Genomic DNA, 144,179 nt, shown 5'->3' with positions numbered 1-144,179 from the left:
TTTCAGAAGAACTGGATGATTTATTCAAGAGAAGGAGCGTGACAAACTGAACAACAACGCGTTGGTTCACCTCTGGCCCTTACGTAAGCATTGACTGATATAGTTACTGGATGTTCTCCTGAGGGACATCATGCCAAATTCTGTCCAGCTGGCACGTTAGGTCGTCAAAATTCCGAGCCGAGCTGGGTAGAGTGCCCTGCCCGTAACACACCAAATTTTCTCAACTGGGGAGAGATCCGGCGACCTTTTTGGCCAAGGTAGGTTTTGGCAATCAGTAGAAACTTACGCGTTTGCGGGAGGGCATTACCTTTGCGAAATGTAACCTCACGATGGCTTGACATGAAGGGCAACAAAGCGGGGCCACGAATGTCATCGATGTACTGCTGATCTGTACGTTTGCCGCAGATGACAACCAAAGGAACCCAGCTATGACAAGAAATGGCACCCTAGACCATCACTCCTGGTTGACAGGCTGTATGGCAGGCGACGATCAGGTTCGTACCCTACCGCTGCCTGGAGCGTCTCCAGACACGTCATAGGCCTGGATTAGATTGATTGAATTAGAATTGTGATGAGTTCCACTTCGATTTGAGCCCCAATGACAAGCGAAGACGTGACAAGAGGCGCTCCGGATCGCGGTTGGGTACCAACCTGACTATCGCCAGCCATATGCACTGACATCCAAGAATATGGTCGGGAGGCGATTTCTTTTTATAGCAGGACCTATTTTGGTTGGCAGTCGTTTCTATTGCTTGTCTTCGTGCTTCCCAAACCCTACCCTGGCCAGCAGTATCACCAGATCTCTCCCCGAGAAGCATTGGAGCATTATGGGTCCTCCAACCAGCTCGGTATTTTGACGATTTAACGCTCCAATTGGACAGTATTTGGCAGGAGAATATCCAGCAATTCTGTCAGTCAATGCCAAGCCGAATAGATGCTTGCATAAGGGCCAGAAGTGGACCAACGCGTTATGACTAACTTACTTTGTGAAGCTCTTTCTCTTGAATAATTCTCTTGACTAAATCATCCAACTTATCTGAAACTGAGATCATTGGTCTGTCTGTTCATGTACATCACATCTGCCGATTTCTGTCAAATTAGGATAATTCATTCGTGGTGCGTCGATATTTTCTCCTTAGAGTTGGGAAGTTGATCGGCATGAGCAGTATCCTCCGCAGTGCCATATTCTGTAGGGTCTGGAGAATCCGCATGCTGGTCTTAGCGGCACTGCGCAGCGGCGTTAGTACATAATGTGCCAAAGGGACGTCCTGCAGATAGTGAGGCCACAGTTGATAGAACGCTCGGACTTTGCATTAAGGACTGTGGTATAGTGCCCCATGCCGCTGGGATACCCTGCTGCTAACTTCTTGGGAATGTTCCTGCCACGTAAGCTGCCTGTCAAAGAGAACTCCAAGATATTTCACTGTGTCAGGTCTGTGGATCGCCTCTCCGAGAAGCTGGGATGGATGGTCTGTAGCAGCTTATGGTGATCATGATCTAGCTTCTGTGACGTTGAAGCGAATGCGCCATTTTGATGCCCAGGCTTCTAGCATGTGGCTGGCGTCTTGAAATATGCGGTGTAGCAATAGGGGCACTTGCTTCTTTTGATAACGGCTGTGTCATCAGCGAAGACTGCTCGCATCACTCGTGGTATCTGGGTGAGTGCGAGGTGTATACAGAGTATGCAGTACGGGACCAAGGACTGGCCCCTGCAGTGTGCTGGCTTAAGCTCTCGTCCGCTGAAGTAGCGTCGCCACTCAAAAGACGGAAGTCCATTCTCCGAGGTAGGTTTTTTGCTCGATAAGTGCTGTTCCGTTAGGTGACCGCATTGAGTAGTTATTAGTTGTAGAGAGTGCTTAAACAATGAGTGCAACAACATGAGCCTTCTTCTTATTTCTTTTTTAGCCATCAGTCTTCAGACTGGTTGACGCAGCCCTCTTCAGTACCAGTCTCTTCATCTCAAGAGTACCACTAGCTCCCGACGTCTTCAGTTATTTGTTGGTTTCATTCCAATCTCTCTTGCTGTTAGTTTCTGCTTTCAACGATATTCTCTAGTCTCATGGAAGTTACTCCCTGATATCTTCCCTGAATCCTGTAAAGCTACGATCCAAACTATTTGGTTCTCTTTTCTTTTGTGATCTGTCCACAGTACATGATTCACTTATGAACGATGCTGTACTTCAAACGTACATTCTCAAGATTCTCAGAAATCTCTTCCTCAAATTAAGGCCTATGTTTGATATTAGTGTACTTCTTTTAGGGAAGAATGCTCTCGTTTCCTGTGTTATCGTTTCTTTGCACCCTCCTTGCTTTGTTCACCGTACGTTATTTCTCTTAAAGATAGCAGAATTCCTTCACTTCGCCTACTTTGTGGTCCTCAGTTTTGATATTTAGTTTATCGGTAATCTCTCTTCTGTTTCTCCTTATTACTTTTACTTTTGTTTAGTTTACTCTCACTCTATATCATGCGCTCATTATATTGCCCATCCGGTAAATCTTCCTCAGTTCCAATGGGGATAGCTGTGTTGTGGTGGTCAGTTCCTATGGGACCAAACTGCTGAGGTTATCGGTCCCTAGGCTTACACACTACTTAATCTAACTCAAACTAACTTACACTAAAGCAACACACACACACCTGTGCCCGAGGGAGGACTCGAACCCCCGACGTGGGGAGCCGCGCGAACCGTGGCAAGACGCCAGAGACCGCGCGGCTTCCCCGCGCAGCGGTAGCCTTCACTGATATCCTTTTAACTGCACGCAGTATTATTGGCAGTTTTGAATCTCGTGGGTGGACTTGATTTTAGTGCAGACACTGTAACTGAGACTGTGGCCTCCGAAATTAATGGTACAGTGATTTAAATCAAGCTGATGATATTTGGTGGCAGTTATGTGTCTGCCTCTTAGTTAATAGACATCTGAAAGAGATGCTGTCAGAGAACCAGATCTGTATTTATCAAAATTAAAATAAATCGTACTTGCCACCAAGGAATGTGGAACCTTTGATGGCATTCTTACTTTTCAAGTGTCATACCGAGACTTTTTCTTTCAAAATGAAATTTTCACTTCGCAGCGGAGTGTGCGCTGATATGAAACTTCGTCACAGATTAAAACTCTGTACGGACCGAGACTCTAACTCAGGACTGCCATTCCGGGCAAATGCTCCACCCACTGATCTACCTAAGCACATCTCACGACCCCTCCTCACAGCTCGACTTGCGCCAGCGTCTCATTCCTTACCTCCTAAACACCTGTTTTCTTTCGCTGAGATCATCGAGGATGTCGTGGAGAGCCGATTTGGGATTACGGTGATTGCTATATTTGACATTTTCAGTCCAGTGATTGGACGTTTTTATTGTAATGCAATCGGACTCGTACGGTGTGATATAAAGACCTTTTCTTTCTCATGGGCTACAGCGAGGCTGCGACCCTTATAAATGCTATATTACTAATGCAGAGGAGAGACGATTGAGGACGATTAATAATTTCTTCAGCTACATGTTACTCAGTAAACCACCTTATGATATGTGGCGGAGGGTACTTTGTGTACTACTATCACTTCCATTCTTCTCTGTCCCAGTTAATGGAACGTGGGGGAGCAACACGTGCTGGGAAGCCTCCAATATCTCTAATTTTACGTTCACGCTCTTTTCTCTATATTTACGTGGATAGTACCAATATGTTGGTTGACTCTGCTTTGAATGTAAGGTCTCGGAATACTTACAGTATACCGCGATGTACCACGCCTCTCTTGTTAGAGTCTGGCGAGTGCAATTATTTTATAATAGGAGCTGATTTATTATCATAAATACCCCATATATTTTCATGTAAGCAACGTCGAACCTCTCTGGACCAAAGAAGGGTGCCGTTCAAGAACTAGAGGGTAAAGTGTTCTGGGAAGCCAGTGACAATTAAGTAGGCGACATAGAAAAGTCGCCGACTGCTGACAGTTCAGTTATACATTTTGGACTTCCGTTCGGCAACAACGTCAAGGGTGCAGACTATTGAAAGTTATACCATCGTAGGAGTGCGGTACGAAAATATGTAATTGTAATAAATAAATTGTAAACAGCGCAGCAAGGTCGGGTAATGGGATCACTTTAGTCATAAAGACTTGGAGTGTCTGAACCTTGGTGTGGGTGTGTTTCCGCGATATCCTGCTGTTAACATCGGAAATACTGATTGTGTCCCCGAACAATGGGTAGTAACCTTGTTGCACATTATCGTGATAAATCGGCTTCAGAGCCGTTCCACATTATATACCCTCTTCAGTCCAAAAAGTTTCGAGTCTCGGAAATACGGAAAAAGTTGGCCACAGTTATGGCAGCTTCAAATTAAACTGGAAACCATGAATCAAAATTGATTGTGATTGGGAAGTGTGTCAAGCCAAGAACATTCAAGAATATAACCATGTCAGTTCTTCCGGTTATCTACATGCATCAAAAGAATGCCTAGGTGAATAACAAAATCTTCAAGTATAAGATTTTGGACTAATTTTTACCACAGTGCAAAAGATTTTTAAAGGAAAAATCGTGCCATGTAAGACTGTTTCTACAATAGATAAACCATCCTCACATCCAGCTGTAGACGAACATCAATGCGAAGGGGTCCGCACTTTGTTTCTCCCATTAAACGTAATCAGTTCAACCAGTAGGTGAGAGCGTTCTGGAATGCCTGAAGGTACAGTTTCGTCGACGATTACTAAAATCAGTTTTGTATTCGGAAGACAATGAAAGCATTGTAGGAGCTTTAAAGAAAGTACGCGCGAAGGATTTGTGTACTAAATCAGTGTGTCTTGGAGCGAGATAATGTCTTACACAATTTCGCAGTTACGGGGAAAATTTGTGTAGGAAAGTAGGCCTCATACAGAAATTGAAGATTTTGACCATGAGGACGATCATCTGTTTTATAATTTCATCACAAAGCTGGCAGAGCCTACCGCTATGGCCGAGCGGTCCTAGGCGCTTCAGCCCGGAACCGCACTGCTGCTGCGGTCGCAGGTTCGAATCCTGCCTTGGGCAGGGATGTGTGTGATGTCCTTAGGTTAGTTAGGTTTAAGTAGTTCTAAGTCTAGGGTACTGATGGCCTCAGATGCTAAGTCCCATAGTGCTTAGAGCCATTTTGAAAACTGGCAGAGTGCGAAGAGACAGAAAATGTGGAAATAACTGAATTATGTTCAGACGAACAGCTGCAAGATACAGACTCTTATATACTTGACGTGGTCAGCATTCCAATGCAGTGTGAGAGTGATGGGTATGACGGGACCGAGACTACACCGATGATGAGTGATACCGTTTGCTACGTTGCACTTGAGGCCGCCATGCGATAAGAGGAGCAACAGCCTGAGGCGACACCACGCATCAATCCGCTCGACAGTCGGTGGCGCCATACTGCCACGCGGAAATGTTACACCTTTTTGTTTTTCTTTGGCCTCTCTTTAGCTGTTTGTACTCTGTTTAGCCATCGAGAACACATGTTTATATAGACCACATAATTGCACGAAGAAAATACAAAAGTGCATATCTACAGAATAGAAATCTCAAGCTTTTACCACACCAAATGTTTAACAAACAGACTGATAAGTGAACTAGACATACACTCCTGGAAATGGAAAAAAGAACACATTGACACCGGTGTGTCAGACCCACCATACGGACACTGCGAGAGGGCTGTACAAGCAATGATCACACGCACGGCACAGCGGACACACCAGGAACCGCGGTGTTGGCCGTCGAATGGCGCTAGCTGCGCAGCATTTGTGCACCGCCGCCGTCAGTGTCAGCCAGTTTGCCGTGGCATACGGAGCTCCATCGCAGTCTTTAACACTGGTAGCATGCCGCGACAGCGTGGACGTGAACCGTATGTGCAGTTGACGGACTTTGAGCGAGGGCGTATAGTGGGCATGCGGGAGGCCGGGTGGACACCGCCGAATTGCTCAACACGTGGGGCGTGAGGTCTCCACAGTACATCGATGTTGTCGCCAGTGGTCGGCGGAAGGTGCACGTGCCCGTCGACCTGGGACCGGACCGCAGCGACGCACGGATGCACGCCAAGACCGTAGGATCCTACGCAGTGCCGTAGGGGACCGCACCGCCACTTCCCAGCAAATTAGGGACACTGTTGCTCCTGGGGTATCGGCGAGGACCATTCGCAACCGTCTCCATGAAGCTGGGCTACGGTCCCGCACACCGTTAGGCCGTCTTCCGCTCACGCCCCAACATCGTGCAGCCCGCCTCCAGTGGTGTCGCGACAGGCGTGAATGGAGGGACGAATGGAGACGTGTCGTCTTCAGCGATGAGAGTCGCTTCTGCCTTGGTGCCAATGATGGTCGTATGCGTGTTTGGCGCCGTGCAGGTGAGCGCCCCAAACAGGACTGCATACGACCGAGGCACACAGGGCCAACACCCGGCATCATGGTGTGGGGAGCGATCTCCTACACTGGCCGTACACCACTGGTGATCGTCGAGGGGACACTGAATAGTGCACGGTACATCCAAACCGTCATCGAACCCATAGTTCTACCATTCCTAGACCGGCAAGGGAACTTGCTGTTCCAACAGGACAATGCACGTCCGCATGTATCCCGTGCCACCCAACGTGCTCTAGAAGGTGTAAGTCAACTACCCTGGCCAGCAAGATCTCCGGATCTGTCCCCCATTGAGCATGTTTGGGACTGGATGAAGGGTCGTCTCACGCGGTCTGCACGTCCAGCACGAACGCTGGTCCAACTGAGGCGCCAGGTGGAAATGGCATGGCAAGCCGTTCCACAGGACTACATCCAGCATCTCTACGATCGTCTCCATGGGAGAACAGCAGCCTGCATTGCTGCGAAAGGTGGATATACACTGTACTAGTGCCGACATTGTGCATGCTCTGTTGCCTGTGTCTATGTGCCTGTGGTTCTGTCAGTGTGATCATGTGATGTATCTGACCCCAGGAATGTGTCAATAAAGTTTCCCCTTCCTGGGACAATGAATTCACGGTGTTCTTATTTCAATTTCCAGGAGTGTATTTATGTAATCAATTCACATTACTTCTTAAATGTATTACTAACTGATATGAGCAAATGAAAATAAGAATCCTAGAGATTATTCCCTATACTCTTAAGAAAATTGAGGGACACTGTATGCAGACGAATGTCTTTAGAAAATAAAAGAGAAGGCCCCTGCTTCTAGTAAACCTACTGGGAGAAATTGCATGCAAACAGCAGACGGCCAACAAAATACGCTGGACTGTTTTCCTCCAAACCTCACGAAGACATCATGGCATCGGAGGAAGGGAGGAGGTGGGGCCGATATGCGGCGCCCATATCGTAGTAAACAGCACTGCAGTCGCAGGCACCATTCCGCTTCCATGCGATCACATGCCCACGAAATGCCGCATCAGTGTTCATCCACTGACAGGTCATTCTGACACCATTCCACCACCTTGCGGCCCGGTCACTCCGCCGGAGTCATCTTGCCCCCTGTGTGATAGTGCGAATCGACACACGCCATGGTTGTCATAGAAATGGAACTGCAAGTTCCGTGAGAGGCCGATAGCGGTCGTGCGGGACCGGGCAGACCCAGTGGAGCACGCTCCCTGAGGTACTTCTCTTGTGCCTCGGTACCTAGAGTCCCCTCTGCGGCCGCGATATTCACTACTGGCCATTAAAATTGCTACACCACGAAGATGACGTTCTAAAGACGCGAAATTTAACCGACAGGAAGAAGATGCTGTGATATGCAAATGATTAGCTTTTCAGAGCATTCACACAAGGCTGGTGCCGGTGTCGACTCCTACAACGTGCTGACATGAGGAAAGTTTCCAATAGATTTCTCATACACAAACAGCAGTTGACCGGCGTTGCCTGGTGAAACGTTGTTGTGATGCCTCGTGTAAGGAGGATAAATGCGTACCATCACGTTTCTGACTTTGATAAAGGTCGGATTGTAGCCTGTCGCGATTGCGGTTTATCGTATAGCAACATTGCTGCTCGCGTTGGTCGAGATCCAATGACTGTTAGCAGAATATGGAATCGGTGGGTTCAGGAGGTTAATACGGAACGACGTGCTGGATCCCAACGGCCTCGTATCACTAGCAGTCGAGATGACAGGCATCTTAGACGCATGGCTGTAACAGATCGTGCAGCCACGTCTCGATCCCTGAGTCAACAGATGGGGACGTTTGCAAGACAACAACCATCTGTACGAACACTTCGAAGACGTTTGCAGCAGCATGGGCTATCAGCTCGGAGACCCTGGCTGCGGTTACCCTTGACGCTGCATCCCACACAGGAGCACCTGCGATTGTGTACTCAACGACGAACCTGGGTGCACGAATGGCAAAACGTCGCATCCGTGTTGGGCGACATCGCGGTGAACGCACATTGGAAGCATGTATTCGTCAACGCCATACTGGCGTATCGCCCGGCGTGATGGTATGGGGTGGCATTGGTGACACGTCTCGGTCACCTCTTGTTCGCATTGACGGCACTTTGAACAGTGGACGTTACATTTCAGATGTGTTACGACCCGTGGCTCTACCCTTCATTCGATCCCTGCGACACCCTACATTTCAACAGGATAATGCACGACCGCATGTTGTAGGTCCTGTACGGGCCTTTCTGGATACAGAAAATGTTCAACTGCTGCCCTGGCCAGCACATTCTCCAGATCTCTCACCAACTGAAAACGTCTGGTCAATGGTGGCCGAGCAACTGGCTCGTCATAATACGCCAGTCACTACTCTTGATGAACTGTGGTATTATGTTGAAGCTGCATGGGCAGCTGTACGTGTACACGCCATCCAAGCTCTGTTTGACTCAATGCCCAGGCGTATCAAGGCCGTTATTACGGCCAGAGGTGGTTGTTCTGGGTACTGTTTTCTCAGGATCTATGCACCCAAATTGCGTGAAAATGTAATCACGTGTCAGTTGTAGTATAATACACTTCTGGAAATGGAAAAAAGAACACATTGACACCGGTGTGTCAGACCCACCATACTTGCTCCGGACACTGCGAGAGGGCTGTACAAGCAATGATCACACGCACGGCACAGCGGACACACCAGGAACCGCGGTGTTGGCCGTCGAATGGCGCTAGCTGCGCAGCATTTGTGCACCGCCGCCGTCAGTGTCAGCCAGTTTGCCGTGGCATACGGAGCTCCATCGCAGTCTTTAACACTGGTAGCATGCCGCGACATCGTGGACGTGAACCGTATGTGCAGTTGACGGACTTTGAGCGAGGGCGTATAGTGGGCATGCGGGAGGCCGGGTGGATGTACCGCCGAATTGCTCAACACGTGGGGCGTGAGGTCTCCACAGTACATCGATGTTGTCGCCAGTGGTCGGCGGAAGGTGCACATGCCCGTCGACCTGGGACCGGACCGCAGCGACGCACGGATGCACGCCAAGACCGTAGGATCCTACACAGTGCCGTAGGGGACCGCACCGCCACTTCCCAGCAAATTAGGGACACTGTTGCTCCTGGGGTATCGGCGAGGACCATTCGCAACCGTCTCCATGAAGCTCGGCTACGGTCCCGCACACCGTTAGGCCGTCTTCCGCTCACGCCCCAACATCGTGCAGCCCGCCTCCAGTGGTGTCGCGACAGGCGTGAATGGAGGGACGAATGGAGACGTGTCGTCTTCAGCGATGAGAGTCGCTTCTGCCTTGGTGCCAATGATGGTCGTATGCGTGTTTGGCGCCGTGCAGGTGAGCGCCACAATCAGGACTGCATACGACCGAGGCACACAGGGCCAACACCCGGCATCATGATGTGGGGAGCGATCTCCTACACTGGCCGTACACCACTGGTGATCGTCAAGGGGACACTGAATAGTGCACGGTACATCCAAACCGTCATCGAACCCATCGTTCTACCATTCCTAGACCGGCAAGGGAACTTGCTGTTCCAACAGGACAATGCACGTCCGCATGTATCCCGTGCCACCCAACGTGCTCTAGAAGGTGTAAGTCAACTACCCTGGCCAGCAAGATCTCCGGATCTGTCCCCCATTGAGCATGTTTGGGACTGGATGAAGCTTCGTCTCACGCGGTCTGCACGTCCAGCACGAACGCTGGTCCAACTGAGGCGCCAGGTGGAAATGGAATGGCAAGACGTTCCACAGGACTACAGCCAGCATCTCTACGATCGTCTCCATGGGAGAATAGCAGCCTGCATTGCTGCGAAAGGTGGATATACACTGTACTAGTGCCGACATTGTGCATGCTCTGTTGCCTGTGTCTATGTGCTGTGGTTCTGTCAGTGTGATCATGTGATGTATCTGACCCCAGGAATGTGTTAATAAAGTTTCCCCTTCCTGGGACAATGAATTCACGGTGTTCTTATTTCAATTTCCAGGAGTGTATATTTGCCCAATGAATACCCGTTTATCATCTGCATTTCTTCTTGGTGTAGCAATTTTAATGACCAGTAGTGTAGGAGGGCCAGCAGCAATGGCTCAGCCCACTCGCACCATGGACGCCACGCAGATGCTGTCTAGTTGTTGGTTCCAACATCGTCATTGTTGTTGTAGTATAAGCTGGATTCTGTCTCTTACTGTAATATTTGTAGTGTCTTCGTTCACTTGTGAACTATCATTTCTGTTCCTGTCCAGCTTTTCTTCGACTGTTGCCACAGCACTCAGTAGTTCACCTCTCCTTACCGTTGTGTGCGAAGTCGTACACAGCACTACGCTCCCAAGTGCACCGCTTCGCTGGAACTGCGTATAAGCCACCGACGATCCCACAGCCTCGCGGACTCTATCACTAATCATCCTACACCCTCCTGCTCATCGCCAGCTATGGCTTCCATAGACATTGGTCATGCTGGTCATCGCCAACTATGGCTTCCATAGACATTGGTTATTTTGGTATCTTCTAGGGATCGTTAGGGATTGACCTTTCAGTCTGTAATCAAGTAGTATGGACACCCATCCGCAGAAATTGTATTGAGTTCTGTTTCTTAGTTAAGAAATAAACAGTTATTGCTACCTGTACATTTTAGTTTTCGCCTGTCGCACTCCTCGGCCACAGACAGAAAAATTTTTGCTAACCCCACTCGCACATTCGAGAAGCCTGATAGTGGCATGTGGATTGTGTGTTGTGACTGCTAAGTAGCATTTCTCTCATCAGTTGTTGTCCGTTTTCGTTGACATATTTCATTCTTGTCCTTTCCCGTTTCTTGAATTTATTTTTATAATTTTTGCAAAGTCATTTCGCAAGAATTTAACATGACGAGTATACCGTTCCGCATAAAGCCGCTCCTGTAACAGCTTTCTGACTTCCATAAGCGAGAACGATACCCATTTTTTTGGAATGTCGTGTGCACTGGAAAACTCTGGATAGCTTCACGAACAAGATGTATGATGAAACTTCCTGGCAGATTAAAACTGTGTGCCCGACCGAGACTCGAACTCGGGACCTATGGCAGAAGTAAAGCTGTGAGTACCGGGCGTGAGTCGTGCTTCGGTAGCTCACTTGGTAGAGCACTTGCCCGCGAAAGGCAAAGGTCCCGAGTTCGAGTCTCGGTCGGGCACACAGTTTTAATCTGCCAGGAAGTTTCATATCAGCGCACACTCCGCTGCAGAGTGAAAATCTCATTCAACAGCAGAACACAGTCTGATGGACAGGTAAACAAATGAGCAGTGCCCGAGATAGCTGTTCGTTTACATTTGGTACAGTAGGATAGGAGTTGCTGTTACTTGTTCTCCTGACGGCGGGACAGTAGTTTCAGCGCTGTTATCTTGTTACTAAGTGGTCAAGTTCCAGAAATGTAATGTTGCTGAAGTCCACCTCGAGGGCTCTTTCCAGTGTTAGAGAAGGTAGTGTATAGTTCAGTTTTAAAAGAACTACGTTGGTAACGTAATTAGATACCCTCAAACGTTCAAATTTATTAGCATACACACGAAAATAGTCCAAATCATACACACACACACACACACACACACACACACACACACACAGACAGAGAGAGAGAGAGAGAGAGAGAGAGAGAGGGGGGGCAGCGGATATAATGACAAAAGCCACGTACCTCTTCATTAAGATTTTGTTCGTCAGGTTCGGTGAATGATACCAAATCTGTGAAATTATAATTCATAATTTAAATAACCTCCTCTGCTATTGTTTGACCCATAACTATTGCCGTAGGACGCAGAAATGGTAGGGGAATTGTCGATGATCATGCCTTTCTCTTTATAAACTGAAACAGAGTAGTGAAAAACTCTGGTGAACTTTCTTGTAAATAATCATCTTGGGGTTGAAGCTGTTTTTACCGCGTTTGCTTTAACAATACGTATGTTTTTGGATAGGGTCCGCCTTTAGCAAAACACAATTTTGTTTTTAACCCAAACATGTTTCACTGCAGTTGCAGCGTCTTCAGTGAGCTTTTATTTCATGGCTTTTTACCACATGCTGTGGTAACTGTTCAAAAAATGGTTCAAATGGCTCTGAGCACTATGGGACTTAACATCTGTCATCAGTCCCCTAGAACTTAGAACTACTTAAACGTAACTGACCTAAGGACATCACACACATCCATGCCCGAGGCAGGATTCGAAACTGCGATCGTAGCGGTCGCGCGGTTCCAGACTGAAACGCCTAGAACCGCTCGGCCACGGAAATTGTTTTTCTACAGTCACTGTTTTGTTCCACAGTTTTCCTGTAAATCTTCATCAAAAGTTGTAATTTCGATTCTTATCTCGACAATCATTTCGCTATAAAATTATTGTTGGATTTCTATTTTCCAATCAAATAATAAGTTTTTGTGGAAAATCACAACAAACAATTGGGGAGATGCTCTTCAGACTCATGGAGGCCATTACAAACTGCCGTTAAAAAGGTACAGTAACATCCGACTACAGGCAATCAGAAATGAAACTGTTGCAGGAGCCATGTGCCCTGAACGCACGAAAGAGAACACAGAAAAAGTGTAGTGTAGTGATGTGACGACTACAAAAAGTTGCTGTTGAAGGACTGATAAAAGCACAAATCACGCTGTGCAGTAAATAAAATTCAGAAATGTTTCAATTAAAACAATTCCTGTGTTAATGTAGTCTTAATTAAATCGAATATATCAAATTTATATACATAATTTAACTGTTTAAATATGTTAAGTTTTATAACTAACAGTTTAACAACACGAGGAATAAAATAAAGAAAAAAGAAAAGTAAAAAGATAGCACCGAGAATCGACCCACTGACTTGAAAGTTATTGAAAAAGACCCTCAGACTCTACCCGAAAATCCTTAGAGAATGTGTTACCTTTTGCCATGACCCACTCAGGCGAGATATTGTAGGAACTTATAAGGAGCTCCTACCTGCTTCTACGAGGGTTGACTGAAAAGTAATGAATCCACCTTCGTAACTCTTCAACAGTTGGCAGCATTGGTAGGCGCAGGTACTGGCTTGTTCTGTAGCCTCTTCTCTACAGTTTCAGTTGGCAGGAAGCCTTAGCAGGGAACGGTTGTATTGTAACAGTGAAATGAAATGTCGTGTGGATAGGGCCTCCCGTAGGGTAGACCGTTCGCCTGGTGCAAGTCTTTTGAGTTGACGCCACTTCGGCGACTTCGTGTCGATGAGGATGAGATGATGATGATTAGAACAACACCCAGTCCCTGAGTGGAGAAAATCTCCGACCCAGCCGGGAATCGAACCCAAGCCCCTTGGCATGACATTCCGTCCCGCTGACCTATTACAGTGTAAAGTATGGAACCCTGCGCAGACGCTCGGTCAATGCGATTTAAGCAACGTGAAGTCGTTGAATTCTTGACAGCAGAAGGTGTCACCCCAAAGGAGAATGATCAGAGAATGAAGGCAGTTTATGGTGATTGTGTTGATGTGAGTACTGTGTGTCGTTGGTCGAGTAAGTTAAAAGATGTTGGGGCGGGAAATCATGGGCACAGTGTTCTGGGACACAGATGGTGTTACCCATGTTGATTTCCTTCATCGTGGAACAACAATAAATTCAGAGCGTTACATTGCAACGCTGCGAACTCGGAAACGACGGTTAACAAGGGACCGAAAGGAAAATGGAAATGTTTTCCTGCAGCATGACAATGCCAAACCACACACTTCACGTGCCACCACAGCAGAACTTCAGAGACTGAATCTCACCACCGTACCTCATCCTCCATACAGTCCAGATTTAGCACTGTCTGACTTCCATCTGTTTCCGATAATGAAAGATGATATGCAGGGACTTCCTTATGCTTCCGATTAAGACGTTGAGAGAACTGTGAGACTGTGGTTTCGGAAACAGAGTGTCGACTTCTTCTGTGAAGGCTTCAGAAAACTTTTTGATCGTTGGCAGAAATGTATCCAGTTGGCTGGTGATTATGTGGAAAAGTGAATATTGGTAATTAAAGATGACATTCTAAGGATTATTTCTGCGTTTGATTTATTAAAATATTGTCATCCGAAACTAATTAACGAAGGTGGAGGCATTACTTTTCATTCAACCCTCGTACTCACACAGTTTGAGCCAAATTCCTGAGCCCCATCCCGCGCTCTTCCCTACCAGAGCCCACACATCAATATACTTACTCGTTCTGGATGTTTTTCAGGGGCACACGGAAGCCATCTTAGTTGTCTTTCTTTGCATACTACGTCACAGTGCGTCTAAAGCCTACTTTAATCCTTACTTCTACAACCGAGATCTCTGATGCACGTCAGTGCAGTAACTTTAAGGATAGAGCGACCCCGGCGTAAACCCGCAGCGAAAGAAATAATATCGTACAGTTCCAGCCAGCCATACAACGTCTCTCTGTTCTCACTTAAATGCCGAATCTCCAAGCAGCGTACCGTGGAATGAGGGCATTTGGCGCTGTCGATGGGAAAGCGTCCAAGTTCTGTAGCTTCGTGGCGTTATTTGAGGGAAGTGGGCTATGCTGTGCGCGCTGGTATCTTGCTCTCCCCTGCATGTGACAACATGCCTACCTAATACGTTCCAAAACGCCGTGCATAGAAACAGGATTTTCCGGTGCTCATATCTCGGGTTCAATTGGTGATAACTAGGTAGGGTCAAGGGTTTTGGATAGCTTTTGGGCTAGGGACCATTTGTACACCCAAAAGAAGGATCATCTTAGTGTCACTATTCTGCTGTACAAGGCCAAAGTATGAATATCACACACTTCCTGCGGCTTAGGCAAATGGAACAAATCGGTTGGTTCCTTTTGCATTTGATGTGGTCTACCGTGGGCTTGATGGAACTTACGGAGGAACCATTATTTCATGAGCGGTACGTCTGAAAATCCCAAAACAGGTCTAAATCTATAATCTGCAAACCACCATGAGGTGCATGGCAGACGGTATGTCCCACCGTACCAGTTATTAGTGGTTTTTCCTGTTTCATTCACGCATAGAGAGCGGGAAGAATGATTGTTTGAATGCCTTTGTGCGTGCAGTAATTATCCTAATCTTATCCTTACAATCCCCATGTGAGCGATATGTAGGGGATTTTAGTATATTTCTAGTGTCATCATTTAAAGCCGGTTCTTGAAACTCTGTTAACAGACTTTCTTGGGATAGTTTACGTCTATCTTCAAGAGTCTTCCAGTTCGATTCTTTCGGTATCTTTGCGACACTCTCCGATGTATTCGTGCTGCCCATCTCTGTATACGATCAATACACCTTTAGTCCTATCTGGTATGGCCCCAACACATGAGCAGTATTCTAGAACCGGCTGTGAAAGTGCTTTGTAAGCAATCTCCTTTATATATTGATTGCACTTTTCCAGTACTCTACCAATAAACCGAAGTCTACCACCTGCTTTACCCATGAGTTAAACTATGAGATCATGCCATTTCATAAACCTACAAGTGTTACCCCCAGGTATTTGTATGAGTTGGTCGATTCCACAAGTGACTCACTTATATAGGATACTACGTTTTTCGTTTTATGAAATGTAAAATTTTAAGTTTGTGAACATTTAGAGCAAGTTGCCAATCTCTGCACTATTTTGAAATTTTATCAACACCTGACTGAATATTTATGCAGCTTCTTTCATATAGTGCTTCAATATACAGGGTGTTTCAAAAATGACCGGTATATTTGAAACGGTAATAAAAACTAAACGAGCAGCGATAGAAATACACCGTTTGTTGCAATATGCTTGGGACAACAGTACATTTTCAGGCAGACAAACTTTCGAAATTACAGTAGTTACAATTGTCAACAACAGATGGCGCTGCGGTCTGGGAAACTCTATAGTACGATATTTTCCACATATCCACCATGCGTAGCAATAATATGGCGTAGTCTCTGAATGAAATTACCCGAAACCTTTGACAACGTGTCTGGCGGAATGGCTTCACATGCAGATGAGATGTACTGCTTCAGCTGTTCAATTGTTTCTGGATTCTGGCGGTACACCTGGTCTTTCAAGTGTCCCCACAGAAAGAAGTCACAGGGGTTCATGTCTGGCGAATAGGGAGGCCAATCCACGCCGCCTCCTGTATGTTTCGGATAGCCCAAAGCAATCACACGATCATCGAAATATTCATTCAGGAAATTAAAGACGTCGGCCGTGCGATGTGGCCGGGCACCATCTTGCATAAACCACGAGGTGTTCGCAGTGTCGTCTAAGGCAGTTTGTACCGCCACAAATTCACGATGAACGTCCAGATAGCGTGATGCAGTAATCGTTTCGGATCTGAAAAATGGGCCAATGATTCCTTTGGAAGAAATGGCGGCCCAGAGCAGTACTTTTTGAGGATGCAGGGACGATGGGACTGCAACATGGGGCTTTTCGGTTCCCCATATGCGCCAGTTCTGTTTATTGACGAAGCCGTCCAGGTAAAAATAAGCTACCAAATGCTGCCCACATGCATATCGCCGTCATCAATCCTGTGCACTATATCGTTAGCGAATGTCTCTCGTGCAGCAATGGTAGCGGCGCTGAGGGGTTGCCGCATTTGAATTTTGTATGGATAGAGGTGTAAACTCTGGCGCATGAGACGGTACGTGGACGTTGGCGTCATTTGGACCGCAGCTGCAACACGGCGAACGGAAACCCGAGGCCGCTGTTGGATCACCTGCTGCACTAGCTGCGCGTTGCCCTCTGTGGTTGCCGTACGCGGTCGCCCTACCTTTCCAGCACGTTCATCCGTCACGTTCCCAGTCCGTTGAAATTTTTCAAACAGATCCTTTATTGTATCGCTTTTCGGTCCTTTGGTTACATTAAACCTCCGTTGAGAACTTCGTCTTGTTGCAACAACACTGTGTTCTAGGCGGTGGAATTCCAACACCAGAAAAATCCTCTGTTCTAAGGAATAAACCATGTTGTCCACAGCACACTTGCACGTTGTGAACAGCACACGCTTACAGCAGAAAGACGTCGTGCAGAATGGCGCACCCACAGACTGCGTTGTCTTCTATATCTTTCACATCACTTGCAGCGCCATCTGTTGTTGAAAATTGTAACTACTGTAATTTCGAAAGTTTGTCCGCCTGAAAATGTACTGTTGTCCCAAGCATATTGCAACAAGCGGTGTATTTCTATCGCTGCTCGTTTAGTTTTTATTGCCGTTTCAAATATACCGGTCATTTTTGAAACACCCTGTAGATAACTGCATGATCTGCAAAAAGCTTGATTTTACTATTAATAGTGTCTGCAAAGTCGTTAATATACAACATGAACAGCAGTGGTCCCAATACACTTCCCTGGGGTCAAGGCGAAGTTACTTCTACATCTGACGATGACTCTCCATCCAATATAAATAACATGCTGCGTCCTTCCTAAAAAAAGTCCTCAATCCAGTTACAAGTTTCACGTGATCACCCATATAATCCTACTTTTCTCAATGAGTGTAGGTGTGGTCCTGAGACAAATGCTTTTAGGAAATCGAGAAGTACTGAATCTACCTTGCTGCCTTGATCCAAAGCTTTCAGAGTGTTATATGAGAAAAATGCGAGTTGGGTTTCATATGATCGATGTATTCGGAATCCACGCTGGCTGGCACTGAAGAGGTTATTCTGTTCAAGATACCTCATTGTATTTGATCTCAGAATAAGTTCAAAGGTTTTACAACAAATCGATGTCAAGGATATTGGACGACAGTTTTGTGGACTACTTCTACTAGCTTTCTTGTACATGGGTATGACATGCGCCTTTTTCCAAGAACTGGGCACAGTTTTTTGTTCGAGGAATCTAGAATAGATTATAGTTAGAAGAGGGGCTAACTCAGTCAAAAATTCAGTATAAAACGACAGGGAGTCCGCTGGGCCCTGGAGCTTTGTTCAACTTTAACGATTTAAGCTGTTTCTCAAAACCACTGACACCAATTTCATTCATCTTTCCAGTTGTACTGGGATGGAATAGGAGCAATTCTCTTGGGGTTTCCTTTCTAAAGGAACATTTGAAACAAGAGTTAAATATTTCAACTTTTGCTTTGCCACTCTCAATTTCAGTCCCTCCCTCATTCGCTAGAGAATGGACACTAACTTTGGTGCCACTAACAGCATTTACAAAAGACCAGAATTTCTTTGTGTTTTATGAAAGATCACTTGACAATATTCTTTTACTATAGTCATTGAAGGCATCACGTATTAGTCTCTTGACAGCCAAACGCCTTTCATTCACCATCTCTCTATCTGTCGCCCTATGCTTCGCTTTACACCTATTATCCAGTAATTTCTGTCTCTTTAGAAGTTTCTTTACAGTGACTGTATATAATGGACTTTCTCTCCCGTTATGAACTGTTCTACTGGGTACATACCTGCCCAGTGGCAACTACTATTCCAGTGGTCAACTGTTCTTTAAAACATGAGCCATAATTCCTCTACACACTTCTGCACTGTGCTAAAAGTTTCAATTTCCTCATTGAAATAGGATACTACTACTTCTTTGTCCAATTTATTGAGCACATAGATCTTTCTTTTTGTTTTAGTTGCCCTTTGTACTTTTTAATCATTGCTGCCACAACCATATCATGGTAACTGATACCAGTTTCGACGTGGACATCCTCAAATAGGTCAGGGCTATTGTGCCCTTAGCTACAATATTTCCATCATGAGCGGGATTCTTAACTATCCGTTCTAGGTGGCGTTCAGAGAAGGCATTTACTAAATTTTTACAGAATGTCTTATCACACCCACCACTAACAAAACTGTAATTTTCCCAATTAACTGTTTGATGATTGACGCCTCCATTGATGATTACAGTATGACTGGGGAACTTACGTCGTGCAAGAGAACTGAGGTTTTCTCTGAAGTTTTAGGTTACATTAGGAGATGGATCTGGTGGGTGATAGAAGGATCCAATTATTATCTTAGGCCCCCCCCCCTCCTGATTTTGAGCCTTGCCCAAACAACCTCACATGTAGCTTCAATTTCTAGCTCGGTGGATTTGGTCTACTGTCACAAATACCACGTTCATTTTCCATTTGTCTATCCTTTCGATATACATTTCACTTCTCCCCAAAAATCTCACTGCTGCCAATTTCAAGGTTCAAACAGCTTTTTGTACCTGGTATTATGTGAGCTTCACTGCTTTTCATGAGCACTTCAAACTCTGGCGCGTTGTTGCGAATGATTCGACGGTTTACCATTGGGATTTTAAAACTCTCGCCTGTGGGAGGCACCTGTTTCGATTTTACATTGACACTTCTGGGTTTCCTACATCTGTCGATATCTGGGTTGGCTGGAGATTCGTTTAATCTAAAAAAGCTCTTGTGTGCTCCCAATACACAGCCAGCTACCTGAGTAGCAGCCTCTGATGTGTAGTGCACACCTGACCATTTTAGAGGGACCCTATAGTTCTCAACCTCATGGCGCAAGTCCAGGAAGTCGGATCCTAGCTTATCACAGAACCTGGTTCAGTCCTTCAAAATGGTTCAAATGGCTCTAAGCACTATGGGACTTAACATCGGAGGTCATCAGACCCCTAGACTTAGAACTACTTAAACCTAACTACCCTAAGGACATCACACACATCCATGCCCGAGGCAGGATTCGAACCTGCGACCGTAGCAACAGCGCGGTTCCCGACTGAAGCGCCAAGAACCGCTCGGCCACAGCGGCCGGCTTCAGTCCTTCCACCCGACTCAAAACTTAACGGCCACGATCAGTTCTGGGGGACAATGCTGTAAATTTTGAGCTTCGTTGAATGCATCGTTTGTTCCAACGTGTGCCACAATCTGCAGTTGATTGCACCTTGTTCCCTCAATGGCTGCTGGAATAGCTTCTTCAAGATGTTGAATGAGCCCCCCAGGCATACACAATGAACGCACGCAGTGCCCTTTCCCGTCCCTAGCTACCACTTCCCCATTTCCATAAAGGAGATGTTTGAACTGCCGATGATTATTAGGTCCTTACCCTTTTGCGCTTGCTTCCTCCTGACACCGGACAAAACAGGTCAAGTGAGTCCCACTGGCTCAGTTTCAGTGAAAGACAGGACCTTAAACTCGATGGTTAAAGGGATCGGTACAACATCCTGAGTCCTCCATGGTCCTCGTCCATCCTGTACAGGACGCCCAGGTCTACCATTGACATGCCACCCGCAGTGAAGTGGACGAGTAATGACAGGTCCTGTACTTCCTTCAGAGGAGACAGGATCCACAGGAGAGCATGGTACTTGAGGTAGCTCCGGCACAGGTAGCACAGGTACATGACTCTTGTAGACTTCTCCGGTGCAACGGTTTGCAGCAGCAGGCAATCGTTTGACAGTAGACAGGGTGATTTCCAGATGCTTACGAACGTCAACCAACTCATCCAGTATTCGAGGACAGCATCCACATTGGGCTGCATTTTGGCTGTTGTAGTGTATTACAAGACAGTGAACAGATAACTTTAAATTAAGCCCGCTGATTGTCTTTTCATCTGTTGCGCTAAAAAGTTGCTGATTCCTTATGAAAACTGAAGCAAATACACAAAACGAGATTTCTATTAAGGCAACACTGTGGTAAAAATTACTAGTTTCTTAAAACATCTTGACGTTAGTTATAGTTGTTAGCAAAGTCGAAAACAGAGTTAATTTACGATAAATGCAGATAATGCCGGGTGATCTGAAAGTCAGTACATATTTGCAAACTTAATAAACCACGGAATAATGTAGATAGAGAGGTAAAAATTGGCACACATGCTTGGAATGACATGGGGTTTTATTAGAACAAAAAAAAAAAAAACAAAGTTCACAAAATGTCCGACAGATGGCGCTGGACAGCAAAACGTCAGTGACTGCGCATGAAAATCGAGTATAAAAGGAGCTGTAATGAGAGAGAGAATCAGATGCGCCAGCAGTCGCAGCATGTTGACGTTACCTGAAAAGGCAGTTTAAGTGAAGCTGTATTATCAGAATGGGGAATGTACTAGTTCAGCGTTACGATCCTATCGCCATAGGAAGGGGATTCGAACGGGTAAAGGTCCGTTGACAAATGCAGCTGTGGCGAGCATGATTTCGAAGTTCGAAGCCACGGGTTCTTTAGACGATAGACCCCGTAGTCGCCGACCCGACCGAGCACAAGGCGTAATGCTGCTGAGACAGTTCAGGAAGAAATGGAGACTGTAGCGGGTTCGTCTATGCACGGGCAAGTCAGCGCTCGTGCAGCCGCACGTCGCACCGGCATTCCATACATTACTGTTTGGTTGGCACTTAGGCGTAACCTCCGATGCTATCCGTACAAAATCCATCGGCATCATGAACTGTTACCTGGCGATTTAGTGAAGCGGAGGGCATTTGCGGTGTGGGCGTTTCAAAAGATGGCGGAAGATGAGGATTGGTTGAGTAACGTGTTGTGGACCGACGAAGCTCATTTCACGCTCCGAGGGTCTGTCAACGCCCACAACTGCAGAATTTGGGCTACCGAAAATCCGAGAACTGTCATGGAAACTCCATAGCACGACGAGAAAGTCACGGTATGGGTTGGATTTACCACATCTACCGTTATCGGGCCTTTTTTCTTCGAGGAAATGCGTGATTCTGGTTTTGTAACTGCTACCGTAACGGGTGAGAGGTACGCCGATGTGCTACAGAATCGTATCATCCCCAGTCTGGCTGATAAACACCTGCTGGAACGTACGATGTTTACGCAGGATGGCGCTCCACCCCATATTGCTAGACGCGTGAAAGATCTCTTGCGCGCGTCGTTTGGTGATTTGGTCATGATCGTGTGCTCAGCCGCCACTTTCGTCATGCCAGGTCCCCAGACCTCAGTCCGTGCGGATTATTGGCTTTGGGGTTACCTGAAGTTGCAAGTGTATCGTGATCGACCGACATCTCTAGGGATGCTGAAAGACAACATCCGACGACAATGCCTCACCATAACTCCGGACATGCTTTACAGTGCTGTTCACAACATTATTCCTCGACTACAGCTATTGTTGAGGAATGATGGTGGACATATTGAGCATTTCCTGTAAAGAACATCATCTTTGCTTTGTCTTACTTTGTTATGCTAATTATTGCTATTCTGATGAGATGAAGGGCCATCTGTCGGACATTTTTTGAACTTTTGTATTTTTTTGGTTCTAATAAAACCCCATGTCATTCCAAGCATGTGTGTAAATTTTTACCTCTCTATCTACATTATTCCGTGATTTATTCAGTTTTCAAATTTGTACTAACTTTTTGATCACCCGGTATATAGGGCCACACCTCTTTAAGGGAGAACTAGATGTAACACAATATTTTCGTCTTCAACAAGGAACTAAAATCCAGCAGAGGATTCCAAAATGGCTATGCACAGCAAATGGTGAAATTTTTACGATTTATTCCTAAGATCCGGATCTCAAACAATCTTGGAAACCTTCTACATATAAATTTCCGCGATACAGAGATTCAATGTCACTCTACTTGTATGCGTACAATATGAACGTAAAATCAGGTCTTAGGCGAAAACGTAGCTTATAAAGTGGCACAGCTCGGAGAAATAATGGTGTAAAGGATCTCCGTTATCATCTGGGAACTCCACGTTATAGTACTGAAGCACGCGCAAAAATTTTTATAGATAAAATCCGGTCTGAGATGTAAAATTAATTTTGCATAAACCAGCGGAAAAATGCGCCACTCGGAGCACAGAAAAGATGAACGCGTTCCTGTTTATTTGAAGGATTCTGACTAAAAAGTGGAGTACCAGCTTCCTCATTCTACGTTCCCCAGCGCCTTCAGAAATGTTCACAAAATTTTTGGCATGCGAACATATTCGCGAATTTTTATGCTGAGAGAGACGTGGACGGTGGTAGTGGGAAAGAGATGGAAAAGTGATAAATACTGGAAAATAGTACACTTTGGTTGTGTTATAGAAAGTGCGAAGGAGACGACGGCAGTTTGAAAGAAAGAGAGGGACGCAGTGGCAGTGGAACATAGTTGACAGTGGCAGAACAGCGCTAGCAAAAGAGAGGAAGTGCCAGGCGGGTAGGGGTGGAGGAATAAAGACAAAGAGAAAGCAGAAGTGGATGTCAGCCAGTGATAATGACAGACAGGTGTAGGACAATGACAAACAGGAACAGAGAGATAGCGACAGTGGGAAGAGAGAGCATCAGTGGGAAGAAAAGAATGAGATACACTACTGGCCATTAAAATTGCTACACCAAGAAAAATGCAGATGATAACGGGTATTCATTGGACTAATATATTAGAACTGACATGTGATTACATTTTCACGCAATTTGGGTGCACAGATCGTGAGAAATCAGTACCCAGAACAACCACCTCTGGCCGTAATCACGGCCTCGATACGCCTGGGCATTGAGTCAAACAGGGCTTGGATGGCGTGTACAGGTACAGCTGCCCATGCAGCTTCAACACGATACCACGGTTCATCACGGGTAGTGACTGGCGTATTGTGACGAGCCAGTTGCTCGCACACCGTTGACCAGACGTTTTCAGTTGGTGAGAGATCTTGAGAATGTGCTGCCCAGGGCAGCAGTCGAACATTTTCTGTACCCAGAAAGGCCCGTACAGGACCTGCAACATGCGGTCGTGCATTATCCTGTTGAAATGTAGGGTTTTGCAGGGCTCGAATGAAGGGTAGAGCCACGGGTCGTAACACATCTGAAATGTGACGTCCACTGTTCAAAGTGCCGTCAGTGCCAACAAGAGGCGACCGAGACGTGTAACCAATAGCACCCCATACCATCATGCCGAGTGATACGCCAGTATGGCGATGACGAATACACGCTTCCAATGTGCGTTCACCGCGATTTCGCTAAACACGGATGCGACCATCACGATGCTGTAAACAGAACCTGCATTCATCCGAAAAAAATGACGTTTTGTCATTCGTGCACCCAGGTTCGTCGTTGAGTACACCATCGCAGGCGCTCCCGGCTGTGATGCAGAGTCAAGGGTAACCGCAGCCATGGTCTCCGAGCTGATAGTCCATGCTGCTGCAAACGTCGTCGAACTGTTCGTGCAGATGGTTGTTGTCTTGCAAACGTCCCCATCTGTTGATTCAGGGATCGAGACGTGGCTACACGATCCGTTACAGCCATGCGGATAAGATGCCTGTCGTCTCGGCTGCTACTGATACGAGGCCGTTGGGATCCAGCACGGCGTTCCGTATTACCCTCCTGAACCCACCGATTCCATATTCTGCTAACAGTTATTGGATCTCGACCAACGCGAGCAGCAATGTCGCGATACGATAAACTGCAATCGCGATAGGCTACAATCCGACCTTTATCAAAGTCGGAAACGTGATGGTACGCATTTCTCCTCCTTACACGGGGCATCACATCAACGTTTCACCAGGCAACGCCGGTCAACTGCTGTTTGTGTCTGAGAAATCGGTTGGAAACTTTCCTCATGTCAGCACGTTGTAGGTGTCATCACTGGCGCCAACCTTGTGTGAATGCTCTGAAAAGCTAATCATTTGCATATCACAGCATCTTCTTCCTGTAGCACGTCATCTTCGTGGTGTAGCAATTTTAATGGCCAGTAGTGTATTAGCAATAAGAGAGAGAAAGATGTAGAGAGTGACAGTGAGAGGAGGCAGTAGTAGTGCGACAGGACGGTGGCTGTAACACAGGAGACAATGACAGAGTGACACAAAGAGATGATGACAATGAGTTGGGGTGATTGGGGGAATGGGAAGGGGCAACCGGGAGTGCATGTGTATGAGTGACTTAACAGCGATGGACTAGTGGGTGTTAGTGAGTAACAGTTAGGAGAGTTCGTGGGAGTCTGAGATGAGTTGCATGTACAAAAACCGCGAATATGTTCGCATGTCAGAATTTTTAGGAAAATTTTTAAACGTGCTGAAGAAGGTGAAACGAGGCAACTGGTACTCCACTTTTCAGTCAGAGTCTTTTAAATAAACGTTTTTTGTGCTGTGTTTGGAGAATTTTTCCGCTGGTTTACAAAATCGTTCGTAAAACGAGAGGGCACTGCCGAAGCCCACATCACACACAACATTGTTCCCAATTATACTGAGTGAAGAATGAAGGGAGGAAGATTTCGGTTTAACGTACCATCGATGACGAGGTCATAAGAAAGGCAGTAGAAGCTGTGTCAGAGGAAGGATGATGAAGAAACCTTCCTGTATTTTGCCTTATGTGGTTTATGGAAGCCAAGAAAACCCAGATGTTGACGTCTGAATGGTGGTCTGAATCGTCGTTCTAGAAAATGCTAGTGAGCGTATTATCCACTGCGCCATTTCGAGTGATCTGGAAAGAAGAGATACCTAGCTCTGTGTTTCAGTGCGTGCTAAGAGCTTCAATGCGAGTGGGTCAACAAGTTCGCCATCAAAAGATTTTAGCTATTGGAGTACTACAGTTTTGTGTTATCTGTAGTTGTAAAGGTCTTCATTCACAGTGTTTCTTTGCACTTTTGCGTCTCTGCAGATACAGTACAACGCCATATTCTAAATATTTTCTATAATTAGTACCGTAGAAATTGTTGATATTTATCTAATTCGATAGCTGCTCTGAAAACCTCTGTTACTGTTACAAGTTTCGATTGTTACTAAGCACCACCGGACACTCCGTGGCGTTCCATTTCACTCTAATGTCTTAAACACGGAATGGAAGAATTCATGACGAATTTTTAAACATTCTTCAGAAGATCTCAACCGGGACGACAACAATTCACATCCCCGGCCAGTCATTCAGATTTAGATATTCCGTGATTTCCCTAAATCGTTTAAGTCCAATGTGGATATGGTTCTTTGAAAAGGGGGATGCCCGATTTCACTCTCCATCCTTCTCCAGATCCGAACTTGTGCCCCGTCTCTCATGAGCTTGTAGCCAACAAGAAATTAAACACTAATCTTTCTTCTTTTTCTCTTTCATTTTGGCATAGCAGGTATGCTGTGGCGAAGCATGGGTCTCTCCATGGCCCCGTTGTTTGACTTACGGTCTATCACCATGGAGCCAACTCAGCAGGATAATTTCCATACAATAAGCGGGGACAGCTGGAACTTTTCCAGATGTGACAGAAAAACTGAAGGTTACCCCCTCCCCCCCCCCAAATGATAGAATCATATTCGATAAAATTAGATTGTATGTACTTTACACAATCGAGCAGCTGCTTTCGTCATCATGTAGGGATGAGTGAATGTATCGTCCGTTTAATGATTTTCAATCTTCCATTTGCTGATTTTAGATCTCTCCTCAAGGTCTCATAGAGTAAGACCGAACTTGGCGCAGCGATTATCGTATTGGACTACCATTTAGGAGTAACGCCGTTCGAATTCCCCTCATTTCCCGCAATCACTGTGAAAAAGTCGGGGTTTTTTCCTCGAGAAGGCAACGGTAAATTTTTTTCTCCCATCATTCCCAAATCCGAGCTTGAGTTCTGACGCTGAAGAACACCTTGTCGATGGGAAGTTCCTCTTTCTCCCTTTATGTCATGGAGTTAGGACACGTGACACTTTATGGCAGTTGTTGCGACGTGACGTACGTTGCGTTTTTTGAAAAAAGACACAACGGCTTTTCGCGGATGATGCTGTAGTATACAGAGAAGTTGCAGCATTAGAAAATTGTAGCGAAATGCAGGAAGATCTGCAGCGGATAGGCACTTGGTGCAGGGAGTGGCAACTGACCCTTAACATAGACAAATGTAATGTATTGCGAATACATAGAAAGAAGGATCCTTTATTGTATGATTATATGATAGCGGAACAAACACTGGTAGCAATTACTTCTGTAAAATATCTGGGAGTATGCGTGCGGAACGATTTGAAGTGGAATGATCATATAAAATTAATTGTTGGTAAGGCGGGTACCAGGTTGAGATTCATTGGGAGAGTGCTTAGAAAATGTAGTCCATCAACAAAGGAGGTGGCTTACAAAACACTCGTTCGACCTATACTTGAGTATTGCTCATCAGTGTGGGATCCGTACCAGATCGGTTTGACGGAGGAGATAGAGAAGATCCAAAGAAGAGCGGCGCGTTTCGTCACAGGGTTATTTGGTAACCGTGATAGCGTTACGGAGATGTTTAATAAACTCAAGTGGCAGACACTGCAAGAGAGGCGCTCTGCATCGCGGTGTAGCTTGCTCGCCAGGTTTCGAGAGGGTGCGTTTCTGGATGAGGTATCGAATATATTGCTTCCCCCTACTTATACCTCCCGAGGAGATCACGAATGTAAAATTAGAGAGATTAGAGCGCGCACGGAGGCTTTCAGACAGTCGTTCTTCCCGCGAACCATACGCGACTGGAACAGGAAAGGGAGGTAATGACAGTGGCACGTAAAGTGCCCTCCGCCACACACCGTTGGGTGGCTTGCGGAGTATAAATGTAGATGTAGATGAACATTTTATAACACTCCAATAAGCAGTAGCAAGTCAATGTGTACTCGTCGGTAAACAGCAAGCGGATTACAGCCAATTCAGTTTATGTAACGAGTGCGTGGGGCACGGAAGAATCGTCTTCGGTGATTTGTTTATGTTGAAAATACCGAGTTGCAACGTAGTTCGGGTTAATTTTAAGTTGGCTGGATAAGTTGCTTCAAAGGACGGAGAGATACTGGCATACTAACTCCAATAACTGTTGTGTTGAAATCACCATTAGGGTAGATGATAGCTTGATTTCTTTCTTGGGGGAGAGTGTTTTCAGCCTTCTAACAGCGATTTGTTACAGCCCAAACGTTGAAATAATGGGTTTAAAACATAATAAAATGATTCCATTTGACGATTTTTCTATGAGAGGCAGTCAAATAGAAAACAGGCAGGTCGAAAAAAGTAAGTGAACGGTTCATTATTGCAAAAAATTATCGCCATAATTGTTAACACTGCTGTCCCACCATAAGATAATACAGTCAATATCTTCATGGAAAAATGTTTGCAGTTGTCTACGGGACCGTGATTGAACCCAGGCGCCACCTCTTCGTCCGAAGTAAATCTACGGCCGTGAATGTCCTTTTCCAGGGCTCCAAAAATATGGAAATCGCTTGGGGGGAGATCGGAATTGTATGGAACACGTGTAAAGGTTTCCCAGCGATACAATAAGGGCAACACATGGTTCTTGTGACTGGCTTAATGCGGCCCGCCACTAAATCCTCTCCTGTGCCAATCTCTTCATCTTGGAGTAGCACTTGCACCAGCTTCCTCAATTCTTTGCCGGATATATTCCAACAGCTGTCTTCTCACATTGTTTTACCCTATATGTCTCTCTCTACTGCCGTGGAAGTCATTCCCTGATGTCTCAAAGCATGTCCTATCATGCTGTCCTTCCTTCTTGTCAACGTTTTCCACATGTTCCTCCGGCCTCTGTGGCCGAGCGGTTCTAGGCGTTTCAGTCGAGAACCGCGCTGCTGGTACGGTCGCAGGTTCGAATCCTGCCTCGGGCATGGATGTGTGTCGTGTCTTTAAGTTAGTTAGGTTTACGTAGTTCTAAGTCTAGGGGACTGATGACCCCAGATGTTAAGTCCCATAGTGCTCAGAGCCATTTGAACCATTTTTGAACCACATGTTCCTCTCCTCATCGATTCACTTTGGTATAATGCTGTGCCCCAAAAGAAGATTCTCAGAAACTTGTTCCCCAGTATGAGACCGATGTCTCGAACTAGAAGGTATCTTTTGGCTGTGTGGACTATTTATTTGCATGCCTTAATCTGCTTTTTTTCTCCTCCGTGCTTCGTCCGTCATATATTATTTTGCTTCCGTGGTAGCAGAATTCTATTTCACCTAATTCGTGGTCTCCAATTTTGATGTTAAATTTTCAGCAAATCTACTTCTAATCCTTACTTTCATCATTCTTCGATTCACTCTCAGTCCTTAGTGTTTGTTCATTAGTCCGTTCATTCCATTCAATAGGTCCTCCAATTCTCCTTCACATTCACTGAGAGCAGGATATCGTTTCACCCTGAATTATAACACCACTACTGAAGCTTTCCTTTATTCTGAGCATTGCTTCTTGTATGTATAGACTGAACAGTATTGGCGAAAGTCTACGTCCTTGTCATGAATGTTTTCTTTTGAAACATTAGCCAATGCCAATCCACGATGGTCATAAACACGTACAAATCTGAGGAAATGTTCACGAATTATGAAAAATTTTTTGTTTTTATCAACATATAGAGCACAAAACACAAACTATTCTGTCTCAAAAACATCAGCAGCTTCATCTGCCAGCACAGTCAAAATCTTAGCTTTATAAATCTTCTAAACAAGTTCTCTGCACATGGCAGTGTCAATAACTTCATTCTTTCCTGATATATTTCGCGTTAGCGCCTGCACTATTAAGACTGTTTTTTAGCATTAAATCTCCTGCCTCAATTCGGTATCTGAATAGAGAATTAAATTTACCATCGTTTCCACTTTCGCCTTCATCTAGTGACAGCTGCCCACAATTCCTGTGTTCTCTCAGTTATAATACCTCTCATCCGTAAAAGAAAACGGTATAAAAAATTAGAAAAAGCTTCGCTCTGGTTTCACTCATTCTTTTTTTACAACTGTGTTTGCAGTTTAATGGTAACATTATCTGTCTTCTTTTCAAACACTAATAAAAATTCTGAGATGAATTGCTGGCTTCCTCGTGATACCGTCTATTTTCTAGATCTCTGAATTCTTGTGAGTCTTCAGTTTTTCCCGGCGTACTTCATGGCGAAAGAGCTCACGGGTGAACAGCCGGGCATTAGACACTAACACCCGGCTGTTCACCCATGAATTTTTTCCTCTGAATTCTTGTTTTTCAATTTTCCATTTTGTGAATGGTTTTCTTCACTAATTAACTGAACTGAACATGTGCACCTTTCCTCGAGTGAAATTCAGCTGCAAAAATAACATAGAACTTACAGACAACATGCTTATTTGGTTCTCAATAAGCCGACCATGGAAATTCTAACAAGCATTGCCATTTTGCCAAAAGGAAATTTGTAATTTGTAGGTGGAACCCAAGTTTACGCAATATAGTTATCTATATTGTTCCTTATCTTCGTATCGATAGTTCTGTGAAGAAAGGGTGACTGTGTCATACCGCTTGCAGTTTGGACGAGTACAGAATATTATATGTTCCTGGTTGCGGTTCAGTAACCTTGTGAAGCTCTCTTCCACATAGTTGTGTTGTTCCTGAAGGCTGTGCCGAAGATTTGTTCACTACACTTCGTTCATCATAAGAATAAACCTGATGTAAACAAACACAAATGAGACGATTGGTTAGAAGCCTTTGCACACATGCATTGGTGGTGTCACGCTCTTGGAACTAGGTTTACTTATGTATTAGATCTCTTTACCATATTAAAGCAAATTAAACTTTAACAAATTCTCATATATTAAGATCCATTAATGTTTTTATTAACCATTCTGTAGCTGTGTAGTTTTTATTTCAAAAATCGTGTGCAGTCGCAGTCTCTGTAAACTCTAACTGTGAAGTGATTGTCGCGCTATTAATAAGTACTGTAAAAATGGCTGGCGCTGCTTCCTGCTCCGTAATGAAACACGCCCGTGAAACACAGTTAAAAATGGCGAAAAACGGGATTTTCTTAATGTTTCTCACAAGATTACAGAGAAAATAAGTGCTGAAGTGATGAGGAATACCACTCAATCCACGATAAGAAGATTGCAGCACTGCATTTTTACCAATGCTCATCGCTTCGAACACCTACTGTAAATGGACGTTCATGGCACCTTTGTGACCTTCGTTGATCTTCAAAGACCTTACTGTTATACATCATTGGATTCGTCTCGATAGCCGCTATCATAAAATAAGTACCAAACTGTAGCATGCCATTTTAAAAAGTTGACCTTCATATCTCTGAAGCGACCCTACCTAGCAACAAAAACCCAACGTCATATTATGTTCCCCGTTGCCCCATGCAACTTCCGTCCCACAAACTTTTCAGCTCCTATCACACTTTCGGAGTTATTCTTGGTGGCAATAGTTAGTGACTCACCCTGTAGATTTCGAGGAACCTGGTGTCACCATATCTGTGAAACGCTGGCGAAATTACGGCATGCCATGAAGGAGAAACGCAACTGTGATGGGGGGGGGGGGGGGGGGAGGGGGGTGCTGAGAAGTTACGTCAGTTCGAGCGCGAGAGACACTGGAGCGCTAGCCTATGGTATCCCCACGCCATTATCACGCCTTCAGCACCCTAAAAAAGGCCTTGAACGGCAGTTGCGGACTCCTTCACGCAGCAGGACACCGTGTTTTACCAAACAGGTATCTTCAACTTCGTGTGTCGGTGGGATCATTGCCTCAACGCTCACGCCGATTTTGTACTGCACGGTCGTCGAACATAAACTTTTTGATCATCATTTATAACATGAATAGCAATGCTAAAAATGTTATATGAATCCCGAAGCGCGCGTTACTGACGTGACAAAATGACGCAGTTCGCTAGAGTGGCATACTAAATCATAACCACTGCGCAACGCCCCACCATTCGCCTTCTTATACGTACGCTTCTACAGTCTCCCTCTTTTGTGGTTGCACCTAAAGCGTTTGAAAATTCCGTGCCAAAAAAAAAAAAAAAATATTCTTACGTGTTTGGGGTTAAACCCTATTTTATGTTTCGACATAGTCTCCTTTTAGACTTACACACTTCGTCCAACGCTGCTCTAATTTGTTGATCCCTTCCGAGTAATAGGAATTGTTCAAGTCTGCAAAATAGCTATTAGTTGCTGCAATCACCTCCTCATTTGAATAAAATCTTTGTCCCACCAGCCTTTTCTTCAAATTGGGGAACAAATAGTAGTCTGGGAGAGCCAAGTCTGGAGAATAGGGGGGAAGTGAAACGAGTTGGAATCCTATTTCCATTAATTTTGCAACCGCAACTGCTGAGGGGTGTGCTGGTGCATTGTCGTGATGGAAAAGGACTTTTTTGGGGTCCAATCGCCGGCGTTTTTCTTGCAGCTCGGTTTTCAAACGGTCCAATAACGATGAATAATATGCACCTGTAAGTTTTACCCTTTTCCAGATAGTCGATGAGGATTAGCCCTTGCGAATCCCAAAAGACAGTCGCCATAACCTTTCCAGCCGAAGGAATGGTCTTTGCCCTTTTTGGTGCAGATCCTCCCTTGGTAACCCATTGTTTCAAAAACGTGTGTGACATCTTATGGGACTTAACTGTTAAGGTCATCAGTCCCTAAGCTTACACACTACTTAATCTAAATTATCCTAAGGACAAACACACACACCCATGCCCGAGGGAGGATTCGAACCTCCACCGGGACCAGCCGCACAGTCCATGACTGCAGCGCCTCAGACCGCTCCGCTAATCCCACGCAGCACCCATTGTTTAGATTGTTCTTTGGTCTCAGGAGTATAGTAATGTATCCATGTTTCATCCACAGTGACGAAGGGACGCTTAAAGTCCTGCGGATTCTTCCTGAACAGCTTCAAACCATCCTTGCAACACTTCACACGATTCCGTTTTTGGTGAAGAGTGAGCAATCGTGGAATCCATCTTGCGGATAGCTTTCACATGTCCAAATGTTTATGCAAAATATTATGTACCCGTTCATTCGAGATGCCCACAGCACCAACAATCTCACGCACCTTAACTCTTCTGTCATCTATCACCACATCATGGATTTTATCAATGATTTCTGGAATTGTAACCTCCACAGGGTGTCCAGAACGTTCAGCATCACTTGTGCCCATATGGCCACTCCGAAAATGTTGAAACCACTTATAAACTGTTCTAATCGAAGGTGCAGAGTCACCATAATGTTTATCAAGCTTCTCTTTAGTCTCCTGAGGCGGCTTACCTTTCATATAGTAATGTTTAATCACCACACGAAATTCTTTTTTCGTCCATTTTTTGACAATCACTTCCTTGGTTCACACGAATGCCAAACACAAAGAAATAGACCAATATGGCTAAAACTTGGTGTGTGTTCTTTCCAAAGATGCTACTAACTAAACATGACCTCGATATGCGCCGGTGGTGCCATCTCTCGGACTTTGCACGGACCTTTCAAACGCCTCGGGCACGCAGACCACCATCCCATATAGGCAAGATCCATGGTTTGTGAAATCCAAAAGTTCTGGCGTTGGGTTCCTGGTCAGTCCTAGGATTTCTATCTGTAACTTGTCAAAGCTTTAAACTCTGTCATGGTTTATTTAAGTGAAGCTGGGCTGCATCGAGGTTCGAGGTTCGGATTCCACGTCAAACTGTAGGGCCAGCTATAACTGGCTCTGTAAGTCAGTATAAAGGTTGGAGGAAGACAGGCACCTCCTACAAATCCTTATTCTACACATCCTCTGTTATGCCAGTCCCACCTGGATATTCGCCCCACCCAAATTCTATAAGTCCCTCCAGATCCTCAAATGCCATGCACTCTGCCTTGCTTTCCGTATCCGTTTCCTGTCCCCCACGCAGATCCTCTACAACCTGATTCCTTTCCCCCATCTGCCCCTATTTCTCAAACAAATCCACATACTCTACACCTCCTGCCACCTTGATCCCCCTCATTCCCTGGTTGCTCCTCTCCCATCCCCACCCTATGCCACACCTTCACTGTTGTGTCCCCCCTACCCTCCATCTCTACACATCTCCTTTCCCAAGGTGGTTTCCGTCAACTCCCCATCCCACATGATGCCATCTCTCCCTCCATTTATCCCTCCTATCAACTCTGATCCTCACCCTCCTTCCTTTCCTTTGTCCCCTTCCCCTCCCCCCTCCCATCCTGTTTTTTCCCTGCCTACCCTCTCTGCCTCCCTTCTCTCCCCCAAGTCCTTTTGCTTTGCCTTTCACCATTCCCTTTCGCGACTGCCCTGCTGCCCGCTTCTGAGTCTTTTCTCTTTGTCAGTTGCCCCCGCCTTTCATTTTTCCTCTCCTCCCCCTTTTTTTTCCCCCTCATCTGTCCAGCCCCCCCCCCCCATCTGCCCTTGCCTGTGGTGTGTCATCTTCGTGCTGACTTTTTAGTGCAGTGTTTCCAGTGATTGTTAAGCGTTGTGCGTCTTTTCCGAAGTGTTGCGAACGGACACCACACTGTCACAGGCTGTGATTTTTATATCTCTTGCGAACAGAATCCAGACTGTCGCCGTATTTTTTAATTGTCTGTCCACTATTTTGCCTGTCCGCTTTCTGTGTATTTTATTATCATTGCCCACCATTTGTTTTATGTTTTAGCTTTCCACAATTTTCTGCCGTTTTAGATTTTACGTTACCGTTTTATAGCCTGATTTTATTGTTTCTTATCTTCTTATGATTTAAAAATTCTGTAGGATGAAGAGCGGCGTACTAAGCTGCTGCCAGCCCGCCCCCTTCGGGGGGACTCGAAATCCAATAAAGGAAAAAAAAGAAAGAGACCTTCTATCGGACCATGCCTAGTAAAGCACCGTGGTGTTCAAACCGACCCTCGGGTTGACTGCTTTTCCTCTTATCTTCTATTATTTTTATAGATGACGAGCATGGAGGTAGGGTGGGGTGGGGTGGGGGGCTTGCAGAAGGTGTAGGGGGGAAAACAGCAATGAGACGGCTCTCTCCTCAGCAAACCCTGGACCCGCGCGTGTTTGTCGTAGCGTAAGCAGACAGTTGAAAGCCGGCAAGCGGTAGAGTCCTACAACAAGTAGCTCCATAGAAAAACGAGCAGTCTCCTGTGTTTTATGTCGATACATGTACTGCCCGTAAGCACTCAGAGGAGGCAGAGAGTGAGTAACGAGCTCTGGTCTGTCCGCAGGATGAGTTCGGTGACTGCGTCCCTGCCGACGCTGCTGTCGTCGGCGGCGTCCACCGTTTCGTGGTTCTTCCCGGCGCTGGTGGCCGCCATCGCCTACTTCAACTACGACCTGCTGGACCCCGAGTCGCGGCCCATCGAGATGCAGCCAGACATGCTGCTCGACTCCTACGACTTCATCATAGTCGGCGCCGGGTCCGCAGGTGAGTCAACACCGCTGGCATTCGTCATTTAAACCTTAACTCGCGACGTGAATTTTCAGCGAGGTATACTACGAGGTGCGGTTTCTGGCCTAGGATCCCTATGTTCAAACAGAGATTTAAGGCATAAATAATTTGAAAATTTTACCTATGTTACACTGACGAAAAAAAAAATCGCAGCACCAAAAAATAATTGATAATTAATTGAAACCCTCAGCTGCCGACAGGTGTTATTAATATTCCTCGATGGGGAATGGCTACCCAGCCATTGATCTTCGTCTGTGCGAATGCGCACAGGTTGCCCGAACTCTTACGGCAGTCGCCATATTGTGCGCGAGTAATGAGTGGATGGGCAAAAATAGGTACATTACATATGTAGAATTGTGGACAGTTGGGAATGTGGGTCTCACGGGAAGCGTGCAAGGGATGAGTCCCTGCAGTCGCACTATTCATCTGTGTCCTCGGTGCCTCAGATGGATAGAGCGTCTGCCATGTAAGCAGGAGATTCCGGGTTCGAGTCCGGTCGGGGCACACATTTTCAGCTGTCCCCATCGAGGAATATCAATAACACCTGTCGGCAGCTGAGTGTTTCAATTAATTATCATTTATTCTAGAGAATCTGCACGGTCATCAACGGTATCTGTTCTTTCGAGAACAGTTACTATCTTCATATACAAAAAATAATTGATGTATAGTAGTGAAATCCGAGAATACATCACTCTATTTAATATATTTAAGTGATGAACATTGCAAGATCACAGGTTAAGGTGAGCGCGAGATGACTTGTATAGGCACACATATTCAAATACGAAATTATGTAAACACGCACAATACAGCGCTGTGATCGGCAACGCCTATATAAGACAACAAGTATCTGGCACAGCTGTTAGATCTATTACTGCTGCTACTGTGGGAGGTTATCAATATTTAAGTGAGTTTGAACGCGGTGTTATAGCCGGCGCACGAGCGCTGGGACACAACATCTCCGAGGTAGCGATGAAACGGGGATTTTCCCATACGACCATCTCACGAGTGTACCGTGAAAATCAGGAAGCCGGTAAAATATCAAATCTCCGACATCACTGCGGGCGGAAAAAGATCCTGTAAGAACGGAACCAGCGACGACTGAAGTGAATTGTTCAACGTGACGGAAGTGCAACCCTTCCGCAAACTGCTGTAGATTTCAGTGCTGGGCCATCTACAAGTGTCAGCGTGCTAACCATTCAACGAAACATCATCGATATCGGTTTTCGGAGCCGAAAGGTCCACCCATGTACCCTTGATTACTGAACGACACAAAGCTTTACGCCTGATCTAGGCCCGTCTACACCGACTTGGACTGTCGATGGCTGGAACATACTGTCTGGTCGGAAGTGTCTCGTTTCAAATTGTATCGAGCGGATGGACGTGTATTGGTATGGAGACAACCTCTTGAATTTAATTTGAATTTTAATAATCAACAACCTCAGTTGCACCTTTTACCTAGAATTTATCTAGGTTTCAGTCGGGATAACCCAACCTTCTTCAGAAAAACAGTACAGTACAACACTCGTGGCTGCCGCATCGCCCGCATCTCGTGGTCGTGCGGTAGCGTTCTCGCTTCCCACGCCCGGGTTCCCGGGTTCGATTCCCGGCGGGGTCAGGAGTTTTCTCTGCCTCGTGATGGCTGGGTGTTGTGTGCTGTCCTTAGGTTAGTTAGGTTTAAGTAGTTCTAAGTTCTAGGGGACTGATGACCATAGATGTTAAGTCCCATAGTGCTCAGAGCCATTTGAACCATTTTTTTGAGCTGCCGCATCGCGGTGGCGAAGTGGGGCCGAGGGAGTTCCAGATACGTTTTATACTCTGACGCTAATTTATGGATTTGTAGTTTTAGCTTGACAATGTCCACTATGCACAAACTGTAGTTACTGTTTTTCTGAAGGAGGTTGGATTATCCGACTGAAACCTAGGTAAATTCTAGGTAAACGGTGCAACTGAGGCTGTTGATTATTAAAATTAAAATTTATATTTATACAGTTGCTGACAGGGCCGCGAAATGTTGACGATATTTAACCTCTTGAATCCATGGACCCTGCATGTCAGCAGGGGACTGTTAAAGATGGTGGAGGCTCTGTAATGGTGTGGGGCGTGTGCAGTTAGAGAGTTACGGGACTCCGGATTCGTCCAGATAACGACTCTGACCGGTGACACGTACGTAAGCATCCTGTCTGATCACCTCCATCCGTTCACGTCTATTGTGCATTCCTATTGACTTGGGCAATTCCGTCAGGACAATGCGACACCCCACATATCCAGGATTGCAACACAGTGGCTCCAGGAACACTCTTCTGAGTTTAAAAACTCCCAATGACCACCAAACTTCCCAGACATGAACATTGTTGAGCATATCTGAGATGCCCTGCATCGTGCTGTTCAGAAGAGGTGTCCACCTACTCGTAATCTTTCGGATTTATGGACAGTCCCGCAAGATTCATGGTGTCAATTCCCTCCAGCAAGACTTCAGGTATTAGTCGAGTCCAAGCCACGTCGTGTTGCGGTACTTTTGCATGCTCGCGGGGGCCCTACAGGATATTAGGCTGGTGTGCCAGTTTCTTTGGCTCTTCAGTGTGTGAAATACTGGTACGTTAATAACAAGTGTAACCCCAGAATATTGAATGCAAACTCGCGAATGTGCATGCATTGTGTTGTACACGTGCCGGATGTCAGTTTGTGATATGGACGTCCATGTCTGTCGCACCTGGCAGGTCGATACGGGGACGGTTAATGCTTGTTATGGATGACGCTGGAGTTGACGTACGATAGCGTCCCAAATGCGCTTGATGAGAGAGAGATCTGGTGATCTAGCAGACCAAGACAACATGTCAACACTCTCTAGAGCATGTTGGGTTAACAGCGTTACGTGAGCGAGCGTTATCCCCGTTGAAAAACACCTCCTAGAATGCTGTTCATTAATGGCAGCGCAATAACTCGTATCACCAGATAGACGTACAAATTAACAGTCAGGATGCGTAGGATAACCGCGAGAGTGTTTCCGATATACGAAATCGCATCAACGATCATAGCTGCAGGCCTGAGTGCAGTGGGTCCAGCACGCAGACCGGCTGGTTGCAGACCCTCAATCGGTTTCGTTCTAACCAACACACGGTTTTCACTGGCGCAGAGGCAGAATCTTTTTCATCAGAAAACACAATAAACGTTCACCCTGCCCTCCAATGAGCCCTCGCTTTTCTCTTTTGAAGTCCCAAATGACGGTGGTTTGAGGTCAGCGAAACGCATACTACAGGGCGTCTGGCTCGGAGCTGTCCTCGAAGCAACCTATTTGGAGCAGTTCGTAGTGTCACTATGGTGCCAAATGCTGCTCAAATTTCTGGTGCAGATGCAGTACGATGCACCAGAGCCAACCACCGAACACGATGGTCTTCCCTCTTGGTAATGCCACATGGCCGTCCAGGGCCCAGTCTTCTTGCGACTGTACATTCTCGTGACCACCACTGCCAGCAATCATGTACAGTGGCTACATTCCTGTCGAGACTTTCTTCAGATTCACAGAAGGAACATCCAGCTTTTCGTAGCCCTATTACACGACCTCGTTCCAATTCAGTGAGGTGCTGATAATGGCGACTTAGTAGCCTTAAAAGGTTTCTTGACTAACGTCAACTCACCGCACCCATTCTGAAAGGTAACTAATCTTCACGACCGTTACAGTGTGTATCTGAAGCAAACCTAACTTTCATCCTCATAATGGCGCTTCTAGCACTGCTCTTTTGCGACTGGCGCGAAATTTGAATAGACATCATATTTAAGATGTAGAAACATGCTTATCAACTTTCGTTTATGCCGCACAGCTCCTTCTTAGCGTTGTGATTTTTTTTCTGTCAGTGTATATAACATTATCTGACAAATCAGGCATTCAAAATGATATTTTCACTCTGCAGCGGAGTGTGCGCTGATATGAAACTTCGTGGCAGATTAAAACTGTGTGCCGGACCGAGACTCGAACTCGGGACCTTTGCCTTTCGCGGGCAATTGCTCTACTATTTTTTTAAAAATCTCATTTTGTTCGTTTTCTTTCGTTTCATCTGCTCGGTGCGGACGTCGCAAGACGCCCGTTTCAGTTTGTTGTTTGATCCATTTACTCAGTTTCTTTTTTTACAGAGGGCAGCTAACCCTCTGACCGAACACGCTGAGTTACCATGTCATCAGTCCCCTAGAACTTAGAACTACTTAAACCTAACTAACCTAAGGACATCACACGCATCCATGCCCGAGGCAGGATTCGAACCTGCGACTGTAGCAGTCGCGCAGTTCCGGACTGAAGCGCCTAGCACCACTCCCCCTTTACACGCATCACGTCATATCTCCTGATCTATGTGTCATACAATGATATTTCTTACGTGCATTCAGCGGCATATGTGAATACTGTCTGAAAAATTTGTTGCAAATAGTTAGTGGAAAAGAAACACAGTAACAAATTTAAACGTCATGCAGAATGCGGCAGTTTTGTCACCCATCTCAGTGTTTATGATGTCATACCCCCTGAACTATGATAGGTAAGTGGTTCTTACCCCCATATTGATTGTTGTCTAGCAGGCAGGAATTTGTGTGCAAAGTTTGATTGAAATCGGACTAGTGATTTATGAGGATGTGTGGAACACACACACACACACACACACACACACACACACACACACACACACACACACACTTTTTAAAATATATATGGATTTATTTTTACAGTTATTATTGTTGATTTTATTGCGGTATTTTACTTTTTATCGCACAGAATCAAATACACTGCTACTTTTTGTAATGACAGGTGTAAACGTAATGTGACAGAACTGAAATTTACGTTCTGCAAAATTACAGTATATCTGTAGCAAGTAAATTTTTATGTCAAACTTTCCAGGCTTCAGCTTTTACCTAAAAATGGCACTTGGTAGACTCAAAAATAAAGTTTGCAAAACTGACTTTCACTGTTGGAATCTACATTTTTCTTTACCACCACTCAGAACATTTTAAGTATTTTATTGGAGAAACAGAAAGGTGCCCATCGCGGTTTTACTGAAATTCTTCCTCTGAATGAATCTCTTGTGCGTTTTCAGATTTGTGGTAGCAGGATACTGCAATATCGTCGTCTTTTTTTCCACTGACATCTTCCTCAACCCGCTGACTAATAATTCCGTCAAACTTGGGACCGTTTAAATTTACGCGTTTCTGCAACACATTTTGTACTAACTAAAGAAAACAGGTGCGTAGTTCACGAGACACGGTCTAGGAAACCGCAACATGCACATGTCAACAACAAACAAAGAAGGCCATAATGCAATCGACAGTAAACCATTGTAGGGTTGGTGGCTTACGGAGGAAAATGGTGGATGTTAGGGATATAGAAGCATTCCCTGACCCTTGAAGAGCGAAAATTATCGCTCGGACTGACAAGCGACACCTCGTGAGCTAAGGGGTTTTCACGATAACGAAGCATTTTTAATTTTAGCTTTACGTTAAACAGAAAAAAAGCATGAACCGTGAAGTTAAACGTTGTCAGGCTTTACGAGACCAAGGTGAAAAATTCTCGACTTTGCATCTTTATCGCCGACCGGAGTGGCCGAGCGGTTCTAGGCGCCACAGTCTGGAACCGCGCGACCGTACGGTCGCAGGTTCGAATCCTGCCTCAGACTTGGCTATGTGTGATGTCCTTAGGTTAGTTAGGTTTAAGTAGTTCTAAGTTCTAGGGGACTGATGACCTTTGAAGTTAAGTCTCATAGTGCTCAGAGCCATTTGAACCATTTTTGAACCATTTTTATCAGCGAAATTTCTTTTTTGCCATACAAACTGCCGACATACTCCCAAATGAAAACAATGCTCCAAGAAGTACAGAATTGTTTCTTTAATTGCAGTCTATGGTCCCAAAAAAATTGTCGTTAAGCTATGGATTTCGTTTCACAACGACCATCTCCAGATCTAATTACAATGGACGAAGATTTATATTGTCCTAATGTGATTAAACCAAAGTGGCATCGTCAGTAGACATGAACAAAATTAACTGGCATCGTCTAACTGATATAATAATCACAGGAAGTCTTTTATGACTTCGGTTCCGAAAGTTCCGGAACCTGTACAGAAAATTGGAATAGAGATCATCATAAACATCATTTTCACCCTTTTTATTGTTCATGAAAAACACACAATGCGTATTGAACCACCATACAGCGAGGACTTCAGAGGTGGTGGTCCAGATTGCTGTACGCACCGGTACCTCTAATATCCAGTGGCACGTCCTTTTGCGTTGATGCATGCCTATATTTGTCGTGGCATACTATCCTCAAGTTCATCAAGGCACTGATGGTTCAGATTGTCGCACTCCTCAACGACGATTCGGCGTAGATACCTCAAACTGGCTGGTGCGTCACGTCGTCAATAAACAGCTCTTTTCAATCTATCCCAGGCATGTTCAATAGGGTTCATGTCTGGAGAACATGTTGGACGCTCTAGTCGAGCGATGACGTTATCCTGAAGGAAGTCATTCACAAGATGTGCACGATGGGGGCGCGAATTGTCGTCCATGAAGACGAATGCCTCGTCGATATGCTGCTGACATGGTTGCACCATCGGTTGGACGATGGCATTCACGTATTGTACAGCCGGTACGGTGCCTTCGATGACCACCAGCGGCGTACGTCGGCCCCACATAATGCCACCCCAAAACAGCAGGGAACCTCCACCTTGCTGCACTTGCTGGACAGTGTGTCTAACGCGTTCAGCCTGACCGGGTTGCCTCCAAACACGTCTCCGACGCTTGTCTGGTGGAAGGCGTATGTAACACTCATCTGTGAAGAGAACGTGATGCCAATCCTGAGCGGTCCATTCGGCATGTTGTTGGGCCCATCTCTACCGCGCTGCGTGGTGTTGTGGTTGTGAAGATGGACCTCGCCATGGACGTCGGGAGTAAAATGCAGCCTATTGCGCGTAGTTTGAGTCGTAACACAATATCATGTGGCTGCACGAAAAGCATTATTCAACATGGTGGCGTTGCTGCCAGGGTTCCTCCGAGCCATAATCCGTGGGTAGTGGTCAAACACTGCAGTAGTAGCCCTTGGACTTTCTGAGCGAGGCATGTTATCTACAGTTCCTGTCTGTGTGTATCTCCTCCATGTCCGAACAACATCGCTTTGGTTCACACGAGACGCCTGGACACTGCCCTTGTTGAAAGCCCTACCTGGCACAAAGTAACAATGCGGACGCGATCGAATCGCGGTATTGACCGTTTAGGCATGGTTGAACCAGGAGGAATGACTGGAACTGGTCGGGTGTCGCACCCCCTCCGTCTAATAGGCACTACTCATGCATGGTTGTCTACATCTTTGGCCGGATTTAGTGACATCTCTGAACAGTCAAAGGGAGTTTGACTGTGATACAATATCCACAGTCAACATCTATCTTCAGGAGCTTTGAGAACTGGGGTGATGCAAAAGTTTTTTTGATGTGTCTAGTATAACGCAAGCCAGACCACAGTGCTGGAAGAATCATTTTGCGAACTGCGCTACAGTTCACTTTTTGTTTGTGTATGTGTGTGTGTGTGGGGGGGGGGGGGGGGGGGGGGCTCTGAGCATCTGTTCGAATGTTTTTACAGCGTCTTGTAATTTGAAGGTGTGAAAAACGAATAATTAGATATTTGTTGATGAAGAGTGCAAACAAATGCAAATACTTAAGCTTTTACACTCCTGGAAATTGAAATAAGAACACCGTGAATTCATTGTCCCAGGAAGGGGAAATTTTATTGACACATTCCTGGGGTCAGATACATCACATGATCGCACTGACAGAACCACAGGCACATAGACACAGGCAACAGAGCATGCACAATGTCGGCACTAGTACAGTGTATATCCACCTTTCGCAGCAATGAAGGCTGCTATTCTCCCATGGAGACGATCGTAGAGATGCTGGATGTAGTCCTGTGGAACGGCTTGCCATGCCATTTCCACCTGGCGCCTCAGTTGGACCAGCGTTCGTGCTGGACGTGCAGACCGCGTGAGACGACGCTTCATCCAGTCCCAAACATGCTCAATGGGGGACAGATCCGGAGATCTTGCTGGCCAGGGTAGTTGACTTACACCTTCTAGAGCACGTTGGGTGGCACGGGATACATGCGGACGTGCATTGTCCTGTTGGAACAGCAAGTTCCCTTGCCGGTCTAGGAATGGTAGAACGATGGGTTCGATGACGGTTTGGATGTACCATGCACTATTCAGTGTCCCCTCGACGATCACCAGTGGTGTACGGCCAGTGTAGGAGATCGCTCCTCACACCATGATGCCGGGTGTTGGCCCTGTGTGCCTCGGTCGTATGCAGTCCTGATTGTGGCGCTCACCTGCACGGCGCCAAACACGCATACGACCATCATTGGCACCAAGGCAGAAGCGACTCTCATCGCTGAAGACGACACGTCTCCATTCGTCCCTCCATTCACGCCTGTCGCGACACCACTGGAGGCGGGCTGCACGACGTTGGGGCGTGAGCGGAAGACGGCCTAACGGTGTGCGGGACCGTAGCCCAGATTCATGGAGACGGTTGCGAATGGTCCTTGCCGATACCCCAGGAGCAACAGTGTCCCTAATTTGCTGGGAAGTGGCGGTGCGGTCCCCTACGGCACTGCGTAGGATCCTACGGTCTTGGCGTGCATCCCTGCGTCGCTGCGGTCCGGTCCCAGGTCGACGGGCACGTGCACCTTCCGCCGACCACTGGCGACAACATCGATGTACTGTGGAGACCTCACGCCCCACGTGTTGAGCAATTCGGCGGTACGTCCACCCGGCCTCCCGCATGCCTACTATACGCCCTCGCTCAAAGTCCGTCAACTGCACATACGGTTCACGTCCACGCTGTCGCGGCATGCTACCAGTGTTAAAGACTGCGATGGAGCTCCGTATGGCACGGCAAACCGGCTGACACTGACGGCGGCGGTGCACAAATGCTGCGCAGCTAGCGCCATTCGACGGCCAACACCGCGGTTCCTGGTGTGTCCGCTGTGCCGTGCGTGTGATCATTGCTTGTACAGCCCTCTCGCAGTGTCCGGAGCAAGTATGGTGGGTCTGACACACCGGTGTCAATGTGTTCTTTTTTCCATTTCCAGGAGTGTATTTCAATGCCATACTCGCCTTTGGGCTATCACAGCCATCTTCGTGTGGCCTACGTTTTTAATTACATTAATGTATTCGTGAGCAGCATGTCTTCCGCTCGTGTAACATGTTCCGTGTGTGGACTAGATGCTGCTAACGACTACATTAATGCAATTACTGGTTATTAAATTTAGCACTTGGAGATGGGCATGATAGCCCGAAGTCGGGTATGTCATTAAAATAAAAGATTTTTGAAAGTATTTGTGATTGGTTGCGATCTGCACAGACAACCACCAATGGCAGCTGACTTCACAAAAAGCAGCATGGATAAAATAAAAATATACACTTCTGAGAAAAATGGTCACACGAACAAAACTGCTTATTTTAAATTCACTTCTTCTCAATTCATAGAGATGTAAACATGTGTAACAGCAAGACGCAACCGATTAATGCATCGAAATTTTCTGTGACGGGCAGTTCTACTGATCACTGGCAAATGTTAGTTCTGCGCCAGTATTATAAACATTTTCCCGGGCAGTACTGTTTTGCACAACCTGTATGTATAAACCATACATTGTATCTTTACTCAACGTTTCTTTATGTGATTTAAAAATATAATGTTAAAAGTGTAATGGTTGTAGCATTATATGTGAAGTTCGCCACTAAGGCATTAGCTGTCGTCTTCTAACTCAATCAAAGAGCTTCGTATCTGAACACACGCGTGCAGTAGATCTCCGTGGTTGTTTTGGTGAGTTTGGTAAAGAGAGGTCCTCCAGCCAGATTAAGGGGCAGGTGGGATTCGACGAGGATGGGGATGAACTAAACTACGACTCTCCGGTATCAATGTTCTATGTGAGTGCTACTTTTCGGTAACTGTGATTTTTAGTTGCGTGAGGTGTTCGCTGAGGAGAGGACAATCAGCAGAGATAATGCAATCTACTGGCTACCTCAATCGTTTGATCTCTATCGCTGTGATTTTTACCTGTGGGGCAGTCTGAATGGCCAGGTGTACTCAGTAATCCTCACACGCTGGAAGAGGTACAGCAGAACACTGAAAACGCTGAAATGCGATTTATCAATGTAGATGTCACACTGTGATCTCTAACCAGTATCAACTAACTGGCGTTGGCAAGTATATCTGGTAACAGGTGTGTCTGTCCAGGTAAACATTATCACTGCAACGGTAGTGACATTTTTTCTCGCTTATAAAGGGTGTAAAACTGAGTACTGAAATCATTATGTGAAATGAAAGGAACGATAATACACTGTGAGTGAATAATGTTTTGCCGGCCGAAGTGGCCGTGCGGTTAAAGGCGCTGCAGTCTGGAACCACAAGACCGCTACGGTCGCAGGTTCGAATCCTGCCTCGGGCATGGATGTTTGTGATGTCCTTAGGTTAGTTAGGTTTAACTAGTTCTAAGTTCTAGGGGACTAATGACCTCAGCAGTTGATTCCCATAGTGCTCAGAGCCATTTTTTTTTTAATAATGTTTTCCCCTTGTTAAAGCCATCTCGTACTTCTAGAATTTTCTGCCATGTAGTCATTGATAAAGATTTGGAGATGTATTTTAAGTTTAATGATACGTAAGTGAGAAGAGTGGGAAGCACGAGTCTTCTAAGTAAAAACTGACACCGGGAATAGTTGAAGCGCGGTACTTGAAGATACACATAATAGTTTAACCGTGCAGTGTTGAAAAAAGTCCATCTTGTGAATACACTACTGTTCAATATTTGGTAAAACTAACGTAGTGGACCTCCGCCCCCCTCCCCCGTATTTTCCGTAGTTTGCGTTCGATATGTGTATATAATGTGTATAACACGCATCAAAAGTCCTAGTCAGAGCCTCGTCCGTTATATAATAAACATTTTTTGAATTTACCGTGCAGTTATACATTTTGTGATAAAAGGTGCTTTCAGTATGCTTATATATGGCATGAACGTTATTAGGTTATGCTATGGGTCATTCTCATACGTTGACTTCACGAACATGCAATCAAATTACCTTCTTTCAACATAACCAAGACTTCGGGCTACGCTACACAGCCAAAATATCAGGGGAGGGGGAGGGGGGGGGGACGGAAGGGATGGAGAGGGGAGGGAGGAGAGCAAAACCACCTCGAGCCGGCCGGGGTGGGCGAGCGGTTCTAGGCGCTTCAGTCTGGAACCGCGCGACCGCTACGGTCGCAGGTTCGAATCTTGCCTCGGGCATGGATGTGTGTGATGTACTTAGTTTAGTGAGGTTTAAGTAGTTCTAAGTTCTAGGGGACTGATGACCTCAGAAGTTAAGTCCCACAGTGCTCAAAGCCATTTGAACCAGGACCACCTCGAGCGCAACATACAAGTGCTGCTGCCCGGTAACCAAGCGTGAAACTTTTCTCAGAACGAATTAGCTTCTTGGTTCATTTCTTCGACGTAGATTATGTGGTGTCACCGCCAGACACCACACTTGCCTTCAAATCGGCCGCGGTCCATTAGTATACGTCGGACCCGCGTGTCGCCACTATCAGTGATTGCAGACCGAGCGCCGCCACACGGCAGGTCTAGAGAGACTTCCTAGCACTCGCCCCAGTTGTTCAGCCGACTTTGCTAGCGATGGTTCACTGACAAATTACGCTCTCATTTGCCGAGACCATAGTTAGCATAGCCTTCAGCTACGTCATTTGCTTCGACCTAGCAAGGCGCCATTATCATTTGCTATTTATCTTGTGATGCATGTACCGTCAGACCGATGTTCACCAATTATGGATTAAAGTTAAGTATTCCAGAAGCTACGTACCTTTTTTTGCTAGTCTCAATTCCTTGTCATTTTCCAGACCTCACGCCAGCCTGCGTGAGCTTAAACGCGTGCCTTTCGGCTACCTCATAGTGGCTTGGCTGTCTTGCCAAGTCACAACAGATTATAATTTATACATCAAAGTAAGAGTCGTAAGATCCGTAGAACTAAGTAGGAACGTCGGCCGATAAATGCCAAACGGCGCTGAAAGTTCAATGTTACTTTTAGTTGCAACTTGCGACTTATAATTACGGTTGAAATCACAGCCAGATACCTTAAAGTTGTTACTGTGAAAACTACGACTTTTCACTCATTCTGATTCGTAAAAAATACGTAATTTCTGGCCCACCTCTCGACATTTGATTGTAGTGGACTGGCTGCTAGCACTGTTCTGGCTGCCCTCTGCGTGCTGAATGCGGTAAAATGTGTGGACGCCTCTGCGCGTGTCGCTGTTTCTTGTATTTTGTAATGCACTCTATGACAAAAAAGTACTAGGCACCACGGAGGAATTGTCCGAATGGCACGGAAATCGATAGATGTGACGTAACATCTGCAAACAAGCAAATGATTAGAACTTCAGAAAAAGTGAGCAAGTCACGACATGTTGGTCCACTTCTGGCCCTTATGCAAGCAGTTATTCGCCTAGACATGAATTGGTAGAGTTATTGGACGTCTTCTCGTGCCAAATTCTATCCAGTTGGTGCGTCAGATTGATAAAATCTCAAAATGGTTCAAATGGCTCTAAGCACTATGGGACTTAACATCTGAGGTTATCAGTCCCCTAGACTTAGAACTACTTATACCTAACTAAGCGAAGGACATCACACACGGCCATGCCTGAGGCAGGATTCGAACCTGCGACCGTAGCAGTAGCGCGGTTCCAGACTGAAGCGCCTAGAACCGCTCGGCCACCAAGGCCGGCTCGAGGTGGTTTTGCTCTCCTCTCTCCCCTCTCCATCCCTTCCGTCCCCCCCCCCCCCTCCCCCTGATATTTTGGCTGTGTAGCGTAGCCCGAAGTCTTGGTTGTGTTGAAAGAAGGTATTCTACCCCTCATAACGCCATCAATATGTGTTCTTTGAGCCATTTTCAACACACAGTCACCATAAGCACGTCTGGAAAAGTCTGCAAACTTACTCGCTGCACCGTACTCTGACATGCACCAACACACCTATGCGTATGTGGACTGCTGCCAGCGCCACCGTGCGACGACCGCAGGTCAAATGCACCGCACGGTCATACCCCGAGGCGATTTAAACCCGCAAACCGCCCATCAGAGCGTTGTTTCACCATGTATCAGCTTTATCCTTAATTTATGAGCTTGAGTGTAGTAATAATCTTGCGAGTCATTCTTTTGATATCAGATTCACAGTTAAAAAATCACTGGTTTGGTAGCCGCTTCATGATAGGTACGTGGACATTAGCATTAAGTTGGGTAAGTCTGTTTGGGCCAGTAGCCTGATCTCAAACGAAAGCTTACCACATAAGTATGTCTTGGAGTCAGACTTTCATTCTAAGTGCCCACTGAAGTGATTTGGAATATTCAAATGGTGACCACGTGCTACGCACTTAATATAATACGAGGGTCACTACAAAAAAGACACGCACAATATTTTTTTTTTTCAAAAATCACACCTTTATTCCACATATTTGCTACTCGAAGTCATAGAAACATCCTTCTCGCTTGTGCTCAAATTTAATTTAAACTGTTTCCCAAATTACATTGTCGTAGTGCTCCATCAAGGTGGCTGTTGCATTTGATGTCCGCTTCAAGCAACGTGCAGTGTTATAGTAGTTCAAACGTGCTGGTTCTGACTTATACCATGCAGGTATATCGGTCTTAGTAACGGAGTGACGTAAGACAGCTGAAAGAGACATTTTGTCTTTGAGGAATGTATCAACATACTGTAAAAGTACCAGAGGTATATGAAATAAATCTGATGTAAAGAAAAAAGCATTGTACAGTTGTTTTGGAGTGACTCTTGTACAAGTTAACACACAGCCACTGAGTTCTCATGGCCAGCCGCTGTGGCCGAGCGGTTCCAGGCACTTCAGTCCGGTACTGTGCTGCTGCTGCAGTCGCAGGTTCGAATGCTACCACGGGCATGGATGTGTGTGATGCCCTTAGGTTAGTTAGGTTTAAGCATTCTAAGTCTGGGGGACTGATGACAGCTGGTTTACAAATCACTTGTCAATGTAAAAAGAACGAAGTAAGAGGAGTTGGTAAAACCGCTCAATTTGTTCTTATTCATGGACCTACTTTATTTTGTGCTGCGAAGTTAAATTTTTCTTTAATGAAAGTTTCTTCTTCTTCTAGTTTGGGTAACGGATGGCTAACTGTAGCTTTCGTTGCTTATAACAATGCAGGAAGAGCCGGTTTGGAATCCTTTGAAACTCGGGAAATCTTAGCTTACCGTACTATACCTGTTTCTGAAATTATTATTGCCTCGGGCATGGATGTGTGTGACGCCCTTAGGTTAGTTAGGTTTAAGCATTCTAAGTCTGGGGGACTGATGACCTCAGATGTTAAGTTCCCTAGAGCTTAGAGCCATTTTGAGTTCTCTTCATGCATTTGCTCACAAAGATGCTGCCTCACCCCCTTACTGCTGAACATGTAATGAGAATGTGTACGTATTTCATGCAGAAATCTGTTAATGCGTCAGGATTGGCCAGAAGGGGAAAGCAGTAGGCACCTGTTGAGGTGAAAAATCAAACATATTTTTAACTGCATGAATGTTTAATGCCATAAAAAGGAAAGGCAGGCCTAGAGAAGCCGCCGAGACTGAATGGGCTGCCGCCCAAGAGAGCAGGAGATCAGAACGTCTGCTCAGATCGGAAGCTGCCAGCAGAAGAGACCGGACGGCGTGTCCGCTCCCGGTAGCTGGCCGCGGTCCCACCCCCACTTCACCACCGCCAAGCCTCCCTATTGGTCGGCCAAATCGAAGATGCGCAGTTCGGTAGCGTTATCTCGTCAGCAACACGTGAATTTAGCTGCTGATGGTTCAAATGGTTCAAATGATTCAAATGGCTCTGAGCACTATGGGACTTAACATCTGAGGTCATCAGCCCCCTAGACCTAGAACTACTTAAACATAAGGACATCACAAACATCCATTCCCGAGGCAGGATTCGAACCTGCGACAGGAGTGCTGATGGTTCAACACGAGAGTTTCAAAGTGATCATGTCCGGTTCTGGGCAACGTGACTGAGACGCTGCAAGTAGCTGCCAGGCAGAAGGCGCTGACGAACATGAAGTGAGAAATAAAAATCAAATTTTTATACTAGTAAATCCATTCAGTAACGGCCCCCACTGTACAAATCTTTTGGGAAATAGGTATATGGTTTCTGCACCCCAAGTTTGCCTCCATATGGTTGTAACTGACAAATTTGGCTGACGAGACACACACTCGAAGCTTAAAATGTAATTGGAGCCCTTTAATGACGCAGTTGTTTCTCTAGTTCAAATATAGAAGTCGCACTGAAGTAAACTTTTTATTCGCATTATCTTACGAGCCCACACATCCCATTTACTATCGGAAAACCACCTTGTGCAAATAAGTACATTCACACTGCATGGCAGTGTGCGAAGGACAATGCGTTATGCCCTCGGCATCTGGCCTGCCCCTGTGGCTCAGCAATAAATGTGCTCGGCCGGACGGGATCAAAACGCAGTTCTCAGCGTTGATGACGGTGGTGGCTTGTGGCCGGCTGGACGATATTGAACAGCAGCAGTGCGTGCCCAGCTAGATCGCTCAAGCTCGAATCCCGGTCCACCAGGAAGGCAGCCAGGAGCAAGCAGAAAGCGCAGTCTTCAAATGGTTCAAATGTCTCTGAGCACTATGGGACTTAACTTCTAAGGTCATCAGTGCCCTAGAACTTAGAACTACTTAAACCTAACTAATCTAAGGACATCACACACATCCATGCCCGAGGCAGGATTCGAACCTGCGACCGTAGCGAAAGCGCAGTCTGCTACTTAAACAAGGTCTGGTGGTGGCATCTTGCTGGCTCATTTTGGCTCGAATAATGGCACTGACCTTGCCTAATGACAATAGGCTGGCCAAGACTGAGTGTCCGGATTTGGCGATGTATACCTCTACCCTGGTCCACTAACTTTTCTGAGGCAATAGCGGTTTTGCTCATCAATTCAGGGGGTGAGGCCAGACCGTTGAGCAACCGCGACACCAGTGGTCCAGTTTTATCGTCATAACAGCAACTCTACAGCCCCGGTGGCACTGTAATGGGGTCTCTATTTATCCTTTCAGAAGCTCCAGGTGGCGACTACGCGATGCCAGTGCACTGAAAACATATTCTTGCGCCAGTGCACCTACGTAGTTCCTGAGGTATCCCGCAAAAAGTCTACATCTACATACATACTCCGCGAGCCACCATATAGTGCGTGACTGAGGGTACCCTGCACTCGCAAATTGAGCGAGAAAAAATCGACGGTTGGTATGCCTCCGTACGACTTCTAATTTATCATATCTCATCTTTGTGGTCCTTATGTGAAGTGCATTTTGGAAGCAGAATAATCGTTCTGCAGTCTCTAAATTTTCTCAGTAGGGTTTCTCGGTAAGAACTTCGCCCTCATCAGGGATTCCTATCTGAGTTCCCAAAGCATCCCTCAGACTTGCATGTTGTTTGGACCGACCGGTAGCAAATCTGACAGCCTGACTCTGAATTCATTCGATGTGTTCCTTTAATCTGATCTAGTGCGGGTCCCAAACACTCGACCGTAGCTTAAGAATGGGTCGTACTAGTGACCTACGTAAGGTCTCCTTTATAGGTCAACCACACTTTCCTAAATTTTCTCCAATTAACCAATGTCGACCATTCACCTTCCCTAACACAATCCTCACATGCTTGTTACATTTCATGTCGCTTTGCAACGTTATGCCCAGGAATTTAAACAACGTGACCGTGTCAAGCGGGACATTACTAACGCTGTATTCGGACATTACAGGTTTGTTTTTCCTCATCTGCGTTAACTTTCATTTTTCTACCTTTAGAGTTAGTTGCCATTCATCCCACAAACTACAAATTTTGTCTAAGTTATCATACGTCCTCCTACAGTCACTCAACGAAGACACTTTCCTGTACGCCACAGCATCACCAGGAAAAAATCGCAGATTGCTGCTCCCCCTGTCCATCAAATCATTTACGTGTATAAGGAATAATAACGGTCTTATCACACTTCCCTGGAACACTCGTGACGACACCCTTCTCTCTGACAAACATTCGGCGTCGAGGACAACGTACTGGGTTCTAGCCACTCACATATTGGGAACCTATTCCGTACGGTCGTACCTTTGTTAACACTCTGCCGTGGGGCAATGCGTCAAATGCTTTTCGGAACTGTGGGAACATGAAATATGCCTGTTGTCCTCCATCCATAGTCCGAAGGATGGTTCAGATGGTTCAAATGGCTCTAAGCACTATGGGACTTAACATTTGAAGTCATCAATCCCCTAGACTTAGAACTACTTAAACCTAACTAAGCGAAGGACATCACACACAGCCATGCCCGAGGCAGGATTCGAACCTGCGACCGTAGCAGTAGCGCGGTTCCTGACTGAAGCGCCTAGAACCGCTCGGTCAAAGCGGCCGGCTCCGCAGGTTGAGTTTCACACGACCGATGCTTTCTGAAACCTGACTATGTGTTCAAGATTACTGTAGCAAACCGATGTTAAGAATATTGGCCTGTAATTTTGGGGGTCCATTCTTTTACCATTCTTTTATACATCCGTCACCAGTTCCTTTTTCCATTCTTTTGGGATTTTGTGCTGTTAAGAGATTCGCAACTGAAACGGAGTTCCAGCCGGACCTGGTGACTTATTTGTTTCCCACTCTTTCAGTTGTTTCTCTACACCAGGGATGCCTATTGGTATGGCTCCATGCAAGAGTCTGAGCGATAGTCAAACGATGGTACGTTTGTACAACACCGTCTTTATGACGTCGTCTTCCTGAATCAGTCACAATGGTCGTCCGCTTCGCCAAGCGGAACAGTGGCGCAACAGATTAAACCAGAAATTAGATGTAGCGGATCGTTTAGTAACAGTGCTGATCATACAAAGGAACTGAAATAAGACTCTGTGTGCCCCAGGAGCGGTCCTGGCGAACCGGCTGAGCGAGGTGGACGACTGGACGGTGCTGCTGGTGGAGGCTGGCGGCGACGAGACGGAGATCTCCGACGTGCCGGTGCTGGCCGCGTACCTGCAGCTCAGCAAGCTGGACTGGCAGTACAAGACGGAGCCCCAGGGCACCGCCTGCCTCGGTAAGTCTCCTGCTGGCTGCTCTACTGAGCCAAGAGGTCCCACTGAACGTCTGCCCTAACTCGACCGTCCGTTGCTAGACAGGGACTCTTGTTCCAGAAAGGAATTACTTCGTTACTCTCCATCCCGACTGGTGAGTTGCGATGTGACAAGACTTTTCCTCCTGCGACTTTTTCTTCTGTGCCAATCTCTTTGTATCAGTATAGCGCCTTTCCCAACATCTGCAGATGTTTGATGTGTATCCAACAAGTTTTGCCCTCTATGACTTCTTCTGCTACCATGTTAGTTATTCCCAGAGATTTTAACACACGACCAGCCATCCTGTCTCTTCCTCGCAAGGAAAGTGCATGCCCTATGACGCTCAGCAACACAGGCAAGTATCTGGATAGGCGGTGCGTGGGTCTGCTCCTGTGAACTGCTTCTGCAATACAGGCCGAGAGTGAAGGAAGCGAGTAGGAGCAGGAGAAGCAAAGCACTTCGGTACTGCAGGTAGCTTTAACACTTTTAACAGAGTAAAAAAACAAGTAAATATACTTTGGTTAGGATGAGCACGTAGGTGTGAAGCCGTAGTCTGTGTCTAATCCTGTGAAGTTAGAATGACTTTTCTGTGTAATCTCAACACTAAAAAATACTCGTTGCTGTTCAAATTTTAATTCAACGTAACTAACACAACGTCTCAATAGCAAGCTAGGCCACTCCGTAGTAGAAGCGATATTTCCAGGCCGTCTGCTCTTGATGAAATGGGCAGAAATCGAGACGGCACTCGCTGAGCCCTACAGCGTCAGCCAGGGGGAGCTGTGGTCGGCGTAGTTAGTCTTCTGCCGTAGTGCCAACTTACGAGAGCGTGCATCTACGTTGTGGCATCGCAACTATCGGCGCCACAAGAAAATAAATCGTTTACCCCCAAAACAGTGAGCTGAGACATTCGCGTGCAAAACTGCGCGTCGTACCACGAGAGGCATTTGGATAATGACATATTCAAGATCTAAGAGAGGAAAGAAACAAAATATAACAGCACGAGAACGACAAATAATTCAATGTAGAGACTTATGTCCCTCTGATTAAAATTATTACACTATCTGAACAACAAACTATTTCCACTGACCTGATAGTGTTGCACAACTATTCAAACTGCAAATATGGAATTTCAGTGAAATGGTTAAAGTAAAGCGGAACAGTATACACCTGACTAAATCCACTTTTTCAAATTAAACTTCACTTCTGCATTCAAGCAGTCCAGCAGCAAATGCCACCTAATTACATATTCAAACGGTGATTTTGGTATCGCAATATCGTAACCTGCGTTTTGCCAATCTTACTGTAACATAAGCGTATATTTCGATGCGAAAAGTTGTCTGTATAGAACAGAGATAAGTCTGGTAACTTAACTTGTGGCTTTCCACATGGTAGTCTTACAAAATCAACGATCCTTACAACGAAGAGCTTATATTACATAAATAAGTACATATCAAGAAACTGGCAGTATTTTTCTGCCCTATTCGATGTATTTTTGGTACTAGTTATATCAATATTTTGTTTCTTCGCGCTACCAAAGTTCCGCTCGGAGACCTTGAACAGATGATGATTCAAAGGCCTCACGTGGGAAGCCGCAAAGTTTTGCTAGTGAATGGCTCAAACCACAGCTTTTGGTATGAGCGATTTATGTTCTAATAACAATTCTTGAAATTTTGAGCGTTTGAGTACACGCACTTCCCTTGTAAACTTTTTCCACACAGTTCTTTCCTCGCCGACTCGGCAGAGTATTTCATTTCTTAACTTGTCACTTCACTTTGTTTTCAGTCTCCTTCTGTGACATTGTATCTCATCCGCATCGATTGTCCTCTTTTCCACTTTATCTACAGTACATGATTCACTTCCGTACAATCTGCTGCTCCAGTCGTACGGACTCAAACATTTCTTTCTCAAGTTAGAGGCCTATGTTTTGCTGTAGTAGAATTGTTTTGTCGAGAAACCCTCTCTGCCTGAGCTAGTCTGCTTCTTACATCGTCCTTGCTTCATCCGACATGCATTGTGGTTCCAAGGCACCAGGATTCCCTCACTTTGTCTTTTACTTCCTTTGTTTACCCCAGATGTATATTCTTTGCTTAATGGACTGTTCATTGCGTTCAGCACGCCAGCAAGCCTTCCTCGCTTTCCAAGAGTGCCTAGATCATCAGTGAATGACAAAGTTGATGCCCGTTCACCTTCAATTTTAATTCCGTTTTTGTATCTTTATTTTACTCCCTTTATTGCTTCTTTGACATACATGTTGATCGTTGGAAGAGATGATGATGATGTTTGGTTTGTGGGGCGCTCAACTGCGCGGTTACCAGCGCCCTTAGAAACTCCCAACCTTTGCTCAGTCCAATCTCGCCACTTGAATGAACGATGATGAAATGATGAGGACAACACAAATACCCAGTCATCTCGAGGCAGGTGAAAATCCCTGACCCCGCCGGGAATCGAAACCGAGAACCGGTGCTCGGGATTAGAAGAGAAAGGACGTACGTCCTTTTTTAATCCGAGGAGTATCAGGAGCATTTTATCTATTAATGAAACAGTTAAATTTAGCATCAGTAATATTAAACTATAATAACAACAACAATAATAATAATAACATAACAGTAACTATGAGCTGTCCACCACTGCAGCAATAAACTCGGGTGAAGGAAAGACAAAACTCACAGTCTAGAATTAATGAAGCGCAGCGTTCGCAGTTCGAATGGATACTGCTGCAGGGGATTTTTCAAAAAATGAAGAAACTAGTTTATTCTCCAAATTTCCATTCACTAGTGGCTTATGAAATCATTCTCTGGGGAAATTCAAGTTGCAGTGATAGTATTTTCACAATACAGAAGCACTTTATAAGTATTATATCTGGTGTTAATTCGAGAATATTCTGTAGAGACCTCTTCAAGAAACTGGGTACTTTGACAACTTCATCACAATACAGATCTTCATTAAAGTCATTTGTCATTAACAATATTTCTCTGTTCAAATTAGATATTGAAAAGCATGAATATAACACAAGGAACAAAAATAACCTCTGCAAAGACTTCGGGGGGTTAATGCTCGTATACATGCATTCAACAACCTACCAGAGCTCATGAAATGTCTTGTAGATAATGTACTGGACATTAAGACTGATATAAGAATTTTCTGTTGGGCAACTGCTCCTAACTCATTGAAGAATATCTTCACAGAAACCCAGAAGTGTAATGTTTTAGGCTAATGTACAATTAAAATCAGCACTGTAATACAATAATATGATGTCGTTTCATTGTCTTGCATCTAAATTAAATTAAACGTACATCTGTGACTTCTTTAAACCCGTTGGAAAGCATTATCCTATGGATCTACGGCATACGGCTTATGTAATGTAAAGTAAAATTGAAGAAAACAGATATAATTAAAATGTCGAGGAAGAACACGGCGGCTAAGATGAGATGAAATCAAATGAAGATCAAGAAAGGGAAAGGCGGAGAAAAGTAAAGAATGATGAAACTATGTGGATTTTCTGCGGAGAGGGAGAAAAGGCATGTTTTTTCATCGTGCCATTAAATTAAACTTTATCAGAAAGTGTTTCAGTTTCTTTACGAGATCGCGCAGTGATCAAAGCATTGAGCCCTAGCGTAGGAGCAGCGATGTTCAAACTGTATCAGTATAGCCCTGTTTAACATGTTCATGTATATATACACACATACTACACGACATAATACATACTACATGAGCTATCGTTCTGTGCGTGGCGGAGGGTACGTTGTACTGCTACTAATCGTTTCACTTCCTGCCCTCGCAAATGGAGCTAGGGTAAAGCGACTTTCTGTATGCCTCCACGAGCTCTAATTTCTCTTATCTTATGTTCGTGGTTCTTACGCGAAATGAACGTTGGCGACAGCAGGATCTTTCTGCAGCCAGCTTCAAATGCCATTCTCTAAATTTCCTCAACAGCATTTCTCGAAAAGAACCTCACTTTCCCACTGGGAATTGCCATTTAAGTTCCTGATGCGTCACCGTACTATCTGCGTGTTGATCGAACCTGCCGATGACAAACCTAGTAGCCCAACTCTCGATTGCTTCGATGTCTTCCTTTCATCCGACCTGGTGCGAGTCTCAAATACTCGAGCAGTGCTCAGCATTGGGTCCCACTAGTGTTCTATATGCAGTCTCCTTTACAGATGAACCACATTTCCTTTAACTCTCTCAATAAGCCGAAGTCGACCATTCGCTTTCTGCATTACAATCCTTACATCCTCGTTCCACTTCACATCACTTTGCAACGGTACGCCTAGATGTGTAATCGATGTTACTTTGTCAAGTAGCAGACTAATAATGCTTTATTCAAGTGTTACGGAATTGTTTTTCATGCTCGTACATTTCTCTACATTTAGAGCTGGCTACCATTCATTACATCAATTAGAAATTTTGTCTAAGTCGTCTTGTGTTTTCCCACAGTGATTCAACGACGACATCTTCCTGTAACCCTAGCGTCATCGGCAAACAGACGCAAATTGCTGCTCACCCTGCCCTTAGATCATTTATGCGTGTATAGAATAACAGCGGTCCTATCGCACTTCCCTTGTACACTCCCGACAATACCCTTGTTTCTGATGAACACTCGCCGACGGGGACAACGTGCTGTGTTCTATTACGCAAGAAGTCTTTGAGCCACTCACGTATGTGGAAACCTATCTCGTATGCTAATATCTTCGGTAACAGTCTGCAGTGGGGCAGGAATATGTAATCTGCCTGTTATCCTCCATCCATAGTTCGCAGGTATAATGTGAGGAAAGGGAAAGCTGAGCTTCGAAAGAGCGATGGTTTCTAAAACCGCCCTAATTTGCAGAAAAAAGCTGTTCTGTTTCGTTATGTATGAACTGAGAATATGTTCAAGAATCCTGCAGAGAACCCATGTTAAGAATATTGGCCCGTAATTTTACGAGTCATTTCTTTTACTCTCCTACATACAGGTTTCACTAATGCTTTTGACAAGTTTTTATTAAGTCGTTACTTTGCCTGTTTAGGTACAAATTTCGGTATGCGTTTTAACCTTCTTTTCAGTGAGGTAATGACCTGACCCTTTCAACTTAGCCCACAACTAGATGACATTTCAATATTAACTCGATTTCGTATCTGGTGTGTGGTGGAGAGTACTTTGTCGGGTTCTCGGCTAGATCCTTTGCTAAGTTATGACGGTGATAATTGTTACATGCTTCGCGCATCGATCTTTTTACAACTGCACAGATCTCTAGTAACTTTTGCCTATCGTCATTTTGCCCATTCTCTTTTGAATCGAGAGAGCAACAGTCACTGTTTCCTTAGGCTTTTCCAAATTTGAATATTAATCCACGGGGGTTACTTTCCTTCCATAATCCAGTTACTTTGCGTATAAATCTCCGGAGCGCGATTTACAATCAGTTCAGACTTTGGCTACAAAACCTCTACGTCCATCATATTGGAGTTAAATGATGTGCACTCATTGTTTAAGTGGATTGCTAACGACTGCTTGTCTACTTTTTGTAGAAAAAATCCTCCCCTGCCCTTCTCGACGGGTTTATTAACTTAAGTAAACATCGTTGATATGATGACAACATGATTACTAATACCTGTCTCTACATCGACACCGTGGATAAGGTCAGCACTGTTTGCAGCTACAGGGTCTAAAATATTTCCATTGCTTGTGAGCTGTCGAACTAGCTGTTCACGACAATTTTCGGCAAACGTGTTCAATAGTACATCGTTCGCAGCTTCATCAAAGAACTTCAGGTGAATGCCGCGGTCATTCCATCAAAATGACCGTGGCCGTTTCCCTGTTCCAGCCGTACGGATTGGTGTTCGAACGCTAATGACTTCAGCGTCGACGACATTTTTAACTCCAAAACGCCTTTCTTACGTTTTCTTAAATGAAGCAAAATGGTTCAAATGGCTCTGAGCACTATGGGACTTTTCTGAGGCCATCAGTCCCCTAGAACTTGAACTACTTATACCTAACTAACCTAAGGACATTACACACATCCATGCCCGAGGCAGGATTCGAACCTGCGACCGTAGCTGTCACACGGTTCCAGACTGTAGCGCCTAGAACCGCTCGGCCATAAATGAAGCACATCCCTAAATTTCGTCGTAGTCGTTTTCAAAGGAGGACAGCAGCAATGGATTGAGAAAAACGAGAAACTCTCTGTTTTATGTGCATATTGACAGAAACGGGTACCTGACAAACTGGTTTTTAAGCTATCGTTGTGATGTCATTACGTATATTAGTGTAAATAGCAGAGTACTGAGAAATACCCCAACTGAGACTATCGCAAAGATTAAACACTTTACTACAGCCACGTGGACTGGCTGCTGCATCTGATACGTCGGCATGTACAAATCATTGTGAACACTGACCACCACGACACTTCATGCTGCGTGCTAACGTTGCAGTTACATGACGCGGCACGAAAGGTATATAATCGGACCTGCCACGATTGAGGACTCATTCTAATGACGATCATTATCATATTGCGAGTACTCTATGGCTGGCGCAGCTTCTCCTTTCCCGCATTCCACCTGCTCTGATAGTGCCAATCTCTTTCTTATAGTCCTCTGGTATCCGTTGCATCCGGGACATCTCGGCCCGGGCTCCCTCTAGGTCGACATCGCTTTCTTCTGTCCTCTGGGCTCCACTCTTTCTTTGGCTCTTGGCTATCGTCCATCCTTTCGAGATGGACACAACTTTTTAAATCTTTCGTCTCCATGGTATCTACTAATCATTTATCGATTCCCATAGCCTGTCTTTTTGTTGGTATGTGGTACACGTCCAACTTGGAGATGCCTCAACTTCATATCTATTGCAAGCAACTTGTTTCTCTAGCCTTGTTTCCTACCCACGTTTTGCTCCTTACGTAGCGATATTTTCAACAACTTGTTTGGTCTTTCTGTTACTTTGTTACGCCAAAGGACCGAGGTCAGGTGTTGTACGGTCCTCTTGCCCTACCCTTCACTTTTTCCGTTTGGTCGTATCACAGCACCGGATACTTAAAAGACAAAAATCTCCTGGTGTTACTAGCTGAGAGGTTGGCTGATTTTCACGTAGTCTCTAACTTCACATGGAATAACTTGCGACTCTGAAGCGTAGAAATGTCTTGATATTATTTATAATTAGATTAGGAAAGACGTGCTTGAAATGAATAATAATGTTATCCAGATAAATGGTTGTTGTTGTTGTTGTTTTTGTGTTCTCGAGTCCGAAGATTGGTTTGGTACGAAATTTCGGCACATGCAAGAGCACACCAGTGATGGACCAGACTCACACTTGAGTTAGCACAGACTTTAATCATTTGCTAGTGTCTGCCACAGGTACAGGCATATATATGATTGGCTTCAGTGTTGAACATACTCGTATTTTATGGACCGTGTGCACTACTCAGATGACTTTTATTAAACTGTTTTTTTCTAAATAACGTCCCATTCACTTACGTGGTTCGCTGCATACTGACGACTTCTCTAATGGAGGGCTAATTTCCGAATGTGCTTTTTACGATGAATGTAGCAAGAACGCCAGGAAAAAAGTAGTCTCTAGTGTGAGCTGAGTGAACTAGGTTCCCACTGCAGCCGCGTCTACGGAGCTTGTTGTCGCTTAGTATTAAGCACTAATGTAAACAAATTACTGTTATTATCGGTATGCAAGTGACTGCATGAGCTACCTAATATCTTCCAAAACACCGCCCATAAAAACGGGATTTTTCCGGGGATCATACATCGTATTCTGGTAGTGGTAAAAAAGCAGGGTTAAGTGATTTAGTTAGCGTTTTGGCTAGAGACCGTTTGTACATCCAACAGAGAGATCATCTTACTGTAATTATTATACAGTATAGGATCAAAATTTGAATATTACTCACTTTCTCAAGCTTAGACAAATGGAGCAAATCGCTTGGTTCTTTTTGCATTAGATGTAGCCTACTGTGTGCCTTAAGTGGCTTATGGATGCACCATTTAGCTCATAGGCAGTTTGTGAAAAACCCGAAAAACATTGTTTTTGGGTACCAAAACCGAGCCGCGGATTCCAGGACGGGTATGCACAGCAAATGGTTGATTTTTTTGCAATACATTCCTAAGTTCCACATCTAGAATAACCGTGAAAACTTTATTAATACCTCTTTCCGTTTCTGAAATCCAGAGGTCAAAGTTACCCTACTTGCACAACTAAAATATGCACGTAAAATCCGGCGTGAAGCGAAAACATAATAAAGTGACGCAGCATGGAGAGATATGCTGTAAAGTATGACCGTTACCATAAGATGGATTCTGGGAACCCTGTGTTGTTGTAATACTGAAGCAAATGCAAAATGTTTGTGCACATAAAATCCGTAGCAGGTGCAATATTATATAATGTTATGTTACTTCGATTTCACATAAGTAAACTATCAAAATTTTACTGAGCCATTAAGTTCTTTTCATATGACTATCATGCCCTGCTGTAGCAGGGAAAAGAAGGACATCAGCGGAAAAACGATCCTATGGGCGAATATGCTCCTGTTTATTAAAGGACTGAGTGAGAAGTGGGTACCAGCTACCTCGTTCCACTTTCTTCAGCATCATTAAAAATCATCCAAAAAATTTTGGCATGGAAACGTATCCGCGCTTTTTTCTCCCGAGAGAGAAGCAGACAGAGGCAGTGTGAAAGAGAAGGAAAAGTAAGAAATACTGGAAGATAGCAGATAGTGGCAGCCGTATAGAAAGAGCGAGGGAGAGAATACCAGTGCGAGAAAAAGAGAGGGATACAGTGCCAGTGGAACATAGTTGACAATGACAGAACAGTGCTAGGAAAAGAGTGAACGAAACAGTGCCAGTAGGAGAGGAATAGAGATGGAGAAAGTTGAAGTGTGTGAGAGCCAGTGGTAATGAGAGACAGAGTCTACGATAACGACCAGGAAGAGAGAGATAGTGACAACGAGAAAAGAAAGCAGCGGTTGGATGGAATGAATGAGATAGTAGCAGCAAGAGAGAGCAAGAGGGAGACAGTGAAAGTGAGGGGAGACAATAGTAGCAGGACAGATTGTAGCTGTGAGTCAGAGGACAGTGATAAAGGGCACAAAGAGATAATGGCAATGGGGGTGAATGAGAGAATAAGAAGGGAAATGGGAGTGGATAGATACGAATGACTTACAGTGATGGACTAGTGGGAGTGAGCGAAATGCAGTTTGGGGAGTTTGTGGGGATGAGAAGTAAGTTGCATGTTAAAGAGCATAGATATGTTCGCATGTCAAATGACTCTCGGAGATTATGCAGTTATCTGTCTGAAAAAAGCTGCAAAATATTCAATTACTTCTCGATAGGGTTTCCAGTTGGTACAAAGACTGGTAACTTGCTTTAAGTTTTAGAAATGTAAAATTTTGCACTTCAAAAGACAAAGAACGTAGTATCTTATGGCTATAATATCAATGCGTCACAGTTGGAATTGGCCAACTCATAAATATACCTGGATGTAACTGTTGGAAGGGATATGTAGAAGAATGATCACACAGGCTCAGTCGTTCGTAAAGCAGGTGACAGACTTCGATTCACAGGTAAAAATCAAGGAAAATGCGGTTTACAAAGGTGATTATTAACGAAACGCTTGTGCAACCCATCACTGCTCAAGTGTGTGGGACCTGTACCGAATAGGACTAACAGTGGATATTGAATGTGTAGAGAGAAGGACACCACAAATGATCACAGCTTTGTATGGTACACGTGAGAGCGTCACGAAGATGCTGAATGAGCTGAACTGGCAGACGATTGAAGATAGACGGAAAATTTCTTTTAAAAGGCTGTTTGCAAAGTTTCTAGAACCGACTTTAGGTGCAACAAGGAAGAATATATACTCTAAGGCGAAAAACAACCGACGCACCACAAAGGAGTTACCTGAACAGGACGGAAATCGTTAGATGTGATGTACATGTACAGTCATTCAAATCACAACAGTTTCAGAAAAATGGATGAGTTATTCAAGAGAAAGATCTTCACAAATTGAGCAAGTCAACAACACGTTAGTCCAGTTATTCGGCTTGGCACTGATTGACAAAGTTGTTGGATGTTCTCCTGAGAGATGGCGTGCCGAAATTGTTCAATTGACGAGTTAGGTGGTCAAAATCCCGAGCTGGTTGGAGGGCCTTGCTCATAATCCTCCACATGTTCTCGATTGGCGAGAGATCCGGCGACCTTGCTGGCAAACGTATGGTTTGGCAAGCATGGAGACAGTAGAAACTCTCGCTGCCTGCAGGCAGGAATTACTTTGCTGATTTGTAAGACAGGGATGGTTTCGCATGAAGGGCAACAAAACGGGGCATAGAATATCGTCGACGTACCGTTGTAGTAGAAGAATGCCGTAGAAGGCAACTAAAGGGATCCTGCTACGAAAAGAAAAAACACACCAGAACATCACTCCTGGCTGTCACGACGTATGGCGAGCACATTCAGGTTGGTATCCCGCCACTGTCCAGGGCGTCTTCAGGCATTTTGCAAGTGAGCAGCCTTTACTTGTGTGTGTGTTACCGTAAATACAATACAGGAAATGTGAACTAGCAACTTAAATGTGTCACTGAGCTCAAAGCCACATACTTACATGAAATCGAAAAGAATCCTGTGTGTATGAAAACCGAACTCATTAATAAATAAGCAAACCAATAATATGACCCTGGTAAAATAAAGAAAGTGGCAGAACCTACATTGCACAAAGGAAACGAAACAATCACGTGTTATGAATCTCACCTGCAAAATGAAGTACTGGCAGAAAGAGCAACGCAGCAAGACTCCGCAACAGCTAAAAAAATACCGCTAAAAACTAACAACAGCTGGTACAGGGGAACTGGTTTCACGATCTTGACACAGGATGCCAATGAAACACCTGACTCAACCTTTGAAGTACTGAAATTTCAGTTAGGAAGGAACTTATAAAAAAAAATTATAGACTCTAATACGATTTAATCTAATAGCTTCGATGGTACAGTACATTAACTCAAAAGATCAGTCAGTAGAATAATTATCAAAAACTCGCTGTGTTGTATGTTTTTAATTTGCTCGGCTTCTGTCTCTAATATTTGCACGCGATCGATTATAGGCTATGATTCAATTCTGAGCTCGTTTTTTATTTCTTCCGATATTGTTTATAATTTCTCTTGGGATTGTTTCAACCGTTCATCTAATGTGTCAAACCGTGTGTTAGTTTCTTCCCTAATTTCGTCTACTTTATCAAATTTTCGCTCGAGCTGTGAGAAAATCCTCTGAAACATCGACATCATATCTGGAGTACCATCCGCATTTCCTGTATTTGTGTCAGGATTTGTACCCGTAATAGTTTCCGTTACATATTCCGAATCCATGTTGCTAACGGTATTTGCATTGGATACCGGCAGTTGAATGTTACTTAATTCTTGACCGATTCGATCACAGTTTGTTACGTCAGAAAACTGATTCACATTACGTGTGGTTGTACATTCACGTGAATCCATTCTACTGTTATTATCTGATTCACAAGTCATATCAGAAACGGTAGTTTGCTGAATGATATTAACTGTTTCCACGGTCATAGCGTCACTTTGTAGCATAAGCACGTTCGGTGAAGTTTTGCTGCGCTAAACAAATTTGACCGTTACTGTACATGTCGGAAAATGAAGCTGAATTTCAATAATGAATTGGCTTTTAATTACGATACAAAAACTGAAAATAAATTAACCAGACGCAAACACAAAAGCGTATCTAAGAGAGCACAACCTGCCTACCTTGACCAACAAAAATAACTTTTCCTACGTAATAGACACACGTATTATAAAAACAGAATACGCATAAAGTAAATCACAAGCTGAAAAGGAATTACATAAATGGTTAAACACTGTACTAACTACTAGCTGTTGCCGTTTGCGGCTGCCAAAACAATAATTTAATATTCTAGCCGCTTCAAAGAAAACCAAATGTATCCTAAGCAGGCTGTCACCAAGTGTAAGTGAATATCCTTTGCTTGTGTATGTGTTATCGTAAATACAAACCTGGGAACGTGAACTGAAATCTAAATGCGCCACTGAACTCAAAGCCGTATAACTTACACGAACCTGAAAAGAATCCTTTGTGTGTGAAAACTGATCTCATTCATAAGCTAATAAATAATCAAACCAATAATTTCACACTCAGTAGACATGGCCAGTGCGAACGGTTTGAAAGAAACGTATCCCCATAAAAAAAAAACTGTAATGTCGACCTACATAAGAATGTAACCTGAAACACACGAAAATTTCTGCACTGACAGATGGCCCTTGTAAAATAAAGAAAGTGACAGAACCTACATTCCGCAAAGGAAACGAAACAATCACGTATTATGAATTTCATGTGCGAAATGAAGTACTGACAGAAACAGCAACACAGCAAGACTTAGCAACAGCTAAAAAAATACTACTAAAAACAAACTGCAGTAGGTCCAGCGAAATTGGGTTCATAATCTTGACACAGAATGCCAATGAAACACCTGTCTCAATCTTTAAGTATTGAAATTTCATTTAGGAAGAAATTTATAAAAAAATTATAGACTGTAATATAAAAATTCATTTAATCTAATAGCTTCCATGGTACAGTAAATTAACTCAAAAGATCAATCAACAGAAAATTATCAAAAGCTCGACTGTGACGAGAGTGAAGTGGACCAACAGTACAAGTCTACAAAAATAAAAATAAACTTCTTACCTCATCAAATAATACCTTGTTCTTCATTTCAAAACCTTTTTTATGTCCGTGCGCTATCCGACCATTGTTCTGAGTCGTCATTCCTCCTCGTAATGAATCTGCATCTCATATAGTTCCAAAAGTGCGTTCATGCATCACACTGAACACTCAACGAATTCCCCCCCCCCCCCCCCCCCTCCCTGCTGCACATGCACACCGCAGCTGTCCACTACTGACAGTCAAAGTTTCTACGACAGAGCGTGGATGTAGATGTACAGTATTTATAAAATACAAGTGGCCCCAACGACAAGTCCGGAACCCGATGTGTGTTGGCCGCGCGGGATTAGCCGAGCGGTCTGGGTGCTGCAGTCATGGACTGTGCGGCTGGTCCCGGCGGAGGTTCGAGTACTCCATCGGGCATGGGTGTGTGTGTTTGTCCTTAGGATAATGTAGGTTAAGTAGTGTGTAAGCTTAGGGACTGATGACGTTAGCAGTTAAGTCCCATAAGATTTCACACACACATTAATGTGTGTTGAAATAAGAGGCTATCTGTCCACTCATCCCCACCCGTCTGTTATGTAGAAGCATACATCATAGGCACTTCTGCGTGCGGTTACCAAACGTTCTGACACATCCTTTGGCCCTCTTTCAGGAGCACTGCGTTTTCTTTCAGTTATACCTGGCTCCATTAGAATTACGTCACGTACAATCATCACACTCTCCTGTAACGTCTGGATGTTCTTGATTTGTTGGGCACAAACCAATGACGTTAAATGTCCCCATATCCAGAAATCCAATGGATTCAGGTCTGGTGAAAGGGGAGGCTATGCTGCCATGCCTCCGAGATCAATCCATGAAACTTTGCTGTGTGGTACCCACGCAATATCCGTAGAAAATGGGATGGCGTCCCGTCGTGCATAAACCACAATCGTCTACTTCCTGCGAAGGCAGCGTTCTCCAATAGCGCTGGCAGTTCATCGGGCAGAAATCAGTGATTCAAAGCATGTTTTAATCTTTTTGGTAAACTATATGGCGCTATGAGTCTGCCACCGACAATTCCTGCCCGTTGACTGATGCTGAAACCAACCTAAAGAGTCACATTCATGACTGAGGATTTACATCTGCCCACAGCTGCATATTGTGGTAAGTGACTATGCTGTCACTTTTGAATCCCGCCTTATTCAGAAATAAACTGCAGGCAGTGAGCTGCGTATCTTCACAGGCCCGTACCTCTACAGGCATTCGTTTCTGAATATACTGTTATGGAAACTTTTTTCTAGTTTCACCCAATACTACCTCCTGTAGGAATACATGGCACATTTTTCAAACATCTTATATTTCATGCTTGTCAAAATAGGCAAACCAGCTTACACCATCCACACCTTGGAACAAATGATGTAAGATGGGTTACCTATCTATAGGTGCATGAAGTATTTACTTTGCCGGTTTTAGTTTGCCCACAGAATAGATGTACATGGGTGGGCAAAATTTAAGGACAAAAGAAACGTTCACATGATGTGTCACTGCTAAGTAACAGAAGTCGATGAAAGTAGGACCAAATATAAAAAGAACTACTACAGAATAGTACAAAAGATAACTGAGAGAAATACACAATGAGATGGACAGAAATGACACTTCTTTCAATGACAATAATTACAGTGAATTCACTGCAATTTATGATGGCCTCCGTGACATTACAAAAAGCGGGACATGGTTCTACACTGTGTGTGATCACCACAGATGACAATGCATATCCTGCAGCGTTCTCACATGGTGCCCACAAGGTTGGTACGGCGTTTTTGTGGGAGGGCTTCCCATTCCTCCACCAATGTGGTTGATAACTGTTGGGTGGTAGTTGGTGTAGTTGGTGCATGTTCGGTGTGTTTGCTCACTGTAACCCATAAAAGTGAAGTGGGACCCAATGCACTTCTGAAAATACCCACATGTGGAGAGAGTACAGCGGCACAGTAACGTTGTCTGGCGAGTGCACCATATTTAAAGATTCAGACGCCGGTAAGCCCATGCTACATTATGCCCCCCAGACCACAATACCCGGATCATCAAAACGAACATGTCCGAGAACGTTCCTGGATGTATTAGGTGTTCCCATCTTTGCCGTATGAGTGCATATCTAGAATCACTAGTGAGAATGAATCTGCTCTCAACTGAGTAGTCAACTGGACCTCACTGGTCCAGTCCTTTAGGCACTATCGCAAATGGTGCTGGCGATATGTGGGAGTTGGGCAAAGAGAACACTACTACATTCGCCGTGCCACTGTGGAGCATGAGACTGCACGCCTTGCAGTCCTCTTAAATATGGCTACAATTGCACTCGTTGTTTGAAGTGGACCCCTTCTTGCCTGTCGCACAATGTAGCAGTCATCTGTTGCTGTAGCTGACTGTGGTCGACCACTCTCTGCCTTCAGGTTGCAGTGTTTGTGGCTCAGAACGCTCCCCATGTATGTAAATACCAAACCCTTGCGCTGCACTCGTCACAATTTGTCCACATCCGCGCTGGTTCTTTCCCATGTGAAGTCATCCAGACGTTTTCTCGAGGCCATGTTGTAATGCAGAACACCACCACAGTTGACGGTAACTGCTCCCTGATCACACACTGTATTTTGCCATTGCTTCAGTTGCCTCATGTTGCAGGGCCAGCACCATCTGGCACTATAGTCGCACTGATTTGAAGCCATGTGACATGCAGCTTTCTCAGCATGACTCGAAGATCCTTCGCAACACTCTCCCGCGCTTTCATTTATTTACACCAAGTTTTTAACTTGTTAGTTTATCTAGGTCGTCCAAAAATTTTGCAGAGCAGTACAGGTGTGAAGGGGCATCTCTCCAGTTTACGACGTGCGGTGTGTATTTGCCATGGAGGTAGAATAAGGGGAGATGGCGCTACAGACTTACGCTGTACGTTGTTTTGAAGCCAGTGCCGCCATCTTGGATCCGCAGACGAGTGTTTACAGTTGCTTCTTGTTCGTTATTTCTGTCGCGTGCACACGATATTTGTTTTATATAGTAAATGTTACACTGTTTTAGTGAACAACACAGTATAAGGAACGCAGCGTCAAACGTTTTTATGGTCTTAAATGCCTATTCGATACAGTAATACGAAACGAAAATATGACGCTTCTGACCTCAGTACTGTAATTCCTTTTTGTTTATACACTTCGAATAACCGAAAAGAGAAGTATGTGCTATGAAAAGCGTGCTTTCGTAATCAATTTCTATTCACTTTCATTGTGTTTGTGTCGATAATTGACAAAGCCAGAACTCCAAAAGCAATGATTGATAGTTCAGAGGCACCGATTTGTATTCATTGCATTTTCAAGTCAAATTCAAAATCTAAACGTTCAAGTTTGCAAGAAACTTACCTTATTTCCTTTGGTGTCCCATAGATGAATGCAGGGATGATATAAACAAGCCAGCTGTCAAGTCAACAAAGTGAAAGATTCGTTAAATTACGAAGGAAAAGAACAGAATTTAAGATTGTCAGGCCCATTGTAGTTTACACATCTGCTTTGTTTTTAAATTATACCTACCAAGTGACATTCAGTGTGGCAAATAACAGCAATTGACAGGGTAACACGACGACACAGTGATTACTGTAATGATCTAAATAGCCTGGACTTAGATGTGGAACTTTTCTTTAACAAATATGTAACCCTTTAAGTACTTATAATTTAACCACTGTAACAGGTGTTCCACACATTTTACTGAAGATTTAATTAACTACATGTAGTTACATTACTTTTATGTTAAATTATTGCATTTTAAAACATTAATCCCCATTTCAAGGATATTTCTTGCCAGCACTTTTCAGTTAACTTTTCAGTTACTTGGGAATAACCAAACAATGAAAACCAAGTGTATTGCTCACCTCCAGAGAAGTCTTCCTGTTGGACTGATATGAAATCTAAAGTCAAATCACAGAAATAAAACTGTTGTGGCGTAACAAGCTAGCTACACCACACTGAGAAGGGAGCCGAAAGGCACGCGTACACACACGCTGACTGGCGTCAAGTCTGGAACAGGATAAGTATTGAATTCTAATAAGAAAAGTATGCAGCTCCTCGAATACTTATCTTTTATTTATCCTTGTGGTACATCGCTCTTGATAATACAAATAAGACTATCTTCAGATACGGTTAATGGTGCCTTGCTAGGTCGTAGCCATGGACTTAGCTGAAGGTTATTCTAACTGTCTCTCGGCAAATGAGAGAAAGGCTTCGTAAGTGTAGTCGCTAGCAAAGTCGTCGTACAACTGGGGCGAGTGCTATCCCGTATCTCGAGACCTGCCTTGTGGTGGCGCTCGGTCTGCGATCACACAGTGGCGACACGCGGGTCCGACATGTACTAAATGGCCCGCGGCCGATTTAAGCTACCACCTAGCAAGTGTGGTGTCTGGCGGTGACACCACAAAAACCATACTCTAAAACTTTACAGTGCATCAGAATTTCAAGTATACAGGGTGTTACAAAAAGGTTCGGCCAAACTTTCAGGAAACATTCCTCACACACAATGGAAAAACATATGTTATGTGGACATGTGTCCGGAAACGCTTACTTAACCATGTTAGAACTCATTTTATTACTTCTCTTCAAATCACATTAATCATGGAATGGAAACACACAGCAACAGAACGTACCAGCGTGACTTCAAACACTTTGTTACAGGAAATGTTCAAAATGTCCTCCGTTAGGGAGGATACATGCATCCACCCTCCGTCGCATGGAATCGCTGATACATGCAGCCCTGCAGAATGGCGTATTGTATCTCAGCCGTCCACAATACGAGCACGAAGAGTCTCTACATTTGGTACCGGGGTTGCGTAGACAAGAGCTTTCAAATGCTCCCATAAATGAAAGTCAAGAGGGTTGAGGTCAGGAGAGCATGGAGGCCATGGAATTGGTCCGCCTCTACCAATCCATCGGTCACTGAATCTGTTCTTGAGAAGCGTACGAACACTTCGACTGAAATGTGCAGGAGCTCCATAGTGCATGAACCACATGTTGTGTCGTACTTGTAAAGGCACATGTTCTAGCAGCACAGGTAGAGTATCCCGTATGAAATCATGATAACGTGCTCCATTGAGCGTAGGTGGAAGAACGTGGGGCCCAATCAAGACATCACCAACAATGCCTGCCCAAACGTTCACAGGGAATCTGTGTTAATGACGTGATTGCACAATTGCGTGCGGATTCTCGTCAGCCCACACATGTTGATTGTGAAAATTTACAATTTGATCTCGTTGGAATAAAGCCTCATCCGTAAAGAGAACATTTGCACTGAAATGAGGATTGACATATTGTTGGATGAACGATTCGCAGAAGTGTACCCGTGGAGGCCAATCAGCTGCTGATAGTGCATGCACACGCTGTACATGGTACGGAAACAACTGGTTCTTCCGTAGCACTCTGCATACAGTGACGTGGTCAACGTTACCTTGTAGGCCTACAGCAGCAACTTCTCTGACGCTGACATTAGGGTTACCGTCAACTGCACGAAGAATTGCCTCGTCCATTGCAGGTGTCCTCGTCGTTCTAGGTCTTCCCCAGTCGCGAGTCATAGGCTGGAATGTTCCGTGCTCCCTAAGACGTCGATCAATTGCTTCGAACGTCTTCCTGTCGGGACGCCTTCGTTCTGGAAGTCTGTCTCGATACAAACGTACCGCGCCACGGCTATTTCCCCGTGCCAATCCATACATCAAATGGGCATCTGCCAACTCCGCATTTGTAAACATTGCACTGACTGCAAAACCACGTTCGTGATGAACACTAACCTGTTGATGCTACGTACTCATGTGCTTGATGCTAGTACTGTAGAGCAATGAGTCGCATGTCAACACAAGCACAGAAGTCAACATTGGTTCAAAAATGGTTCAAATGGCTCTGAGCACTATGGGACTTAACATCTGAGGTCATCAGTCCCCTAGAACTTAGAACTACTTAAACCTAACTAACCTAAGGACATCACACACATCCATGCCCGAGGCAGGATTCGAACCTGCGACCGTAGCGGTCGCGCGGTTCCAGACTGAAGCGCTTAGAACCGCTCGGCCACACTGGCCGGCGAAGTCAACATTACCTTCCTTCAATTTGGCCAACTGGCGGTGAATCGAGGATGTACAGTACATACTGACGAAACTAAAATGAGCTCTAACATGGAAATTAAACGTTTCCGGACACATGTCCACATAACATCTTTTCTTTATTTGTGTGTGAGGAATGTTTCCTGAAAGTTTGGCCGTACCTTTTTGTAACACCCTGTATATCAGAAAATAGTGCTTAAATAAGTCAACTTACGAATGAAATGAGATTTGTTTAAACTGTAGACTACAATCAGAATGATTAGTACACCCGTAAGCGACGCAAGCCGGCATTTTTTTTTATCAAAACACTTCACGACTACACGCAATCAAAACACCAGAAGCGAATGTTTTGGGGTAGCGAACATGGCGGATCTTCACTCTAATTTTTACCTCCACGGTATTTGCCGTTGCGCAGGGATGCGGAACGGGCGCTGCAACTGGCCGCGCGGCAAGGTGCTGGGCGGCTCGAGCGTGCTCAACTACATGCTGTACGTGCGCGGCAACCACCACGACTACGACGCGTGGGAGGCGGCGGGCAACCCGGGCTGGGGCAGCCGCGACGTGCTGCACTACTTCAAGAAGTCGGAGGACCAGCGCAACCCGTACCTGGCGCGCTCGCCCTACCACGGCACGGGCGGCTACCTCACCGTGCAGGAGGCGCCCTGGCACACGCCGCTCGCCGCCGCCTTCGTCGAGGCGGGCGTCGAGATGGGCTACCACAACCGCGACATCAACGGCGAGTTCCAGACCGGTGCGTACACGCTCACTGCTGGAGTTGTAAAACAGCTGTAGTCTACTGTAGAGCGGCGTAAGTAAGTGCAGACTACGGTAGTTCTCCTAGTAGCCTTCATCAGTTAAGCTGGTACCCACATTACCTGCACGTCAGGTGTGTTGCATACCTTTCGGGCGTTACACCATCAGAGTCTTATTAGATTCCCTAAGAAACAGCAAGCGGCAAACCGCCTAGAAAACGAATGAGGATACATAAAAGGCTGCACAACCCACGGAACATTTTGGTTCTGCTTAGTTACCCTCCTGTTTGTTACTTAAAAATAAACATTATTTATAGCAAAATTGAAACAGTCAATGTTTAATTTAGGTTTTGTTTCAATATTATTGATCTGTAATGTGAAACAGAGGGATGCTGTACAAAAATGAAAACAACACAGATATGTCGTATAGCGCTAGAAACAGTAGTTTCCTAAAAAAGAATGGAAAAGTAAAAAAAACGCAAAACAAAAATGTATCATACATTCCTTCAACACTTGATCGAGGTAACGTAAAGCATGTCTTTGTTATTCATAAACAACTTTCTCATTTATCAGCAATAACAGGAATCTCTTGTCTTCGATCAGGATGAAATACGTTCTACTGAGTACAAAATAAAAACAATAATTATATAGATTTTGCATATTTTTGGATGTTAACTGTACTTGCATGATAACTAATTGCTATGGTTACATAAATTCGCGGAAGCTACGTGATCAACTCTGAGGATCAATCCATAAGTCGCGGCAACTACTGTATTTCGAACGAACGTGTGGCATCACCGTAATCACAGTAAAGACATTCGAAAGCCCGCGGCAAACATTACCTAAATCAACCGACAGACTGCGACCGCATGCGAGGATGGGTCGGTGCCAGCCCCTGAAACAATCAGGCCGTTCTACAAGATGCATCCTCCATCACCTACCCTACTCACCAGTCCTCAGCCCATGCGACTTCGACCTCATACCACAACTGAGGAGAACATTGCGTGGGAGGCGCTTTGCAAACAGGGCGCCTGTCCTTACGGCATTTCGGCGACATGTGGCACACGTTAATGGTAATGCCGAAGGCATTCGAGGCGTTTCACATTGTTGGCAACGCTGTGTGCATTGACTGGGAGACCATTCTGAAACTCAGTAGTCGATACTGATTCATTTTTGTTCGATTTCTATTCATTCACAGTACCCTCTAGTACCATGAAAGTCATTCTGTCATGTCTTAACAGATGTCCCATCATCCTATCCCTTCTCCTTGTCACTGTTTTTCACATATTCCTTTCCTCTCCGATTCTGCGCAGAAACTCCTCATTCCTTACTTCACCAGTCCACCTAATTTTCAACATTCGTCTGTAGCACTACATCTCAAATGCTTTGATAATCTTCTGTTCCGGTCTTCTCACAGTCCATGTTTCACTACGATACAATTCTGTGCTCCAAACATACACTCGCAGGAATTTCTTCCCAAAATTAAGGCCTATGTTTGATACTAATAGATTTCTCTTGGCCAGGAATGCCCTTTTTGCCAGAGCTAGTCTACGTTTGACGTCTTCCTTGCTCCGTCCGTCATTGCTTATTTTCCTTACCAGATAGCAGAACTCCTTAACTTCATCTACTTCGTGCCCATCAATCCTGATATTAATTTTCTCGCCGTTTTCATTTCTGCTACTTCTCATTCGTTTCGTCCTCATTTGATTTACTCTAAATCCATATTCTCTACTCATTAGACTGTTCATTCCATTCAGCAGATCATGCAACTCTTATCGCTTTTACTTTATTCACTTTCACTCAAGATAGCAATATCATCAGCGAATCGTATCATTGATATCCTTTCACCTTGAATTCTAATCCACTCTCGAACTTTTCTTTTATTTCCATCATTGCTTCTTCGATGTACGGATTGAACAGAAGGGGCGAAACACTACATCCCTATCTTACACTCATTTTAATCCGAGCACTTCGTTCTTGGTCGTCCATTCTTATTGATCCATCTTGGCTCTTGTACATACTGTATTTTACCCGTCTCTCCCTATAGCTTACCCCTATTTTTTCACAATTTCGAATATCTTGCACCATATTACGTTGACGAACGCGTTTTCCAGGTCGACAAATCCTATGAACGTGTCTTCATTTTCTTTGAGTAAGATCTTCACGTTATTGTTTACCAGTAAAGCGCGATTCTTTAAAGAATCGAACTCGCGTGTACAAAACAGTTTCAGACGTCTGATTACTTCACCAATGAGTTAATCTGTTAAATATTTGACTTTAAGCGTACAAGAAAGAAAAAGCTTAGAAAAGGTTTGAAATTATGCTTAAAGCCGTTTGGAAGTCGTTAAGCATGAAACACTGGATCTATCTTCTTCTTTTGCTTGTGCCTTGTGCCGCAGTTTTGGCAGGTTCGGCATTGTTACATTCGGATTTGGCAAGGTTAATTGAAGGGGTGCCCGGATTCCATTCCTGCCGCCACCCCGTACCCCCCAGGACGGAATCAGTGTGCCACAGCTGTCTGCGTCTAGTGAAAATCATGAAATAGTGCGAACGTGTTACAAATGTCTGCTAGTTGTGTAACTGAGGCGGGACGTGGGGATCAGCTCGGTATTCACCTAGTGGGATGTGGAAAACCGCCTAAAAACCACAACGAGGCTGGCTGGCACACCGGCCCTCATCGTTAATCTGCCGTTCGGATTCGATCCGGGACCGGCACGTCTGCCTGAGTCCAGGAAGCAGCACATTAGTGCTCTCGGCTAACCTGGCTGGTCACTGGATGAATATAGTCCGGGCAATTTGCGCTTCATTTTCAACAGAAGCAAGTTTCTCAAGAATCTCAATGTTTATGGCGTCATACCTCGTGAATTATGGGTCACACAGAGATATAATTTTGCAGGTACATTCAGTAGCATATGAGGACATTGTCTGCAAACTGTGTTGTGAACAGAATGAGTAGTAAAAAGTAATAAATTAAATCGCCATGCCTGATCAGGCATTTTTACTGCATGAACAGACAAAATGTAGTAAGCAATCTACTTCCATCATTTTGCAGGGGTGCCAGCAACAAAAAGTTTCTCGAAGGGTTCTAAATCCTGTGTAAAGTTTGTTGTAAGTCACTAAGAGCTCTCATTCTCAAGTACTGTATGAATAAATTCCAGGTATATATGCGCTAGCGGTTCCGCTGTCTCAAGACAAACACACAGTTTTCAGCTGTAATACCTGTCTTGTTGTGTTAAACTTTTAAAATAAGATTACCTCTTAATGAATAGCGTTTCAGAACATTTTAAACTTTAAATTTCGGTCAATAATAACGCAAAATATTGAATACCAAATTTTTGTTGGCCCTGGAAGAAATCAGATAAGCAACCTCTGAGATATTTTCGCTCAAACACTCCCTCCTCTCTCTCGTTTGTACTCTGGTGATTTATGTGACGAGGTCAGCGACGTGATTATGACTCCACAATGGGAATTAACAGACTGTGAACGCAGAATTGTAGTTTGAGCTAGATGCATGGGACATTTAGTTTGGGAAATCGTTGGGGAATTCAGCATTCCGAGATCCACAGTAAAGAAGACTGTGCCGAGAATACCAAATATCGGGCATTAACTCTCACCACCGATAATGCAGAGGCCGATGGCCTTCACTTAACGACCGAGAGCAGCGGCATTCGTGTAGAGTTGTCAGTGCTAACAAACAAGTAATACTGCCTGAAATAACCACTGAAATCAATGTGATACGTACGACGAACGTATCCGTTACGACACAGTGGCAAAATTTGGCTTTAATAGGCTATGGCAGCAGACGACCGAGCTGAGTGCCTTTATTGACAGCACGACATCGCCTGTAGCGCCTCTCCTGGGCTCGTGACCATATGGGTTGGATCCTAGACGAGGACCCCCTCATCGAGCATGATTGGTACCTGACAAGGTATCAAGTACCTAAAAAAGCCAAATTAAGAGTCCTTTTATACGTTTTCTATTTTTGGTACTTAGAAAAAACATTGACAAATTCATTATTGAAAAAAATATTGAGCTTAAAACTTTTTCGATTTAGCCATCATTGTAGTTGTTAAATTTTTGATTATTGCTCAAAATCTTTGTCTTCAAATCTGGGTGTTTAGTATAACAAACTCAAAAAAAAATTAAAAATAAAAATAAATAAAAAATAAAAAATAAAAATAAAAATTGAGTATGAACTCAAAATGAAAGGAGAAAATTAAAACTGAGAGCATTGGTCTTTGAGGTGTACTACACTTGAGATTGCATTGAGTAGACATGTATGAAAAATAAGAAAACACTCATTTCATACACGGTATTATTTATTTGAAAAAATACAGTTACAGCAGTGTACTCCATCAGTATACAGTTACTTTTAATTTTCAGTTCTTAATTAGACAAGTTCAATCTGACCTTTGAGTCCATTATTTCTGAAATATTAGGTTCCAAACCTGAAACTTTCACTCTGAAATCCGACCGCTCACTCTGAAATCCGACCGCATGTCGAGCCTATTCCTATGTTTGTTTTTCATGAAACACATGGAAGAAAATGCTTGCTCACACCGATATGTGGTTGTAAATGGAAGGATCTTTTTCACTGCCTTATCTCCAAGTTTCTTGTAGTCTTTGCGTGCTATTGCCCAGAAGTCTGTAATTTTGTCACCGATGAAAATGTTTATCATCCTACCACAGCTGGACAAATCCACAAGTTGATCTTGCTCTTCTTGAGTGAGGCCTTGGATTTTGTCTATTTCTCCACTGCTGAAGGGATTTCGAATCCATCTGTCGTCAGGGTCAGGTTCAGGGAAATACTCTCTAAAAGTGGTGGCTAGGCTGCGTAGATGCTCGGCTACATTGATCTTGATCTGCTCAGGCAGACTCTCCTCTGATGACTCCAAGAATTGTTTGAAAGAAGAAAAGTTAGTTAGTGACTCGTTTTCTATCCTTGACACCCAGATCTGACACTTTTTGACAATAGCACTAAACTTATCCTCAACTTTGAACATGTCTACATTTTTTCCTTGTAAACTCAAGTTGAACACATCCAAGTGTTCAAACACATCAGTTAAGCACGCAGCTGAGCAAAGCCAAGAGAAGTTAGTGAGAAAATCAGCATACTTTGTGTCAAGAAGGAAGACAAGAACCTCGTCTCAGAGTTCAAAAATTCTTGACAAGATCCTACCTCGAGAAAGTCATCTTACTTCCGTATGAATAAGAAGTTCCTCATGCTCACTGCCAATCTCTTTACACTCTAGGAAAACGCTAGACACAGAAGTTAGCGAACCAACCACAACTGTTTGATAACATAGCTGTGGCTCTTGTTGTTGTGGTCTTGAGTCCGATGAATCATTTGATGCATGTCTACAACCTGTCTGTCCTGAAAAGGCTTCTTCATCTCTGCATAATTACTTCAGTCTCCATGCCTATATGCATGCTTACTGTATTTCATTTTTGCACCCCACGCCCCCCCCCCCCCCCCCCCCCCCCTCCGCCGCGACCTCCTCACCATCCCTCCTTTATCGAACTTATGCATCCTTCATGCTTCAGGGTGTGTCATACCAACGGTTCCATTCTTTCAGTCAAGATAACCCATACATTTTTTTTCCTCGCTAGTTTGATACAGTAGTCGATCTACCCATCTAATCTTCAGCATTCATCTGTAGGACAACATTTCAAAAGCTTTTCTTCTCGTCTGAACACTTGTTATCAACGCATTGCTTCCATACGAGGTAGCACTCCTGACAAGTACCTATAGAAACCATTTCCTCACACTTCAGTTCGTATTCTATTTCTCTTTCTTTGAATGGCTGGTTTTGGTACAGTTAGTCTGCATTTTAGTTCCTCTGTACTTCTGCCACCATCAGTTATTTTGCCGTATAGAAAATTTTATCTAATTCCCTCCAAATCACATGATTTAATTCGCCTACGTTCCATTACCCTTTCTTACCCTATGATAAAAAAACCTCGCACCACGAAGGAACTACCCAGATGACATGGAAGTCGGTAGATGTAATTTACATGTACAGACAAACAAATTATTACAATTTCAGAAAAACTGCATGATTTGTTCAAGAGAGAGAGCTTAACAAACTGAACAACTCATTAACGCATTGGTGCACATACAGTCCTTACGCAAGCAGTTATTCGGTTTGGCGTTGACTGATAGAGTTGCTGGATGACCTCTTAAGGGATATCGTGCCAAATTCTGTCCAAATGGCGCGTCATATCGTCAGGATTCCGAGCTGTTTGGAGGGTCCTGCACATAAAGCTCCAAACTTTCTCAACTGGGGAGAGATCTGGTGACCTTTCTGCTCAAGAAAGGATTTAGCAAGCACGAAGACGAGCAGTAGAAGCTCTCGTCGTGTGCGGGTGGGCATTATATTGCTGAAATGTAATTCAGATTGACTTTCCATGACGGGCAAGAATATCGTCGACTTACCGCTGTGCTGTAAGTGGCCACGGATGGCAACCAAAGGGGTCCTGCTATGTAATGAAGTTGCACCCTAGACCATCACTCCTGGTTGTCGGACTGTATGGCGGGCAACAGCCGGGTTCGTATCTCCCCACTGTCTGGGGCGTCTCCACATACGTCTTTAGCCTGGAATCTGACTGGAGCAGTATTGTTTTCAGTGATGAACCTCGCTTCGAAATGAGTCCCGATGACCAGTGGGTACATGCATGTCACATTTGCAATTTCCGTCCCATTCGGATAATTTCTTCGTGGTGTGTAATTTTTTTTGTCTTAGGGTGTACTTTTGTTGATGTTCTCTTATACCCTCTTTTCGGGACACTATACATGCCGTTCAGCTGCTCTTGCGAGTCTTCTGTTACCTTAGCAGAGTTTTATGATGTACAAATTCGAAGACTTCTGCAAGATCACAGAAAACATCAAAAGGTTAATTTTTTTGTTTAGTTCTACTTGGAATGACTTTGTAAAATCATATATTACTTGCTCAGTAGTGAAGCTTTTACGGAAGTCAAACTGAGCTGTTGTTAAAAGGTTGTTCTCAAAAAGGTGGGTCAGCATTCTGTTGTAAAATACTTTCTCAAAAATTTTTCAGAGTACAGGATAGCTCTATAACTAAATATCAGATGCTTACCTACTGTTTTGTATATCACTACTGAAGCAAATATTCTTTGACTCGTTGACTAACAGAGGAAAATCGAGGGTGGTGCTACCAAGTCAGCTCAAAATTTCAGTTCTTTGGCTGTGATAATATCATAGGCAGGAGAGTAATTGCTTTTTATTGTCTTAATTACTTTAGTGATCACTCTGACAGATAATTTGGCAACATTGACTTCTGCGGTGGAGTATGTGTTACCTGAGGAAATTTAGTGAATCTGCTTTTGATGGACTATTTTTGTACCTATGCTTTCTACTATCGTTAGCAAGAAATCATTGAATTTAGTAGCCAATCATTTGTATTTCGTGTCATCAGCTATGTATGCCAACGTTGCAGGCTGAAGGTAAAAAGGTAGATAAAGTATATGAGGATGTTCAAAGGGTAATATCATACATAAAGAGAGATGAAAATCTAATAGTCATGGGGGACTCGAATGCAGTTGTAAGGGAAGGAGTGAAAGAAATTGTTACAGGAGAATATGGGCTTGAGGCAATGAGAAAGGAGGAGAAAGACTAATTGAGTTCTGTAATGAATTTCAGCTAGTAACAGCGAATACTCTGTTGAAGAATCACAAGAGGAGGAGGTATACTTGGTAAAGGCCGGCTGATACGGGAAGATTTCAGTTAGATTACAGCGTGATCAGACAGAGATTCTGAAATCAGATGCTCGATTGCAAGACGTACCCAGGATCACATATGGACTCAGATCACAATGTGGTAGTGATGAAGAGTAGGCTGAAGTTTAAGACATTATTCAAGACGAATGAATACTCAAAGAAGTGGGATACAGAAGTATTATGCAATGACGAAATATGCCTGAAGTTCTCTAAGGCTATAGATACAGCAATGAGAAATATGTCAGTAGGCAGTACAGTTGAAGAGGAATGGGCATCCCTAAACGGGGCAATCACAGAAGCTGGGAAGAAAAACATAGGTACACAGAAGGTAACAGTGAAGAAATAACGGGTAACAGAAGAAATACTTCAAGTGGTCAATGAGAGAAGGAAGTACAAAAATGTTCAGGTAAATTATGGACTGCAGAAATACAAGTTGCTGAGGAATGATATAAACACGAAGTGCAGGGAAGCTAAGACGAAATGGTTGCATGAAAAATGTGAAAAATTCGATAAAGAAATGATTATCGGAAGGACTGACTCAGCATATAGCAACGTCAAAACAACCTTCGGTGACATTAAAAGTAAGGGTGGTAACATCAAGAATGCAACGGGAATTCCACTGTTAAATGTAGAGGACAGCGTACACTGAAGGTCTCTATGACGGGGGAAGATTTGTCTGATGTGATAGAAGGAACAGGAGTCGATTTAGAAGAGACAGGGGATCCAGTACTAGAATGAGAAGTAAAGGAGCTTTGGAGAACTTTAGATCAAATAAGACTGAAGGAATAGACAACATTCCATCCGAATTTCTAAAATCACTGGGGAAGTGCCTACGAAACGACTATTCACGTTGTTGTGTAGAATGTATGAGTCTGGCGATATCCCATCTGACTTTCGGAAAACCAACATCCGCACAATTCCGAAGACTGAAAGAGATTAGATTAGTACTTGTTCCATGACCATGAATACGACACTTCGCAATGGTGTGGAACGTGTTAGGTTAATAAAAGGTGTCTATACAAGATATTACATTAGACAAAATATTACTTGACACCCAATATTTTTAATTTTATTTTTGTGGAGGTTGGGAAATTACCCACTTACTATATCCAAAAATTCATCTAATGAGTAGAAGGAGTTGCCATTAAGAGATTCTTTTAATTTCCTTTTAAATGCTATATGGCTATCTCTCAGACTTTTGATGCTATTAGGTAAGTGACCAAAGACTTTTGTGGCAGCATAATTTACCCCCTTCTGAGCTAAAGTTAGATTTAACCTTGAGTAGTGAAGATCATCCTTTCTCCTAGTGATGTAGCCATGTTCACTGCTATTACTTTTGAATTCTCTCAGATTGTTAATAACAAATTTCATAAGTGCATGTATATACTGTGAGGCTACAGTGAAGATTTCTAGCTCTTTAAATGAGTGTCTGTAGGATGATCTTGGATGAGCTCCAGCAATTATTCTCATTACACGCTTTTGTGCAATGAACACTCTTTTACTCAATGATGAGTTACCCCAGAATAAGATGCCACACGAAAGCAGAGAATGAAAATAGTCGTGATAAGCTAATTTACTCAGATGTATATCGCCAAAATTTGCAATGACCCTAATAGCATAAGTAGCTGAACTCAAACATTTCAGCAGATCCTCATTGTGTTTTTTCCAGTTCAACCCCTCATCAATGCATACACCTAGAAATTTTGAATATTCTACCTTAGTTACCGATTTCTGATCGATTTATTAATGGGGTCATTCCATTTACTGTGTGGAACTGTATATACTGTGTTTTGTCAAAGTTTAATGAGAGCCAATTTGCAGAGAACCACTTAATGATTTTCTGAATAACATCGTTTACAATTTCACCAGTTAACTCTTGTCTGTGATAGCTATACTTGTATCATTGGCAAAAAGTACCGGCTTTGCATCTTCGTGAATATAGAATGGCAAGTCATTAGTATACATTAAGAACAGCAGAGGATCCAACACCGAACCTTGCGGCACCCCATTCTTGAGCTGACAAGTGTCAGAATTATCGCATGATCAGCTTAACAGCTCATACATCCAAGTTGCGCACAAGAATAATGTACAGGATAAAGGAAAAGAAAATTGAGGATGTGTAAGATCACGATCAGTTTGGCTTTAGGAATGGTAAAGGCGCCAGAGAAGCAATTCTGACATTGTGGTTGATAATGGAAGCAAGACTAAAGAAAAATCAAGACACATTCATAGGATTTGTCGACCTGGAAAATGTATTCGACAGCGTAATATGGTGCAAGATGTTCGAAATTGTGAAAAAAATAAGAGTAAGCTATAGGCAGAGACGGGTAATACATAACATGTACAAGAGCCAAAAGGGAATAACAAGAGTGGACGACCAAGAACGAAGTGCTCGTATTAAGAAGATTGTAAGACAGGGGTGTAGTCTTTCGCCCCTACTGTTGAATCTGTACATCGAAGAAGCAGTGATGGAAATAAAAGAAAGTTTCAGGAATAGGATTAATTTTCAGGATGAAAGGATATCAGTGATATGATTTGCTCATGACATTGCTATCCTGAGCGAACGTGAAGAAGAATCACATGATCTGTTGAGCGGAATGAACGGTCTAATGAGCACAGAGTATGGAGCTTATGCAGAAAGCTATATTCAAATAATGATTTGAATTTATCACAGAATAGATTAAATTTTATGTTAGCATTTGGTTCACTATAAATTACATCCCATGTAAGCTATTCTTAAAAATAGGTTATGCAGAAAGCTATTTTCAAACAGTGGTATGAATTTATCATGGAATAGGCTAAATTTTATGGTTCATTATAAATCACATCTCATGCCATCTCCTGTAAACTACTCTTAAAAACATTTGTTCTGGTGTCATTAATTATTCAAACTGATTTCCACAGAGGGATATCTGTACTGTAAGGCGGTATGGTATTTATCCTAACTAACTATGCATCATTATCAGAGAGACCATGGGTAAACACTTATTTTCTTACTTTCAGCTTCATCAAAGAAAACACTATTTATCAGGATCCTGCTGTCTTTATCCACCTGTGTTGGAAAGTTAATTACTGACATCAAGTTGTAGGATCCAAGTAAGACTGTCATATCATTTTTTGTGTCAGAATCCTTCATAAAATATGCATTGAAGTCGCCAGAGATTGCTGCTGTCTGACAGATAGCACAGTAAGGAATCCAGATTTTTCATAAATAGTTCAAAATTTCCCAGTGGTGGTCTATATACAGTTACAATTACAAGTGTACTATTTTTCAACGTTATTTCATAATCACACACTTATATATGCTTATACTACAAAATTTACTGGTATCAATGTTTTTGTATCGAACCCTGTGGCTATGTGGTGCTCAGACAGAACAGGATGTCTATCTTTTCAGAGCTTTCTAAATTTTCCAAACAGGCAAGAAGCTCTTCTACCTAACTACTCTGAACTCTAATCTTTTGATAAAATTAGCTAAACTTACTTTTCTGTGCATTATTAAGATTTTGTGGGGCTCTTCTCTTATTTCCAATTCTTTCATGACAGGGTGTCTGAATCCTGATTATAACCTAAAAAAGGTGCCCGTCTGACACCAGTAACCCCAGGGATCTTGCTGTGTGTGATGGTGGCCCCCTGTGTATTACCTGCAACAAGCTCATCCCACCTATCTTTCCCTCTCGTGTTTAGGTGCAGGGCATGTCTAGTATATCACCATCTCCCACTTGTAGCAACAGGCACTCCACTTATATGAAATTTCGGTTTGGTCAGCAGCAGCCTGCTCAACTCAGGGTTCACATGACTCAGAGCAGTATTTAGCCCGGACTGGTCATCGTACTGCAGGACCTGCACAAAAGTCACATTTGTGTGTGTAGTTGCTATTCCTGTTTCATCCAGGTCACTCCTAATGCAGTAATTACTGTTCTTAGCTAGGCTGTTCCCTGCTCCACCAACTATAAGAATCTGATCCTTCTTGCCAAAACCTTTGCACAGATTAACTGTGTCCTTTCTCACCTGGGTAAGGCTAGCACTTGGTGCTGATAGAGTCAGCGCAGTATTCCCTGAGGTCTAGAATCTGGGATTTTATTCTACTTTTTGTTTATATAGCTAGTCCCCTTTTCCTCATATTAGTCCTGCAGTTATGTGATACTTACGTATATTCATCTAGGCGCATTTCTTCAATTTCTATGACTTCCAGATGATGTTCTGTTGTGATTGCTAACCTTTATATTGAATGAGCTGCCATTTTCTTGTATCTCCATCGGTTAGCTGTTGGTTTCATGCTCTCGGAATCATTTGTACGATTAATTGTAATGCTATGGAATGAGACATTTCCCATTAACATACGGCTACATGCTGATCACCTACAATCTTGTTTTTAGTATAATTGTGTATTAATAATTCCTACCTATCACTTTTTATACATTACAAAATTAGGAGTTCTTCTATGGAATAGGAGTTGTGTACGAAGAAACTGTTTCAGTTTTATTTCAAAATAAGCTTTACTCTCTGTCGGACATTTTATGTCATGGTAAAAACATCAAAATTTTGGTGACAACATTGTGCAGTCCTTTTTGTGCTACAGACGATCGTAGCATGGAGTAATAAATGTCATTTTTTGTTCTGGTATTCTAATTATGTACACAATTGTTCCTTGTAAACTGCAGTGGATTACTTACATAAAACTTCATTGTGAGGCAACAATCAAAACGCTCAAACAGATGTCTACTAGATGAGCCTACGTGAGTACCAAGTATTATTCCTACAGCACGTTGTTGAGCAGTGAACTCATTCTTTCTTAAAGTTGAGTTATCCCAGATACAACAAACACCAGAGATCTTTGAGAGAGTGCAGCACAACTTCATGCCCCATTGCCATGCACGCATTGAGACTGACGGTCGTCACTTTGAGCAATTACTATGAGCTATGCTGTCGTTATCCAGTGTACGTTGTGCATGCCCATAACATACCTGCTCAATTTTATCGGTTGTCGACCCAGTCAAGTGCACCACTTTGACCCGGAAGGTTTGAGACAGCCTGGTGATGTACTCGTGTGATGTAGCGACCTTAGAAGTTTCTTCGCATGTAGAAAATGCTGACAGAACTTTGAAGATCCCACATTATAGTTTATTATGACAAGAATTCACCTTCAATAGATTTCACCGAAGGTTTTGTTTAGTTGTGAAACTCGGTCGCTCCATAAATACGTCTGCCCCTTCAATTAATCAAAACGAAGCGGTGAAACAATTGCTTTTTAAACCCACTGTTTTCTCTTTCGCTCGTGTTTTTTACACGCTCTGATTTGGCTAAAAACATTACAAACTTAAGAATAGGAAATTGAAAAGCATGCAATATGATATACAAAAAAGCCAGTTCCTCTGCTCTTCGCCTATACCTCCCGGATATTAATTTCTCATAGCAGTCAGAAACCATGTATTCACACCACAGAACAACAAACCTAAAAGAAGTGCACTGCCCATGTTACAGTACGGAAGCACCGAACAACAGTATCGATGCAGCCAGTGAATGTGAAATACGTGTAACTACTTGTTAGAAACGAAAATATCACATGAAATTACTTTTAAATGCTCAAATACCTCTAACAAATACACTGACAGGACATTTTAATCTCAACTCATGTGAAATCTTAGCATCGCCGTCAAGAAATTTGTTTACACAGGGATTATAAAGAACTGCGAGAGAGTAATTTGAGAACGTCATGGTCGCGTAATATGTTACACGGCATTTCCTCTAGATAAGCTAAGAGGAATGATACATCAAATAGACAATAAATAGATAAACAATGTAAAATTAAAACAAGTAGCCAACATACTCACACGACACTGATACTCACTATTTTACATAATGCTTAACGGCATAGTTTTTAGAAGTGTGATATGAAGATGCCCCATTGTGAAATGAGCGCTACAACAGTGAACTCATAATATTTCCTTACAAGAAAAAAAAGAACAGCAGAACCAAAAATAAAATAAAGGATTGGAGCAACAATGGCGTGAGCTGAAATTCAGCGTCTTCTTTCGGCATAGAGCTGTACAGAAACTAGTATAAATTAAAATTTTATATGAAAAAATGTAAAATACACACAGCAAGATTTCATGTACTGTCTTGAAGCTTCAGACTTAGTTTTTCAGTAACCAAGCAAATCACGACGAATATTCGCTCCTCTTCGATATGACTCTCTACTGATTTGTAAAACGCATACACGATCTTGATGCGACATTGTAGTGGCCTCTGTCGTTGATTTCAGATACGATTATCAGGAATATAACTTATCTAACTTTCACAGTTTCATAGCAGAAATTCAATTTCCTTCCAAATGTCTGGTTGAGCCTTTTTCGAGATTAGTAACAATCCATTACGCAGTGAGACTGAAACTTCCCATTAAGCGTCGAGAATGAATTTTCATTTTTGCACTTATTTCAATTTTCTAGCTTATTTAGACTGAGTTCCAGACCGGGAGTAGAACCCGGAACAGCCATTACTCGCACCCCGCGAGAAACAAATGTGCTGCGTTCGAGCCTCGGTCCGGCACAGTTTTCATTTTCCAGAAAATTTAAAGTGAGCGTACACTCAGGTGCAGAGTGAAAATTCGTTCAGAAAACACCCAGTAGGCTGTGGCTTACCCATTTCTCTGCAATATTCTTTCGTGTTGGGTCCTCATTGTATCCAGGAAAGCTTCTGTGAAATTTGGGAAGTAGCAGAAGCAAAACTGTGATAGCGAGTCGTAAGTCGTGCCTGGGTAGCTCAGTCGGTAGTGTATTTACCCTCGCAGGAAAAGGTTCCGGGTTCAATTCCCAGTTCAGCGCACACTTCTATTTGCTAGAAAATTTCACAGTTATTCATTCTGGTAGAAAAACTGCTTGGAGTTAAACTGAAAGCAGTCCTAATGCCGCAGCCTAGATTACGAACAGAAGCCACACTGCTTTACTGGTCATGGTACTCATGCAGATGAAGAGTCCCAGTAACAAAGTAGCACTTTGTATTACTCATCCATCAGAGTTGCGTAGCAACACTAGACTACATGTGACTTACTTCATAGCAAGTGTTGTGTTACTTCCTCCCACGTAAGGTTCAATCAGATAAACTACTGCCCATATACTTGTAATATCAGACCCCTTAATCCGGCAGGTAGGTTAGAAAATTTAAAATGAGAAATGGATATGCTGAAGTTAATATAGTGAGAATTAGCGAATTTCGGCGGCAGGAGAAACAGGACTTCTGATCAGGTGAGTACGGGGTTATAAATACAAAATCAAATAGGGGTAATGCGAGAGTAGGTCTAATAATTAATAAGAAAATAGGAACGCTTGTAAGCTACGTAGTAAACGCATTATTGTAGCCAAGCCCACAGCCACCACAGTAGTAAAAGTTTATGAACCAACTAGCCCCGCAGATGATGAAGAGATTGAAGAAATGTATGATGAGATAAAAGAAATTATTCATATAGTTAACGGAGACGAAAATGTAATAGTCAAGGGAACTGGAATTCGATAGTAGGAAAGGAAGAAAAGAAAATATATTACGTTAATATGGACTGGAGGAAAGGAATGAAAGAGGAAGCCGCATGTTATAAATTTGCACAGAGCGTAATTTGCTTTTCGCTAATACTTGGGTTAAGAACTATGAAAGAAGGATGTGTACGTGGAAGACATCTGGAGACACCGGAAGGTTTCAGATTAATTACGTAATGGTAAGACAGAAATTTCAGAACAGATTTTAAATTGTAAGAAGTTTCCAGGGACAGATGTGGACTCTGACCACAATTTGTTGGTTATGAATTGTAGATTAACACTTAAGAAATTGCAAAAAAACGTAGGAAATTAAAGATATGGGAGCTGGATAAACTGAAAGAACCAGAGATTGTAGAGGGTTTCAGAGGGAGCATTAGAGAACAATTGCCAAGAACAGGGGAAAGGAATACAGTAGAAGAAGAATGTGTAGCTATTAGGGATGAAATAGTGAAGGCAGCAGAGGATCAAATAGGTAAAAATACGAGGCCTGAAGAAATCCTTGGGTAACACAAAGAGATATTGAATTTAACTGATGAGGGAGAAAATATAAAAATTCAGTACATGAAGCAGGTGAAAGGGAATACATACATCTAAAAACTGAGATTGACAGGAACTACAATGTGGCTTAGCAGGAATAACTGGAGGATAAATATAAGGATTTAGAAGCATATATCGCTACAAATAAGATATATACCGCCTACAGTAAAATTAAAGAGACCTTTGGAGAAAAGAGAAGTATCTGTATGAATATGAAGAGCTCAGTTTGAAAACCAGTCTTAAGCAAGGAGTGGAAAACTGAAAGGTATATTATAGCAATGGAAGAGGGCATAGATGAAGCTGAAATTGGAGGTATGATACTGTGAGTAGAATTTGACTGAGCACTGAAAGACCTAAGTCGAACAAGGCTCCGGTAGTAGACAAAATTCCTTTGAAACTACTGACAAGGCCCCGGGAATAGACAAATGAAACGGGCAAAATACCCTCTGGCTTCAAGAGGAATTTAGTCATTCCAATTTGAAAGAAAGCATGCGCTGACAGGTGTGAATATTATCGAACTATCAGTTTAATAAGTCACGGTTGAAAAATACTAACACGAATTATTTACAGAAGAATGGAAAAAGTGGTAGAAGCCGATCTCGTGAAAGTTCAGTTTGGATACCGTAGAAATGTAGGAACACACGAGACAATACTGACCCATCAACTTCTCTTAGAAAATAGATTAAGGAAAAAGCAAACTTACGTTGATAACAGTTGCAGACTTAGAGAAAACTTTTGACAATGTTGTTAGAACAACTCTTTCAAATTCTGAAGGTAGAAGGGGCAAAATACAGGTCGCAAAAGGCCATTTACAACTTGTACACAAACAGGACGACAGTTATAAGACTCAATGGGCATGTAAGGGAAGCAGTGGTTGAGAAACAAATGAGACAGGGTTGTAGCCTATCCTCTGTCTTATTGAATGTGTACATCGAGCAGGCAATAAAAAAAATTTAAAAAAATTTGGAATGCAAATTAAAGTCCAGGGAGAAGGGATAAATACTTTGAAGTTTTGCCGATGACATTGTAATTCTCCCAGAAACAGCAAAGGACTTGAAAGATCAGTTGAACGGAATGGACAGAGCCTTGAAAGATGGACATTGACAAATGCAAAACAAGGATAATGGAATGTAGTCGAATTAAATCAGGTGATGTTGAGGGAATTATTTTAGGAAACAAGACACTTAAAGTAGTAGATGAGTTCTGCTATCTGGGGAGCAAAATAACTGAATGATGGTCCAAGTAGAGAGGCTATAAAATGTAGACTGGCAATGGCAAGGAAAGCGTTTCTGAAGAAGAGAAATTTATTAACATTCGAGTATAGATTTAGGTGCCAGGCAGTCTTTTCCGAATGTATTTGTATGGAGTGTAACTATGTATGTATGTGGACGATAAATGGTTTAGACTGGAGGAGAACAGAAGCTTTCGAAATGTGGTGCTACAGAAAAATTCTGAAGATTAGATGGGTATATCACATAATTAATGAGGAGGTACTGAACAGAATTGGGGAGGAGGGGAATTTGCGGCACAAATTGACTAGAAGAAGTGATCGGTTCGCAGGGCATATTCTGAGGCATCAAGGGATCACCAATTTAGTATTGGAGGGCAGCGTGGAGGGTAAAAATCGTAGAGGGAGACCAAGAGATGGATACAGTAAGCAGAGGCTGAAGGATGTAGATTGCAGTAGTTTCTCGGAGATGAAGAGGCTTCCACAGGATAGAGTAGCATGGAGAGCCACATCAAACCAGTCTCAGGACTGAAGACCAAAAAACGGAAACAGCTGGAACACCAGATCAGAGGAGAACATCGGCAGTGATCTTGTTGAGGCACCAGTCAGAACAATTGTCCGACGAATACAGTTGGGCCAATTCGTGTAAGATTTCTGCTACGGCACGTTTCTGCATCTGCACAAGTTGTTCGCTATGATTAGCTGCTGCGAGAGTAAATCCTAACACTGCACTCGGTGTTTCGTTGATTCCTGGAGGAAAGATTTGCTTATCTCATATCATTCTAAGATGTCTCGATGTCTCAATGGAGGTTCTCTCCACAGATCGCAGATTCCAACATACCTTTTTTCCAACAGTTAAAGTAAATGTGGTCAGGGGGTTGCTACTATTGTAAGAAAAGGAATGACACCTCATTTATTTGTTAAGTAAGGAAAACACTTATATATCCAACAATATGCGAGAGACATCAAAATCCATGTGCGTACTACAGTCTCAGTTTCTAATCAAAATGTCGAGGACCGCAACTATTACATGATTTTCTTACAGAAAGTTATTTGTTACCGCAACAAACGTTGCAAAAACATTTCTTCTTCATTCTGTTACGCCACTTCATTCCCAGATGGCGTTCGTAACCTGCGGCCAAGCAAGAAGAAGGCTGTCGTTGTATTCCTCTCCAGAAGTTGTAAAGGGGCCAAGCTGACATGACAGAAATCTCTGTCCTGACACTAAAGTACGTTTGGTTGCCACGCATCTACATCCGCTGCCGACTGCAGGGGCTGGAATAGTATTGACGCAGAATAGTACGAGTGCAATGGGGACCCCGATTACGTCGTTGATGGGTCTGGCGCTGCGCCGCTTCCGGAGTCTACGTGGATCAATAATTATATCCTGTCACAGTAAGAGAGGGTGGAGCGAACATGAATACTGCCCACCCCCGCCCCCTCCCAAGCTATAAGGTAACTGTCATCGTCCGCAGATAGCGACCAGTACACCACGTCAGCTGGATCTGCATCACATTCAGATCTTTATTCACCATGCCCATGGTCATTTTCACATATTCCATCAATTCTACTGTTAGCTCCTGCAACGTTCCAATTTTATCAGTCCTGTGGTGTGCCACTCAGTTGCAACTTTATTCTTATTTGCTACTTCTGTTACCTGTCCCAGCGGATAGTCTAACTCGAGGACACTGTCAGTACCCACGGCCCTGAAGACTGTCTTTAGCAACCTGCCACCTGTATCCAACCATTTTCTCTTACGACGCACCAGCGTGTGTGGTACCAAATCCACAACTTGGCGTAACTGGTCCCACACTCGCTCACGGGTGAGATGTAATCCCTGGTACTCCCCTCATGTTTCCTCATACATTCCCTTTTTCTTGGCCTCAAGGAGTGACTCAGCAAACGTCTCTTCCAGCCTCAATGGTTCGTTCCTCACTTCCCAAGCATTGTACACTATGTGATTCAAAAGTATCCGGAGACCTGGCTGAAAACGACTTACAAGTTTGTGGCGCCCTCCATCGGTAATGCTGGAATTCAATATGGTGTTGGCCCATCCACAGCCTTGATGACAGCTTCCACTCTCGCAGGCATACGTTCAATCAGGTGCTGGGAGGTTTCTTGGGGAATGGCAGCCCATTCTTCACGGAGTGCTACACTGAGGAGAGGCATCCATGTCAATCGGTGAGGCCTGGCACAAAGTCGGCGCTCCCAAACATCCCAAAGGTGTTCTGTAGGATTCAGGTCAGGTCTCTGTGCTGGCCAGTCCATTACAGGGACGTTATTGTCGTGTAATCACTCCGCCACAGGCCGTGCATTATGAACAGGTGCTCGATCGTGATGAAAGATGCAATCGCCATCCCCGAATTGTTCTTCAACAGTGGGAAGCAAGAAGGTGCTTAAAACATCAATGTAGGCCTATGGCACGCAAAACAACAAGAGGTGCAAGCCCCCTTTATGAAAAACACGACCACACCATAACACCACCGCCTCCGAATTTTACTGTTGGCACTACACACGCTGGCAGATGACGTTTACCGGGTATTGGTCATACCCACACCTTGCCATCGGATCGTCACATTGTGTACCGTGATTCGGCACTCCACACAACGTTTTTCCACTGTTCAGTCGTCCAATGTTTACGGTCCTTACACCAAGTAAGGCGTCGTTTGGCATTTAGCGGCGTGATGTGTGGCTAATGAGCAGCCGCTAAAGCATGAAATCCAAGTTTTCTCACCTACCGCCTGTTATAGCATTTGCAATGGATCCTGATGCAGTTTGGAATTCTTGTGTAGTGGTCTGGATAGATGTCTGCCTATTACACATTGCCAGCGTCTTCAACTGTCGGCGGTCTCTGTCAGGCAACTTACGAGGCCGGCCTGTACGCTTTTGTGCCGTGCGTGTCCCTTCATGTTCCCACTTCACTATGACATTGGAAACAGTGGACCTAGGGATATTTATGAGTGTGCAAATCTCGCGTACAGACGTATGACACAAGTGACACCCAATCACCTGGCCACGTTCGAGGTCCGTGAGTTCCACGAAGCACCCCATTCTGCTCTCTCACGACATCTAATGACTACTGAGGTCGCTGATGTTGAGTACCTTGCATTAGGTGTCAGCACAATGCACCTAATATGAAAAACGTATGTTTTTGGGGGTATCCGGATACTTTTTATCACACAGTGTATGTAAATTTCACCGTCCAGTGGCGCCTGGTTAAAACGATGTCCTCCTGGCTATGGAATAGTACCCCTACTTCCAGTTGTTGATTCTGCAATGCACCTACCCCTTTCCCATTGACGAGGTTTAGTACTGCCAGAACTATGAGGTGCATCATGATCGTCCTTGGCGATAGCGCCAAAGAGGAAAGGAAGCCACAGTCTCCATCCCTCTTTTGAATAGACCGAATGCTTGTGATCCATCTACCTACACATTATGGACTATATAAATCCTATCGCTGCGTTAATACACTATGTCTTACTTAATTCCTTACTAAATGCCATGCCTGTTGCTACAAAGTACAGGAAAATGAATACAATAATTTCTCAGTATTAACAATCAATATCACAAAGAAAATAAGAAATATTACAAGACCAAGATACAACCTTTGTCAACGTTTCCATTGTATACCTTATTTACTACACAATTAATCAAATACAAGGAACATCCTCAAAATACCATGACAGATTACCAATCTATTTTCGCGACCTTAGTCTGTACGGCTTTTCGAGTGCAGCCAGCCGAGACCTCCGTATCCGTCGATCCGGTATCCGTTAGTTTTGTTCGCTGTTGTCATATCGCTCTGCGGACGACAGTTACAGCCGCTAACATAATTATAGCAATTCGTTTTGATCATGTGCTTTTTTCTGATCTTTTAAACACTATGGATAAGAATGTTTGCAGCTACTAGCGAAAGGGCGCAACAAAGCTGTGAGGCCATTAATATCCTGCAAGGCGAATTCAGTACTTCCGGTTAAAGGCAAATGTACAGAGTAATTCATTACTGTACTGCACAGCTGTCGCTGCCGAGGCCATACCGGCAAGCGGGGAACAAAATGGTTCAAATGGCTCTGAGCACTATGGGACTTAACTTCTGAGGTCATCAGTTCCCTGGAACTTAGAACTACTTAAACCTAACTAACGTAAGGACATCACACACATCCATGCCCGAGGCAGGATTCGAACCTGCGACCGTAGCGGTCTCGCGGTTCCAGACTGTAGCGCCTAGAACCGCTCGGCCACACCGGCCGGCTAAGCGGGGAACAGCGAACCGCTATCATCGTCGTCATTTCCTGTATCAGTCAGGAAGTGCTTTGATCATCTGCCCGCCCCTGGCCCCAGGTGCAGAGAGACCTGGGATAGGGCATATAGGTATGTCTGTTGCTGATGACATGTCGTTGCTGGTGTTGCAGGCTTCATGGTGGCGCAGGGAACCACACGAAGAGGATCCCGCTGCAGCACATCCAAGGCCTTCCTGAGACCGGCGCGCCTGCGGCCCAACCTGCACGTACTCACCTACTCACAGGTAACCCTTTCTCTACCCTTGTCTACACCCGAATAAATTCAGAAGAAGAGCCGCACAGTTACTGACACATCTGGCCAATAGGTAAGCGTTGAAGGCACGCTCATTAAATTCCAGCAGCACATCTTGCCAGAAAAAGACATTGTGTACTACGCTGATTCTAAAATAGTAACTATAGAATTTACTGTACTTGACGTCAGCATTTGTAACTGTGTAATGCGTGGTTCTCCCTGAGGCGACACAATATGCGACTTGGTATGCGATGTGACTCTTGACTCGATGCGGAAGTAAACCGCACCGGTGGAGTCCATAGAAACGTAGTTGAGGCGACTGAACTGGTTATTCTTTAACGACAGCGAAACATCGATACCATTCTCTGTTGTATCGCCCTACTCAACACGGAGTTGTTCTGGTTGCTCCACACAGCTGTATCATACGGCAAACGGGAAGGGGAATTTCAGGTCATCTCGTGTGACTAAAAAAGAAAAAAAAATGTGCTACATCTGCCTCAGTAATTTCATGTTCTCCGCTATGCTGTCTTCCCAATTTTTCTCATTCAAATTTGAGGGGACTATTCGACAAAAAGAGTTATTTTTGCGTCTTATAGTCTGATATCACTGCTTCATAATGAACTGGTTTTCTTTTTATTTTAGAGATTAAGTAAAACACACCACTTGTTTTGAAAAGTTTGCAGAAGAAACTGTAGTCGCTGGCCAGTTACTGTTTCGTACATTTTAAGTCATATAATGCTGTGTACAAAATGTAGCTTACGTATCTAAATAGTTTTTAATGCTGAAAATACAGCCATACTTCTTTCTCTCATAAATATGGGACATACTGGAATGTTGATGGTGTTGAGACAGCAACCAGCCACAAATTTATTTTCAGTTCCTTTATTCAAAGGGTATCGTTACCGGTTTCGAATCGTTGTGATCCATCTTCAGACGGTTCATGCTTTCATTACCACGTTTTTTCACAGATTAATTGTCCTAAAGTACAAATAGTACATAATTATATGCACGCCACACAGTTTGTTGCGTTATAGATTTTCATTGGATGTGACTTACGTGAAATGTCGGTTTGGAGTGTTTGTTTTCAATACAGATGTGAATACATTTCCACTCCATTCTTATCAGCATTCGGGAGGACGACGGTTCAGTCCCGCGTCCGGCAATCTTAATTTAGGTTTTCGGTGATTTCCCTAAATCGCTCCAGGCAAATGCCGGGATGGTTCCATTGAAAGGGCACGGCCGACTTCCTTCCCCGTCCTTCCCTAATCAGATGAGACCGATGACCTCGCTGTTTGGTCTCTTCACCCAAGCAATCCAATCCATTCTTATCATTTCTCACGCAAATTTACGTGTGCAATGATAAGAATACTGTGAAAATCTATAATGCAACCTGCTACGGTCGCAGGTTCGAATACTGCCTCGGGCATGGATGTGTGTGATGTCATTGGGTTAGTTAGGTTTAAGTAGTTCTAAGTTCTAGGGGACTGATGATCACAGATGTTAAGTCCCATAGTGCTCAGAGCCATTTGAACCATTTTTATAATGCAACCAGCTGTGTATTATTTATATTTTCGGACAATTAATCTGTGAAAAAGAGTTGTAATGAAAGCATGAACCGTCTGAAGATGAATCATAACGATTCGAAGCCGGTAACGGTACCCTTTGAATAAAGGAACTGAAAATAAATTTGTAGTTGGTTGCTGCCTCAACACCATCAACATTTGTCTTTAGAGAACAGCCGCGGTTTCCAACCATGTCATCATATGACAGAATTGCATACTTGGAATGTGTCGAAGACGAGGCTTACGCTGAAGAAATGGGATTACTGGGTAAAATTCCTGTGGCTACCACTGGTGAGCCATCGACCTCGCGTAGAAAGAGTGTTACCCCGTGATTTTCTGAAGAAGAATTATCGGTTAAAATTCTTCCGGCTACTATTGGTGGGCCGTGGTCGTTGGGTAGAAGCGAAACGGGCAGCGCAATAGAGAGGAATATTTCTCAAAAATATTATTGTCCGCAGGGTTGGTTTCCTCGACGTTGATTGTATTCCTCGCCGCATACGACAAATAAACATCTTCCAGCTGTATACGATCCATTATTTATAGGGACACGAACGGTTTTGTGATATCAAATCATATCTCCAGGTGTACAAACGTCTTATGTACACCTGAGGATGTGATTTGATATCACGAAACTGGTTCTGTTCCAACAAATAAACGTTAATATACAGCTGGAAGTGATTATATTTCTCAAATACGGACTACTTCAGCTGCGGCTGACCACATCATTGAACTACCTGTATTCCTCGCGCAACGCGACTGCGTATTCACTCCTTCATGGCGGAAAGCGTATAACAACTTTCTGTATAAATTTCATTCATTCTTGGAAATCTCAGTTACTTCAGGGACTTTTCTTCTAAAAATATTGGTTTCATTGGCCAGCACACGTGCGCTGTTGAAATCAATGTCGTGCCCGTAGTTCTCCTGTTGTTCCGGTACAGCAGGCTTCACACTTTATTTTCAGTGCGTGTGGGGTTCGTTTTCCTCACTGCATTCAAAGCACTTCCTGTTTCCCCTATACACACCCTGCTGTAGCCACATATCTGTTCACAGACTCCCACAGCGTGGAAGTAATTCGGTGCGTCCGTCTGGCGTCGAGAAAGTCTTTTACAGGTGCGGCAGAACCGACTAAGCAGTTTTAAGATGCAATAAAAAGTAAATCTGGATGTATAGAGAATAAATGTTTTTATTTTCTAAATTAGTACAATATACCATTTTACATTCATTCAGTTTTGAAAATGATGCCCTCAAGATGGCGGCCGTCAGCATCAATAAAAATTGGTTCAAATGGCTCTGAGCACTATGGGACTCAACTGCTGAGGTCATACGTCCCCTAGAACTTAGAACTACTTAAAGCTAACTAACCTAAGGACAACACACACATCCATGCCCGAGGCAGGATTCGAACCTGCGACCGCAGCGGTCGCGCGGTTCCAGACTGTAGCGCCAGAACCGCTCGGCCACCAGCGGCCGGCCAGCATCAATACATTGTTGTAGACGATTCCTGAAGTTTCGAGCAGATCTTGCATACATATCGCGGGGTATGGCACTCATCTCCTCTTTTATCTTTGGTAGGGTGTGAGAGTGGCTTTTGGAAACCTCTTCCTTGAGATATCCCCTGAGAAAGTAGACACAGATGCTCAAATCTTGTGACCGCGCAGGCCACCCGACATCACCCCTCAAAGAGACGAGGCGTCCAGGAAATATTTCTCTCAAAACATCAAGTGAAATTCGTGCTGCGTGTGCAGTAGCTCCATCCTGTTGGAACCACAACTCTCCCAGTCCATGTTCTCCAACAATCTCGTCCATTCTGGGTTGCAGAAAATTTTGCAACACTGAAACATAACGTGTGGAATTCACTGTCACGGTCACTCCTTCTTCCTCAAAAAAGTAAGGGGCCTACCACGCCAAACTGTGATATGGCACACCACACTGTCACTTCAGGAGACTGTTGCGGTCTTTCATGGATAATTCTGAGGTTATTTTCAGCCCAATACCGAAAGTTTTGCTTATTCACGCACCCACTAAGATGAAAATGTGCCTCGTCACTACTGAAAAATTGCTGTAGTCTGCTGGACGTAATTCTTGAGCAATCATTATTTTGATAGGATGGAACTTCAAATTGCACTGCAGAATCCTTCTCAAACTGCGGTCTGCAATCCCCAATGCAACGGCATGTAGTCGAGGAGAACATTGCGGCGGTTGTTGAACTGCTGTTCTCATCCGCTGCACATTTTTTGGTGTTCCGATGGATCTGCGTCGGCCATGTGTATCTATTGTTAGTGTGCTACTAGTTTCCTCCGACTGCCGAACCCAGGACCGAATTGTGTTTGCTTTAGGAACGGTATTGTTGTGTGGACTGTTGAACTGTCTCCGAAAAGCTCATTGTGTAGGGATTACAGATCTGTTGTCTTCATAGTAAGCGCGAACGACAAAACCACGATGTGCACCGATCCAGACCATGTTGGCTACTGAAATGGGGTCAACGACTGAACAAAGGCCGGTATTACACTATCAAATTTCATTGTGAAAGTTCATACGTCAAATATTTATGTAAAAGAAGTTTGAAGGTATAATAGGGCACTTTGTCAAATCTCGTCGCTCGTCAAGTAAATTTGATCAAATCTAGGACCTCGCTGTAGATTTGATCATAAAAGTCGCTTTTCTTCTGTTCACTACAATGTGACATGTTACCACGTGGAGCGCTAGCATCGCTGCAGCGTTCTGTCATCTGTAGCGTGTTTATAAACATGGCCAGTAAATACAATTGGTGTGTGTCGACAACTACAAAATTAATAGAGATGTATAAGGAGAGATGTATAAGGAGGTCATCAAGAGACTGAAACCAAACAGTTCAGTTCCACCTAGGCTATATGGACTGCCTAAGATCCACAAGGAAAATGTGCCATTACGTCCAATTGTGAGTAACATTGGAGCAACCACCTACGACCTAGCAAAATTCTTGGCATCTTTGCTCAAACCAATGATAGGCAAGTGTGCACATCACATAAAGAATTCCGGTGATTTTATCAGTCGACTTCAGTCACTACAACTGCAAAGTAATGGCTTATTGGTCAGTCTTGATGTGGTTTCACTGTTCACAAAGGTGCCTCTGGTGGACTCACTATGTTTGGTGCAGACATTACAGCGTCGTTTGAGCACGCTCTCTCCTCTACATATTTTATATTTAACAACGAATTTTACGAACAATCTGACGGTGTCGCCATGGGGAGTCCTTTGTCTCCCCTGCTGGCCAATCTTTTTATGGAGGATTTTGAGGAGAGTGCACTCGACTCTGCCACTTTTAAACCGACAGTATTTTGGCGGTGCGTTGACGACACTTTTATATTGAGGCCTCATGGTCTGGACCGTCTCCAAGAATTATTACGTCACATGAACTCCATACATGAAACCATAAAGTTTACCATGGAGATAGAGAAAGATGGTTGTCTGCCATTTTTAGACGTCTTGGTGCGACGGAAGAGTGATGGCACACTTGGTCACTCGGTGTACAGAAAGCCCACTCATACAGACCTGTATCTGCAAGCTACTAGTTGCCACCATCCAGCACAAACAATGGGCGTTCTCAAAACCTTAATCCATCGTGCCCATACCATCTCTGACAGTCTTCAAGCGGAACTGGAACACCTGCCAAAAGTATTTCTGAAGAATGGCTTTTCAACTAGGCAAGTGAACAGGGTGATGAAGACCTACAAACGACGGAACAAGGAAGAGGAAGAGGCCTTCAGGTCGACTGTTTATCTACCATTTATTGGGAATATTTCTTCACAGATAGGCAGAATATTGAGAAAGTATCAACTGAGAGTGAGCTTTCGCCCTCCTTCCAAAATTTCATCACTGGTGGGATCCGTTAAAGACGACCTGGGCCTGCGTAAACCAGGTGTTTACAAAATTCCGTGTGAATGCGGCAAATCATATATAGGACAAACAACACGAACTGTGCAGGAACACATTGTGGAACACCAACGGCATACTCGCCTTCTCCAACCCAACAAGTCCGCAATCGCCGAACATTGTGTTTCCACAGACCATTCCATGAATTACAACGACATAAAAATGTTGGCCCATACATCAAACTTTTGGAGCTCGATTATCAATGAATCTGTGGAAATAAGACTGTCTGAAAACGAGACTCTCATCAATCTGCATAAAGATGGAAATCGACCTGATACCGATACGCCAGGCTTTCACAGTGGGGGGCGCGAGGCGCAGCGCACGGAGCCGTTATGAACGCGCACGCTGAGCAGCGCATGCGCAATGTCACCTCAGTACGGCTTTAAATAGCGGGGCTCAGCGCGCGCACTCGCAGGTCAACACTCACCTCGGTGGCCCACTGCCACACCTTCACCTGCCCATGTTAGGCAAAATTTTTCTGCCTGACTCATGTAGTACTATCACCGTCAGAGGGTGGTACGGGACTACAAGTCCCACCGCCACACCTCCAAAGTGAATTGCAGTGACGCAGTCACTGCCCTGTGGAAATTTACTGCCTCACCAACACAGTTAGACCGCAATAGACCGGTGATGCTGTATTGTAACATATCACCCCAGACTACAAGTCCATTTAAAAAAAAAAAAAAAAAAAAAAAAAAAGAAAAGAAAGCGCGCACTCGCCAGTACTACTACAGTGGCACTCCCCTAAAGATGGCCAGAAGACTCTGCTCCGAAATATCGTGGCAGGACGTCACTGATATCCGGCAGTTTTCCCGTGTTTTATGGAACAATCAGTACGCTGGGAAAGCTTTAAACATCACAACAATAGAGATGTATGTAGCTGATGAAGCACTTTACAAAGTGAGGCATCCTGGATAAAAAATAGATTAAGAAGATTGGAAACCAAACCTAACCTAACCTAACTCTCTCCTGTAGCAAGGAATTGGAGTGTTACAGTGAGCCTGTCTTCTGCAGATATAGCAGTTCTTAAGTGAGTATTGTGCTTTGTGATATGAGGATACACTTCACTGAGCAAATACTGAAATGTATGCTTATCCATTCTTATGTAATTTATGTACGACTTGACGTCCCCCACTTCAAGCTCACGTAACAAGTTTTGTTGAATGCTTTTATCGTCTCGTCGTAAAACACACGGCTTCATCCAGGTACGTTTTCTTTTTTTTCTCCGCTTCTCTTCCTCATGTGCACCCAGTGCAATTGTGGTACATGAAACTGCTGGAGTTAATAACAAGTTGTTGTTGTCAGTCATCTTGAACTTTGACGAAAAATATGATGACAGTGTAATACCCCTTTTTAGCGCCACGTCAAGGATCTTTGTCAAATAAATTTGACGAATACGTGATCATACCTTTGATCAAATCTTTGACAAAGAAATTTGATAGTGTAATACCGTCCGAAGGCAGACCACGAACAACTGCCTACCCCCACCACAGCCCCAGCAGTAACAGACAGAAACTGCTTAGTCGGTTCTGCCGCACCCTGTATTTTGTTCTGACTGAAAAATGAGATCTGTATGCAATTCTTCCGTGGAATTGTACTGGTGTGGTCAGTATCTCCAGGAACTAATGCTATCCTTACAGAGAGTGAAGGTGGTTCTTCGTCCTCCGTATTAGCACAATTAATATTTCGTTCGAAACTGCTGTCTATGGACAAATCATTGAAGCTATTGAGCTTCATGTCTTCTTCAACAAATCCACAACCGTTTGTTATTATCTCTTATACTGAAGGCACGTGAAGACAGAGTGTTGAACACTCCTTGTTTCTCGGCTGTGTGGCTATGTTAGTAGGCTATATTCTCAGAAACAGCCCAGTCACGAAACTACTGCCAAGTCGGTACCGTAACTGCTGCTATAAATCCGTGGTGTACTGTTCAAGAATTACTATTTAAAGTTCGGACGCAACTGCATATCCCAAGCTCAAACAGATAGTCATGTTTATACTGAACTCACGAACTTTTGTTACTAAATCACGTTATTGTCAGTCTAAATTTCCCAGTGACATTCGAAACCTTCCTAAACTGCCCAAGTTGGCTTCTGGTAATGTGATTGTGAAATGGAAACGCAAAGGAACAACACAGCTGAACCAAAACGAGGCGGATCTTATGTACTGACGGACAGGGACCGTAGAATTTTGCGGGAAAAATCGCATAAAATCGGCGGAAGATTTCACTCGTGAGTTCCAAAGTGCTACCACCAGCCCCACTAGGACAATGTCTTTGCGTAGGAACTTAAAAAGAACGCGGTACAGTTGTCGAGCAGCTCCTCATAAGCCTCTCATTTCTGCACGCAATGATAAGCGACGCCACTTGAAGTGACTGATTTGCAGTGATGAATCACTCTGAACCCTGTGGCAATCCGATAGAAAGGTCTGGGTTTGGCGAATGCCTGTAGAACATTGTCCGCCACAAGTAGTGCCAACAGCGAAGTAGAGAGGAGGTGGTGTTACAGCATGCATGCGTATGTTTTTCGAGGTGTGGAAGGGGGGGGGGGGGGGAGGGGAGTGCCTTAGGGTAACGCTAAATGCGGAAGAACGTAAACACCTTTTGAAGCGTTGTGCACTGCGGACAGCTGAGGTACAGTTCGAATATGATGACCGTTTGCGTCATAATTATAATGTGCCCAGCATAAAGCAGTATCTATGAGCTAATGGTTTGTGGACAATAACATTCAAGACACAAAAGAATTAAAGACATTCGCTGCCAGTGGACATAGATTTAAATCGATAGGGAAAGTTAGAAATTTGTGCTGGACCGAGATTCGAACCTCGGCCTCCTACGTACTAGGCACATGCGCTGACCACTATGCCATCTGGGTACAGTGCTCACTAGAACTGCCGGCCTACCCTAGCACGTCTCCTGCCAGACCCAAACTCTCAACCTACACACACACTACTGATGTAGTGCTTCTTGCCCATTATCCCCATTACGCGGGCCATTTCACAAGTTCCCGTAAGAGTTGAGCTTGGTGTTCATCTGCACTGAAGGGATCATTGTCTGTCCTGGCAGTAGTTACACAGAGAGGTCCAGAAAAATGTAGACACTCTTTCATAGTAAGTATTAATGGAACGAAATGAAACACCGTTACAATTCTGATTTTATGTGTTCAAAGTGACCCATTTAGCAGCCAAATAACGTTGATACCGCTGAGCTGTTGCCAGTGTGACAGCTGCACAGGACGCCTCGACAGTCTGTCATAACTCGTTCAGTGTACCTGGCTTCTGTTGATAAATTTCAAAGTCCCCCATAGGTAGAAGACAAGAGGTGTAAGGCCCGGAGATCGTGCGGGATACTCAACAGCACCTCTTCGACCTGTCCTTCGTCCAACTACATTTTCATCCAAATAGGCTCTGACGTCTCTGTGGTAAAGAGGCGGAGCGCCATCTTGTTGTAGGTAAAATCTTTCATTTCCATACACTTCTCGGATGGCAGGTAAAATCGATAGTCCGAAAGAACAGATACCATCTTCGTATATATATATATATATATATATATATATATATATATATATATATATATAAGGCTCACCGTCCGTTTGACCATCTTCTTCTGTGCCGATGCACAAACAGTGGCCGAACGCTTGCAGGAATCGGCAAAAAGCCGCGAGTAATGAGTACAATGGGGAAGGGGCAGTATGAATATAGTGCGGGACAATAAGTTGGGAATGTGGGTCTCAGGGGGAGCGTGCAAGGGATAAATCCCTACAGTCGCACTATCCTCTGTGCACTCGGTGGCTCAGATTGATAGAGAGTCTGCCATGTAAGCAGGAGATCCCGGGTTCGAGTCCCGGTCGGGGCACACATTTTCAACTGTCCCCGTTGACTAACATCAACACCTGTATGCACCTGTATTCATTTCATTGTAAAATCGATAGTTGCAGCATATGAAGATACGCCCCAGCAGTTACTGTACTTTAAAAGAAGAATGGACCAACCAAACCGAGCGATGACAGACCACATAACACGTCAACACTCGGTAGATTAACGTGTCTGTCCAGAGGATTTTCAGGAGCCCAGTCCACGCATCTCTGGCAGTTTACAGTACCGTTCAGTTTGAATTGCGCCTCGACAGACCAGATAAACATCTCTGCAAACTGCCATCCTCGTGAGGCATGCCTTCAGACCACCTGCAGTACTCCATCCTTCCATCCTGGTCGTTGTCGTTCATAGCATGCACCGATCTTGGGATGTACACTTTCCACTTTGCGGTCTTCAGAATCCTTTTGACCGGCTTACCCCGCTTCACTCTGCTTCATAAATTGAGGTGGCTTAGTGAAATATTGCAACAAAGCTGCGCTGGAAGCTGGACTAGATATTTTTGGTCGGCCAGACCTTTCCTTATTCACCTCCTGAAGTGTATCTTCGGTTTTAAGTTCATTCCAAAATCCAATTAACTGGTGTACGTGTTGCTGGCTGATTTTCGTACACATTATGCCACTACTTTGTATCTCTATCATCTTTTACCACTTCCAGTACCACTCGCTCAAATGACAATCTTACGTCATTCATTGCTGCACTGCCAGCTGCTGGAAAAGGCGCGCCATGATTCTATTAAGAAAACAATAGACTACGCTACCGCACAAAACTGCAACAATATATCATTGTCTTCCGAAGAGTGTCTATATTTTTCTGGAACCCTCTATATATGTAGCATGTCCAAAAGAACAGACACCACATAGACAATGACATTCTTGAAACAGAGTGGCCTGTCCAGAGCGGCCTGTCCAGAGTACCTATCTGACACTAGGTGAGCACTTTTGGATGAGCTAGAACGTCGCCTTCACTTGACATCCTGTGGGGTGCGTATTGTAAGACCTTCAGTACACACACCATCAGATTATTTCACTTGTCGCTCTAACGAAGTAGGCGAGTGTCAGCAATACGTCTCGTGGTCTTATCGTGGCGTGTTTATCTTCTGCCGTTAGGTCAGACGATAGAAATGCCACTTGCATGCTTAGAGTAGCAGATTGACGGTGACCAACTTTAAACAAAACTTGATTAATTTTCACACACATTTATTAAAATAATAACAAGCATAAACATTACTTAACTTGATTCCGGATGCTATTTACAACTGACAATCTGAAGTTCCTATGGTATTGGTACGTTAATCTTATTCTCACATATATCTCTGATACCTGACAAGTGTCTATACATTTATCTTCATGGCTATGTACAGGAATATGGTAATCTTATTAGGCACAAACTGAAACTTGACTATAGACTGGTACGGACAAATGTAGAACTTGTACAGACTAATGCAGACTGGTACAGACTGATGCAGACTGACTAATCGGAGGTCTGTACACTCGTTATAATACCTCGCACGTTCATGTTTCACTGCGCAAGTGTGATCCGCGAGGAGACAAGGTTCTACGCTAGCAGCATTGGCTGCGTTACATATTAATACGCGGATCGGCGGAAGCAGAATTTGGTCCATGTCTAAGGCAGCGCCATCTCGTAGTGCGGAGACGGACGAGTGCTGTTGTGCTTAGTGGGACGCGCTCTAGTGGGAAAGTTGTGTACACGCTGACTATGCAGAACTATGTACACAAGACATCCCAGCATCCAACCTCCTCTGGTTTTGGCTATGAGAAACAATGGGCTCTCCTGCCAGAGGTTCGAGTCCTCCCTCGGGGATGGGTGTGAATATTGTCCTTAGCGCTAAGTTAGTTTAAGTAGTGTTTAAGTCTAGGGTCTGATGTCCTCAGCATTTTGGTCCCTTAGAAATTCACACACACACACACACACACACACACTCACTCACACACACACACACACACACACACACATATATATATATATATATATATATATATATATATATATATATATATATATATATATATTGAACAATGAGCTGCTATTCCTCCACAGTTCGCCCCCAGTAGCCGAGTGGTCAACGCGAGAGAATGTCAATCCTAACGGCCCGGGCTCGATTCCTGGCTGGGTCAGAGATTTTCTCCGCTCAGGGACTGGGTGTTTTGTTGGGCTAATCATCATCATTTCATCCCCATCGACGCGCAAGTCGCCGAAGTGGCGTCAAATCGAAAGACCTGCACCCGGTGAACGGCCTACCCGACGGGAGGCCCTAGTCACACGACATATACGTTTACATTCCTCCACAGACATTAGACACTAATCGAAAGGGTTCCTAGCAGAGTTTAAGCCGTTATAAAGGTGAAGCTTGGACATAGCTCACATGTCCACTAAGAGGTGTTTGGATACTTTTGATCAGATATTGCAATGGTTCGCGCCGTCAGCTAATCGCCTTTGAGTTGAGGTCCAGAGACTGAACCACGTGTGGAGTGTACGGCCTGGTGTGCAGGTGACGCGCGTGCTGATCGACCCGCGCAAGAAGCGCGCCACGGGCATCCAGTACGTGCGCGACGGCGAGGGCCGGCGCCTGAGGTCGGCGGTGGCGCGGCGCGAGGTGGTGCTGTCGGCGGGCAGCATCGGCTCTCCGCAGCTGCTGATGCTGTCCGGCGTGGGGCCGGCCGCGCACCTCCGCGAGCACGGCATCCCCGTCCTGCAGGACCTACAGGTCAGTCGCCAGCGCAACGGTAATTCTGTAAAGCTGCTCTAACGTCTTTTTTTTTCATCAGTCTACTGACTGGTTGACTGGTTTGATGCGGCCCGCCACGAATTCCTTTCCTGTGCTACTGTGCTAACCTCTTCATCTCAGAGTAGCACTTGCAACCTACGTCCTCAATTATTTGCTTGACGTATTCCAATCTCTGTCTTCCTCTACAGTTTTTGCCCTTTACAGCTCCCTCTAGTACCATTAGTACCATGAAAGTCATTCCCTCATGTCTTAGCAGATGTCCTATCATCCTGTCCCTTCTCCTTGTCAGTGTTTTCCACATATTCCTCTCCTTTCCGATTCTGCGTAGAATCTCCTCATTCCTTACCTTATCAGTCCACCTAATTTTCAACATTCGTCTATAGCACCACATCTCAAATACTTCGATTATCTTCTGTTCCGGTTTTCCCACAGTCCATGTTTCACTACCATACAAGGCTGTACTCTAGACGTACATCATCAGAAATTTCTTCCCCAAATTAAGGCTGGTATTTGATATTAGTAGACTTCTCTTGGCCAGAAATGCCTTTTTTGCCATAGCGAGTCTGCTTTTGATGTCCTCCTTGCTCCGTCCGTCATAGGTTATTTTATTGCCTAGGTAGCAGAAATCCTTAACTTCATTGACTTCGTGACCATCAATCCTGATGTTAAGTTTCTCGCTGTTCTCGTTTCTACTACTTCTCATTACCTTCGTCTTTCTCCGATTTACTCTCAAACCATACTGTGTACTCATTAGACTGTTCATTCCGTTCAGCAGATCATTTAATTCTTCTTCACTTTCACTCAGGATAGCAATGTCATCAGCGAATCGTATCATTGATATCCTTTCACCTTGTATTTTAAATCCACTCCTGAACCTTCCTTTTATTTTCACGATTGCTTCCTCGATGTACAGATTGAAGAGTAGGGGCGAAAGGCTACAGCCTTGTCTTACACCCTTCTTAATACGAGCACTTCGTTCGTGATCGTCCACTCTTATTATTCCCTCTTGGTTGTTGTACATATTGTATATGACCTGTCTCTCCCTATAGCTTACCCCTACTTTTTTCAGAATCTCGAACAGCTTGCACCATTTTATATTGTCGAACGCTTCTTCCAGGTCGACAAATCCTATGAAAGTGTCTTGATTTTTCTTTAGCCTTGCTTCCATTATTAGCCGTAACGTCAGAATTGCCTCTCTCGTCCCTTTACTTTTCCTAAAGCCAAACTGATCGTCACCTAGCGCATTCTCAATTTTCTTTTCCATTCTTCTGTATATTATTCTTGTAAGCAGCTTCGATGCATGAGCTGTTAAGCTGATTGTGCGATAATTCTCGCACTTGTCAGCTCTTGCCGTCTTCGGAATTGTGTGGATGATGCTTTTCCGAAAGTCAGATGGTATATCGCCAGACTCATATATTCTACACACCAACGTGAATAGTCGTTTTGTTGCCACTTCCCCCAATGATTTTAGAAATTCTGATGGAATGTCATCTATCCCTTCTGCCTTATTTGACCGTAAGTCCTCCAAAGCTCTTTTAAATTCCGATTCTAATATGGATCCTCTATCTCTTCTAAATCGACTCCTGTTTCTTCTTCTATCACATCAGACAAATCTTCACCCTCATAGAGGCTTTCAGTGTATTCTTTCCACCTATCTGCTCTCTCCTCTGCATTTAACAGTGAAATTCCCGTTGCACTCTTAATGTTACCATCGTTGCTTTTAATGTCACCAAAGGTTGTTTTCACTTTCCTGTATGCTGAGTCTGTCCTTTGACAATCATATCTTTTTCGATGTCTTCACATTTTTCCTGCAGCCATTTCTTCTTAGCTTCCGTGCACTTCCTATTTATTTCATTCCTCAGCGACTTGTACTTCTGCCTATGTTTTCCTTCCCAACTTCTGTGATGGCTCTTTTTAGAGATGGCCATTCCTCTTCAACTGTACTGCCTACTGCGCTATTCCTTATTGCTGTATCTATAGCGTTAGAGAACTTCAAACGTATCTCCGTCATTCCTTAGTACTTCCGTATCCCACTTCTTTGCGTATTGATTCTTCCTGACTAATGTCTTGAACTTCAGCCTACTCTTCATCACTACTATATTGTGATCTGAGTCTATGTCTGCTCCTGGGTACGCCTTACAATCCAGTATCTGATTTCGGAATCTCTGTCTGGCCATGATGTAATATAATTGAAATCTTCCCGTATCTCCCGGCCTTTTCCAAGTATACCTCCTCCTCTTGTGATTCTTGAACAGGGTATTCGCTATTACTAGCTGAAACTTGTTACAGAACTCAATTAGTCTTTCTCCTCTTTCATTCCTTGTCCCAAGCCCATATTCTCCTGTAACCTTTTCTTCTATTCCTTCCCCTACAACTGCATTCCAGTCGCCCATGACTATTAGATTTTCGTCCCCCTTTACATACTGCATTACCCTTTCAATATCCTCATACACTTTCTCTATCTGTTCATCTTCAGCTTGCGACGTCGGCATGTATACCTGAACTATCGTTGTCGGTGTTGGTCTGCTGTCGATTCTGATTAGAACAACCCAGTCACTGAACTGTTCACAGTAACACACCCTCTGCCCTACCTTCCTATTCATAACGAATCCTGCACCTGTTATACCATTTTCTGTTGCTGTTGATATTACCAGATACTCATCTGACCAGAAATCCTTGTCTTCCTTCCACTTCACTTCACTTCACTTCACTGAGCCCTACTATATCTAGATTGAGCCTTTGCATTTCCCTTTTCAGATTTTCTAGTTTCCCTACCACGTTCAAGCTTCTGACATTCCACACCCCGACTCGTAGAACGTTATCCTTTCGTTGATTATTCAATCTTTTTCTCATGGTAACCTCCCCCTTGGCAGTTCCCTCCCGGAGATCCGAATGGGGGACTATTCCGGAATCTTTTGCCAATGGAGAGATCATCATGACACTTCTTCAATTACAGGCCACATGTCCTGTGGATACACGTTACGTGTCTTTAATGCAGTGGTTTCCATTGCCTTCTGCATCCTCATGTCGTTGATCATTGCTGATTCTTCCGCCTTTAGGGGCAATTTCCCACCCCTAGGACAAGAGAGTGCCCTGAACCTCTATCCGCTCCTCCGCCCTCTTTGACAAGGCCGTTGGCAGAAGGAGGCTGACTTCTTATGCCGGAAGTCTTCGGCCGCCAATGCCTTAGTGACACTTAAAGCATCCCTAGCTTATGGAATTTTTCCAGACAGGTGAAGATATGCGGTTGTTAAACCTCTTTGCCGGCCGGTGTGGCCGTGCGGTTCTAGGCGCTACAGTCTGGAACCGCGTGACCGCTACGGTCGCAGGTTCGAATCCTGCCTCGGGCATGGATGTGTGTGATGTCCTTAGGTTAGTTAGGTTTAATTAGTTCTAAGTTCTAGGCGACTGATGACCTCAGAAGTTGAGTCGCATAGTGCTCAGAGCCATTTGAACCATTTTTGAAACCTCTTTATAAGAAGGATGACAAGAAAGGCTTAAGTATTATAGTCGTCCAGTTTCCTTAGGCTAGGCGCAAATTGAGACGCGTGTAGCGCATGTGGCGCGACGCAGGTCAGCGCGCGTTTTTGTAACTTCACTGGTTCAAATGGGACCGCGCAAATTGCGACGCGACGCGACTGGGACGCGACACGCGCCTGCGCCAGGTCGCGCGGCGTTGTGGTTGTGGCACAGTTTCTCGCGCCGCGCGCCTAAGCGAGCACTGCGAGAGGGGTGAGGCGGGCAGCGGGAAGACACTCCTGCGGATGAATTGTTAACCTTTTCTCATTCGAAGAAACATGACCGTTTATGTGTAACGGCCACATTTCTCTTGTTGACAGGTTTGATTGTATTTCCTGTACAAAAACACAGTGTAATTTGGACAAACTCATCTCACAGCAGCTATTGCAACAGAATTCCGCAACAGAGCGTCTCCATAAACAAGTGATTGGCAATCAAAAAGCTCAACAGTTTACGAAAAACCTTATACTGTCGGTTTGCAGTTGCATGTTTATTTTCGTACTAGGAAACTCTTGTTCCACTAGCTGTCGATAACTTTTAGAAAATTACAGTGACTGGAGTGAAAAAAAAATTAGGGAAGTATAACTACAGGTATATCGCCATAGATAAGAAAGTTCCATGTGTTTACGAAATGGCAAAATACTCTCCACCTTGGCCGGCCGGGGTGGCCGATCGGTTCTTGGTGCTACAATCTGGAACCGCGCTTCCGCTACGGTCGCAGTTTCGAATCCTGCCTCGGGCATGGATGTGTGTGATGTCCTTAGGTTGGTTAGGTTTAAGTAGATCTAAGTTCTAGGGGACTGGTGACCTCACATGGCTCTGGCTCTGAGCACTATGGGACTTAACAGCTGTGGTCATAAGTCCCCTAGAACTTAGAACTACTTAAACTTAACTAACCTAAGGACATCACACACATCCATGCCCGAGGCAGGATTCGAACCTGCGACCGTAGCAGTCGCGCGGTTCCGGACTGCGCGCCTAGAACCGCGAGACCACCGCGGCCGGCTGACCTCACATGTTAAGTCCGATAGTACTCAGAGCCATTTCTCCACCTTGTGTGCTATCATATACCAAACTCTCGTTTCGATGCCTCGAGCGGTTTAGGAGATATGAGAGATGTAAATATTTCATTTTCGCGGGCGTTAGATCGGGAGTGAGCGCGCTACATATGATCCATTTTCTCGAGATCGGAGGCAGATAGACAAAATGGTTCAAATGGCTCTGAGAACTATGGGACTTAACTTCTGAGGTCATCAATCCCCTAGAACTTGGAACTACTTAAACCTAACTAACCTAAGGACAACACACACATCCATGCCACCCCGGCCGGCGGAGATTGAGACTTCCTCCCAAGTCTAAAGAAAAATTCAACATGTTTGCTAAATTTCATACGCAGCAACATATAGTGTGATACTCACTATACGCAAAATCATAGCGACCCTTATTTTACATTGCAAACTTTTCGAATTTTGCGTAGCGTCTTACTAAAACGTGTATACCACAATAAGTATAACTGTTAGCGAGATTATGGGCACTTCCGCACGAAGCTGACATATAACGCTACAAGGTAAAAATAAAGTATTTTTGATTAATGGTTTATGTAAATACAGTGTGCGTGCGCTTCGTTTCTGTCAGCGCAGAGCGTCGCCAACCGTCGTGTGTAAAGTATGCGTACGCGTCTCAATATGCGTTGGACCTGCGCGTCGCGCTGTAGTGTCGTGTCGTGTCACACGTGCTGTACGCGTGTCAATTTGTGCTTAGCCTTAGTAACGTCCTTTTCCAGATTACTGGAAAAAGTAACTTTCTCAATAGCAGTCTCATATATAAATACGAGAGGCTTCAGTAGGTAATGCAACACATGTCTTTCTGAAATCAGGTTGGTTTTAGTCAAGTTCCAGTACACTACATTATTCCCCACTCTTTTGGCTACAAAACGCTATTTTTCAACATAACCTCCGTTCAATGCGACGGCCTTACATCACTTAATTGCATCTGTGCATCCAGCACAGAAGAAGAATGTCAATGGCCGGTTAGCCTTAACTATATGAACATGGTATCTGTTCTCTTGGACATGTCCGAAAGAACAGATACCATCTTCATATAGTTGACACTAACCGGCCATTGACCTTCTTCTGTACTGGATGCACACGCATTGCCCGAACTCTTACGGGACTCGGTAAGATCGTATGCTGCGAGTAATGAGTGTAATGGGCAGGGGCACTACGAATGTAGTGTGCGGACATTAAGTTGGGAATGGGGGTCTCACGGGAAGCCTGCAAGGGGTAAATCCCTGCAGGCGCACTATCCTCTGTGCCCTCGGTGGCTCACATGGATAGAGCGTCTGCCATGTAAGCAGGAGATCCTGGGTTCGGGTCCCGGTCGGAGCACACATTTCAACTGTCCCCGTTTATGTATTTCAACGCCTGTCGATAGCTTAGGGTCTTGATTTAATTATCATTTCATCATAGAAAAGCAAGTTTTGTATCCAACCTAAAATCATTTCTGCTACACAACTCCTTATATTCTATAGACGAATTTGTATTTAAAACTGGAATTCTGTAAAAAGGAAGGAAAAATGGAGGTCTGTAAGCGTAGAGTCGTGAGTAGGACTAAAGAATTATATGTTCATTAATGTTAACACTTACCATACATATACATATTCTGTTAACTGACTCATTCCACATCATTTGGATAAAATAACCGTTCAAATGATATGTGGAACGTATAACTAACTGCCAATAAAAGAATGAGACCAGCACGAGAAATGTGATATATTGAGAAACAAACTACCAATGACTTTTATACTCTTTATCATACTCCCATCTCGTAGCTACACACAGCTGCAAATATTCATTTCATCGTTCAACGCAGTGTCACCCTTTTTCAAAATCTCTGTCGTTTTTTTCCTTTCACCCGCTCCACAAACTCCACAGTTCGTGAGTCCTAAAGATTTTCGCGGTGTATCAAAAAGAATCATAACTATTATGTTATTTGAGATATGTGCATGGCCAACGTACTGTTGGAAAGAGCAATCTCTCAAGTTTTATATGGGGCACTGCCACACTGGCATCTGGAAGTGCGTAAATTTTTAAATCAAAGGATTGCTGAACGATGGATCGGTTGCACTGGACCAAATGATTGAGCTTTACTTTACTGACCTCCAAGGTCACTGGACCTGACATATGATTATTTCTTGCGGGGGTTTATAAAAGACTCTGTTTATGTGCCTCCGTTACCGATAGCAGTGAATGAACTGAGACGTCGCATAACAGCAGCTGTGGAAGCTGTAACTCAAGACATGTTCGCTGCAGTGTGGGAAGAACCTGAATACTGCGGGGACAAATGCCGTGCGCCTCAAGGTGCACCTCCTACGAAAAGGCATGAAAAAACTTTTTGAGTTTCCCGTTCATCAAAAAACAAAATTCATTATGTATGTATATAGACGTGCCAAATCGGATGACTCTTTTTGATACACCGTGTACAACATTCATCACACTTCCTAAGTTGCTTTGCTACTGCTCTGTGTTGATTAGTCGTAGAAGCATTAACTTGTGTAGCTTCTGTCATTGGCATCACTGCCATTACTATCATAGTTTTTAGTAAGAGGACTAGCTGATTGATGAGTCCGCAGCAGAAGTTCCACAGTAGAGTGGTTTAGAGTGCCTTTTGAAACAACCTCTCTACCCTCCTATGAAGTATAATATACGGTTGTAAGAGAAAAATACTGATGCATCTGTCTTCTGTGGTCGAATGGTTACTTAAGTAGATAATATTGTTAAAAGCGGGATATAAAACTCTAGCTATTAGCACAATTTTATTAATGAAAAAGGGGTGCAAAAGGTAGAGGGAGTTGTGCTTGTAAATGTTGTACCCCCGGACAGCAACGACGACAGCAAAAAGATTAATGTTCCAACGGTAGTTGTGGATTTCGGAACCTAAAAACGTATGTTCAAGGGGGCATTGTTTCTTATAACAAGCTGATTTTCATGCACAGTCTCACCTTGCTCTATCAAGTTCTGCCAATCATTGCTGAAGAAAAATTATACAGGATTGCTGAATAGAAGTTGATTGGTACAGGCGAAGGATGCTTCCATTGAAAAGAATCAGAGCATACTACCAGCCTATTTTAGCATCAGTCGTTGCATATGGTGCGAACGTTTGGGTTCATAGATTACTGCTGATGAAGCCAACCTCATTAGTGAAAAGAGTTTAACGAGGAGTGATATTAAGATTAACGGGCGCTTACTGCACTACCCCGAATGAGAGTTTATTAGTAACTCTAGGAATATGCCCACTTGGCTTGGAAATTAGGAAAAGGGGAGCATTATACTGGTTAAAGAAAGGCAGTCAGATGAAAGTGCGAAGGATGCTTGGAACAGAGGCCAGTTCGAAATAGTTAATAAAATATCATCTACATTACAACTGTGGCAAAATGAATGTGACACCTCAGGCAAAGACAGGAGAGCATACAAATTTCTCCTTAAAATCGAGGGGGAACTAAAAATGAGATTTCTTAACCCATCGAGTGGATTGATACGTTACCTAACTGGCCATGGCCCATATACGTATCTATACAAAATTAAAAGACAGTTAATGTTAGATGCGCCTGTGGCAGTGTGGCCACACCAGAACACCCTTTGTGGGACTGCGTGGTCTACGAAGATGCGGCGGTTTGTGGCCGTCAGTCATTAAGGATGCTGGACCCCAAAACAGCGAGTCGACCTGACACATCTTGGACGATATTGCAGCCACAGCATGCAGGAAGGCTAAGGAAGGCTTCACGACCCTTTCATCCACACGTCAGCATGTTGCCATACCGGCTAGACAACATACTCTGCAGATGGAAAAAGACAGCTGAGGTCGACGACCACCGAATGAAATAGTCTTTCAAGAATCAACATCGCGTTAGTGCAAGTGGTCATGGAAGTGTGCACTTTAAGATGTGACAGTGATTGCTGGAATAGCGTGTTATAGTGGAAATACTGCTGACGTGCTGCCTAAGGAAGCCAGCATAAAATGGTTCAAACGGCTCTGAGCACTATGGGACTTAACATCTGAGGTCATCACTCCCCTACACTTAGAACTACTTAAACCTAACTAACCTAAGGACATCACACACATCCAAGCCCGAGGCAGGATTCAAGCCTACGACCGCACCAGCAGCGCGGTTCCGGACTGAACTGCCTAGAACCGCTCGACCACAGCGGCCGGCCAAACCAGCAGACAGTCGTTGTTGACCGGGTTAGTATGAGGGAGGATTAAAAGCGGGAAACCCGTTCACAGGATAAATAGACTAAAATAAATGAACAAGCACAGAACAGTGTTAGTAGCTGGGTAACTTTATGATGGTTTTATAGTAGTTTTGAAGCAATAGAAGTAGTTGTAATGTTTAAAAAAATTAAGAATCAGAAATAAATGGATAATATATAAATTTATTATTATCCAAGAAAATGTGATTTATATGACCTATTTTAGCTTTTCAGGTTGTAGGCTGTAACTATGAAGAATAAATAAAAGGCGACGGAAGCATTCTTCAGTAAAGGAGCTCTGATGATTACAGATACTGATATGGAACTGAGGAACAAGTTCCTGAAAATGTACATTTGGAGCACAGCACTGCATCGAAATGAGGCGTGGCCCACCGGAATTCCGGAGGAGAAGAAAGTGGAAACCTTTGTTACGTGGCCCTACCGAAGAAAAAAATTAAATAAATAAATGACCTACTACAGAGAATATAGGTCTATGGAAGACCCTTATCAGAAGAACGGCCTGATTAATGGAACGTCTGGCACGATGTCCAAGAATAATCAGCCTGGTAAAAAATGATAGGGGCGGACAAAGAATAGTATATGGAAATTATGCAAGATAGTGGGTGGAATGGTTACCAGGGTAAACAAAAAAATAGCGCAAGTTAGCGGAAGATGGAAGACATGCAACACTTCGTAAGAACGGTGGCGGTAAAAAGATCCTGTGGGGGATCAGAGGCGATTGTCACGTCTTGTCAATGACAGTTGGTTTCAAACCCGACAGGGATTCCTGATGTCAGCGAATGCAGGTGAATCTCGGCGAACATTTCGAAGGAAAATGAATGCAATGGATTATTGGCAACCCACTAGAATGTAGTGTTTGCAGCCGTGCACCGTGTTTTAACGCTCTGTGTGTTGTATTCTAATAGGAGGGAGATTTTACTCTCCATTCTAGGCGATGACAAGACGATGGCCCCACAACTATTTAACTTGACGGGGGTATGATTAGATCCACTGGAACTTGTATACGATTTTTCTATTGTTGTGGCTATCGTAAAACTCCTTCGTTTTCCGTTTTCGCATGAGTACTCATCCTTCACCATTACCAGGATCTTCTGAAAGGGCGCTGATGAGCAGGCTGTTTAGCACTCTACAGTTTCAAATCCATCCATCCATCCATCCATCCATCTATCCATTGTCTGCTCAAAACTATCCGGACAGCTATTGCTCATCACAATGGTATTCCACTGAGTTCAGTTCGCGACTCTTGGCAGGCCAGTCCATTTCAGGAGTCTTATTGTCCACAGATCATCACCTCACAGAAGCTGGTTTATGAGAGGGTGCATTGTGGTGCTGATACCGTCATCGAGTCCCTATGGTCCCGGGTTCGATTCCTGGCCATGTTGGGATTTTTCTGCCTGGGGACTGGGTGTTTGTGTTATCCTCATCATTTCATCATCATCATCATACTTAGTGACAGTGGTCCGATTGGACTGTGTAAGATATTGGACTGAAAAAATTGGTACTTTGTACGGGCGCCGATAACCGCGCAGTTGAGCGCCCCACAAACCAAACATCGTCATCATCATCGACTCCATACAGTTACTCAACTGTTCGCAGTACTCAGTTATGTAAAATTTCATATCCTTCCGCATTTAGCGTTTTCTTGAGCGCAATAAGTGGATCATACCCTAAAAAATACCGAAAAACACGCACGTTCTGTAAGGCCACCACCTCCGTATCTTACTGTCGGCTCTACACGTTATGGCAGGTAAAGTTCACCAGGCAATCGCCAAATTAAAACTCTCCAATGGGATTTCCATAGGATGTAGAGTGGTTAATCACTCCAAATCTCTCGCTTCCAGTGCTCCATTACGCACCCGCCTCGCTCTTTACACCGAGACCACAACCGTCACTTATTGCTGACCACAGAAATGTGTGACGTATGAGGAGCTGATCGAAGATTGTACTCCAATCTTCTGAACATGCTACTCGCTGTTATTGTGCTAGCTGGGCTGCTGTTAGCACTTTGGAACTCACGAGTGACTCCTGCAGCCGATTTCAAGTGACTTTTTACAACTACCCTCTGCAGTGCTCGACGGTCCCTGCTTGTCAGTGTATGAGGCCTGATAGCTTTGATTTAGCTGTAGTTGTTCCTTCACATTTCCACTTCACAGTCACACCACCAACAGTTCAAAATGGTTCAAATGGCTCTGAGCACTATGGGACTTAACATCGGCGGTCATCAGTCCCCTAGAACTTAGAACTACTTAAACCTAACTAACCTAAGGACAGCACACAACACCCAGCCATCACGAGGCAGAGAAAATCCCTGACCCCGCCGGGAATCGAACCCGGGAACCCGGGCGTGGGAAGCGAGAACGCTACCGCACGACCACGAGATGCGGGCCCACCAACAGTTGACACGGCCAACTTTAGAAGGGCTGAATTGTCCTTGATGTATTTCTTAGGTGGCATCCAATGACTAGTTCCTAGAGTTTACATTCGAAGTCATCGAGCTCTCCTGACCCAACAACTCTGCTGTTACTGCTTCGCTACTGACAACATAATATTCCCCGCCTCCTTTAATCTGGCGGGTCCACCTCTCGTGACATCTAGAGATTAATTCCACAACAGATTAATGTGCCTAGGTACTTCTGATCAGATAGTGTAGATGTAGATACAATAGGAGTTATCCTAACACAATGTTTCTCTGTACAGGTGGGCGAGAACATGCAGGACCACATCGGCCTGGGCGGACTGACGTTTCTGATAGACAAGCCAGTCTCGATGGTGCAGAGCCGCTACGAGAACCTGCCGTCGGTGCTGCAGTACGCCATCTTCGGCGACGGCCCGCTCACCGTGCTGGGCGGCGTCGAGGGCCTCGCCTTCGTCAACAGCAAGTACGCCAACGCGTCCATCGACTGGCCCGACATCGAGTTCCACTTCGTGTCGGGGTCGACCAACTCGGACGGAGGCCGGCAGATCTGGCGGGCGCACGGCATCACGGACCGCTTCTACGAGCGCGTCTTCCGGCCGATCGACAACAAGGACGCGTGGAGCGTGATCCCCGTGCTGCTGCGGCCACGAAGCCGAGGCGTCATCAAACTGCGCAGCCGCAACCCGTTCGACTACCCGCTGATCTACCCCAACTACTTCACCGACCCGCAAGACATCAAGGTGCTCGTCGAGGGGGTCAAGATCGGAGTCGCGCTGTCCAGGACGCGTGCCTTCCGCCGCTTCAACAGCCGCCTGCACGAGATCCCGACGCCCGGCTGCGAGTCCGTGCCACGATTCACCGACGCCTACTGGGAGTGCCTGATACGCCACTACTCGGTGACCATCTACCACCCGATCGGCACTTGCAAGATGGGCCCCGCGTGGGACCCCGGGGCTGTCGTGGACCCCCAGTTGCGAGTGTACGGCATTCAGGGCTTGCGGGTCATTGACGCTTCCATCATGCCGTCCATGGTCAATGGAAATACCAACGCACCAGTCATCATGGTGGCCGAGAAAGGCGCGGATCTGATCAAACAATTCTGGCTCCGAAAAAATTGAACCTGAGGATGACTAACCTGTCATTTCCTCGGAAATTTCCACTACTCTCGAAGCGTTCAGTCGACGCTGACGCCTGTGTGCACTTAAAGACAGCAACAGTTACACTACTACAGTTTAATGTAGGTCGGTGTTTACATCCTTGTTTATTATAGGTGAATGAACATTAGGCCGTGGTCTAAGACACTTTTCTGTGCCTAATTTTTCCTCTCCTAATGCTGGAGACATCCTCAGAGGCTATGAAGATTTTGAGAGTTGATTCTACAACTCAAGGACTTAAATTACACAAGCTGTGATCGTGAGTGCTAAATACAGCAAACTGCACCAACTTTTTCGCAGCACAAGCTCCTTAAAACACATCCGCTAGACTCCGCAGTTTGTGGCCAAGTCAGATGACATCAAGGTCCAATCACTACGCGGCTACGCATAAACAGTTCGGCTTACCGGGGTTGTTTGAGTGTGAAAATCAACTAATAAATTCTTTATAGCCTCTGAGAATGCCTCCGGTAGAAACAAAAACATGCGTAATGTCTATACAACTAAAATAACCAAAGATACTACTACAGTTATCTCAATTTTCTCCAGAGATAGGGACTCTCTATATGTTCAAAGTCAAATCTACATTTTTTGACCCACTGACGAATGCCTTTTAACACAGTCCACAGCTGAACTTAAGCAGGAACTTGATTATCTGACACGTAAAGTCTTTGCCGCTATAACTGCACTCTCTGTTTTACCCCCTCTGCTCCCGTCGTGGAAATCCGGTTCGATCGAGGACCTGCGTGCTATGCCCGCAATACCGAAGTACAGAGTATCTGTTGAATTGTTTCATTCTTATTTCTGCCGAAAATCTATACAATGCCGTGTGTGTGAACAATCGTTGCTACCAATTGACATTAGTTATTGCAGATATAATGTCTTGGGCGGTTTCAGCGACCATCAATTGACAAAGTATTTCATTTAAAAGACAGTTCAGCAAGCTTTACTTGCTCCATTTTATAAAAATCGTCCTCATACATTTTTGTCGGCAGCAAAGACAGCCAGGCGTACACCTCGTATCGTCGAGTTTGTACCTGTAGGTAGAATATAATACTTTTTATTTGGAAGTGTCTCAATGTACTAAGTCACAGACTAATAACTATTTTGTACATATTTATTCCATCATCCCAGAGTCAGAGGATAACTTGAAATTAATGACTGCGTTTTAAAGAAAGTACTTAAGACTAGGTTCTCTTTAAGCAACTAAGTAAATATAAAGGTACAAAACCTCCTGGAAAGGTAGAGGATGTAAAGTGGAGAATGACTAAAATCTTGCCGGAGTTGTAGGCTGATAAAGCATCATAGTTATCCGACACACAGAACATACCTCGAGGTATACCTTTCTCGCGTTTTTTACAAACCTGCCATCCATGACCCTTCTGTGATAATCTTGATATTAACACTTTTTCATTATTACTTCGCGTAACTGAGGTGTTTACACTAGGCGTTTCTGATCATGATATAACACGCACGTTTACAGTTACGCATTTAAACATTTGTTAATAAATAGTGACGCACAATCATAAATCATAGTGTACGTTTTCCAACATTTGTATGCCAAATATTTTGTATATAGAAACAATTGTTATTTGTGTGATTTGTTGTATTTATTTATCTGAAAATAAAGTGTATGTTTCTTCATTGATCTCGTTTTTTGTACAGTATACTGTATTAGATAAATTCTTAATAGGGAACTGCTGGTACTTTCATTGAGGTGAGAGAAGTTGTGGGATACCTCCTAATACCGTGTCGAATCTCCTTGTGCCCAGAGTAGCAGAGCAGTTCGACGTGGCATGAGCTCAACCACTCGTTGGAAGTCCCCTGCAGAAATACTAAGCAACGCTGTCTCTACAGCCGCCCATAATCGCGATAGTGCTGCCGGTGCAGAATTTGTACACAAATTGACCTCTCGATTACGCTCCATAAGTGTTCGATGGGTGGGAAATCCTATTGCTCCACTTCTTCAGAATGTTCTTCTCATCAATCTCGAACAATTGCACCCTGGTGACATGGCGCATTGTCACCCACAAAAATTACAGCGTTGTTTAGGAACATTAAGTCCATAAATGGGTGCAAATGGTCTCCAAGTAGCCAAACATGACCATTTCATGTCAATGATCGGTTCAGTTGGACCAGAGGGCCCAGTCCATTCCATGTAAACACATTTCGTACCATTACTGGAGCCATCACCAGCTTGTATAGTGCCTTGTTGACGACTTGGGTACATGGCTTCGTGGGGTCTGCGCCACACTCTAAACCTACCATCTTCTCTTACCAACTGAAATCCGGGCTCATCTGATCGGCTCACGGTTCTCCAATCGTCTAGGGTCCAACCGATATGGTCACGAGCCCAGGAGAAGCACTGCAGGCGATGTCGTGCTGCTTGGAAAGGCACTTGCGTCTGTCCTCTGCTGCCATAGTCCATTAACGCCAAATTTCATCGCACTGCCCTAACGGATACGTTCGTCGTATGCCCCACACTGATTTCTGCAGTTATTTCGCGCTGACAACAAGCAAATGCCGCTGCTCTCGGTCATTAAGTGAAGACCATTGGCCACTGCGTTGTCCGTGGTGGGAGGTAATAACTGAAATGTGGTATTTTCGGTACACTCTTTGATACGTGTTACAAACCGGACACAATAGGAAGAACCAGGCCCCTTTGCTTTTTTCTTTTATCACTCGTTTATTACATCGGAGAAATACACATTTTAAGACAAAATTTAACTACATGAAATATTGCTCCCAGTAAAGGTTAACATAAGCAGTGACAAAACTTAGTTGTCTTAAGGGTTTCTGCTGGCAACAAATTTTAAGGAGGCAATGTAAGGTTTATATCAATTTAGATCAAACACGTAGCTAGTGATTGAATCACGACACAGATACTTCAACAATTTCGGTAAGAAATAAACAGCGTGAATTTCCAATTAATCAACAGCCTTGCCATTCACCAAGTAGTAGGCCATTTGGAACGAAGTAGCAACACCCCGCAACTAGGGGAGTTAATACCAACAGTCTTTAAATGTCTTGCTCCCCATTAAATAAACAAACTTACAGTAATTAAATGAATAACAAATCAAACACACTACGCTCCACTGAAACTCTTCAGTGGAAGCCAAGCCAAAATGAAGATTCCATTAACTGACTAGCACTGAAGTCACACTAAAGCTCATCTCTGTGTTCCCAGACACACATAGGGCAAACTTACACAAGACAAGATTTTGAAGGGAGCACATCAGTAAAACCGGTAGTGGAGCTAACTCGTGCCACTGAAAACTGAGGTACTAGACCGGGGCACAAGGTGGTATACAATGAGGTTGCCTTAGTGCTATACTTCGCTCCGAAATATTAATTCAAATGACCAATTCAAAATTAAGTACACATAAACCAGCATTAATTAACGAGGAGTGACACCAGGTCACTCGAAGGAATGACAACACTTAATTGAAAAGACAAATGCCGGGAGCGGCAGTAACATCAAACACCTTCTCCGAGTTTTAACCAGGAGTCACTTCCCGCTATACAAGTAAACATTTAACCAAGCACAAGGAAGGAACCCCAAAGAGAAAATTCAAATAAAACCCCCAAAAGATTATAAAGGACAGGTAACCCCAACTATTTAAATTTAAAAGAATTAGCTCTCCCCGAAGGCCATACTTAAGAGGCCACCAAAATTGGTTACAAAAGGTCTTATACATTTGCTCCTTTTCTTTAAAGAAACACAAGGCTGCTTAACTTCTGCTGGACGTCCGGTATGGCTCGTGTAGGATACAACAGGCAGCAACCCAAGCTAGGCGGTCGCAAGGCACGCGAGCAAAATCAGGAGAGCAGACAGGCAGGCAGCCAACACATATTCTCCATGCTGAACCGGCAGACCGCGTACAACCAACTCCACATATATGTGGTTGCTTCCCACCTCGTACCTCGCGGCGTCTCAGCAGTTAGCCCGAGCAAACGTCAACTGCCACTCGCTCTGCGAATGCCGAAAACAACAAGGCAAGCAAAGATAAGAAACATCGAAGGATCGATAATGGACATCCAAGAGACTGGCGCGCCAGTAACGAGCGCCACGGCTCACTCTTGACATTGTAGATCCCGGAATAGTGAATTCTCTAGCGACTTCCGTGCGTCTAGTAGGTCCAGCTACCATTCTGCGTTCAAAGCCTGTTAATTCCCGGCGTGTGACCATAATTACGTCAAAATTCTTTTGACGTGAATCACCAGAGTGGAAATGACAGCCCTGCCCCGCCAGTGCACTGCCCTTTTATACCTTTTGTATGCGATACTGCCACCGTCTTTATATGTGCATGTAGCTATCCAATGGCTTTTGTAACCTCAGTGGATACTGAAGTGTGTGAAACGAGATGGAGAGAAATGCTTAAATTTTTGTGTTGCAGGAAGAACATTGAGAGTGTGTGTGGTGCAATGATAAGTGAAGAGGGCCTACAGAGAGTTGTCGAGATGCTGCGGGTACAGAAACCACCAAAAGAATGACAGTCACCAGCGCAGGACAAAATCTGAAACGTGCAAATCCGCTACGTTCCACACTGTAAGCTTCTGTGAAAGGGACAAATGGAAGCAGCAAGGACAGAGGCAGTTTATGCTCGGTCCTTGTTTTAAGGGCCAGAAGACGCAAGCGGTCACTTGTGACGCCATGGTTGGTTGCTTGGTTGGTTTAAAAGGCGTGGGGGTGGGGGGAAGGGACCAAACTGCGAGGTCATCGGTCCCTTGTTCCCAGTAAAACAATTACCCACAGGAGGAGGAGGAGGAGATTAGTGTTTAACGTCCCGTCGACAACGAGGTCATTAGAGACGGAGCGCAGGCTCGGGTGAGGGAAGGATGGGGAATGAAATCGGCCGTACCCTTTCAAAGGAACCATCCCGGCATTTGCCTGAAGCGATTTAGGGAAATCACGGAAAACCTAAATCAGGATGGCCGGAGACGGGATTGAACCGTCGTCCTCCCGAATGCAAGTCCAGTGTGCTAACCACTGCGCCACCTCGCTCGGTTAACCCACAGGAAAGAAGAAAACAAAGAAGACGTACGACACAATAAAAGGAGAAAGGAAGAACCAGAAGAATGACAGAAGGACAACAAACACTACAATGGACAAAATAGGACAAGAAAACCACAGAGAGACCCAAGAAACAGGGAGAAGAGATTAAAATCAAGAAAGCGGATTACCATGACTGTCATCGGTCCCTATTTCCCAGTGAAACAATTACCCACAGGAAAGAAGAAAACAAAGAAGACGTACGGCACAATAAAAGGAGAAAGGAAGAAGAAGAAGAACGACAGAAGGACAACAAACACTACAATGGACAAAATAGGACAAGAAAACCACAGAGAGACGCAAGAAACACGGAGAAGAGATTAAAAACAAGAAATCAGATTACCACGACTAGCTGACCATGAGAATAAAAAAGAAGCCAGCCACTCTGCAACACATTAAAACCCCCACCCTAAAAGCCCTAGGGTGGAGGACATAGAGGGGCAAAGGACGTGCACTAAAACTCAGATCAAATGATAAAACCCACCCTCAGAATAAAACGTAAAACTGAAGCTGCTTTTAGGCATTGTCGCCCAACACCGATGGTAGGCTGCTGGGAAAGTTAAAAGTCTGCCGCAGAGAGGCTAAAACTGGCAAGAAGTGGACGACTGTCATTTGGGAGCCACAGCGACACGGAGGTGGGCCTCGCGACGGAGGCCAATGCGGAGCCAATAAAGGACAACTGATTCCCTGTGAGAAGCCCACAGGGAAGACTTCCACACATTCGCAGTCTCCTTAATGACATATAGTTTGTTGTGCATACTGTTACGCCACTCTGTCTCCCAAACCAAAGCCGAAAAACCTTGCGACGTAAGACAGAACGCAGGTCAGTTTCACGGATGCCCATCTCCGGAGCGATTTCCGCATAGCCTGTTTGGCCAGCCTGTCAGCAAGTTCGTTGCCTGGGATTCCAACGTGTCCTCAGACCCACACAAACATCACTGAACGACTGGACCATTCCAGGGCAGAGATGGACTCCTGAATGTTCGCTACCAAAGGATGGCGAGGGTAGCACTGTTCGACAACTTGTAAGCTGCTCAGGAGTCAGAACAGAGAACAAACGATTCACCAGAGCAGGAACGGATGTACGGAAGTGCACGAGATATGGCCACAAGCTCTGCAGTGAATACATTGCAGCCAGCGGGCAAGGAATGCTGTTCAATATGGCCTCTGTGGACATAGGCGAACCAACATTACCATTAGCCATCGAGCTGTCAGTGTAAACACCTTCAGAGCCCCAGAACACGTCAAGAATCGAGAAGAAGTGACAGCAGAGAGTGGCAGGGTTAACAAAGTCGTTAGGGCCACGAGAAAGGTCCAGATGAAGCTTCGACCGAGATGTACACCTCAAGTAGAGGTGGTAAAGGAAAGGACTCCAGTTCAGAGAGAAGGGATCACACGTGAATCGCAATCGTGAATCCTGACCTGGGCCGCCGATGCGGGAGATGAGCTCCCATGGATGGGAAAAGGAGACGGTAATTCGGATGCTCAGGAGAACTACAAATGTGTGCAACATAACTGGCGTGCAGTTGTGCACATCGGATCCGCAATGGAGGGACTCCAGCCTCCACCAGGACACTGGTCACTGGATTCGTTCTAAAAGCTCCTGTCGCTAGGTGAACACCACAGGGGTGCACTGGGTCGAGTAAACGCAACGCTGAAGGCGCCCCCAACCATAAACCACACTCCCATAGTCAAGGTGGCATTGAACAAGGGCTCTGTAGAGCGATCTTCACCCCAGTTGGTGTTGCTCAGGCAGCGGAGAGCATTGAGGTAATGCCAGCACTCCCGCTTAAGCTGACGAAGGTGAGGTAGCCAACTAAATCAGGCGTCGAAAACCAGTCCTAAGAATCGATACGTCTCCACTACAGTGAGTGGATCATCATTACGATAAAGTTCAGGTTCCAGATGAACGGTACGACGCCGACAGAAGTGCATGACACACGACTTCACGGCTGAAAACTGAAATCCATGGGCTAGAGCCCATGACTGCACCTTGTGAATGGCTCCCTGTAGGCGCTGCTCAGCAACACCAATACGAAATGCAGAAGTCGTCCGTATACACAGAAGGGGAGACCGACGGCCCTACAGCTGTTGCTAGGCCGTTAATGGCCACTAAAATTAGAGGTACACACAATACAAAACCCTGCGGAACGCCATTCTCCTGAATACGGGCGGGGGGGGGGGGGGGGGGGGGGAGGGACTATGGGAGGCACCATCATGGATATGGAAAGTACAGAGCGACAGGAAGTTTTGGATAAAAATCGGGGGTATGCCCCAGAGACAACACTCATAGAATGTGGCAAGGATATGATGCCGCCAGGTCGTGTTGTATGCTTTACGTAAGTAAAAAAAAGATGGCAACCAGGTGTTGGCGTCTGGAAAAGGCTGTTCAGATGACAGACTCGAGGGACACAAGATTATCAGTGGCAGAGCAACCCTGGCGGAAGCTGCCCTGGCATGGAGCCAGTAGACCACGTGACTCCAGAACCCAACCCAACTGCCGATATGTTCCAGCAGCTCACAGAGAATGTTGGTGAGGCTGATGGGCAGATAGCTATCCACATCAAGCGGATTTTTACCGGGTTTTAGCACTGGAATGATTGTGTTCTCTCGCCACTGCGATGGAAAGACGCCATCGCACCACCTCGGGTTGAAGATGATGAGATGTCACTTTCAGTCAGATGAGAGATGTTAAATTATCTGACTGAGGATCTGATCTGGCTCAGGAGCTCTATCGGGGCAGTGTGCAAGGGCACTGAGGAGCTTCCACTCTGTAAATGGGGCGTTATAGCGTTCACTGTGGTGTGTAGTTAACGAGACGACTTTCCTTTCCATCCAACATCTGAGGGTGCAAAAGGCTGTGGGGTAATTCTCCGATGCAGAGGCTCGAGCATAGTGCTCAGCAAAGTGCTCGGCAATTGCGTTTTGATGTTTTCACCAGGGACACCTGTTGGGGTCTGGTACCCAAAAAGACATCTGATCTTCGTCCAGACTTGGGAGAGTGATGTGTGGCACCCAATGATCGGCGCATAACTCTCCTAACGCTTCTATTTCCGTCGTCTTATAAGCAGGCGAATGCGGGCACACAGCCACTTAAAGGCTATTAGGTGCTCTAGGGAAGAGTGCCGCTTATGTCGCTGTAGAGCTCGTCGACGCTCTTTAATTGTCACAGTGACTCCCAGCGACCACCAAGGGACTGTATTTCTCCGGGGGCACCCTAGCGAATGAGGCATCGCGTTTTCCGCCGCAGAAATTACCGTTGTAGTGACCTGCTCAATCACAACATCGATGGCACCACGTGGGGAAGATTAAACAGTGACAGCAGACGTGAAGGCTACCAGGTCTGCCTTGTTTAAAGCCCGTCTGGAAAGGCGTCCATGGGCATGACGCCGGGGGGGGAGAGACAAGAAGATGGGGAAGTGGTCCCTACCACATAGGTCGTCATGTGCTCTCCTATGGATAGATTGGAGGAGGCCTGGGCTGCAAATTGATGAATCAATGGTCGAGTAACTACCATGAGCCACAATGAGATGTGTGGTGGCCCCAGTATTTAATAGGCAGAGATCAAGTTAGGACAGTAAAGTTTCGACATCTCTGCCACAGTCAGTAAGCATGGTGCAACCCCACAAGGGGCTATGGGCGTTAAAATCTCCCAAAAGTAAGAAATGTTTCGGGAGTTGATCAATCAGTGCAGTCAATACGTTCAGGAATAACGTACCATCTGGAGGGAGATACACATTGCACACAGTTATTTCCTGTGTCGTCCATGTCCTGACAGCCACAGTGCCAAGAGGAATTTGAGGGGGCACAGGTTCACTACATACTGATTTCAGGACATAAATGCAAACTCCACCTGACTATTATATTCGCTACAGTTCTTGTACTATCACCTGTAGCCACAAAGGGTAGAGGTCCGCATTGCTGTGAACCAGGTTTCCTGGAGGGCAATTCAGAAAGCTTAACAGTTGCTGTAGCTCAGCCACTGCAATTCCACTGGAGGATGACGTGATGGTCAGACTGGGAAAGCATGAAACAATCAATGAGGCAGTCTACGCCTCAGAGTCACCTGCTGTCAATGACTTATTTCTTGAACAGCCTATATCCATTGTTTCTAAGGGTCTGGTGAGATCTAGGTCGTTAGCGGACGCCAGAACCTTCACCTCATCCTCAGAAACAGAGCTTGTAGGCAGTGGTGGTGTGGGTGCCACTGCAATTTCCTTGGTCTTTGGGGGTCTGCTTTCTGGATTTCTCTAGCTGATCCTTGGGTTCCCCTGGCTGGGAGGGCTCCACTGATTCAGTCTCCGGGCCTGAGGATAATTGTGAAGTCCTATGTCCAGTTGCCTTTGGGCACTTCAGCCACTGGTGTCCCCAATGGATGGGGGGGGGGGAGGGGGGAGGGGGACAGCGCTCCTGAGTTGCTGGTGTGAGAGCAATGGGGAAGGAAGTGGCCCTCCCCACCATCAAGGGCGCAGGTGTAGTCTTCCAGCTCTGAGAGCTGACTGGAACTCGTGGAACTGATTGGACTACAACTGTTTTCATAGTGGTGGCATAAGAGAGGATCATAGCGAATTAGTGTAGGTCAGTTGGTCCAGGGTCTTGTACTCCATGATTTTTCTTTCTCGCAGTAAAATCCTGTAGTCTGGTGAGCATGGGGAATGATGCTCTCCACAGATGACACAAATGGGGGGCGAGGTACCGGGAGTATTGGGATGGGTAGGACATCGACAAACTCGACATGTGATGTTGGAAGTACAGCAGGAAGACATATTGCCGAACTTCCAGCACTTCCAGCACCACATTGGGGGAGGGATATATGGCTTGACATCACAGCAGTAGACCATCACCTTGATCTTCAGGGTAATGTGTCACCCTCGAAGGCCTGATGAATGCACCAGTGGCAATCTGATTATCCCTCAGACCCCAATGGATGCACTGGACGAAATAAGCTCCATGTCGCTCTAAGTTGGCGTGCAGCTCGTCACCAGACTGCAAAAGAAGGTCCCTGTGGAATATAATACCCTGGACCATATTTAAGCTCTAATGAGGTATGATGGTAACGGAAATATCCCCCAGCTCGTCACAAGCGAATAATTCCTGTGACTGGGCAGAGGATGCCGTTTTTATCAAGACCTCTACCTCCCTAACTTGTCCTCTAAATGCTCTACAAAAAAAATGAGGCTTCATCGAGACAGAGGAGTCCACATCAGCTCTCGTTCATACAATGTACCACAGCAAATAAGGTTTGCTGCCATCCTTAGCCTGGCATTCCTCCCATGGTGTGAGCAGGGAGGGGAACGATTTAACATCATACTTTCTTGCATTGTTCTGAGACTTGGAACGTTCATTTGATCACCAGTAAGTGATGGCGTGGTACGCTTCATCGTGTGTCAACCTCCCTGATGCCACCTACTCTGATCAGGGGCCCTTCTCATGGGCGCCACCAAGCTGCAGCAAAGGCCACCTGGCAGGATGGTCATTGCTGGGAGTCCCAATGGCCCAGGGTGACAGGCATATTCGGGGAGTTAACGGCGCAGGCATCAGCAGAGCGATCCCTGTATAGTCAGGGGGCTACAACCAACAGGATACTGATGGATCCACCACAATAGACTGGTTACCATGCTGGATATGAGGTGCAAAGAATTCCATGGTCATCGTCGGCGCAGAAAATGACATTGCAGAGTGGGTGGAGGAAAACCCAACCAGGAAGGTGTCCTCGCTCAAGAGACGGAGGATGAGCGGTACTGCAATGTCACGATGAGAAAGTGGTCTAAAGATCTCAATGCACAATGGACACGATGCACCATGTAAAGTACCCTTCCCCAATTGGCTTGCTCTCCGGGAAAATTTTGAAAAATGGCGGTCAAACCCTACACAACGGCCGAAAGGTGTGAGACTCCTTTTAGTCGCCTTTTACGACAGGCAGGGATACCTCAGGCCTATTCTAACCCCCAGGCCCACAGGGGGATAAGACGCCATGCTGATAAGGGCTTCACAGGGGGCCAAAAGCGAAGGCTATACATGGAGTGTACCATAATTAGCAGCGAAAACTGACATGGTCTAAGTGTACCATAAAACACTGACCGAAAAACAATTCCAGCGCCAAGAAGGAATTGTCCAATATAAACTAAAGTTGGTAGGACTGTTTCTATGTCTGATAGGTCGCGTCTATTCAATTTTCGCGCCTGTTGCATAATAATGGCGCTAGTAGCGCCAATATGGGGATGGAGATCAGGTTTTCCTTAAGCACACACTGTAACAGTCGTGAGATTTAGTTACCTTTGACATCTGACATGGAGAGCTGATATTAGTCAAGAATGCCTTTATGGCGACGAATACACCACTATCAACATTTCACTGACTTTGAATGTGATCACTTAATAGCATATGAGAATCTGGGTGTACCTTCTGCGATATTGCACAAAGATTTGGCAGAAATGTAGCCATTATACATCATTTCTGACAGTGGTGGTCACGAGAATGTCTTATCGCAAGACTAACTGGATGGCCATGGGGCGCTCCCGAGATGGAAGACCATCGTGTTTGGCATATGGTTCTGATGCACTGTGATGCATTCACAGGAGCACTTTGATCAGCAGTTGGCACCGCAGTGACACAACGAACTGTTCCAAATCGGTTATTTCAAGGACAGCTCCAAGCGTGCATTCCACTGACCCAAAACCACCACCATTAGCAACTTCAGCGGCGGCAAGTGAGAGCTCATTAGAGAGCAGGGTGGACGTCTGTCACGTTTTCTGATGAAAGCTGGTTTTGTCTCGGTACGACTGACGGCCGCTTGTTGGCCAGAAGGAGACCAGTCGAGGGCTTGCAACCAAGCTGCCTACATGCTAGACACACTGGACCCACACCTGGAGTCGGCCTGGGGTACGATTTCGTATGACAGCAGGAGCACTCGCGTGGTTATCCCACGCACTCTGGCTGCAAATTTGTACATCAATCTGGCGATTCGACCTGTTGTTCTACCATTCATGAACAGCATTCCAGGGTGTGTTTTCCAACAGGGTAACGCTCACCCATATTCCGCTGTTGTAGCTCAACATGCTCTACAGTGTCGAAACGTTGCTTTGGTCTACTCCATCTTCAATCGAGCACATATGGGACATCATCGGATGATAACTCTAGAGACATCAGAGAACATTAACCATCCCTGTGTTGCATTCAACATTCTGGCGGTTACACCAGTTGTTAATGTACCAACATTTCACATTTCCCGAATTTTCTTTACTCTACATAAATTATTTTTTGGTGTTGCGACTTTTTTCCGTCAGTGTAGAAGTAAAAACCTAGTACATGTGGGTCTGCAAATGAACCGTCTGTGAGATAATTGGAATGTGTGTGCTTACAAGCCACTACTGACTGCAGCATCAAATACTGTCTTAGCCAATATAAATGTATTTGAAGTGTAGTTTTCGATCACCTTCCCCCTTTAATCTGGATCAAATTCACCCAAGGACTACTTTAACAAGAAATAAAATATCAGAAACATAAAATTACTGCAGCATCACATCACAATTTATTGCACACTCATACCTGTTAAACTAGGTGGTCCACGTGTCGTCCTCGCATTTGGATGCAATACTGCATTCAACTCTGCAGTGGGTTACGAATTCTTTCAAACTTTCCCAGATCATCTCATGATGTGAACGGATAGCAGCGCACGTTATTACGCCGCTTCCGGGATTCGTGGAGGCGTGCCAGCCCTGAGTCGAATTCACAGCAAAGGCCAGCGTGCCGCCCAACCTGGATGCGCTTTTTATGGGGCTTTCCACATCAGACTAGGTGAATACCGGGCTGGTACTGGTACCCACGTCCCGCCTCAGTTACACGGTTCGCAAGTAGAAAGCGTATGTATACCCCCACACATGATGACACTACACATAGACAGACGGTGTACACAAATTCCTTTCCTCTCGAGAGTGTGGGGGGGACAAGAAGGGCATCTGGGCGTTCTCTACCACTAACACTACCAAATCTAGATTAACACGCTGACCTCATGAAGACACGGGACAAGGCCAGGGAATAGAAGACCCTGGATCGTCTCGTAAATCTTGACAAGATTCGCTGTTCTAATTCTTCAACTGTATTAACGGGAGTACTGCAGACTACACTTTCGAGATGACCACAGACGAATAATCCAGAGCACTGAGGTCGGGTGCTCCTGGAGGCCAAGGCACAGACTGTTTTCGACCTATGGATCTTGGACATTTCCGAACCGTCAGCTGTCGTCTGATAGCAGGAGCAGCAAAACACGTCTGTGCCACGTCACGCAAATACCACATTTCCCAGCGTTGGACAACGTAAGGTGGGCTGTGAGTTAAATTTGAGCTCAGTTAGATAGGGAATTAATCAAAGAGCTTACATTTCGAACACACTTGTACAAATAGTACAATATTTCATACTCAAGTCAATGGCGGGTGGTGACCACACATCCGCAATGACCTTGCTAACAGCTCGTCTTCCCTCTTTTCTGGAACGTATCTGTTTCTTATGCTTTCATAGGTGTCACTTTCCACAATTAATTGTGATTCACGCACTATTTATAACAACATTATTTTATAATAACAATTATAGATTAAGAAGTAAGAAATCTCGTAAGAGTCACAGATCAGTGCAAGTACTTTCATCTGACGTCATGTCAGTGACGCACGTCTCAGCTTGAGTTGGTGCCGTCAGTAATCGCATCCAGGTCAACCGCGTGAAAAGCGTGAACGGTATACCATTCAACCAAGCAGGGGTTTACTATACAGGGTGTTTCAAAAAGGACTTTACAACTTCAAAAATTCGTATAAATTTATAGAAAGAAGATATAGAGCTGGCTTTTGTGTTATTTTGTAGGGAAAGACATCAAGTTCTTTTTTACCTTAAACTAAAGATGTTGCATTTGGTTTAAGTTGGTTATCCTGCGCACATCCCATCGGAAGTCATTTTCTTCCCAAATTCGCTAGCATTGCAAGTGTAACTTGCTCAGTGGCAGCGTAAATTCTTGCTCTAAATTCTGCTACATAAGCCGGCAAAGGAGGTACAAACACGATATCCTTGATGAATCCCCATAAAAAAAAAATCGAGTGCTGTCAGGTCTGGAGAACGTGGAGGGGGGGGGGGGGGGGGGGGGCATGAAATTGGTGCATCACGGCCAATCCCTTGACTTGGAAAGCGGTCACTGTGAAAATCCCGGACGTCAGCCAGGTGGTGGGGTGGTGCACCATCTTACATGAAACAAACATTTCGTTCTTGGTCATCCTCGTCGATCTGTGATATCAAAAATTGTTGTAACCTATTCAGGTACACAGTCCGGTTGATGGTTTTCTCACGGAAAAAAAAGGGCCGTACACTTTATTCTTGCTCAGTGCACAAAAAACTTTCAGTTCAGGGCTATTACGAACATGTTGCAATGTTTGATGTGGATTTTCACTTCCCCAAATCCTACAGTTATGTGTGTTAACCTTGTCATTTAAGTGAAAAGTCGACTCGTCAGGAAAGGTGATTTTGTCCAAGAAATGTTCATCCTCATGTAATCGATTTAATAATATATCCGCTCAGAAGCTCTTGCGAGGAATTTTATCAGTTCTTTTATTGCGTGTACGATCGTCAGTATATGCGGATTCAAATGCAATCGATTTCTCAACACACGCCAGACAGTCGTTTGCAGGATTTGCAGTTCACGACATGCACAACGGGTCGATTTCGTAGGGCTGTTGACAAAACGCTGTCTCACTCGCTCAGCGACGTCGCCACATGTGCTTCGACGACCTGATGATTTCCAATGTCTTACCGAGCACCCTGTTTCTACAAAACATTTATGCCATACATAAATCCTAGACCTACTAGGGGGTTCTTTAGCGTACTTGGTACGGAAGTTACGCTGAACTATTGTCGCCAACTTCGGCGCTAGCGAACTACGCGAGACAAAACTTGATGTATTTCCCTACAAATTGACACTACAGTCACCTCTGTATGTACTATGAATTAATTCATATGAATTTTCAAAGTTGTTAAGTCCTTTTTGAAACACCCTGTACTTATGGCACGAGTAAAAGTCCTGGGAGAAGCAAACAATGTCTGAGGAAAGGGGGAATGGGACCCAAATAATATGTCGCTTGTGTAGAAAATGTTATCCAACCGGCCCTGTTTATTCCTATAGCACATGCTACGGGCCTCGCGTTGTCAGCAGCGCTGCACCGTTTACTGTTAACGCTTTTGAATTGAAAACAATGATACTGTATAAGCACAGTAAGTAACAGACACAAGAGCGTGCTGAAAAGTAATGCCTCCGAATTTTTATGTGAAAATTCTTGAAGCATTTTAAATACAACAATCGCCATTAATATCCTACATCGTTATTCTTCATCTCGACGTATTTGCAGTCCTCTGCCGCTAGATGGTCCCTAATGGTAGTTTGTAACATGGCGATATGTAACGTACCTGTACCGGTACGTGAGAAACAGCGTGAGAACCTTCTCCTTCAGGGTGACAAAGCCATACCACACACGAGCGTTGCGACATCTGCAATAATCCGACGCCTTGGGTTCGTTGTCACCGATCGTCCTCCATACAGTTCCTACTTGACCCATGCTAGATTCATCTGTTTCCAAAACGTAAAGAACAAGTACTTCACATTGATAAAGCAGTGTAAGCAGAGGTGATATTGTGGCTTCGTCAACAAAGTCAATCATTCCACAATGACGATATTGACAAACTGGTCTCTCGTTGAGAGAAATGTGTTTGTCGCAACGTGACTGTGTTGAGAAATAAATATGTGGACATGAAGATTAAAGATGAAGAATGTTAATAACGTTTCGCTTACTTACAGACCTTTAAGAGATTTCTCATTAAAAAAAATTCGGAAGCATTACTTCTCAGCACGCCCTTCTAATTGCGAGTATTATACAATCGTCTTTTACGTCCCTTCCTCTCTTTTAAGTTGTACTACTATGCGACTTCACAATGAGCATCTCTACCTAGTTCAACATATTTCTGGAAAATTTTCATACGTTCTTTGATGTATAACCCATTCAAAAGCACCAATGTTGTAACGTCAGGTTTTCCTCCGAAAGCCACAATACAGATCATGCTTTCCGAGGCTGTATCTCACGACGTTTTACTGTTAGCGCAGTCATACGAAATGTGTCAGTAACCCGAGGCATTTGACTTTTCAACATGAGTTTTAATAATTTATAACCAATATCAAAGCAGTCTGTACCGTCAGCGCCTATAACGGCTATAAATCACTGGAATATCAAAGGCTAACTGTCGTAGGTATCGTAAGTGGGGTGACTATACAAACTCACACTGACGGCAAAAAAAATAAACACAGAAGAATAATAATGTAGAATAATGAATTTTCGGGAATACATTTTTCTAGGTAATACATTTAAGTGATTAATATTGTAGGATCACAGGTTAATGTAAGCACCATTAAGCACCTGCAAATGCGAAATCCTGGTAATAACTGGTGTAATCGCTAGAATGTTGAATGCAAGCATGCAAACATGCGTGCATTGTGTTGTACAGGTGCCGGATGTTAGTTTGTGAGATGGAGTTCCATACCTGTTGCATTTGGTTGGTCAACATATAAACCGTTAATGATGGCTGTGGATGACGCTGGAGTTGTCATCTAATGATGTCCCGTAAGTACTCCATTGGAGACACATCTGGTGATTGAGCAGGTCAAGGTAATATGTCAATGCTCTGTAGAGCATGCTGGATTACAACAGCAGTATGTGGGCGAGCTTATCCAGTTGGAAAACACCGCATGAAATGCTGTTCATGAATGGCAGCACAACAGCTCGAATCGCCAGATTGACGCACAATTTTGCAGTTAAGGTGGATGGGGTAATCACGAGATTGCTCCTGCTGTCATACCAAATCGCATCCCAGTGAGTCGAGTATGCCGACAGGATGGTTGGTTGCGCTCATTTAGTCTCCTTCTAACCAACATAGGGCCATCACTGGTACCAAGGCAGAACCGGGTGTCATCGGAGAACACTACAGACCTCCACTCCACTCTCCAATAAGCTCTCATAAGACACCACTGAGGCCGCAAACGGCGGTGGTTTGGGGTCAGCAGAATTCACGCTACATGGCGTCTGGCTCGAAACTGTGCTTGAAGTAACCGATTAGTAACAGTTCGTTGTGTCACTAACAGTTCGTTGTGTCACTGTGTGCCAACTGATGCTCAAATTACTGCTACAGATGCAGTACGATGCCCCACAGCCACATGCCAGACATTATGGTCTTATCTCTCAGGAGCCTTGTCTTCTTGCGACCGTACGTTATTGTCACCACCGCTGCCAGCAATCTTTGTTCACTGCGAGACGCCTGGACACTTCCCTTGTAGAGAGCCCTGCCTGGCACAAAGTAATAATGCGGACGCGATCGAAACGCGGTATTGAATGGCTAGGCATGGTTGAACTACAGACAACACGAGCCGTCTACCTCCTTCCTGGTGGAATGACTGGAACCAATCGGCTGTCGGATCCCCTCCGCCTAATAGACGCTGCTCATGCATGGTTGTTTACATCTGTGGGCGGGTTTAGTGACATCTCCGAACAGTCAAAGGGACAGTGTCTGTGATACAATATCCACAGTAAACGTCTGTCTTCAGGAGTTCTGGGAACTGGGGTGACGCAAAACTTTTTTTTGATTTGTATAGTATAACATATCTAGAGAGGACACGGCAATAATAAATAAGTCTCTCCTTGTGCGTCAATCAAAGCAACTGTGTTGAGTGCAGGACGTGGTCACACGGTGTCATATGTATGTTTGGATCGATCCGAGAGGAGCGCTCAGGTACCCGAAATTGTTGAGGTCCTCACTCGTGTAAAATGGAAAATCTAGGTTCGACCTCCGGTTTGGAACCAATTTTCATGTGTCACTAATAAACTGTGCAGTTGAAGTCTAATAGTATCCCCAGTTATGAATACATTTCTTCTATCCCATAGGAAATGTCTGGGAGTGTTTGAAACAGCGGATGAAACTTAACAATTAACATTTCCGCAGTTTGATGCCTCTAAGACAGTGGTTCCCAACATTGGGGGTAATTACCCCAAGGGATGAAATGAAATTTTCTGAAGAGTAATAACATAATGGTGCAATTACGTTCCGGTCGCGAAGCTAAGTAAGACCATTACTATTATCACTCTTTCATAACACTGTAATACTAGTTAGCAATAATTACAATTTATTTCAAAATACTAGCGTTAATGTGGGACACAGTGTGCCAGAGGTTATGCCTTGTCAAACGAATTTATGAACATTTTTCTCACACAGTCCGCCAACTACGTTCTTTGTTCTTTGCATTATATATATATATATATATATATATATATATATATATATATATATATATATATATATATATATATATATATATATATAGCTTATTAAAACGCATTTTCAGAATGGCTGGTAGTTCCCGGAATAGACCAGAAATTGCTTCTTTATGCTCTTCGCAACAGTAAAGGAACTAATTGACAGTATAAGAGTTAACTGCACTGAGGTGTCAAAGTCATGGGATAGCGATATGCACACACACAGATGGCGCTAGTATCGCATACACACGGTATAAAAGGTCAGTGCACTGGCAGAGCATTCAGCAAAGAAACGCCGGGACTGGCGCCAGACATGCACACACCTCAACTCCACCCTCCCTGTCAACTCCTCCAAGTACTGGTCAGCCTTCCACCGCCTTACTGGTAGCCATCCCACCCCGCATTACCCCATCCTCCATGACGATCGACCCTTTCCTGACAACCTCAGTAAGGCTAACCATTTTGCTTCCCACCTATCCGAGGTCTTCTCCATTCCTGACGATCCCCATTTTGATTACTCCATCTTCCCCACCATCCTTGACCGCACTGACACCTCTGTCCCCCCTAGCTTCCAGTGCTTGGATCGGTTACCCCCCTCAGACATCAACACTCCCATCACCACACAAGACATCACACTCGTCCTCCGCTCCAAACGCAACACCGTCCCTGGTCATGATGGCGTCACCTACCATCACCTCAAGGAATCCCCTCCATCCTTCCTGTCTGTCCTTGCTACCCTGTACAATGTCCTCCTCTCCACTGGATTTTACTCTGACCTGTGGAAGACTTCCCACGTCCTGCTGTTCCCTAAACCTAACAAACCCCCCTTTGCTACCTCTTCATATCGTCCAATCTGCCTCACGTCCGTGTTCAGTAATGTCTTTGAGGCCATCCACTCTCGCTGTATTCACTGCCAGCTTAACCAGCACTGCCTCCTTCCTCTTACCCAATGTGGCTTCTGGCCTTCCTTCTCTGCTTACGACCAGCTCCTTAACCTTACCAATCTTCTTTTCCTCCAACTTAACTCCCGTCGCTCAGCTATCTTTGTTTCCTTCGATCTCCAGAATGCCTATGACCGTGTCTGGCATCCTGGGCTCCTCTTCAAACACCAGACCAATGCTCTCCCCATCAACTTCGTCCATCTCGTTGCTTCCTTCCTCTCCCATCGTCCCTCCTATGTGACTATCCACAATTCCAGCTCCCGTACTTTCTACCCCTCTGCCGGCGTGCCCCAAGGTTCTGTTCTTTCCCCTCTCCTCTATCTCCTGTAAACTGCTGATATGCCCAAACCTCCCCCTCCTGTTCATCTTCTCCAGTTCGCTGATGACACCATCTTCCTAGCCCTTTATCCTACCCTTCAACGGTCCCAACGTACCCTCCAAATCCACCTTGACCAATTCACCGCTTGGTGCAACCAGTGGTTCCTCCGTGTTAATCCCTCCAAGACCCAGACGATCATCATAGGCCGCACCACCCGCTCCTTCCGCCTGCATGATTTCTATCTCACCATTTATGGCTGTCCTATCCACCTCACTCCTACCCTCACATACCTTGGCCTCACACTCGACCGCCACCTCACCTGGACTCCCCATCTCCTTACCATCCAAAACAAATCTCACAGCCGCCTCCGCCTCCTGAAACTCCTGTCCGGCCGGACGTGGGGTCTGCATTCTTCCAACATCCTTCACACCTACAAATCCATGATCCGCCCCATCCTTTGTTATGCCAGCGTCGCTTGGATTTCCGCACCTCCCTGGTTCTATAAAGCCCTCCAAATCCTCGAACGCCATGCACTCCGCCTCGCCTTCCGCATCCGCCTTCCGTCCCCCACGCGCGTCCTCTATGACCTCATCCCCTTCCCCCACCTTCTCCTTTTCCTTGAACACATCCGCACAGTATATATTGTCTGCCACCTTGATCCCCCTCACCCCCTGGTGTCTCCCTTCCTCTCCACCCCCAACCAGTTGCCGCGCCTTTACCGTTGTGTCCCTCCCTCTCTCCATCTCCACACCCTCCATCTCCTTTCCCAACACAACTTCCACCGTCTACCCCTCCCGGATGATGAGCTTTGCCCTGACATCTACCCTTCCTACCAACTCTAACCCCCTCTTCCTGCCTCCTCCTCAGGGCTCCCTCTCCTCCCCCTCCCTCCTTCTGAGCGGCTTTCCCCTCCTGCTCCCCCTCCACCTCTTGTGCCTCCTTTCAGTGTCTCTGCGCTCCCTCCTGCCCCGTCTTCCCTTTTCCTCTCCCACCCCATGTGTCTCCTGCCTCTTCGTGAACCCACGGTTGCCCCTCCTCTCTTCATCCCGCCGCTTCCCCAGCTGCCCCATGCTCTCCCCTTCTTTTCCATCCTCTCTGACCTTTCCCTCGGCAGGTCCCACCTGGTAGTTTTATTCTTCGTCCTGTGCGCTCCAAGTGGGTTTTAAGTGTGTTGTTTCGGAGCGTTTTTAATACTGTGGCCAACTTTTAACCTGTGCATGCGCATTCAGTGTCTTCTCTGTGTTTTAAGAATCGCCAACTGTGTTTTTTAACTTTCTGGTGACTTTTTTAACTGTGCCCCATGAACGTCTACATGTCAGTGTATTTTTACCTCCATTTTCTTCCCTTACATTGTTTTATGTTCCCCTTTTTTATCTCCTTATGTATGTATCATTTTATTCTTGTTTTAATTGTCGTGTCACTCGGCTGAAGAACGGCGGATTGTGCCGCTGACAGCCCTCCCCTGCCCATATGGGGCAGGGGAATGAAATCACAATAAAGAAAAAGAAAGCAGAGCATTCATTTGTGCCCAGGTGATTTGCGTGAAAAGATTTCCAACGTGATTATAACCTTAAGACACGAATTAACAGGCTTTGAAAGCAGAATGGTAGTTGGATCTAGACACATGCAACAATCCATTTCGGAATTGAGGAGCGCAGTTTTCCGAGATCCACGATGGCAATCGTGAGCAGAGAATACCAAATTTTGGGTAGTAACTCTCACCACACAACAACGCAGTGGCCTATGGTCTTCATTCAGTGACCAAGAGCAGTGGCATTTGCGTACAGTTATCAGTGGTAATAAACAAACAACACTGTGAGTAATAAACACAGAAATGGGGCGTACAACGAACATATTCACCAGGACAGCGCGTCGAAATTTGAGGTTAATGGACTATGGCAGCAGACGACCGACGCGAATGCCTTTTCTAACAGCACAGCATCGATTGAAGCGCCTCTCTTGCACTCGGGACCCTATCGGTTGGAGCCTACACGACTGGGAAACTGTGGCCTGGTCAGGTGAGTCTCGATTTCAGTTGATAAGAACTGATGGCAGAGTTCGAGTGTGGGACTTCACGAAATCATTGATCCAAGTTGTCAACAAGGCACTGTGCAAGCTGATGGTGGCTCCATAGTGGTGTTGATGGCTCCATAGTGGCGTTGACTCTATTTTCATGGATCGGACTGGGTTCTCTGGTCCAGCTCAACTGGTCATTGACTGGAAATGGTTATGTCCGGCTACTTGCAGGCAATATGCAGCCATTCATCGACTTCATTTTCCTGAACAACGGTGTAATATCAAGGGGCCACAACTGCTCACGAATGGTTTGAAGAACATTCTGGACAATCTGAGCAAATGATTTGGCCATACAAATCGCCCAACATAAATCCCATCAAACATTCATGGGACATAATCGAGAGATCAGTTCGTGCACAAAATCCTGCACCGACAACACTTTTGCAATTGTGGACGGCTACAGAGGCAACACGGCTCAATATTTCTGCAGGGGAATTCCGACGACTGGTTGAGTCGATGCCATGTTGAATTGCTGCACCATGCCGAGCGAAAGGAGGTCGAACACGATATTAGAAGATGTCCCATGACTTTTTCCACCTCAGTGAATGCTTCCCTTTCTGCGTCACGTGTCTGTGATGCCAACAGGTATCCCCAATCTTACAGTGAGTAGTGCTCATAAGCTTTTGCTCTTCTGCATATTATTCATAAACAGAAGTCAAAGTGCATTGGTTCCGTTAGCCTTCATATATTATATGGAAGTAAAATAATACATTCAGAAAAGTACACTGATCAACCAGAACATTATGCCGACCTTCCTAACAGCCATCCACCTTTGGCATGGATAATAGTGGCGATGCACCATGGCATGGAAGCAATGACGCCTTGGAAGGTCGCTGGTGGGAGTTGGCGCCTCATCTGCACACACAAGTCATCTAATCCCCACAAATTTCCGGGAGGGGTGCGATGAGCTCTTGATGCCTCATTATATCACATCCCAGATGTGTTCAATTGGGTTCAGATTTGGCGAGTTGGAGAGGGGCAGCACATCAGTTGAAACTCACCGCCGTTTTCCTCAGTACAGGTGTCAATGAGCTGTTACCCTGGAGGACGACAGATTTGCTCCCTCCCATCAGTACGATAAAGAAATTTTCGGAATTTATCAGACCATGCAACACACTGCCACAGCACCACTGTCCAGTGCTGATGGTCACATGCCCATTCCAGTCGTTGTTGCTGATGTCATAGTGTTAACATTGGATATGCATGGGATATCGGCTGCGGAGACCAATCGTTAGGAGTGTTCGGTTCACTGTGTGTTCAGAAACACTTGTACTCTGCCCAGCATTAAAGTCTGATGTTAGTTCCACCACAGTTCACTGCACGTTCTGTTCCACCAGTCTGCCCAGCCAATGACATCTGACATCTGTAATGAGGGGTGACCGCCCAGTCCTACGATTTCTGGAGATGGTTTCATCACATGTTGAAGACACTCACCACAGCACGCCACAAAAATCCGAGATGTTCTAAAGTTTCTTAAATGCTCGTACTGAGCCTCCTAGCCATCACATTTCTGCCCTGTCAAATTCAAATTGTGTGCCTTCCCCATTCTACTCATGGACAGCACACACACTGATATCACATGCACCATGCGAGTGTCTGACTAGGAGTCATTCCTCACCAAGTGATGCTGCTACTACCTGGACGGGATTATATCAATAGTAGTCATAATGTTCTGGATGCTCAGTGTATGAATACATAATGCTAAACAGGAGCCCCACATTTCGTTAGTGCCATGGGCCTGCACAACCTTAATCCTTCTCTTGTATACCCAACAGATTTTCATGGATGTCGTGGAACTGATATGACTGGCACATAACTGAAACAGCTGAGAAACTGTTACAAAACGGTCCAAGGATAGTTACTTGGAGGCTACGTCAATTTGTCTCCAGTCCTATGATGAGAGCACCTAGTGCTGTTCTTCTGACCACAGAATAATCATGAAAACAGCTGCCATGCGTGAAACCCCAGTTACCGAAATTTGATGAGTATTGTATCTACAATGCGCTAGTCCGTTACTAATTTAACACCATTGACAAAACCTGGAAATCATTCCTTAATAATGCCTTTTTTAAATTAACTTTTTTTAACAATAAGTTCTCTGCATTTTATTTGAAAGACCTACAGTTCTTCCACAAAAAACTATTTGGGCAAGTTTGCTGATGGTAAAACATGAAATGAAGAGTTGTCAAACTTTCTCACAGATTACAACTATGAATTTGAAACAATAACCTCACCAACTGAGCTATCCAATTACAAATCATGAGCCGCCCTCACAATTTCATTTGCCGGCATCTACCCCTACTCCCAACATCCATAGAATCTCCCTTTGCATTCCTGATGGCATGTCATGGCTGATGTATGGATAGATCTGGCAGCAGAACAATGTTTTGGATTCAAAACTCGGTCCAGCACACAGCTGTAATATGCTAGGAAGCTGTAAAACAGCAACACTATGCTACATACCAATATATTCATTATAGAATACTTGTTAAAACAACTAAATTTTTGCAGTCCAGACTCCTGCACTCTTGGTGCCGAAATATACACTGCCCTACATAGGTTAAGGTTCAAATGTACATGGGAGACTACAGTACAAAGACACAAATTCTGGTACATAAGATTTACTTATAATTGAATGCATGTTACCAGTACAAAAAGTCCTGATGTGAAGGACAAAACAACATATCACAAGTCAGAGTTTTGAAGATGTTAAAACAAAAAGACAGCAATCAAGCTTCAGTACGGAGTATGATCACTGTCTCCAGATACATGTGCTTAATAACAACACTGTGTTTTTGAAATACAGATGTTACTAACTCTTACCTATGTTTCCTCATGAGTAAATTAATTGTCATGCAGTATTTCAATGTTAGAAAACAGCACTCCAGGAAGGCTTTCAGCACAGTGGTGTTAGCAAAATCATCAAAAATCACAAAAATCATGACTTCAGACGAAAATTATCTTATTTCACATTGCTATGAACCTTAGCCTAGTCCACAATGCAACATACACTCCCACTGTAGTTGCCTTTTTGTGTTGTTAACACTCTGCTGAGATTTATTTCGTGTGTTGGTAAATCTGAGTGTCACGTGAGCTTTGGTATAAAAGAATTCATTACTGTCTGCAAATGAAATATTACTTGGTTGGCAGTTGGGGTAAGCAGTCACTGCTTGTTGAGTACCTTTGATCTGTGTCACTCATGTTTTGATAAAAGTGTTGTGTACCTACTACCTGGTCAGGATCAAACAAACTGAGATTGCCTATTTTAACCGTCGTGTTGACAGCCAGCACAAGCTCTGACATGCCAGTCACATTAAATGTTAACAACTACCCCAACAATGGTTGCACACTCTCCAGTTACCTATAATTCAGTTCATCATTAGCACACATCTGCTTTGACTATAACTTTGCAAACCTTGAACATAAGACAAATGCCCAATTTGTTTAACGAGTAAGGACTATTCTGGTCACTCTATTAAGTCCCTCTGACATTTGCTAACTAGGCATGCCCCATGTGGAAGAAGATTGTCTTCACGAATATTTCATCATTGCTGAGAGAACTGGCTAACACAAAGATGGGAGAT

At 44.6% G+C, this 144,179-nt stretch overlaps 1 protein-coding gene across 1 annotated transcript; it reads left to right on the top strand.

Annotated features, from left to right (window-relative positions):
* Positions 1–34,985: 34,985 nt before the first annotated feature.
* Positions 34,986–118,845, top strand: LOC124545270 (glucose dehydrogenase [FAD, quinone]-like). The gene is made up of 6 exons (XM_047124152.1): positions 34,986–35,184; positions 53,173–53,343; positions 72,529–72,864; positions 94,309–94,421; positions 106,286–106,501; positions 118,009–118,845. Exons 1-6 carry the CDS (start codon positions 34,986–34,988, stop codon positions 118,843–118,845), a joined length of 1,872 nt encoding a protein of 623 aa, XP_046980108.1.
* Positions 118,846–144,179: the final 25,334 nt, after the last annotated feature.

Source organism: Schistocerca americana, chromosome 8 (assembly GCF_021461395.2).
Source record: "Schistocerca americana isolate TAMUIC-IGC-003095 chromosome 8, iqSchAmer2.1, whole genome shotgun sequence".
Classification (NCBI taxonomy): Eukaryota; Metazoa; Arthropoda; class Insecta; order Orthoptera; family Acrididae; genus Schistocerca; species Schistocerca americana.
This window is presented reverse-complemented; position numbering and strand designations above follow the sequence as displayed.

Coding starts and splice junctions, on each gene's coding strand:
- LOC124545270 (XM_047124152.1), top strand. CDS start 34,986: ATGAGTTCGGTGACTGCGTCCCTGCCGACGCTGCTGTCGTCGGCGGCG. Junction 35,185..53,172: donor AGTCGGCGCCGGGTCCGCAG/GTGAGTCAACAC, acceptor TGTGTGCCCCAG/GAGCGGTCCTGGCGAACCGG. Junction 106,502..118,008: donor CCGTCCTGCAGGACCTACAG/GTCAGTCGCCAG, acceptor TTCTCTGTACAG/GTGGGCGAGAACATGCAGGA.